At 46.1% G+C, this 119,338-nt stretch overlaps 1 protein-coding gene across 1 annotated transcript; it reads right to left on the bottom strand.

Annotated features, from left to right (window-relative positions):
- Window positions 1-4,758: 4,758 nt before the first annotated feature.
- On the bottom strand, window positions 4,759-84,840 carry gna13a (guanine nucleotide binding protein (G protein), alpha 13a). The gene is made up of 3 exons (XM_038776437.1): window positions 84,306-84,840; window positions 32,400-32,450; window positions 4,759-7,656 (listed from the first exon to the last, which is right to left on the bottom strand). The coding sequence occupies exons 1-3, from the start codon at window positions 84,825-84,827 to the stop codon at window positions 7,084-7,086; spliced, it is 1,146 nt and encodes a 381-aa protein (XP_038632365.1). The 5' UTR covers window positions 84,828-84,840; the 3' UTR covers window positions 4,759-7,083.
- Window positions 84,841-119,338: the final 34,498 nt, after the last annotated feature.

Raw genomic sequence — 119,338 nt, forward strand, 5'->3', positions numbered from 1 at the left:
AGAGTGTCATGGCACCCATGAAATAGTACCTCAGCAGAAGTCAGTACCTTCAGAAGAGAAAATCTGAAACATAGGAAATAAAATTCTACAACGAACAGAATACCACTCCATGGAATGAAACACAACAGCTGCAAACTGAACATTGCACATCGACAAGTTTCAGCAGCTTCATATGTGCAATTTATACATTATCCTGCAAATAATCATATACAAGCATACTCACATGTACTGCTGTCTTGGATTTTTCAAACACCACTTCTCGGCCAGACTTGCATCCAGAGAAACATTATGTCACATGATCGCATCCAGTTTGTTACCTCAATGTAAGGTAAACAGAATCACCCAACCCATATGACCTAATACTGCTCTCAAGGTCAAACTCTGAAATGACCTGAGCACCTCTATAAATGAAGTAAGATCCAAGATATAGCCCTTGAGAAAGTAATTATTTAAAATATAATTTTGATACAACTATATTACAGTATTCACTAGCTGTAGATTCCACAATGTTTTCATTGTTTCATTCAACAAGTTTTCACTGAAAGCAACCTGTACGGTATAAACGCAACATTTCTAAAGATGGTATTCTAAACCAATACAGAAGTCTATGAAACTTATTTCTGTAGTTACTTTATTGCAGACTGGTAGACATATGTTTGGGTATACACAACTTCCCAAACATTACTGAAACACAAATACAGGTCAATTTACTACTGCTAGCTTATTAAAATGGTAATTTGCAATATTGCCATTAATATATTGGCATTGTACCACTTAAGATAGAAAAGAATAAACAAAAAGTTCAATTTGGAATAAAGTAAAAAGAAAAAGCACTATATTATACAGCAAGCAACCGATCTGGTTGATTTAACCCAGTCCCGGTAAAGACGATAAAAGCAAAAATATCGCAGATGCTTGATACCTGAAAATAAAACAGAAAATGCTGGAAATATTCAGCAGGTCAGGCACAAGGACCAGGACTTCAATGACCTACAACTTTAACTCTGTTTCTCGCTCCACAGATGCTGGCTAACCGGAGTATTTCCAGCATTTTCTGCTTTTATTTCTGGCAAACAGAATCGGCGTTCTGAAAATAACTAATAGATCTTATGTTTAAGATTGTTGCGGTTTATACATGTATATATATATATTTTGCAAAGTACTGGTATATCAAGGTGAGAAAATTAATTTTCTAACCCATCTCTTTTAACTTCTCAAATTTGCTGGAAAAGTGCATTTCATTAATCATTACATGCAAATACAACAGGAACCTATACCAATAAGCCAAATAAGAACACTCCCAAAGAATATTTCTTTTGATTTGTATAAAATGGCAAGTCCACATGGAAGTGGCCAAATTAAATTGCCACCTGGTTGCAATCTAAATATCCCTAAAGATGGCAAACCAATGTGCTCACTTGTTGACCATCAGTACCTGAACTGTAAAAGAACAGAGGCCTTGGAACAAGAAATAGAAAAGAAATGGAGAAACAAAAAGTTTGGACAGCATCCAGCAAAGGAAATATTACTAAAACAGGAAAGAGGCAAGAAGTGGATGACAAATGAGATACTAGCAAGATAGAAATGGAATAGAAATAGGGTTAAGAAAAGAGACACACATGAATATGACAAAATTGAAAATAAAATAAAGAATACAGGTAGGCAGGCTAAAGAGAACAAGGAGATGTGTGATGAAGTATTGGAGCTGGAAAGAAATTACAAAATCGAGAGTTATGCAGAAGATGAAATCTTTGACAGGTAAAAGGGATAACAACGGATTATGGGTGTACAAGACAGATGGCAAAACATTGTAAAAAGGAATGAAGTAGCAAATAGACGGACAGAGTATATAAATGAACTGGATGATAATCCAAACAAATTACTGCGGATGCTGGAATCAGAAACAAGAACAGAAAATACTGGACAATCTCAGCAGCAGGTCTAACAGCATTTATGGCGAGAGAAGGGAACTAACGTTTAGAGTCTGGGTGAATCTTTGTCAAAGCTAGAGAGCGTTCTCTCCAGTTTTGACAAAGAGTAATCCGGACTCTAAAAATGTTAGCTCCCTTCTCTCTCTCCATAGATGCTGTCAGACCTGCTGCTGAGATTGTCCAGTATTTTGTTTTTGTTGCATGATGATTCAAGCTGAGGAAGTTCTCAAGATGGAGGCAAATGAAGGACAAAACATGATAGCAAAGGTAAAGAATGCTTTGAAATTGATGAGTACAGGAAAAGCTCCAGTCATAGAGGAATCAACAAAACATCTAAAGCCCTTGGAGAAACTAAATTAGAAGTGATAACACAAAATTTGTGATCAAATATATACCAACAGGTACATTCCAAGTGACTCAAGACATCATTATTCCTACGTTACCCAGGAAACCTAAAGCAATGGAGTGCAATTGGTTTAAACAGTAAGCTTACTGACTCATCTCATTAAGGTGATCTTCAAAATCATAATAGAAAGAATTAACATTTCAGAGACAGCGTATTGAAGATGTTTCATAGAATTTACAGTACAGAAGGCGGCCATTCGGCCCAACGAGTCGGCACCGACCCTTACAAAGAGCACCCTACTGAAGCCCACATATCTGCCCCATCCCCGTAACCCAGTAACCCCACTTAACATTTTTTTGGACACGAGGGCAATTTAGCATAGCCAATCCATCTAACCCACGCATCTTTGTACTGTGGGAGGAAACCGGAGGACACCCATGCAGACACAGGGAGAACGTGCAGACTCCGCACAGAGACCCAGCCGGGAATCGAACCTGGGACCCTGGAGCTGTGAAGCAATTGCGCTAACCACCATGCTACCCCTTGAATGAAGGGCTAAAAGGAATGTTGTAACCAGAAAGAGGCTTCTATAATACATTGTAATGAACAGTAAATGAGACATCAAAAATACTATTTTCTAACAAGTGAAACACCTTCCACCCAGTTCCACCACAACGTGGAACTGACCATCTGTTCTGCAAAGAGAGAGTGCAGGACCAACTCTAGTGACCTCATTTTTTTAAAATGGCAGACTTGTGTGAAAAATAATAGAAGATGCAAATTGCTAGGCAAGTGTCGCCTGACTTAATACTCAATTTCTGGAAACGCTACCTAAAGACCAAACAAGTTGCCAGCATCATTTAGAAATTAAACTCATTCCACCAGGTAGTTTCTCCACTTCTGTACTATGTCAGATGTCATTAGTTAGGGCACTTAAAATGTTTGCAAAGAAAATAGAGAAGGGGGATGTTTAAGTGTCATGATTCCATTCAACAAATTAAGCAACTGCTGATTGACCTCAGTGACTGCTACCACATTAGCTTCACCAGAACCACAAGCTTACAATTTATCACATCACAAATTTGGATGGGCACGCAGCCGTTTTGTCTGAAACCTGTCAACCGATTAATTAGTGTAGAGCTGGAGGAAGTCTTTTTGCACGATCATGAAAGCGTGCAAGCAGCAGTGCAATGTAATGCACTATACAATGGTACTCAAGGTAAATTTGTACACTAAACCAAAATTGATTCTGCACAGAAGGAATATCTTTCACAAATTTATTTCTGCAAGTTCACCTTCAAATGTTTTGCCTCAGGTAAAGATCAGGAGAAACTTAAAGAACATTCTTGAATACCTTGCCTTCACTGCCTCGCAAATAAATAGATGATTACACTTGTTTAATGGAGAGAGCAAAGCTTCCAACGGTCAAATTGGCAAAGATGGTTTGTTGCCGCTGGCCTTAACAATAGGTACCACCAGTGTAAAAAGTTGATTTTCTTCAGTGTTAGCAATCCTGAGTAGGGGGTCTCAATGGAAGATGCCTCAACAGAACACAGCACCCCAGCATGATGAAAGGGTAAGAAACACCATTCTAAATACAACTGGGTTGGATCCAGTTCCTTCAGTGCACAAAAGTAACCCTAGAGCAGGGGTGTAAGTGTAGATATGGCAGGGAGAGCAGGATCCAGCTCAGCTGTCATGGCTTTCTGGTGTTTACTGTTGCTTCAGATCCACATACATAAAGTGGCCACATGGGTGTAAACATCAGAGGTGCAGTGGCCCAACACAAGGCTTTAAAAGGGGAGAGAAAAAGGAATGTACATTATGTCAGAACATGCATAATATTACATTCTCCAGAAAAGCTATAGAATGCAGTATTTTAACACTCGTTCAGTTTAAGGGTTACTGTATTTGGTTAATGGCACAAATGACAACTTAAGGTAACTTAAGCATTTGGTAATTTAGTGATGTCTTAAGATCAGAGTCAGATGAGAACTTGCAGTTTCAAGTCTCTTTCCACATATTTGTAATTAGTGGAAAATTAAGGCTATTGCTTTCTTGTCAGCATAAAATTTCTGCATAGGCACAGTATATTTTGCAAGATATTGTAAAATGAGGTTTGATAATGTTACAGGTTGTGGTACAGTTATGCCAGTCTCAACAGCCTAATACTTCACAGTACATTTTATTAACTTCTATAGGCCATGCCACAACAAGGTACTTTAAAGTAGGAGGTATGGCAAAGATTTCCTCCAGGACGAGTTCTTTCCAAAACTATTTTCTTCACTGTAGACAGACACACTTACGGCATCAATGAGTATATATTGCATATTCAATTAACAAAATGTTGAATAAAATTCTGTAAAAACTGAATTCCTTCTGCCTTGATAAAGTTTTGGAAGCAGCGGCAGAGTTCAACAGACCAATAATATATTTTGCCTCCAGTTTGTGCATTAAATTTATGTTGACAGACAAGTACAATTTTTTTTTTCCACAAAAAAAGGAACCAGGGATTAATTTAGGTGTTGGTGCAGGTCATAGGAGACAACCAAAATGGCTCAACTAACTCCAAATTCCAACACAAAAGCAAAAATACCGATGTTGTAAATCCAGGCAGCAAACTGTGGAGACAGAAACAGTTTCAGGTTGCTGATCTTTCATCAGAAAGGACATCAACTTACAATGTTAGCTCCACAGATGTTGCCTGACCCAAGCATTTCCTTGAATCTCCTGTGTTAATTCCATATTCTGAACTTTCATTTCAACACAGTTCCAGCTAGTCTTAGAAATTATCTGCCAAACTGGAGGCTTAACATCACTGAACTGGATAGTAACCTTCGACTGAAACCATTGGCAGACAAAGCCTGGGTGGAATTGGCTGCAGATTGGCACTTGCCACAATGACACGGAACAAATAATATGCATGATCACGTTTGGAAAGAAATCAACATTAAACATGTCATACAAGAACATTTTAAAAATATTTGTAAATTTATAAACTATTCAAACAGAGGTCATAAAGCAACCTATTAATACACAACTGCGGCAAGCCTGTTACTCAACAACGGCAGATGGTCAAGGAAACATGTGGCACTGTAGGTACACCAGGGTTAGAATTTACTACTGTCTAACAGCCCCAACATTAATAGAGGTAAATGTTTAAATAAATGCATTACTACTAAAATAGATGACATCAGCACAACACTTGTTTTAATGAATGCTGCAGTTCAGAAACCCACCATTGTGGTGCAGGTCTGGTTCTTTGTAATTTACAATTACCATTTAAAGGTTTCACATATTAAACCCAATATACCATTCCTAATATGTAAAAAAAAGTATTAAAAAGAGAATGCTTTTGCACTTTACACTGTATGATGCTAGATTTAGTACGGCTTGTTAGTAACTACTGACCAACTGAAATGAGGTTTGCAGGTACACTAGTGAATTCTAAACCCTGAATTCAAATAGGACGTATTTAAAACAAATCACAAAAGAACTGTTAAAAAAGCAAGTATCTTATCCATGACCAGCACTGCAAAAAACATTTCGGAGTTTTTTTTAAGGCGGCAAAAGCTAATTTTCTAGATTTCATCTTTCAAAAAAGGCGATATTAGTCACTGCATTACAAATTTAGGAATCATGTCATTACTATTTAAAATAAACGATAGGGTTATTTCGGCCACAAAGTAATATCAAATGCCTCAATTTCAAGACAAAGTTTCCTGCTCCAATTTGCACTGAACGGCTCCTAGGTTCAATTATAAAATAGTCTCATTCCTCAATGTTTGTTTAATGTTGCTTTTAACACGGTGTGATCCACAAGCCTGATACACAGCTCTTAAGCACACTTTAATAAAGGCTTAGTTGAAGTTAGAAATTTTCATAAAGTGGCCAAAGAGCACAAGTCATATTTTAGTAACTTCATAGTAGCATTATATAATAAATCAGAATATTGGTTTACTATTATAGGTTAGAATCTGACAGGTGGTAGTAAGGCATGTGGTATCTACACTATTCAATCAAAAGAGTAACTTTTACATTAGGCCCCAGACACCTAAATAATTATGAAGCAATTCTGTGAAATTTTGCATATGTACAATTTTGATAAAATACTATGTAAACATTGCAAATATTTTGTTAATACTGTTATTAGTTCAGTAAAACATCCATTAGGGAGAGGTTTCACATGCTAAATCCAATATTAACAAGCCTAGCTTGTACAAATTGTGACTGCTTCACATTTCAATAGGTTACATATGTACCACTCTTTGACTACTGTACCTATCAGTAGCAAACCAAATAGCAAAATTTTAAGCATTTGAGAAGATTTTGAAAACAGTTTGAAGTAAACTTCACTTCCTTTATGGCCAAAATGTTGCTAACCTGCTTCCGTAATACTCAAACATTGTTTTGGAATAAATAATGACTTTTGTTTTAAGATAGCCCTTTTTGTTTTTTGAGGGGGTGGGGGTAGAAGAGGGAGAGAACAGATATCAACTAGACACAATCCCCACATCGAACACCGCGGTTTTGCATTATCTGGCAATTTTTCACATATCTTCATGTTCGAAGAAACACAATCGTAAACCTCGTCAGGTTATCAAAATGTACGCTCGATTAGAATATCCTCAAAACCCAACTGGGAGCAAAAGCAATTGAAAGCCAAAGTCTGGAAAATAAATTTGGCATCTTCGGTTGAACAGTTTACAGCAGTTGCCACAGGTTTTTGAAGGAACTGGAACCTTAATCACTCTGGTATAAGCTGCTGTCAGTGCCAGACATTAAAAGTAACAAAGTAACTGGACGTCACTGGAGCATCAGCTGCTTAAGGTTATCATGGAGGATAGTGTCCTTGACATCACGGAATACCAGACGAATGTTTTCGGTATTAATGGCGGTGGTGAAGTGATGGTAGAGTGGCTTGTGCTGCTGTTCTCGACGTTTGTCACGAAAGCACTGCACCAGGAACTGTTGGACATCTGAGAGCTCATGAGGGTTTCCCTCATATTGAGAGAAGTAGTCCTTGATGCTAACAGTTTTAACCTTCTCCTCTAACAAGTCCGTCTTGTTAAGGAAAAGAATTATGGAGACATTGCTAAAGACCCTGTTGTTGACTATCGTTTCGAAGATGTTTAGGGACTCACTCAGGCGATTTGTTTGCCGGTCCTCCATGAGCACTTGGTCAAATTCACTTGATGACACCAGGAACAGAATGGAAGTCACCCCATCAAAGCACTCGAACCAACGCCTTCGTTCCGACCTTTGTCCACCCACATCCACCATCTTGAAGGGCACATTTTTAATTTCAAAGTCGTATTCATGTATTCCCTTGGTGGGTCTTCGTGCTAGTAGAATATCTTGTTGTGTTGGAATATAGTCCTAAAGTAGAAAAAGAGTTGAATTAATGTTGGGTCCAGATGGTAGTTTTAAACAGAATCTAACTAATTATACAAATGCATTACGTACCTGGATATGACATAAATATAATTGCAGCTTAGTGATAAATAAAATAATCTATTTTATATCATACCATTTTTGCTGTTTATTGAACACAGACCATGAATATATCATAAAACATACTATATTCTTAGAACACTGGGATTTTTCAGGCTTCCTGCGTTGCATGAGCTTCAGTTTTTTGTTAAAAGCAGCTGCACCAGTTTTATTTTAAAGCTGGTAACAGTAGATTTGTTTATAAAAAAACCACAGGCACAGCTCGTTTGTTAGTCTGACCATGTCACCTTCTAACTGTAAATGTAATCATCACCAAACCATATACCCTCAACAAGAAATCGTATAGTAAGAGAGAGTTAATTAATACATTCCACTGCTCGAGAAGTAAACTAACAGCAGCATCACAGAATCAAAAACAATATCTGACTGCACCTACTTCAAAAGCTGTTGATGGCCATGATGATTTTTCTGGTGAGGGGATAGTACAACGGGTAAAACTTTTATTTTTATAACCATTACTTGGATATCCCATTAAAAAAGGAAAAACAAGCACAAATTCCATGGTACTTTTTGAACCTCTAATGTATTTATAACATTTCAGTGAAAACATTGGAAATGGTTAAACAAAGATAGTTCAATCCCCAATTATTTAGGAATGGCCTATGTTATAAGCAAGAAAGGATATGCTAATAAAAACTCTTCAGCAATTAAAATCAATCTTCCACATGGATTGAGCAATCTATTCACCCACCTACAAAGAGGCATCGTCAGGTGCTTTTATTCTGATGTTTCAGTTTGGAATTTGGGAGCTTTCTAGCTGTAAGCTTTTACACCATTAAGCTACCCTTCAGTTACCAACTTCACACTCAAAACCTGTTTATGGTGGGTCTCTATGTGGCTGAAATAGGCATCAGCAGGATACGCACAAGATTAGTGATATGCAAAATCATGTCAAAATGGCCAGTTAATGGGCAATATCACGTCACTGATAAATTAAAAATGTAAAAATAAAGTTACCAATTGGAAAATTGCTGAGTTGTCAGAACGCAACAATATTCTACTGGCAGACAATGCAGCAGTTTCCATGACCAAGGGTGACACGGTGGTTAGCACTGCTGCCTATGGCACTGAGGACTCGGGTTCAAATCCCGGCCCTGGGTCACTGCCCGTGTGGAGTTTGCACATTCTCCTCGTGTCTGCCCCCACAACCTAAAGATGTGCGGATTAGGTGGATTGGCCATGCTAAATTGCCCCTTAATTGGAAAAAATAATAATTGGGTACTCTAAATTTTTTTTAAACAGTTTCTATGACCTCCTAGACTATTCCAGGATCCTAATTTTAGTGCCACATTGTTTACAGTTATCTATATGGGTTGGTTTTGTAGTATCACAGTTTGATACACATCTCTAAATTGCACAGCCGAGGATTACAAACATGCTGATTGATACGGTTACTAATTTTCCATTCACTTCATCACTGATGAAAAATAGCAAAGTATCAATGTAAGCCAGGCAACTTTGCCAAAGCTAAAACACTCCACAGCTCCAAAGTGGCTAATTTTAGTTTGTGCTTCCAGTCGTACTTTTTTATATAAATTAGCCATTTTTTTCAGCCGCTGGGAGTTGACAACAACCTTCCTTAATAGTCCTTTATTTGACTTCTAGAGTTCAACAGCAATTTAGATACTATTAACAGACTTACATGAATATACTTAGGATGCCCAAAATATTTTGGTCAACTCAGTACTTCTGAAGTGTAGTCGCTATTGCAATATAGGGAAACACAACTGCCATTTTGCACACGCCGTGGTTGCACAAAAAGCAATGAGATAAAGGACGAGATACAGAGGCCGGTAGAGAGAAGCTCACTCACCACAATTCAGCTGGGATCATGGAGGTCCCGGAGCTCAACAGAAGGAAAGAGTATCCGATGGAGGATGGTAGTGACAGAGGAGGATTCTGGGAGAAGTCAGCTTGCTCACTACAAATGAGAAGGGGGTTTGGTGGATCCAGTGTCAAAGAATGGTAACGTGGCTCAAGCCAGCACAGGACTGGATACTTAACATCCTGGGTTAGGTTTTTAGTTGAAACAGGATAGGTAAAAAGGAAGGTGTGGCAGTCTTGGTCAAAGATAGTATCCTAGCCCTTGAATGAGCTGCAGTTCCTGAATTAGAATCTATATGGTGGAGATGAGAAAAAGGTAGCGGATACCTCCAAATAATGAGGAGGAGGAGGAGAAGGAAGGCAGCACGGTAGCATAGTGGTTAGCACAAATGCTTCACAGATTCAGGGTCCCAGGTTCGAAATCCGGCTTGGGTCACTGTCTGTGTGGAGTCTGCACGTTCTCCCCGTGTGTGCGTGGGTTTCCTCCGGGTGCTCCGGTTTCCTCCCACAGTCCAAAGATGTGCAGGTTAGGTGAATTGGCCAGGCTAAATTGCCCTCAGGGTCCAAATTGCCCTCAGTGTTAGGTGGGGTTACTGGGTTATGGGGATAGGGTGGAGGTATGGGCTTGGGTAGGGTGCTCATTCCAAGACCCGGTGCAGACTCAATGGGCCGAATGGCCTCCTTCTGCACTGCAAATTCTATGAAATTTGTATGCAGATTATGGATATTTGCAGGAAAAGTAGGGTCGGAATAGATGGGGATTTCAATTACCCTAAGGTAGACTAGGAGACGGGTGGAGTGTGGGGCATGGAAGGGGAGAAGTTCCTGCAGTGTGTGCAGGAGAACTTTCTGAAAATTTCCAGTCTGACTGGGGAGGAAGCTGTGCAGGTCTGGAAATCAGACAGGCCATGTGGAGAATGTTAAAGTGGGGGAGAAGTTGCAAAATAGCGATCATACTACAACACGGTTCAATATTAAGTTGGAAACGGATAAAAATCAGTTACGGACTAAGATCTCAGACTGGAAAAGGGCAAATTGTAGAGGTCTAAAAGTTGAACTGGAGCAGGTTGATTGGAAATACATTTTGGTGGATGAAAAACGGGAGACTTTCAAAGGAGAGATGAATAGGGTGCAAGCCAGGTGCATACCCATGAGAAGTATAGATGGGGTATCCAAAGCTAGAATACTCTGGATGACTAAGGTTATTGTGGAGAAAGTAAGGAAGGAAAAAAAAAAGGCATACAATACATGCTGAAATAATAATAGCAATAGAAATATAATAGCAATAGAAATCAGGAAGAGCATCTCAAATGCAGGTGACAGGCTAAGGCTGAAATAAGGAAGGCTAAGTGGAAGCACAAGGAAAAGATGACAGGCTATGCTAAAACAAATATAAAATGTTCTTGAAACATACTAATAGTAAAAGATTAGTGAATGATAGAGTGGGGCCCACAAGGTAAGCTGCTTACTGAAGCAGGGGATATGGCAGAGGTACTCAATGAGTACTTTCTTCGCTCCTTACCAACATAGAAAATGGTGACAATGGCCCAGTTGAAAACGTGAATGTCGTGCAACTGAGCAGTAGAATGATCAAGAAGTGTGAAAAGGGCTGTCAGCCCTCGGGGTAGAGAAGTCACCAGGTCCTGATGCTGACGACAGCATCCCAAAATGCTGAGATAGGCAAGGGAGCAAATTGTGGAGCTGTTGAGAGAAATGTTCAAGGCCTCCCTGAACACAGGATTAATCCCAGGGAACTGGAGCATTGCAAATGTGATGCTGTTGTTTTAGAAAGGGACTTGGATAAAGCAGGAAATTACAGACCTGTCAGTTTGACATCAATAGTGGGAAAACTGATGGAGGTCACAATACAGGATAAGCTAAATATACACTTAGCGAAAATTTGTTAATAATACAGTCAACATGGCTTTGTCAAGGCAGGTCATGTTTGACGAATTTAATAGAGTCCGTTGACGAGGTAACACGGGCAGTTGATTAGGATAGTGCTATGGATGTTGTATATCTGGACTTTCAGAAAACATTTGCCACGAGGCATGTTGGTTAGCAAATTAGAAAGGCTTGGGATTGATGAGTCCTTGGCAGTATGGATTAGAAGTTGGCTAAGAAATAGGAAACAGAGGGTAAGTATAGTGGGCATGTCTCAGACTGGACACAAGCTGAAAGTGGTGTTCCCCAGGGCTCAGTGTTGGGCCCTTGCTTTTTCTGATTTATATAAACGATTTAGAGATTGGTGTTGAGGACAAAATCTCTAAATTTGCAGATGATACTAATCTAGGGACAATGGCGAATTGTGAGGATGACAGTGAACAACTTCAGAGTGACATTGACAAGTAGGCCAAATGAGCAGACGCCTGGCAGATGGATTTCAGAAAAATATGAGGTAATGCACTTTGAAGAAACACAGTGAGACAACACAGGCTCAATGGTACAACTTTAAGAGGAACAGAGCGACCTCAGGGTTCAAGTGCATAATTCTCTGTGAAACAGTTGTGAAGATGTCTTATAGGATCCTTTGTTTTTAAATAGAGGCATCGAGTGTAAATGATGTTACACCTCTACAAATCATTGGTCAGATCACATTTGGAATATTGTGTTCACTTCAGGGAACCTTCAGGGAACGAAGGAAGAATGTTAAAGCCTAGAAAGTGTAAAGGAGCTTTACTACAATGATACCAAAAATGTGGAATTCTCGTTACAAGGAAAGAGAAATTGGGCTTGTTCTCCTTACAGCACAGAAGATTAAGAGGGTAATTAATTATGAACATAATTATGAACAATTTTGCCAGAGTAAAGAAGGATATTCTGTCTCCACTAGTTGGTAAGTCAGTGACATACATCACAATTTCAAGATGGTCAGCAAGAGAGCTAGGATTGAGACGAGGAGAAACTTCTTTACTTGAGATTTTTTTTAAATTTTGAGTACTCGATTCTTTTTTTCTCCCACTTACGGGGCAATTTAGCGTGGCCAATCCACCTACCCTGCACATCTTTGTGGGTTGTGGGGATGGGACCCACACAGACATGGGGAGAATGTGCAAACTCCACACCGACAGTGACCCGGGGCTGGGTTCGAACTTGGATCCTCGGCACCGTATGGTAGCAGTGGTAACCCACTGCGCCGTGTTGCCCTCCTATACTCAAGAGTTGTTGGGATTTAGAATGCGCTGTCTGGGAGGTGGATTCCATAGGAAGTTTCAGAAGAGAGCTGAATATATATATTATATATATATATATATATTTGAAAGTGATAGGGCAGTTTGGAGACGCAGTGGTTAGCACTACTTCCCTCACGGCACCGAGGACCGAGTTTGATCCTGGCCCCAGGTCACTGGCCATGTGGAATTTGCACATTCTCCCAGTGTCTGCATGGGTCTCACCTCCATAACCCAAAGATGTGCAGGGTAGATGGATTGGCCACGCTAAATTACCCCTTAATTGGAAAAAAAAAGAAAATGATGAATTTAGAGGGCTACGGAGATAGGGCTGCGGAATGGGATTAAGCTAGGTAGCTCTTTCAGGAGCCGGCACAGACACGATGGGCCAAATGACCTTTCTCCGTGTTGTAAAATTTTATGATCCTATAATACGTTCTTGGTAGTGTATTGGTCGAGGGATAATGGGGGCGGCACAGTAGCACAATGGTTAGCACTACTGCTTCACGGCTCCAGGGACTGGGTACGATTCCCAGAATGGGTCACTGTCTGTGAAAAGTCTGCATGTTCTCCCCATGGTTGCAAGGGTTTCCTACGGGTGCTCCAGTTCCCTCCCCACAAGTTCCGAAAGACGTGCTTGTTAGGTGAATTGAACATTCTGAAGTCTCCCCCAGTGTACCCAAACATGGTAGCATGGTGACTAGGGGATTTTCATAGTAACTTCATTGCAGTGTTAATGTCAGCCTACTTGTGACACTAATAAAATTATTATATGACTGCCAGTACACATACTTTTAAAAGATTTAAAAAAGCAACATTCAACCATCCATCTAAACCAATGCTGCTTTTACATTTATTTGTTTTTCCTCTACTTGTTCTTAGATGCAGCTGGAAGGTGCTCTTGGAAGAAGGGAAGAGGAAAAATAGATAACGTGGGAATAAAAAGAGTCATAACCTTGTAAGAAATCTTTCTGAAATGGCTCCACAAGTGCTTTCACAGAGTACAGGTAGAATATCTCAAATCCGGTTCTCTTATAACCGGAGAAGTCTGAAAACCAGACATTTTTCTAAGCTATCATGTATGAATTTTAATTCTTATTAAATGAACAAAAGAGCTTACCAGCTATTATTCAGCTAGACGCCACATTGGTGTTGTGGAATGTCGGACTCAGTTTCACATTCAGAGATCCTTGAACCCACCTGACCCGGTCTGAATCGCCCAACCCAAAAACCGGCAAGATCCAAAATACGAAACAGTCTGAGGTTTCTGGTTTTGAGACCCTGTACCTGTACATTCAAGTGAGTCACGTTTTTATATAAAGAATGTTCTAATACCGGAACACAAAGTCGAAAAGATGTTTTACCGCATGGTGCAGCAACCCAAATCCCTCTCTATTGCATGCCTGGCAGAATTTATACTCAGCATATGGCAGCAGCAATCTTTTTTTTTTTAAACTGCCTACAAGATTTCAAATAACACTACAAAACATTAATTTGGGCAGTTCAGCGCAGGAACTCAGATCTTGAATTAAGAACTCAGTCAGCCCCCAACAGTTACCAATTTAGCCAGGCTGTTAGGAAACTGCTACGAGAGAAAAAGTGCACAGAAGATTCAACTTGGGCTAGTCTGACATATCTAATGCATGTTTTAGAATAGTACTGGCGGAGGTCTGGGACCAGATTGAATCCCTATTCTCTCAGCTATGCATGTGACATGCAAGTTATTAAGTGGAAAAGGGAAGCAAACATTTTCCAAATTCTGAATCAACAGCATGCCTGGAATTAAGGGCAAACCAATCCCGCTTCAAACTCTAATCGCAATAGGGTAGCAGAGTGGTTGGCACTGCTGCCTCACAGCACCGAGGACCCAGGTTTGATCCTAGACACGGGTCACCGTCTGTGTGGAGTTGCACAATCTCCTCGTGTCTGTGTGGGTCTCACCCCCACAACCCAGATGTGCAGGGTAGGTGGAATAGCCACGCTAAATTGCTCCTTAATTGGGGAAAAAATACTTGGGAAATTGAAATTTATTTTTAAACATTTAAAACAAGCTTTGACGCCATTGCAGTTCATAAAAAAGCCTCCATCCTGCTTACTATTTATTTATACTATTAATCCTGAACTCCTGAAATTAAATTTGCAATTGAGTTTCCTTTTTTTACCACATTATCTCAACTGAGAAATGAAATTAATGATATGAAAATCGCTTATTGTCACGAGTAGGCTTCAATGAAGTTACTGTGAAAAGCCCCTAGTCGCCACATTCCGGCACCTGTCCAGGGAGGTTGGTACGGGAAGATGGGAGATCAAAGGGAAAATGCTGGAAAATCTCAGCAAGTCTGGCAACATCGGTAGGGAGAGAAAAGAGCTAACGTTTAGAGTCCGATGACTCTGTCATATTATATGATGGGTGACCAATCTGTACTTTCAGCTCTTCAGAGAGATTAAGTGCACAAACCTTCTGTGTCCCATATACAGTGTAGCTGAGTCTTTCAATAGAAATGAAGCAGTTTCTTCTGATCAACAAACATGATTTGCAAGACAAACTCATTATAATTTTTCCAGGTAGGCAAGTTTTTAAAGTTCAAAAATTTAAACCATCAAATAAAAATAGAAGCTTCTGGAAACAGTTGATCAAGCAGCATCAGTAGGGGAAGGAAGATAGTGTTACCAAGTGGCGTGGTCTTCCTTGCATTTAATGGTATTTCCTGAAATTTGCTGCTAGGATCAATGACAATAGAAAACTGTAATTGATTGAAATAGGACAGAGGTGAGACAGCTTAGTTTGTATTTTCCTCGAGACAGTTTCTGGAATAGCTGATAGAAATGTGGCCAAGAAAAATGTGCAGTTGAAATGCCTGATAGACAAAACATGATTTGTTGACCTTCACATTATTGGGTTTTTTTTGCCAATTTTCTCCATCTCTGAAAGCACCGAGTCTTGTTGGCATATGTTTACACAGTACTGAAAGTACCTTGATACCTCGAGCAATTGCCATTCATCATGCACGAAAAGAAGGGTTCAATAGAAATAAATCAGGAGCAGCAACCATGCCCAATTTTCTTCTCCCTAACCAATTGTAGCGCTCCAGCTATTCTGGTTGGGGTAAATGAATCCAGCATAAACCAAGATCAAAACCCAGTCTGTTTAGTTTAGACATCCAGCACCCTAACATGCTCAGCTAGCATGGATGATATAGAAACATAATGATTTCATATGGACTTCTAACAAATTCTTTGTGCTGCTGCATCCATACAATTTAGTTACTTTTTATTCACTTATGTTGAAGATCAGGTAGCTCGGTGCTGAGTGTTTGACTCAGGATTAAAAATTAAGTATGAATCTAATAGGGTTCATCTTTCTGATGTGGAAAAACAAGAACCGAGCATGACACTTAACAGGTTTCTTTTTAAATAGATGAGAAATGACTTCACTGGAAGTGGTCATCAAATATATAAACTTTTAACTGTGAACAAGTTAGAAATGATGAAGTATTTGTGCCAGCAATGCAATGCAGCAAAAAAATAAAAAATAAAAAAATAAAATAAATTAATGAGGTAATAATTTGCCCTGTTTGGTGTAATAAGAACATAAGAACATAAGAAATAGGAGCAGGAGTAGGCCATCTGGCCCCTCGAGCCTGCTCCGCCATTCAATTAGATCATGGCTGATCTTTTGTGGACTCAGCTCCACTTTCCGGCCCAAACACCATAACCCTTAATCCCTTTATTCTTCAAAAAACTATCTATCTTTACCTTAAAAACATGTAATGAAGGAGCCTCAACTGCTTCACTGGGCAAGGAATTCCATAGATTCACAACCCTTTGGGTGAAGAAGTTCCTCCTAAACTCAGTCCTAAATCTACTTCCCCTTATTTTGAGGCTATGCCCCCTAGTTCTGCTGTCACCCGCCAGTGGAAACAACCTGCCCGCATCTATCCTATCTATTCCCTTCATAATTTTAAATGTTTCTATAAGATCCCCCCTCATCCTTCTAAATTCCAACGAGTACAGTCCCAGTCTACTCAACCTCTCCTCATAATCCAACCCCTTCAGCTCTGGGATTAACCTAGTGAATCTCCTCTGCACACCCTCCAGTGCCAGTACGTCCTTTCTCAAGTAAGGAGACCAAAACTGAACACAATACTCCAGGTGTGGCCGCACTAACACCTTATACAATTGCAACATAACCTCCCTAGTCTTAAACTCCATCCCTCTAGCAATGAAGGACAAAATTCCATTTGCCTTCTTAATCACCTGTTGCACTTGTAAACCAACCTTCTGTGACTCATGCACTAGCACACCCAAGTCTCTCTGAACAGCGGCATGCTTTAATATTTTATCGTTTAAATAATAATCCCGTTTGCTGTTATTCCTACCAAAATGGATAACCTCACATTTGTGTAATGTAAAGTTGATGTAAAGTTTGCAACCTGGCCCCCCATGTTTAAATGTGTACCTCAGAATTTGGGCACGAGCTGGCTACTAGACTGATTCATGATGATACAGTAGTCCCCCGTTATACCGCGCTCCGCAATACCGCGGTTCGCGATATACCGCGGGGGGGTTTATGGACCCCAACTGTCAGTTGTGTCAATTTCAGCAGCCGGCTGATTATTTCAGTGAGAGCAGCTTCCCTCTCTGGATCAAAGTGAGCCGGCCGCTGAAATTGACACTGCCGGCTGCTCTCTCCCTCCAATCAGAAACATTAAAACTTAAAAGTTGGATTGGAGGGAGAGAGCAGCCGGCAGTGTCAATTTCAGCAGCCGGCTCACTTTGATCCGGAGAGGGAAGCTGCTCTCACTGAAATAATCAGCCGGCCGCTGAAATTGACACTGCCGAGGGGGGGGCGGGTGTTGGGGGGGAGAAGAGGGGGGGCGGGTGTTGGGGGGGGGGGGGGAGAAGAGGGGGGGGGGGGGTGTTGGGGGGGGGGGAAGAGGGGGGGCGGGTGTTGGGGGGGAGAAGAGGGGGGGGGCGGGTGTTGGGGGGGGGGAGAAGAGGGGGGGCGGGTGTTGGGGGGAGGGGGAGAAGAGGGGGGCGGGTGTTGGGGGGGGGAAGAGGGGGGCGGGTGTTGGGGGGGGAGAAGAGGGGGGGCGGGTGTTGGGGGGGGGGAAGAGGGGGGGGCGGGTGTTGGGGGGGGAGAAGAGGGGGGGGCGGGTTTTGGGGGGGGGGAGAGGGGGGGGGGCGGGTGTTGGGGGGGGAGGGGAGAGGGGGGGGGGCGGGTGTTGGGGGGGGAGAAGAGGGGGGGCGGGTGTTGGGGGGGCGGGTGTTGGGGGGGAGAAGAGGGGGGCGGGTGTTGGGGGGGGAGAAGAGGGGGGGGCGGGTGTTGGGGGGGAGAAGGGGGGGCGGGTGTTGGGGGGGGGAGAGGAGGGGGGCGGGTGTGGGGGAGACCCCCCTGTGGGTGTGGGGGGGAGAGGGGGGCCCTGCGGGTGTTGGGGGAGAGAGGGGGGCCCTGCGGGTGTTGGGGGAGAGAGGGGGGCCCTGCGGGTGTTGGGGGAGAGAGGGGGGCCCTGCAGGTGTTGCGGGAGAGAGGGGGGCCCTGCGGGTGTTTGGGGGGGGGGGGGGGGGGGGGGGAGAGGTGGGGGGGGGGGGGAGAGGTGGGGGGGGCGGGTGTTGGGGGGGAGCGGGTGTGGGCGGGTGTGGGGGAGACCCCCTGTGGGTGTGGGGGAGACCCCCCTGGGGGTGTGGGGGAGAGAGGGTGGACCTGCGGGTGTTGGGGGAGAGAGGGGGGCCCTGCGGGTGTTGGGGGAGAGCGGGTGTGGGCGGGTGTGGGGGAGAGAGGGTGGACCTGCGGGTGTTGGGGGAGAGAGGGGGGCCCTGCGGGTGTTGGGGGGGAGCGGGTGTGGGGGAGACCCCCCTGGGGGTGTGGGGGAGAGAGGGTGGACCTGCGGGTGTTGGGGGAGAGAGGGGGGCCCTGCGGGTGTTGGGGGAGAGAGGGGGGCCCTGCGGGTGTTGGGGGACGGGGGAGGAGAGGTGTGGGGAGGGGGCGAGCCGGAGGGTGTGGGGGGACAGGGGGCGAGCTGGACGCTGTGGGGGAGAGCAGGAGGGTGTGGGGGAGAGGGGGAGAGGGAGCGAGCCGGAAGGTGTGGGGGGAGAGGGGGCGAGCTGGACGCTGTGGGGGAGAGGAGGGTGTGGGGGGAGAGGGGGCGAGCCGGAGGGTGTGCGGGGAGAGGGGTCTAGTTGGAGGATGTGGGGGGAGAGGGGGCAAGCCGGAGGAAAAAAAAAAGAAATTGACACTGCCGGCTGCTCTCTCCCTCCAATCAGAAACATTAAAACTTAAAAGTTGGATTGGAGGGAGAGAGCAGCCGGCAGTGTCAATTTCAGCGGCCGGCTGATTTCAGTGAGAGCAGCTTCCTTCTCCGGATCAAAGTGAGCCGGCCGCTGAAATTTTAATTGGATCCACGATGGGGGTTTTAAATTTATTTAAAAATCTATGCTAGCGCTTCCCATTGTGAGTCTACGGGGGTCTGACCTCTCCCCCCGCCCCCCGTAGACTCACAATGGGAAGCGCTAGCATAGATTTTTAAATAAATTTAAAACCCCCATCATGGATATCCGCGGCTCGGATACAACGCGGGTGGCTGTCTTGGACCCCAACACCCGCGTTATAAAGGGGGACTACTGTAATGAAAAAAATCGACAATTATGGTTGCATTTGGGGTGTATAAGACAAAATCTCTTCATAAACAATGCATTTAATAATAGCAGAATAGACAAGACTTTTGTTTTCAGGATTTATTACATGCAGGGGAAAAAAAATCATGTAGTCTAGGATTACTTGACTAGTTAGAGACGGGTTAACTAACAGGAAGCACAGAGTAGGGATAATAGATCTTTTTCGAGTTGGCAAGTCATAACGAGTGGAAGGAGTAGAATGCCACGGGGTTCAGTGCTGGGACCTCAATTATTTACAATCAATATCAATGCCTTGGATGAAGGGCCTGAATGTATGGTTGCTAAATTTGCTGATGACATAAAGGTGTAAGTAGCATGGATGATATAGAAACATAATTTCATATGGACTTCTGACAAATTCTTTGTGCTGCTGCATCCATACAAGTTAGTTACTTTTACAAGATGTAAGGTTGTAGAGAACGTACGGAGTTTGCAAAAGGATATAGATAGGAGACGTGATGGGTAAAGAAATGGCAGAGGGAACGTAATGTGGGAAAATGTGAACTTGTCCAGTTAGATAGAAATAGAAAAGGAAGATGTTATTTAAATAGAGAAAGAAGGGGCTTTTCACAGTAACTTAATTGAAGCCTACTTGTGACAATAAGCGATTATTGTTATTATTATTAATTGCATAACCCTGTGGTACAAAGAGATCTGGGTGTCCCGAACATGAATCACAAAAGATTAGTATGCAGGTACAGTATAATTATAATATAATAACCTTTTATTGTCACAAGTAGGCTTACATTAACACTGCAATGAAATAAGTTACTGTGAAAAGCCCCTAGTCCCCACATTCTGGCGCCTGTTCGGCTACACATAGCTGGTATGGGAATTGAACCAGTGCTGCTGGCCTTGTTCTGCATTACAAACCAGCTGTCTAGCCCACTGAGCTAAACCAGGCAAATTAAATATTGTTGCTTGTTGCAAGGGAAATGAAATACAAAAGTAGGGCGGTTTTACTGTCACTGTACAGGGCCTTGGTGAGACCAGTTTTGGAGTAACGTGTACAGTTTTGGTCACCAAAGGATATAATTGCATTAGAAACAGTTCAGAGTTTCCGGTTGCGGCTATGACCAGCTAAGTCGCACATTTGGCAGCTCCTGCGACAAAGGTGTTTAAGGGCCAATTGGAGGGCCCCGACGGTACTGTAAAGACGAATCCCGGTGGGGGAAGGCTCCCTGAGGAGAGTGAGACCAACTTTATGGTCGGTACTCGGAGTGGGGCGACAAAAAAAGCGGCAGCAGCTCCCCGAAAAAAGCGGGGGAAGAGGACCAAAATGGCGGCCGGTGGCGCACTAGAAGATTGGAGAAAATGGGCGGAGGAGCAGCAGGCCGCTCTCCTCCGGTGTTTTACGGAGCTGAAAGTGGAACTCTTAGAGTCTATGAACGCGACGACCACAAGGCTGATGGGGGCCCAGGCGACCCAAGAGGCGTCGATAAGAGAGCTGCAGCAGGAGATGACTGCAAGGGAGGAGGAGGCCACGGTCCTCGTGGGAAAGGTGGAGGTGCACGAGGCACTCCACCTGAAATGGCAGAGCCGCTTTGAGGAGCTGGACACTCGAATGAGGCGGAAGAACTTGAGGATCCTGGGCCTAGCAGAAGGCCTGGAGGGGCCTGATCTCCCGAAATATGTAGCGGAGATGCTGAGCTCCCTGATGGGAGAGGGGGCCGGTCCATCGCCCCTGGAGCTGGAAGAAGCATATCGGGTCATGGCTAGGCGGCCTAGGGCGAACGAGCCCCCGAGGGCGGTGCTGGTGCGATTCCAGCGTTTCTGTGATCGGGAGAAAGTGCTGAGGTGGGCCAAGAGGGAGAAAAGCAGCAAATGGGAGAATTCGACGGTGCGGATATATCAGGACTGGAGTGCGGAGGTGGCAAAGCGGCGGGCCCGGTTTAACCGGACGAAGGCGGTGCTGCACGCAAAGAGGATCAAGTTCGGAATGCTGCAGCCAGCGCGCTTGTGGGTCACCTACAAGGACCAGCACCATTACTTTGAGACCCCAGAGGAGGCATGGACTTTTGTTCGGGAGGAAAAGCTGGACCTGAACTAGAACTTGGGAACGCTGGCGGTCGAGGCCGCCCGAGTACCCTTGACTGATCAAGTGGCCCATGTCTTTCTTAGGCCAGGTCGGAACTTGGTTAAAGTTGATGGATCGTTTGGTTTCTTTGAAACTTGTGTTATGGGGGGTTTCTTTGTTCCTTTTTGTGTGTCTCTTCCCGTTGCCAACTTCCCTTAATTATTGTTGTTGTAGGGGGGGCTTTTTTACTGTTTTTTGATCTGTTCTTTAAGGGTTATGGTTACTGTTCTGTTCGATGGAGGGTGATGGTTAAATACGTTATTATTGGGTAGTTATTTAGTTATGCAGGCATAGTTATGTATTTATGTATTTATTTGAGATTTGTTATTTATATTGTTATATTGTTAAGTTGGGGAGGCGGGACGGGGGGGGTGCAAGTTGGTTATGCGTGTTTTCTTTTTCTCTTTTTTCTTCCTCTCGTTTTAAGGGGGCTTTTTTATGGGCTTGGATGGGGACGGGGGTGGAATTGAAGATGGCGGGGTAGGGTGTGGCCGGGCGAAAGCGCGGGCTTTCCCCTGTTTCCCGCGCGCGGGACGGAGGAAGGGGGAGGAGAGAAGAGTGGGGTGTGGCCAGCAATGGCGGCTTTTCCCGCGCTGAAGCGGGGTCAGAGAGGGATGGCAAGGGGGGGGGGAGGCCCCTCCCCCCCCACATCGGGAGGAGTCGGAGTGTGGCAGGGGCAGCCGGGTCAGCGAAAACCAGCTGACTCTCGGGAGTACGATGGTGGATACACCGCGGCTAGGAGGGGTCCTAGCCAAGGGGGGAGGGGGGGGGGGGGGGGGGGGGGGGGGGTTAGGGGGGGATACCGGGTTGCTGCTGGAAAGGCCGAGGACGGGAAGGGAAGAACGGGAGGAGAGAGGGGGAGGGGCCATCGCCATGGGGAACGGGTCAGAAGGGGAGGGTCGACCCGGGGCGAACAGGGGACAGGACACGGCTAATAGACAGGGGAAAGGGACGGGTCGCTCCGCGACCCGGTTGATTACTTGGAACGTGAGGGGGCTGAATGGGCCGGTCAAGAGATCAAGGGTTTTTTTCACACCTAAAGGGACTGCAGGCGGATGTGGCAATGTTGCAGGAGACTCACTTGAGAGTAGTAGACCAGGTACGCCTGAGAAGGGGGTGGGTGGGACAGGTGTTCCACTCAGGCTTGGACGCAAAGAACCGGGGGGGTGGCGATTTTGGTGGGAAAGAGGGTGTCGTTCGTGGCGGCGCAGGTGGTAGCAGATAAGGAGGGTAGGTACGTGATGGTGAAGGGTAGGCTGCAGGGAGAGAATGTGGTGCTGGTGAATGTGTATGCCCCGAATTGGGATGACGCGGGTTTTATGAGGCGCCTGTTGGGCCTCATTCCGGGTCTGGAGGCAGGGGGCCTGATCATGGGGGGGGACTTCAATACAGTGCTCGACCCTGGGCTGGACAGATCGAGTTCCAGGACGAATAGGAGGCCGGCAGCGGCAGAGGTGCTAAGGGGGTTCATGGAGCAGATGGGGGGGGTAGACCCTTGGAGATTTGGCAGGCCAAGGGCGAGGGAGTATTCTTTTTTCTCCCACGTCCACAGGGTGTACTCCAGAATAGACTTTTTTGTACTGAGCAGGGGGCTGATTTCGAGAGTGCAGGACACGGAGTACTCGGCCATTGCGATTTCGGACCATGCACCACACTGGGTAGAGGTAGAACTGGGGGAAGTACGGGACCAGCGCCCGTTGTGGCGCCTGGATGTGGGGCTGCTGGCGGACGATGAGGTGTGCGGAAGGGTCCGGAAGGGCATTGAGAGATATCTGGGCACGAACGACACGGGCGAGGTGAAGGTGGGGGTAGTCTGGGAGGCCCTGAAAGCAGTGATCAGAGGAGAGCTGATCTCCATAAGGGCACACAGAGAAAGGAATGAGAGGCAGGAGAGGGAGAGACTGGTGGGGGAACTTATAGAAGTGGACAGGAGATATGCGGAGACACCAGAGGAGGGGCTGTTGAGGGAGCGGCGCAGTTTACAGGCCCAGTTTGACCTACTGACCACTAGGAAGGCGGAGACGCAATGGAGAAGGGCACAGGGCGCGGTCTATGAGTACGGGGAAAAGGCGAGCAGGATGCTAGCACACCAGCTGCGCAAGCGAGATGCAGCCAGAGAGATTGGGGGAGTGAGAGAGAAGGGAGGGAACGTAGTGCAGAAGGGGCAAGAGGTGAACGGGGTCTTCAGGGATTTCTACAGGGAATTGTACCGGTCTGAGCCGCCCAGGGGGAGGGGGGGAATGGAGAACTTCCTCGATAGATTGAGGTTCCCAAAGGTCCGGGAGGAACGGGTGGAGGGGCTGGGGGCGCCGATAGAGCTGCAGGAGCTAGTTAAAGGGATAGGCCAGATGCAGGCGGGGAAGGCGCCGGGGCCGGATGGGTTCCCGGTGGAATTTTATAAGAAGTATGTGGACTTGGTGGGTCCAGTGCTGGTGCGAGCCTTCAATGAGGCGCGAGAGGGGGGGGTTCTGCCCCCGACAATGTCACAGGCCCTGATCTCCTTGATCCTGAAGCGGGACAAAGACCCTGTACAGTGCGGGTCCTACAGGCCTATCTCCCTCTTGAATGTAGATGCCAAACTGTTGGCAAAGGTCCTGGCAACCAGAATAGAGGATTGTGTGCCAGGGGTAATCCATGAGGACCAGACGGGGTTCGTAAAGGGACGACAACTTAACACAAATGTCCGGAGACTGTTGAACGTGATTATGATGCCAGCAGTGGAGGGGGAGGCTGAGATTGTGGTAGCACTGGATGCGGAGAAGGCATTCGATAGGGTGGAGTGGGAATACCTGTGGGAGACGCTGGAACGGTTTGGGTTTGGGGAGGGATTTATCAAGTGGGTGAAGCTGCTGTATTCGGCCCCGATGGCGAGTGTGGTTACAAACGGGAGGAGGTCAGAGTATTTTGGGCTCCATCGAGGTACCAGGCAGGGATGCCCCCTATCCCCCTTACTATCTGCATTAGCGATCGAACCGTTGGCGATGGCACTGAGGGGTTCAGGGGGGTGGAGAGGACTGACAAGGGGAGGGGAGGAACATCGGGTATCACTCTATGCGGATGATTTGTTGTTATATGTGGCGGACCCGGAAGGGGGAATGCCGGAGGTAATGGAAATACTAGCGGAGTTTGGGGACTTTTCGGGATATAAATTAAATGTGGGTAAAAGTGAGGTCTTTGTGATACACCCGGGAGATCAGGGGGAGGGAATTGGGCGGCTCCCCTTTAAGAGAGCAGTAAAGAGCTTCAGGTACTTGGGGGTGCAGGTGGCAAGGAACTGGGGGACCCTCCACAAGCTGAACTTTTCAAGGCTGGTGGAGCAGATGGAGGAGGAGTTCAAGAGGTGGGACATGGTACCGCTGTCGCTAGCAGGGAGGGTGCAGTCAGTCAAAATGACGGTCCTCCCGAGGTTCTTGTTTCTGTTCCAGTGTTTGCCCATCTTTCTCCCCAGGGCCTTCTTCAAGAAGGTAACTAGCAGCATTATGGGCTATGTGTGGGCGCATGGCACCCCTAGAGTGAGAAGGATTTTCTTGGAACGGAGTAGGGACAGTGGAGGATTAGCGCTACCCAATCTTTCCGGATACTACTGGGCGGCGAACGCATCGATGGTGCGCAAGTGGGTGATGGAGGGGGAGGGGGCAGCTTGGAAACGTATGGAGAGGGCGTCCTGCGGCAATACAAGCCTGGGGGCGCTAGTAACGGCACCATGGCCGCTCCCCCCCACAAGGTATACCACGAGTCCGGTAGTGGCGGCCACCCATAAAATCTGGGGGCAGTGGAGGCGACACAGGGGGGAAGTGGGGGGTCTGATGGCGGCGCCACTGAGAGGGAACCACAGATTTGTCCCGGGGAACACTGGCGGGGGATTCCAGAGCTGGCACAGGGCGGGCATCAGGCAACTGAGGGACATGTTCATAGAGGGGAGGTTTGCGAGCCTGGGAGAGCTGGAGGAGAAATTTGAGCTCCCCCCGGGGAACACGTTTAGATACCTGCAGGTGAAGGCATTTGCCAGACGACAGGTGGAAGGATTTCCCTTGCTTCCCGATAGAGGGGTGAGTGATAGGGTGCTGTCAGGGGTCTGGGTCGGAGAAGGGAAGGTCTCGGACATCTACAAAATAATGCAGGAGGTGGAGGAGGTATCGATAGAGGAGCTGAAAGACAAGTGGGAAGCGGAGCTGGGAGAGCAGATAGAAGATGGGACATGGGCGGATGCCTTAGAGAGGGTCAATTCGTCGTCGTCGTGCGCAAGGTTGGGCCTCATCCAATTTAAGGTGCTGCACAGAGCCCATATGACGGGGACTAGGATGAGTCGGTTCTTCGGGGGTGAGGACAGGTGTGTTAGGTGTTCGGGAAGCCCTGCGAACCATGTACATATGTTCTGGATGTGCCCGGCACTGGAAGAGTTCTGGGAGGGGGTGGCGGGGACGGTATCGAGAGTGGTGGGAACCAGGGTCAAACCAGGGTGGGGGCTAGCGATTTTTGGGGTTGGGGTGGAGCCAGGAGTACAGGAGGCAGGGGAGGCCGGAATATTGGCCTTTGCGTCCTTGGTAGCTCGGAGAAGGATCTTGATTCAGTGGAGGGACACAAGGCCACCAAGTGTTAACACCTGGTTAAACGACATGGCAAGCTTCATCCAATTGGAAAGAATCAAATTCGCCCTGAGAGGGTCGGTACAGGGGTTCTTCCGGCGGTGGCAGCCCTTCCTTGACTTTCTGGATCAAAGATAGGAACTGGAGGTCGAAACAGCAGCAACCCGGGGAGAAAGGGAGGGGGGGGGGGGGGGGGGGAGGGGGGGGGGGGGGGGATAGCAACGAAGGGAGCACGTCAGCGGGGGGTCGCGGGCAATGACTGCCCGAGGCCATCGGCAGAAAGGGAAAAACGGTTTAGTTGCTAGACTGGTAGCGCGGGGGGGGGGGGCGCGGGGGAGGGCGTGGGAAGGATTTTCCAGGGGGGATTTGTTGTGTTATAATTTAAAATGTAGTAGGGGTAAATGTTTGTATCGAAAAATTTCAATAAAAATTATTTAAAAAAAAAAAAGAAACAGTTCAGAGAAGGGTCACTCAACTGATTCCTGGGATGAAGGAGTCATCTTATAAGAAACGGTTGGACAGGTCAGGCCTGTATCCATTGAAAGTTTAGACTCATTGAATATTTTTAAGGCCAAGTTAGAAAGGTTATTGATTGACACAGGAGTCACAGGATACTGGGTTAGACAGGAACGTGAAGACCACAATCAGGTCAGCCATGATCTTATCAAATGGCAGAGTAGGCTCAAGGGGTCGATTGGCACACTCCTCTTAATCTTATGTTCATATGTATGTATATGAAAATGAAAAATGAACACTGCCATATAGACTACAACACAAAGCCATTAAACTATTGCACAATAGTTTTCTATTCCATCCTGCGACCTGCCCACATCCTCCAACAAAATGTGTTGAGTAAAAGGCAGCCACCAGTTCCTGTTCACACGTTTGTCATAGCTGCTATACACCATTAACAACTGTGTGTTTAAGTACAATTATGCATACACCCAAAGGTCCATTTTAAAAAGGTAACCAATTCCAAAACAGTAACCTGATATACCCAACATTTTGCTTGGGCTTGTAAAACATAATGATCTACAGTATTAATTAATTCTATATGGCAGTGTTGATGTAAAGAACATAAGAAATATGAGCCTTAGAGACTGCTCTGTCATCAGTTTGATGCCTGATCAGCTTCTACCTCAAATTAACTTGCCTACACTACCACATATCCTTCTTCCCTTCGTACCTACGAGTCTATCAATCACGGTTATGAATATGCAGTACAAATTAACTGCGAATTCCATCGCCCTCTGGAGTAGAGAATTACAAAGATTCACCATCCTCTGAGTGAAGAAATTTGCCACCTCAGTCCTAAATGGTCAACCCCTTATCCTGCGATGTGACCCCTAGCTCGAAGCCGTCTGGCCAGGAGAAACAGCCTCTTAATAATAGACATTTTGATTTCTCACTCTGCCCAAATGATAATTTTGATAATGTAATCGGATCAAAACAAGGTCGGGCAATACGGTGGCGCCCTCATGGCGCCGAGGCCCCTGTGGCGTTTGCATATTCTCCCCATGTCTGTGTGGGTCTCACCCCCACAACCCATAAAGATGCGCAGGGTAGATGAATTGGTCATGCTAAAATGCCCCTTAATTGGAAAAAAAAATTGGATATTCTAAATTTATTGTAAACAAAAGATCAAAATGAGGTCACCCGACTGTAAAATTAATGCTTTGCTCTTTAGCACTGTACTAAAGTTCACAAATCACATCAAAAATTCAAAAAAATATGAGCGGCACGTGACACAGTGGTTAGCACTGGGACTGCGGTGCTGAGGACTCGGGTTCAAATCCCGGCCTTGGGTCACTGTCCGTGTGGAGTTTGCATATTCTCCCAGTGTCTGCGTCGGTTTCACCCGCACAACCCAAAGATATGCAGGTTAGGTGGATTGGCTACGCTAAATTGCCCCTTAATTGAAAAAAAATAATTGGGTACTCTAAATTTATTTTAAAAAAGAAACAAAAACAAAATTCAAAAAATTGCTTCTCAGCAAACTTTAAGGAAACAAAAGCTATGGCTCTGTAACCATGGCAAGTTCAGAATTCCAAAGAAAATGGATACTGGTCCAAACTATGACGGTCAGACTTCTGAAGAAACATTCAATTTTAACTTTGCAAAGAATATGCTGTCATTCAAAACTGTACCATATCTGTGTCAGTGAACGGCTCTATTTGTTTAAGCTTTTGTTTTAGAAGCAAATGCAGGACAAACGTTGCTCTGAACATGAATTCCATTCACATGCAAATACACGCAGAACTTTTAACAAGAGATTTACTGACAGCAGCTTCCTGCGGAGTATGGGCAGAGCCAACATAACACATTTTTAACTGACAGAACCGAACTTACAACCAATTAAACATTTATCTGGAGGCAGAAATTTCCGCTTTTATGAACCAATGTTCTTCGTATCTAATAAACGCACTCAATTATAGAAGCAGTGTTGGGACCATCTCACTGGAATCAAGAATCAACAGCATAAACCTTCCCTGAACAAAAGTGACAGATTTGCGTTTTTGGAATTCATCCCATGTTATATTGTGGGATAATTTCCACTTCAAGTGATTCCACATTTAAAGCGGCAACATGTGTTCTATATTTTAGTTTGCACAGAAGGGTGGTTCCAGAGAGCAAAATATAAAAACCAGGTGCAAAAGTTGGCCATACACATTTTGCTCAAGTCATGAATGTGACTTGTAGACATCTAATAATGCAAAAATTGAGTTACAGTTGCTTTATATGGCAAGTTTATGACTTCACTTTTCTAGGTGTAGACTTTCACTGATGTTGAGCAACATTTGCACAGCCAATCTGGAAAATGACACTGTGAAGCAGGAAAGAAACAAATGATCCCCGATTGCATCCACATTTCCATTTTACACATTTTTGAATTGTGATTGTACACAGAACGTGACAAAGAAATCAGGTTAATTTTTCGAATCAAGTATAACATAATTACATGCTACAATGGCATTAAGAAGTTGGTGGTGGTGGGGGGGGGGGGGGGGGGGGGGGGGAGACTCTGGGAGAAATTGGTCATAAAACAGTAACTATAAAAAAAAGCTAAAACTACATTTTTGCAACTCGCTGCCCAAGGGCTCTGACAACAATGATCATCACTTGTGCTGCAGCCTAAGTCAATGTACAGTTTAGAATCAAAATGTGCAATTTTACCAAGTTAACACTTTGAATTGCAATACTGATTTGATGCCTATTATTTCCTCTCCATGGCATTAACTTGTAACGGCAACACAAAGTTACACAAAACATAAGATTTGATTCCAAGTTGAACCAGTGCGGCAAAAACGCAACTGACTTCAGTGTTCAGCACTAGAGAAGTGATAGAAAAGTAGAAAATAAGCCAGAGCTCCTGTTTCTGATTGTAATTCTGTGACCACACTAGAGAGGGTACAGGAGAGATTTACAAAGATGCTGCCAGGAATTGAGAACTTTAGCCAGAAGGCTGGATAGGTTGGGGATTATTTTCTTTGGAATAAAGGAGGCTAAACAGAGATTTAATTGAATGTAAAGAACGATAAGGAGCCTAGACAGAATGGACAAGAAAGAACTATTTATATTTGAAGAAATGTCAATAACCAGGGGACAAATTTAAAGTAACTGGCCGAAGAATTAACAGGGAATGGAGATTTGTTTTCGACCAGAGGGTGGAGGTCTGGAATTCATTCACTGCCTGAAAAGGGTGGTCGAGGCAGAAACTCGGACCACATTTAAAACTCTTGGGATGTACACATCAAGTACTGTAGTGTACAAGATTACGGATCAAGAACTGAAAAGTGCGATTAGGCTGTATAGCTTGTTCTCAGCTGGCACAAATACAATGTGCTGACTGGCTTCCCTATGCGCATTAATTTTCTATTTCTAATTGTACCGGTGAACATTGGGCGAATACCATTCTTATCACTGCCCAGTGACCAACAACATGCATTTTTATAGAGCCTTAAACCCAAGTAAAATCCCCAATGGGCTCCACAGGTGCTTTATCACACAAATAATGAATGATCCCAAGTCACAAAAGGAGTTATTAAAGCCTCGGTCAAAAAATAGGTTTTGAGTTAACCGCAGGCAACTGTATGTGGGCAAAGAGGATGGCCATGTCCTTTCCTCCAATGCTAGATATTTACCTATGAATACATTTTGCAACAAAAAAGTAAGAAGTCTTATAACACCAGGTTAACGTCCAACAAGTTTGTTTCAAATCACTAGCTTTCGGTGCGCAGCTCCTTCCTCAGGTGAATCAAATAAAAAAAGTGGTATAAGTTTTATATTATAATTTGACTTTACTCACTACCAGCTTTAATATTGGAACCAGATATTATTTGGTTTACAACACTATAAAATTGTGCTGTCTTATCCTTGATGAGTCTTGGGACTTTCATGTGGAGGCTAGGTTGCAGAAGGGCAGAAATCTGGAATGAAGCTTTCACCCAAGGTGTTGGGAGAGGGGGTTGCACAATGATTCGCTGATGTTTTGATAACTTTTTCTACTGTTTTCCACATGTTTCCTACTCCCATTTCTGCACTGCCTTTCTTGACCATTTTGGCTGAGATTCAGCACACATTCTTTTTGTGTATTCTTTCTTTCAGTGGACTTAAGATGCCAGGCACTAAGAAACACAGTGAGGAAGTTGTCACTTGATTGGAATTGACGAAGATACTCACTGAATATTTGTGATTTAGCTGGAAGTACAAAGTCAGCTCTGATCACGCACCGTCACCCCATCTGAGATTTAGGAACTTTTAATTTATAATTCACATGGTCAGAATGTGAATGAGCAAAATTTCAATCGTAATGACATGTATTTACTCAGGCCCCTTCACGCCCAATCCTTCTCCTTAACTGGCCAGACTGTTGAGCCCTGGCAATGTGTTTTGTGAAACTTTGGTAAAATACTTCACTTACTGAAATGTAATATTTCCCTTCCTCCTCAAGAATACACCTTGAATGAATGGTATAGGGGAGTTACTTCACATCCCAGATCGTTTTTGTTTGGGAGCCCATCACAGGTAGTTTTACATCTTTTTCTATAGCTTGAAACTTTGAAATAGTTGTACTGGACAAATTAGTTTAAAATATTTATCTTAATCTGTAAGCATGAGATATTCGCAACCGTTAGTTAACACATGCAGCTTTTAAAACATCTAACGATTAATCAGAATTGTTATACTGTAATTCACAGCCACCAATGATAGTCCAAAACATTTCCCACTAACAGGAAGAGGTTTTTGGTATGATATTTTATTCTACATTTTCAAAATTTGAATCCCAAAAGATCTCAAAATGCCTTTAAGGAAATGGTTTGAAATTCAATTAAAAACTGCTATGTGCTGGCTGGGATCTCACAATAGAAATCTTTGAACTGAAAATTTGGTATCGTTGAAAATTTGTTCTATCTCTTGAAGATTAATTTTGTTTAAATAGTGAGCCCTCAGGCAACATTACTGCTAACAGATCCAAATAAACACATGAACTTCACAATATTATTCATTTAAAATATCTGATTTACCCCAAGAAATAGGCAATTTATTGTTGCCACACTGGTTGACAGCAACAATCCTGTTTCCCAATCATGTCCGCATTACAGAGATCCTACACCGATTGACCTTCACACAAAAATAATCTAAACCAAAAACAAAGAGCCCCCAAAATTATTAATTTGGAAAATTATTTCCTTATTTACCTAAAGGTTTAATTGAATTTAAAAATGCCAATCCAATTTTTCTATATTTCTATTTGCAACCATTAAGATTAAATTATTAACCCCATACTTTAAGCTTCCATTCTCTCTAATTAAATGTATAATGAGTTATTATTGCTAGTCATAGAATCATAAGAATCTTTAACGTGGAGGAGGCAGCCCTTTGGCACGTCGATCATGCACCAACCCTCTAAAAGAGCACCCTACCTAAGTCCACTGCTCTGCTCTATTGGTGTAATCCTGGACACTAAGGGACAACTTTAGCATGGCCAATCCACCTAACCTGCTCACCTTTGGACTTTGGGGGGAAACCGGAGTACCTGGAGGAAACTCAAGCAGATACAGGGAGAACATGCAAACTCCACAAAGTCACCCAAGGCTGTAATTGAACCTTGGTCCCTGTTGCTGTGAGGCTACAGTGCTAACCACTGTACCATGGTGCCACACAGTCAGAATCTTAAGAACAATGAAATGAAGGCTTTACTCAGCATGTCAAATGTACCCCAGCAAACTGAATCCGTTGGACCATGGACTCCACAATAAATGATAAGTTACTTACCGGAGCTCCTAATCTTTCCAAATTGTCCAGGAAATATTTAACAGATTCTCCCTGGAAAAAAAAAGGGAAAATGCCAATTAGTACACCATCAGATGATGTGTCTTTAAACTTGGATAGGTAAGCTATCTATACAGATAGTGCGAACTATTTTGAAACTTACTGTTCACATGTTCAGAAACATAAATACAAAACAGCTTAACAGTGTTCAAATTTTGCACCATTCTTTTGCAAATTCAATTTGAGCAATTAAAGAATGTGTACTGTTTTGCACTCTTTCTTGGAACATTTTATTACAGGCGTGTCCTAGGTGCAGCCTGCAGGCTGGATGCGGCACGCAAGGCAATATTTAGTGGTCCACCACGTCCATCGAGTGTAGGTAATGTTTCAACTTCAAAGCATCCCAGAAAGAATCTCAAAAGTGCCCAGTGCCTGCTCGCCAATCACAGGCTGATAGTTGGTCATTGGCGAGCCTATTATGAGCAATTGGAGGATGAAACCAGCCTGTGATTGGACAAGTAGAATGCCATCAGTTGTCAGAGGTCTCCTCTGCCTGACTTGAAACATTAGCCTGACTGCTAAAGGGGCAGTGGGTCAAATCGCAGGTGGTGTGTGCGTACAAGAGAGAGAGAGACAGAGAAAGGGGGCGCACCGTGCGAGAGAGAGAGAGAGAGAGAGAGAGAGAGAGAGAGAGAGAGAGAGAGAGAGAGAGAGAGAGAGAGAGAGACAGAGAGAGACAGAGAAAGGGGGCGTGCCGTGCGAGAGAGAGAGAGACAGAGCGAGAGACAGAGAAAGGGGGTGTGCCGTGCGAGAGAGAGAGAGACAGAGACAAAGGGGGCGAAAAAGAGAGCGGCCTGCACGAGAGACAAAGAGAGCGGCCTACGCAAGAGATACAGAGAGCGGCCTGCGCAAGAGATACAGAGAGCGGCCTGCGCAAGAGATACAGAGAGCGGCCTGCGCAAGAGATACAGAGAGCGGCCTGCGCAAGAGATACAGAGAGCGGCCTGCGCAAGAGATACAGAGAGCGGCCTGCGCAAGAGATACAGAGAGCGGCCTGCGCAAGAGATACAGAGAGCGGCCTGCGCAAGAGATACAGAGAGCGGCCTGCGCAAGAGATACAGAGAGCGGCCTGCGCAAGAGATACAGAGAGTGGCCTGCGCAAGAGATACAGAGAGCGGCCTGCGCAAGAGATACAGAGAGCGGCCTGCGCAAGAGACACAGAGAGCGGCCTGCGCAAGAGATACAGAGAGCGGCCTGCGCAAGAGATACAGAGAGCGGCCTGCGCAAGAGATACAGAGAGCGGCCTGCGCAAGAGATACAGAGAGCGGCCTGCGCAAGAGATACAGAGAGCGGCCTGCACAAGAGATAAAGAGAGCGGCCTGCACAAAAGATACAGAGAGCGGCCTGCACAAGAGATACAGAGAGCGGCCTGCACAAGAGATACAGAGAGCGGCCCGCACAAGAGATACAGAGAGCGGCCTGCACAAGAGATACCGAGAGCGGCCTGCACAAGAGATACAGAGAGCGGCCTGCACAAGAGATATAGAGAGCGGCCTGCACAAGAGATACAGAGAGCGGCCTGCACAAGTGATACAGAGAGCGGCCTGCACAAGTGATACAGAGAGCGGCCTGCGCAAGAGAAAGAAAGCATGTTGTATGAGAATGTGCGCTGCGCGACAGTGCACGCGAGTTAGGGGGCAGGGGCAAGAAGAGGTCATATCTGGACCTGGGAGGACAAGGTCGCCTCTAGCTTGGGGAGCTGTGTGTGGTAAGTGTATCAAGGGCACTCTCTGTATCAAGGGCAGTGCGTGACACCGAGTGAGTGTGCAGGGGCAAGTGCAAGAAATGAGTGTGGGGAGATGAGCGAGTCTGCCTTATGCCCAATCTCAGTTTTTGCACTTACTCGCACCACGTATACACACACCCGCTCCCACTCACCAACCATCTTACATCCTGTGAATTTTTATAACTTACTCTTTTTTAACTTCACAACTGATTGCTAGGACATAGCTGTACTCTTGTTCAGCAATTGTTTCTCTCCTTCAAATTCAACTTCTTTCTGAATTTCAGTTCATTGTGGTGGCAACCATTATTCTGAAGCTTGCTCGTGAGCCCCATGAGATAAAATATGCAAATCTGCCGCCCCCATGCAAAATGGTTGGGCAAGCCTGTCTTACTACAAGGTCCTATATAATTCTACGTTGATGCATCTTGCCTACACACAAATACTGTCATATTTTGAGCACACCCATTAAGAATAATTTACCCATATTAATCTTTGCAGCATACTCAAATGCTTTGCTTAAGAAATTTTATTTTAAATGATAAGAACATATGAGCAAAAGACTGAGTCAAACATTCTGAAGCAAAAAAATTACATATGCTTATATATAACAATAACGTATACTCAAAATTACACGTTCACGTGAGATGGAAAAAATATTGCAATCTTCGGGACACAATGAAAAATTGTATTCGCCATCAAAACCAATTGCCAATTGTTTTTAAGTTAGTACACTAGATACTTGCTTGGTTTAATCCCCAGTTGTGGACCTCAGTTGGGGAACGGTCAACAATTTAAAAAGTTTGAAAATCACTGTAAAAGCCTCTGGTTGACTTTCCAAATTTTACTTCAATTGCTCACTGCAAGGATTATAAAAGCTTGCACCTCGTGGAGTCCTTTCCAGACAACTTGTCTACCAAACTGAGGTTCTTTTTATTTTGATAACCATGGCTGTTAACCCAACACTACAAAACACAATTTAGCACAGGACAGTTTTGCCACCTTGATCATTAAAACTCAATTAAAAGGTTGAAGCATATGAAAAGGCACAACTGCTCCCGACTAAGGTACTAACATTTTACGTCAATGGCCTTTTTTGTCAGAATTTGATTTCCTTCTTCCGCCCACTGATGCTGTTTGACCTGTGGAGTATTTCCAGTAGTTCTCTTTTTTATTTCAATTTCCAGCACATGTAGTATTTTATGCTTCTAATACAAGTAAAATAAGACTCACTACTGGACAATTTTTGTCAGCCATTTGGAGCCACTACTACATGTTAATTTTTCAAATTTACTCCAACGGTTCAAACATACAGCGTTTGTTATAGGAAATACTGCTGAGATTGGTATTCCAAAAACTAGTTTTCAACGCAGCATTCAAAAGTTTACAACGTAACTTGCATTTTGATGTACTATATTTGTATAGGATATTAATGAAAAAATTAATACTTATAGAATAAATGTTTTTAAAAATAAATTTAGAGTACCCAATTATTTTTTCCAATTAAGGGGCAATTTAGAGTGGCCAATTCACCTAACCTGCACATCTTTTTGGGTTGTGGGGGCGAAACCCATGCAGACACGGGGAGAATGTGCAAACTCCACATGGACAGTGACCCAGGGCCGGGATTTGAACCCAGGTCCTCAGCGCCGTAGGCAGCAATGCTAACCACTGTGCTGCCCCTTATAGAATAAAGTTGGAGGTTATTGTGGATTTTGCACATAAGAATCTGTTGACAGTATACAGCGGGAAAAGAATTAATAAGAATTATGTTGCTGAACAGAGCATATATCACTCATTTCTAAACCTTATTCTGGTATATGGTACTCTAAGTCCATGTTAGAAAGGTCCAAATTAGGGCAGTTCAGAATTCCTTGTAGAAAAGAAAGTAATGTTTTAATTTGCAAAACCTATGAAATCTTTATCTATTGATACCATAGCTTGTAAACTCATCCCAAAGCCGCCAAGACTCGATCCCCACTCCAGGACATGAGCCCAAAATCTACACTGATACTGATAAACCAGTGCAATACTGAGGGAGCTCTGCAATCATAATAATTAAATTAATGGCCTGTCTACCCTGTCAGGTGGACTTAAAAGATTCAAGACACTATTTTGAAGATCAGCAGGGCACATATCCCTCAACCAATACCACCAAAACAGATTACCGGATCATTATCACACTACAGTTTTTATGACCATTGCACTTTATAAGATGGTAATGTTTTAAGCTGTCTCCTTTAATTCAAGGTAAAGAAGTTGTTTGGGCAGAGGGATGCTACCTTGGTGACACCATTCCTGGAGCAGGGTGCAATTTTGGTCTCATTATTTGCAATAGAGGGAGTTCGGCAAAGATTTATCAGACTGATTCCTGGGATGGCAGGATTGTCATATGTAGAGATATTGGGTCGTCTGGGCATCTATTCACTGAAATTTAGAAGAATGAGAGGGGATCTAATTGAAGCATATAAAGTTCTGACAGGGCTGGATGCAGGGATGTTGTTTCATCTACTTGGGGGTCTAGAATAAGGGGGGGGGGGGGGTCACAGTCTGAGGATACAAGGTAGGCCAGTGAATTGAGGAGAAACTTCTTCACAGACGGTGGTGAACCTGTGGAATTCCCTACTACCGAAGGGTGGAGGCCAAACCACTGAACAGTTAAGAGAGAAATAGATTTTTAGAATCCAGTGGTGTCAAAGGATATGAGGAGAGCAGGTACACATGATGTGGAAATAAAGGTCAGCCATGATCATGATGAATGGCGGAGCAGGCTAGAAGGGCCGAATACCCTACTTCTGCTCCTATTTTCTATGGCCTCCTATGTAGTCTGCCCAGAGACAAGTCCATGTGACCTGCTTACCACAGGGGCAGCTCAAAGCTTATTGAAAGTACGGTGCAAGTTTTAATGCCTGCACACAATGGAAGAGGCATTGGAAGAGGTTTACTGCGTACAGACCCAGAGTCTGAAGCATCAGTCAGGCAGAGAATTTAAAAAGATCCAGAGGATCTCAGCTCCATGGTGTAGGTCATTAAAGCTCATTTTAGGTGCGCGGGAAGCCCAGCAAATCATGTCCACATGTTTTGGGCATGCCCGAAGCTTAGAATGTTTTGGAAGGGTTTCGCGAAGGCAATGTCCACAGTACTCAAAACACGGGTGGTGCAGAGTCCGGAGATGGCCTCACGGTAGCATGGTGGTTAGCATCAATGCTTCACAGCTCCAGGGTCCCAGGTTCGATTCCCGGCTGGGTCACTGTCTGTGTGGAGTCTGCACGTCCTCCCCGTGTGTGCGTGGGTTTCCTCCGGGTGCTCCGGTTTCCTCCCACAGTCCAAAGATGTGCGGGTTAGGTGGATTGGCCATGCTAAATTGCCCGTAGTGTAAGGTTAATGGGGGGATTGTTGGGTTACAGGTATACGGGTTACGTGGGTTTAAGTAGGGTGATCATTGCTCGGCACAACATTGAGGGCCGAAGGGCCTGTTCTGTGCTGTGCTGTACTGTTCTATGGCGATCTTTGGAGTGTCGACAGAGCCAGGAGTTCAAGGGGCGAAAGAGGCTGACGTCTTGGCCTTTGCCTCCCTGGTAGCCCGGAGGCGGATCTTATTAATGTGGAGGGACTCGAAGCCCCCCCCCCCCCAACCCACCGAGTGTAGAGACCTGGTTAGTGACATGGCTGGGTTTCTCAGTCTCAAGAAAATAAAGTTCGCCTTAAGAGGGTCAATGGTTGGGTTCACCCGGACGTGGCAGCCGTCCGTCGACTTTCTCGGGGAAAATTAAAATGTGAGCAGAAGAGGGTCGAATTGTTGTTTTACGGTTGGGGTGTGTGAAGACTGTCATGGGGGTGGAAATGTTTATTGTACGATGTTTATGTCACTGTTATTCTTACAAAAACTTGCAAATACCCTAATAATATTTTTTTTAAATAAAAGCCCATTTTGAAGAATTGCAGGGGTACATATATGAGAGTGGTGGAGGCACACATGAAGATTCCTCCACTTGAAGGCACAATCCTTGGTGAGGGCCTACATTCGTGATGCCGAAATTCCATTGCATGGTGTGTCATTCATCCTGTCTGGTTTCGAAGATGGAAGCTGGGCGAAGCGAGTCCTGTTCCTGGTGAGAAGTAAATGGGGTGAGCTCCCGACCGAGTTCAAAAATTGGCTGTAATGCTTAGACATAGACCAGTAAAGCACAGAACAGGCCCTTCGTCCCTCGATGTTGTGCCGAGCCATGATCACCCTACTCAAACCCACGTATCCACCCTATACCCGTAACCCGTAACCCAACCCCCCCCCCCCCCCCCCCCCCCCCCCCCCTAACCTTACTTTTTAGGACACTACGGGCAATTTAGTATGGCCAATCCACCTAACCCGCACATCTTTGGACTGTGGGAGGAAACCGGAGCACCCGGAGTAACCCTGATTTAGTGTTGGCTAGTCAGATCTGATGGAACACAACATATGCTGTCTTCGAGGCCGGTGGGCAGTCTGGCCCTTTCTTGTCCCGTTTTTGATGCATATCATTAGGGGTTGGGATTGGCTGAGCCTGCCAGGTTGTTCCCCCCTGCTGGGGCCTAGGTTGTGGACCGCCTGGGTCTTGGAGAGACAGCATGGCAAATTATGGTGTCTCGTGCTTCAAACGTTTGAATCCTTGAGAGAGCCTGAAGCGTGCTTGTTGATCCTATCATTCATCTTCTTGTGCAATATGGAAGATGTCTTTATCCTGTAAATTGTCTTGCAGTTCTTCTGTAATCCTGATCATTGCTCACTGTTGATCGTGGTGTCCTTGCTTAGATCGAGGGGATTCTATGACACCGACCGGGGCATGAGAAACACATCATGATTTCTCGCATAGTTATTATCAAATCTACACCTGCTCTTGGAATCAGCACTCTACTTAAACCTACACCTCCAATCTGTCCCCATAACCCAGTAACCCCACCTAACCTTTTGGACACTAAGGGGCAATTTATCACGGCCAAAACACCTAACCTGCACATCATTGGACTGTGGGAGGAAACCCACAAAGATATGGGGAGAAAGTGCAAACTCCACAGAGTCACCAGAGACCGGAATTGAATCCAGGGCCCTGGAGCTGTGAAGCAGCAGTGCAAGGCACTGGGACCAGAAACGTATACTCAGAAACTTTGTTTAAAAGGACACTGGAATATTCAGTCTGCTGGTGCAGAAGAGATTCTGAGAAAGCCAAAAGCAGTTTGGGCATTTACACACAAGACTACATTTCTGTTCAGGGCATCACGGTGGCACAGTGGTTAGCACTGCTGCCTCACAGCACCGAGGTCCCAGGTTCGATCCCGACTCTGGGACACTGTCCGTGTGGATTTTGCACATTCTCCCCGTGTCTGCGTGGGTCTCACCCCCACAACTCAAAGATGTACAGGATAGGTGAATTGGCCGTGCTAAATTGTCCCTTAATTGGAAAAAAATAATTGGGTACTAAATTTATTTTAAAAGAGACTACAATTCTGCTCAAGTATGGTATTGTGTACAAATGAGACATGAGGTTTTTGGTTTTGCTGAAGAGTTTAATGGAGGATATATTTTCTGTATTTTAGTGTATTTGTTAGCTAAGCAGTTTTTCAATGTGATTTTAGTTACAGTAAAAGTTTAAAAATGTGAAATCTTGGCGTGCAACCTTTGTGTCCATCACACGGAAATTTATATCTCTTTTCTAAAGTTGTCACTAAGGTGATTGTAACACTGCACAAATTGATTGCCCTTTTTGTGGTGGTTTTAAAATAAAGTCCGCAGGCCTCAGAGGTTCAAACAAAGAGCTTTATAAGAAAATGGTAACACTAAAGGCTATGTTACACTGTCCGTTTGCTGGCACAAACAGCTGATTATGTCGTCTGATTGGTCTCATAAAATGCCCGTTCTACTGCAAGGCGGCTAGTGAGGAAACACTAGAAGTACCATGAATAAACAACACTTTCCTCCAATATGCCAACAGCAATGACACTCCAAAACACATCAGTGGCTGTGAGCATTTTAGGATGGCCTAACATTTTGAAAAGAACTATATAATTGCAAGGTCTGTCTTAAAGGATGAATTGCAACAATTTCCTTGCTTTTAAGCTGAAAGTTTCCAGCATTACTGCTGAGCAGTAGAAATAATAAGGCTATATTCATTAGATAAATGAGTATAAAACTGACCAATTCAGTCCAACAAGTGTTGGCCATGAAAACTTCTGAATCAACTTCCCTCTGTACTTCAATACATTTAATCTTCCTTTTAAAACAGCTGCTTTTAAATGTCAAACCTCATTCAAAAATTACTATTTGAATATTCCTGCTTTGCATTGGTGAATGGTACTGCACACTGTCCAGCCCACAATAGCAGGCTTCACAATGCAATCATTCTGCTTTTAGGCCTTCATCAAAATCTGAGCACACTGAAATTAGTTGAATCTTTTATTCAGAAGTGTCATCCTTGTTCTACATTGTTCTGTCTAGAGCTCAAAACTGGTTCATTGAAGATGCAGCACACAAGATTTAGTCACAACCATTATATTTTTGTTTTGACAAAGAATCATCCAGACTCAAAATGTTAGCTCCCTTTTCTCTCCACAGATGCTGTCAGACCTGCTGAGATTGTCCAGTATTTTAATTTTTTGTTGCATTATATTTTTGGCCTAATGCAAAGTTTATCGGAACACAATCAGAATTACTTTTGATTTGACTTCTGGTGGCGGCCATGGTGTGAGTAGTCGCACACAGTACAGCTCCTGCTCAAAGGCATAGGAAAGAGCTATTTCTACCCAATATTGGGTGTAATTTCGACGAAAGGGTGTCGTTGAAGGTCTGAGGAGCAATTTCCCCTGGGAGTGGTATGTCCACTGGTTACCAAACCCGACAGAAGACAGAGAAGACCTGGCCAAAGAGTTGGAGGAAACCTGCGGCGCAGTAGCAGGTGGAAGATGGCGGAGAGGGAAGGGCTGGTGCAAGGTGGAAAGCCCCAGATGGAGCAGTTGATGGCTTTTGTTAAGGAGGAGCTCCGCCAGCGGAGGAAGGAGATGCAGAGGAACGCTCAAAGGCCATCGAAGGAGCTGTGGCACCCGAAGAGCTCGATGGAGCGGGTGGAGAAGTGCGCAGATCCGAGAAATTGAAGGAGTGACCACAGCGATCGAGTGGTGGCACTGGAGGCGGAGCTCTTAAGAGACCGTTGCAAAACGTTGAGGAGCAGTAGGACACCTGGAGAAGGCAGAGCCTGCAAATCGTGGGCCTGCCTGAAGGAGTGGAAGGTGCGAGGGCCACGAGGTAGGTAATGAAGATGCTGGCAGGTATGGTGGCAGAGAGGGTGCTAAATAAGGCCCTGAAGTGGACAGAGCGCACAGGTCTCCGGGGCAGAAACCAAGAGCTGGGGAGCCACCGAGGGTGGTGATCGGAGTTTATGGAGAAAGAGATTATGCGTAGGGCCAGGGAGAAACGTACTTGCGAATGGGAGTGGAACACGGTCCAAATATATCAGGCATTGGAGCGGAGTTGGTGAAACGGCGGGCAAGGTTCAACAAGGCCACGGTGGTGCTGTACTGGCGGCTGATCAGGTTTGGGGTGGTCTACCCAACGAAGTCGGCGGGCGGGGGGGGGGGATAACTGGGTGCTGGCTTTTTGTAATGGAAACGGTTGAAGTGTAGGTAGGGATAGCGGGGGGGGGGGGGGGGGGGTGGTTAGGGTTCCTTTTGTGAGTTTGTTGTTTACTGTTGGGTTGGTATGGGGTGGTAGAGGTGAAACATTTTGGATGTTTCCACATCCCCTCTTGTTTTATGGGGCTGTTTGTGTTCACTGTTTGCTCTCGTGGGAGGTGACTTGTAGTTCAGGATGAGTCTTTGTTTGGAGGAGGGTAAGCTCATCGGGGAGCCTTCCTCCCCAAGTGGAGGAGTGGGGGGTTGGGAGGTCATTGGGAGTAGCCTTTGGGCAGGGGCTGCCACGCAAGCAAGCAATGCTGGTTCACACAAGTGAGGTGGGGAGAAGGCCGAGGTGGGGAGAAGGCCGAGGCGGGGGGGGGATTAATTTGTCGGGTGGAGAAGGGGGGCACCTGGGATGGGCTAGATACAGGGTGGAATTAACAGAGCTGGAGTTAAGTAAGTTGGGGGGGGGGGGGGGGGGGGGGGGGTGATGGATGGTAGAGGGAGGGGAATGAAGGCATAAGCCTCTGGTAAGGTTGGTGACGTGGAATGTCCTTGGACTTAATAGACCGGTTAAAAGATCACGGGTGTTTGCGCTCTTCAGGAGCTCGAGAGCAGAGGTGGCCTTTTTGCACAAGACACACCTCCGCGTAAAGGACCAGGTTAGGTTAAGGAAAGAGTGGGTCGGGCAGGTTTTCCACTCGGGATTCGATTTGACATTGAGGGGAGTGGCAATTTTAATGAGCAAGAAAATGGGATTTGTGAGTGCGAAGGAAGTGAGGGATCTGGATGGGAGATATACGTGTTTATGAATGGGGTATTGGAAGGGACGCCGGCAGTGCTGGTAAACGTGTATGCACCAAATTGGGATGATGTGGGTTTTATGAAGGGGGTGCTGGCAGTAATCCGGACTTGGCCACGCACCAGTTGATTATGGGAGGAGAATTTAACTGTGTCTTAGAGCCGAAGATAGATAGGTCAAGCCCCATGGCAAGGAAGCTGGGTGGGTTTCTGGAAAGGATGGATCCGGTGGATCCGTGGTGCTTTAAGAACCCGGGGGTGGGGAGTATTCCTTTTTTCACACTTTTATAAAGGTGACATGGTGCGGGGGGGATTATGTTGTTTAATGCTCGCGCGGATAGGGAAAGTATGGGGACAAGGCGAGTCGCATGCAAGCACACCAGATGCGAAGGCAGGTCGCGTCCAGGGAGATATTGAGTATACAGACTGGGGTTTTGTCGGAGCCGGGGAAGATAAATGAGGCTGTTGGGGAATATTATCAGGGAATGTGCACGGCGGACCCAGGGGACATAGTACATTTTTTGGATGAGCTAGAGTTTCCCCAGTTGGAGCAAGTAAAGATGCAGGTGCTGGAGGAGCCCCAGGACTGAGGGAGGTGCTGGATAGTATCAGGGGTATGAAGTCTGGGAAGGCTCCAGAGCTGGATGGATATCTGGCGGAATTTTATGAGGAGTTCGCGACGGGCCTGGCGCCACATCTTTTGGGGGCGTTTAATGAGGCATTAGAGAAGGGAGAGCTGCCGGAGACGAAGACGCAGGCAGTGATTACGTTAATCCTGAAAAAGGAGAAGGATCCAGTGGAATGTGGGTCGTAAAAGCCCATATCACTGTTGAATACTGATGTCAAAGTATTGGTTAAGTTGTTGGCGGGAAGCATGGAAGATTGTGTCCGGGGGGGGTTTGTGAAATGCAGGCAACTCTCAAGCAATATAAGAAGGTTGTTGAATGTAGTCATGAATCCTTCTGGAGCTGGATGCGGAGAAGGCATTCCATCAGGTGGAGTAGCGGTAGTTGTTTGAGGTTCCGGGAAGATTTGGGTTTGGCCCGAGGTTGGTGGCATGGGTGCGCTTGCTAAACGTGGCACCAAGGGAGAGCGAGCGAACAAATGAAATGAGCTCACGGAGCTTTGAACACAGGGGAAAATGCAGGGGTACCCACTGTTGCTGTTTGCGCTGGCCATAGAGCTTTAGGCAATGGCTCTTCGGGGTCGGCAGAGTGGCAGGGTATGATGAGTGGACAAAGGGAGCATCGGGTGTCACTGTATGCCGATGACCTATTGCTGTATGTTTTGGACTCACTGGGGAGTATGTGAAGTATCAGAGGCCTAATGGGGAGATTTGGGGAGTTCTTGGGCTATAAGTTGAATGAAGGGAAAAGTGAAATGTTCCCAGTGAAGGAGTTGGGAAGGCGAGTAAATTAGGGGAGGTGCCTTTTAAGGTGGCTAGGGATAGGTTCAGGTATTTGGGGATTCAGGTAGCGAGGGAATAGATGATGCTCCACAAGTGGAATTTAACGAAGCTGGCGGAGGAGACCTGGGGGCATCTTAGGAGGTGGGATATGTTCCAACTGACTTTGGCGGGGAGAGTCCAAGTGGTAAAAATGAATATTCTGCTAAGGTTTCCGTTTAGTTTTCAGACACTCATAATCTTTATACCAAAGGCCTTTTTCGGAAGTCGGACACGATTATTTCAGACTTTGTATGGGCGGAGAAGGTGCCACGGGTCAGGAGGACTCTGCTACAGAGGCAGTGGCATTGCCAAACCTGCTTCATTATTATTGAGCAGCGAATGTGGAAAAGGTGCGGCGATGGTGGGGAGGAGAGGGGATCGAATGGCTCAGGATGGAAGAGGAAAAAGGACGGCAGTTTTGCCAATGGTGCTAAAGAGGTATTCAGGGAGGCCAGTGGTGCAGTCCACGGTTAAGTTTTGGAACCAGTTGAGGAGGTATTTTAGGATGATGGGGATGTTGTTTAACACCGTTGTGTGAGTATCATGGGTGTGAGTTGGGGGGGGAGATGGATAGAGTGTATAGGAGGTAGAGGAAAATGGGGCTGGTCATGGTCAGGGACTGTGTGGAGGAAGGATTTGCCATTCTGGAGGAGCTCAGGGAAAGGGTTGAGCTCCCGAGATGGAGTGAGTTCAGGTACCTGCAAGTAACGGACCTTGTGTGAAAGGTCTGGAATGAGTTCCCTAGGTTGCCGAGATAGACCCTGCTGGAGCGACTGTTGCTTCCTGATGTAGAAGGAGAGGGCAGAATTGGAGAAATATATAGGTGGCTGGGAGGGCAAGGTGGTGAGCGGGAGGTGAAGATCAAGGAAAAATTGGAAGGGGAGTTGGGAGGGCGATCAATTGGAGAGTAACCACCCAATGGTGGTTAGGTGTCGTTCCATCAAAAAACAATTTCTTGTGGAAGCCGACAAAGATGTTGCTGAGCACGGGTCAAGAGGGGATCCCACGGCATTACGGACATTATTGCTGTCATTAAAACTGAACCCAACTGTACGAGTCGCCAAGTTCATAAGTTCAATTAATGTAGATTCAGACAACAGCAGTGCACCCAGATCACCATGTTATAGTGACGCAGTGTAAATGTCTATGTTGACACGGTGGTGTCGTGGTTAGCACTGCTGGCTCACAGCGCCAAGGACCCAGGTTTGATTCGGACCTTGGGTGATTTGTGGAGTTTGCACATTCTCCCAGTGTCTCCGGTTTCTTCCCACAGTCCAAAGATGTGCCGGTTAGGTGGATTGACCATACTAAATTGTCCCTTAGTATTCAACGGTAAGGTGGGTTATGGGGATAGGGCGGGAGTGTGGTTCTGGGTAGGGTGCTCTTTTGGAAGGTGCAGACTCAATGGGCTGAACAGTCTCCTTCTGCACTGCAGGAATTCTATGATTCCTTGAGAAGTACATTGGTGAACATGCTAGCAACGTCAAGTTTGTGTAGGGGGTTGGGATTGAAGGCACTAACGACAGCGCCGCTCCTGACAGCCCCGGGGAGATACTCAGGGAGTCCGGTAGTAATAGCTTTGTTGAGAATTTGGAGGCAGTTTCGACAGCACTTCGGGTTGAGGCAGGGTCAATGTAAATGCCGATTCGGGGGAACCATAGATTTGAGCCAGGGAAGTGGGATGGAAATTTTCGGACATGGGGGGGAGAAAAGAATTAGAACACTAAAAGATTTATTTCTTGGGGGTCGTTTTGCAGGATTGAAGGAGCTGGGAGCGAAATATGGGCTGGAGTAGGGTAAAATATTTAGATACTTTCAGGTTCGAGACTTTGCCAGAAAGGAGATACAGAGCTTCCCAGTAGAGCCGGCTTCCACATTGCTGGACGACGTACTGACGAGAGGGGGACTGGAGAAGGAGGTAGTATCAGCGGTTTACGGGGTTATTTTGGAGGAGGAGAAGGCGCCACTAGAAGGGGAGAAGGCGCCACCAGAAGGGATCACAGCAAAGTGGGAGGAAGAGTTGGGAGAGGGTATGGAGGAGGGGTTCTGGTGTGAGGTGCTCCAGAGGGTGAATGCCTCCACCTCGTGTGCAAGGTTGGGGCTAATACAGCTGAAGGTGGTGTATAGAGCTCACCTTACAAGGGCGAGGATGAGCCAGCTCTTTGAGGGGGTAGAAGGTGTGAGAATATTGCGGGGGAGGCCCCGCAAACCACGTTCATATGTTTTGGTCCTGTCCAAAGCAGGATTACTGGAAGGAGGCGTTTAGGGTAATCTCTAAAGTGGTGCACGTGAAACTGGACTCGGGCCCTCGGGAGGCCATATTTGAGTTGTCGGACCAGCCAGGGTTGGAAACGGGCAGATGTCGTAGCCTTCGCCTCTTTGATCACCCGAAGGTGGATGCTGTTAGGTGGAGATCAACCTCTCCACCCTGTGCCCTGGCGTAGTGGCGGGGTCTGCTGGATTTTTTAACGCTTGAAAAGGACAAATTTGAACTGAGGGGAAGGATAAGAACTAGGAGCAGGAGTAGGCCACTTGGCCCACGAGCCTGCTCCGTCATTCAATGAGATCATGGCTGATCTTTTTTGGACTCAGCTCCACATTCCAGCCCAAAAACAAACACCCTTGGATGGAGGGGTTCTACAATTCATGGGCATTATTCGTTGTGCACTTTTGAGAATTGGATGACATCGAACATTAGGGGGGCTGGAGGCCGGAAGGTTGGGGGGAGGGGGACTGTATGTGTTAAAGGTTACTATGGGTGATTCCCGATTCCTTTTTGTCATTTGTTTATGTTAACATGCAGGCCAATGTCTGGGGTTTGGTGGGAGGATGGGAGCGTTGTTATTGATATGGGGATTGACATTACGTTCGGTACTGATTATTGTTGGGCGTAAATTTGGGAGAAAATGTCAAAAAGGAGAATTGTTTTTTTTTATTTTTAAATGCTAGCAATGTCAAATTAACACATGGGCATTGCTATCAATATACAATTTCTGTACAGTTTTTGCAAAGAAGGAATCCATCACTGTGTATTTGGGAAAACTTGCACAAAATTGTTTGTAGCAACCCACCCAACCATTTAGCCAATTCATGTTGTGCAGAACCAGTCATCAATAAAATAGGAAGTAACGTAAAAACATCACTTGTGTGCATCTTGAGCAGCCTACACATACACAAATGATAACATTTGCTAAACAATCCTGATTGACAAACTTAATACAACTGCATGAAAATACAGATTATAGATGCTAACCTCTGATGGGATTGGAATACAATTCTGCTCAAGTAATATCAGTTTCCTTGCAATAAACTAATCACCATTATCCAGCTGGAAGGTTAAGTGCAAGCATCCAATGTGCATCATTACAAATAAATGAGCTCCACCCATCACTTACAGGAAATGATCGGATCGCTATCAGGAAATTAAGAACTAAGCAATTATCAACAGAAATCTGTAATTTCAGTATACTATTGAGAATCTGAGGCAATCTTTCCTCTAAAGCACGCATACAAATTTTGCAAAATGTTAGTTCTTCTCAAATTTGAAGTATTTGTAAATTCATAGATGTTTGTCAGGCACATTAACCAACTACCTTATACATCCATTTGCCTGGAATACTCAATTGAAAAATTTCCTGTAGTAAAACATCATAGATTTAAATGGGAGCCACAATGCATACCAAATTAACCTTTAAATGGTTATATTCACATTTGGATTTCTTTTGCCTTCATGTTTACTGAAGTGTACAAAAGAAGTTACAGTACATACTCGTCTTAAAGTCAGGACCACCAACACGCAATGGTTGATCCCAACAAATGACACACCACAAAAATATAATTTATCCAAAAAGGTAGTCATAATTGATTGCAAATAAAGTTGTTTAAATGTTTTATTTGGTTCAACATGCCGACCTAGCACATCATGGTTGTTTAATTGTCCATTTTTTATACACTTATATAATTGCCCATAGCAAGTTACCCTTATGGATAAATGAACTCTTGATGCAAGTGCATCTAAGTTTAAAGAAAAATAAGATCAATGGATTCAAATTCTTTATCCCAATCTACTAATTCCTTGATTCGTAAAATGCAAAATTTGGAAGCTGTAGTTGGTGGTTTATTCTGAAGATTGTCATGTTCACGATGATCACTATGCTCTGATGATTATAAATGACATCTATGTAACTCACTTGACTATGTACAGATAAAAGGCTGTACTTGTGCTTATATTTTTTTATAAAGAAATTTTTTTGCAGTATTCTATCGATTCTTTGTAGCAACTCAGATCATTTTTCACACTGCTTGCATTCTTACTTGGCCTGTTCTGATTGAATTTTGTGGGGCTTTTGATTTAGACAGCTGTGTACTATATTAATAGATAAATCCTGAACTACAGCTCCAGGATCTGTCAATGTCAGCAAACTTGAGCTGCAAGTCAACTAATGAGAATTCCAATTCAAACTTCACACTGAGAACCAAGGTACTATGATACATCACTAAATAATGAAACACTTGGGCAGCCTTGCATCTCAAGTATTTTGTTGATACAGTATTAAGTTCAGTATATACTTCAAGGAAAATGCCACTTCCTTTTACAAAACTAGTTGGGCAAGAATTTAGATAAAATCATTTTGACATTTCAAATAACAGCGCCACAGTTCTTTTTTAAAGCAGCCAGACTAAAAGCGGAGAAACTATTACCAGGTAGAAAACACAGAACAACTGGAGAGGTCTGGTGCAGCTATTTCAATGACTTTGCCCCATTAAAGATGAGGCAGTATTATCAGTGGACTAGTAATCCAGAGACCCAGGGTAATGCTCTGGGTTCAAATCCCACCATGGTAGATGGAATTCATGAAAAATCTGGATACGATGACCATAATTGATTGTCTTTAAACCCCATCTGGTTCACTAATATCCTTTAAGGAGGGAAATCTGCGATCCTCACCTGTCTGGTCTACATGTGACTCTTAAACAGCCAATCAGTTTATCAAACGCTCTACAGCACGGTCAGTGTACATACACCACTGGGATCTCAATGGTTCAAGAAGGCAGTTCATCAGCACCTTCTCAAGAGAAATTAGGGATGGGGCAATAAATGGTGGCCCAGTCAGCAATGCCCACATGCCATAAAAGAACAAAAAGCACCATTAAAGGCCCAGTTTTCAAATGGAATAAGAACAGATTTACATTTCTAAAGCAGCACAGAAGATTCCTCAAAGATGTACAATGAATGGATGGCACAGTGACACAGTGGTTAGCACTGCAACCTCACAGCGCCAAGGACCCGGGTTCAATTCTGGCTTTGGGTGACTGTGTGGAGTTTGCATTTTCTCCCCGTGTCTATGTGGGTTTCCTCTGATCACTTTGGTTTCCTCCCACAGCCCAGAGATGTGCAGGTTAGGTGGATTGGCCATGCTAAATTGCCCCTTAGTGTCCAAGTTGCGCAGGCTAGATGGGATTATGGGGATGGGACAGGGAAGTGGGCCTATGTATGGTGCTCTTTCGGAGGATCGAATGGCTTCCTTCTGCGCTGTAGGAATTCTATGGTTTTAATCACTTGGAAATCTTATGCAGGCACCAATTATTTTGCAGAACAAATTCCTCAAACTGCAATTAGTTAGTTGCCCTACAAATATATATTCACCGTTAATTTATTTTACAACAGACTCACGTGACAAAAAATTGTGATGTGCGAAATAAAATAGGCCATGCTAATGCTACAGCTCAAAAATTGGCAGGTCAAACCTCCAAATCCGGTTCTGGTGTTATACTTGAAAATATACAGTACTGTATTTAAAATGCTGACTACACAAGTCTCATTGTACCCTAACAGAAGTTTCTTTTAAAAGCAACTAAATTTGCGACCATTTGAGACATACACAGAAATGTAGTTCTTCTGCAATGTTAAAAGCAGCTTTCAGTTACACATGTTTCAATCAACTTCAATTCCCTTTCGACAAAAAATTTAAGTAACATTTACAATAGCATACCATTGTAGAAATTGGAGAACCTGCAAGATAACTATATAAACTTTAATGTTGAAAATAATTTATCTACCTAATCGCAGTGGCCTTTGATAGACTTTAATAGCTAGAATCATAATAGCAGCCTGGAATGGACTAGCTCCAAAGTCTAATAAAGTAATTTCCACAAAAAAAAAAGGTGTTCAATGTTCCTCTACTCTTTTATCCTTAACGACCTAAATAAAAATGGAAGCAGGGACACGGGAATCCTACCTACCAATTATTTGGTTCCTACTCACATTAGCTACAAAACAAAATAAATATTTTCCAGCTGTGGTTTATCAATGTACCAAAGTCCAGTCATGTGAAAAACAAAGGACAGAAAGGATCAATTCTGTAGAATCCAAAGCCCCCACAAATGTTGCCCATTTTAAGTACAAGACAAGAGAAAGGCAAAGTTACCAGAGAATGCAATGCAATACCAATACTGTATCAAAACAGCTGGAAACACCAAACTTATGCTTTGCCCTATATTTGTACACATGTAAACAAACATTGGAAAGTACTTTTTACATTAATGTAGTAGAATAACACGAGCAATAATTTTGGTTATATTTTTTAAAAGTCTGCCTAAAATAGATCAATGTTTTATATTTCAGCAGTGACTCAGCATTTAGGAAAGACTTAAAAATAAAGAATGAAATCACCTGATGAGCATTTTGATACATTATTAGTTTGAAACATGTATTCAGCTTAACAATTTGTGCCACGGAATAAGTAAATTAGCCTACTATTGTCTTCTTTCCAATAACATTTATTATAATATCAGAACCATGTTAATGAAATTATATACTGAATACCAGAGGCAGCAAAATACAGAATGCAACATGCATTGTAATGTACTTTATTTATTTAGAATACATTCACAATAGAAGTTTGTTTTCACTAAAATGTTGTTCGGAGCAAAGAAAATAGCTTTAAAAGTCTCTCTTCAGGTTCGGCCCCAAATCTGGATTCAGATTGCAGTTAAGAAGGAAGAGAGACTGCTTTGCTCAGGTATTTCATTTAGTGTATCACTAAATGTATTTTTATTGAAACCATTGAGGACTTCTGTAGTTTAATTGGTACAGAATTAAACTGTGTAAAATTTGTCTATTTTGTTCTTAATTTTCAGTGCTTTTGTGAAACACGAAAAAGATACCACACTCAATGCTTGTATTTCCACTGAAGTCCAATAACGATCAAATCTTTTGATAGCTCCATCATCAGATCTTTAACTGTCAACATTCTTGCCCTCATTATTGCCCCAAATCTCCTCCTTGCTAAAATTGACAAGAATCGGTTGCTCTACAGCACTAGAAATTATTTCCTGGGGGCTCCCAGTCGCACACAAGGTGCTCCCGCCAGTGACCTGTTTCTTTTTAATCCTATTTGCCCTGTATTTGGAGGATTTTTGTGGTCACACTTGGCATGCTGAACTGTGTAAGGAATTACAGGCGGAATTATGTCGAAAATTTCATTAAAGAAGCCTGCTGGAAAGAAGTCTCAGGCCAATAGTCCGGTGAAGGATTCGGAGGAGGGAAAATGGCGGGCGCGGCCTCACCCATCAGGGCTGACACGCTGATTGTGATGGCGGCGTAGAAGTTTGAGATACAAATGGACAAGCAGTTGGGTCGGCAAGGCAAGGAGCTGAGGGAGTCCTTCAAAGCTACCATTAAGGAAGCATTGGGTCCGATCAAAAAACAGTTGGAGAAGATGTTGAAAGCAGTGAAGGAGCAAGGCGAAATGCTGAAGGGCATGGAGGAGGCCTTGTCGCAGCATGAAGGGCGGCTTGCCTCTTTGAAAGCAGAGGTACTGCTTTGGAAAAGAAGAACAAGAGCATAAGAGGAACACCTAGAAAATAAGTTGAGACAACAGAACTTCAGGATAGTGGGATTGCTGGAGGAAGTCAAAGGTTCGAGGCTAACAAAGTACTTTTCAGAGATGTTCTCCAGGTTGGTGGTGGTGTGGTTGGGGGGGGGGGGGGGGGGGGGGGGGGGAGAGAAGAGAGAGAAAGAGAGAGAGAGAGAGAGAGAGGAGAGAGAGAGAGAGAGAGAGAGCGAGAGCGAGAGCGAGAGCGAGAGCGAGAGATAGTCCACTTCCACAGTTTTCAGAGGAAAGGGCAGGTCCCAGAGTGGGCCAAGATTAGCACTGTTGCTTCACAGCCCCAGGTTCGATTCCAGGCTTGGGTCACTGTCTGTGCGGAATCTGCACGTTCTCCCTGTGTCTGCGTGGGATTCCTCCGGGTGCTCCGGTTTCCTCCCACAAGTACGGAAAGACGTACTGTTAGGTCATTTGGACATTCTGAATTCTCCCTCCGTGTACCCGAACAGGCGCCGAAATGTGGCAACTCGGGGCTTTTTACAGTAACTTCATTTAGCGTTGGAGGCACGGTGCAGCACACAGGATATAAGATGGATATGGTGTACTTAATGGATGTGGGTTTTGTGGGTGGGCTTCAAGAGCCATAGGTGAATAGGAACGGGAATGGGATGGTTTCCATTCTATGAGAGGAGTTGAAGGTGGTGATTAGAGGGGAGATTATATCGCATAAGGCACACATGGACAGGGAAGAGCGACTGAGCCGTCAAAGGAAGAGTTGAAGTTTCACCGAGGTGGTGGAGGAAATGCGGGAAGAGCTGGAGTCGCCATTGGGTATAGAGGAAGTCCGAACAGCGATAGGACAACTATTTTCCGGTCATGGGATGTGGGTGTCGCTGGCTGAGCCAGCATTTATTGCCAATCCCTGAGGGCACTTATGAGTCAACCAGATTGCTGTGGGTCTGGAGTCACATATATGCCAGACCAGATAAGGATGGCAGATTTCCTTCCCTAAAGGACATTAATGAACCTGATGGGTTTTTACGACAATCAACAATGGTTTCATGGTCATCATTAGACTTTCAATTTCAGATTTCTATTGAATTCAAATTCTACCAGCTGCCCTGGCGGATTGGAACCCAAATCCCCAGAGCATTACCCTGGGTCTCTGAATTACTAGTCCAGTGACGATATCACTACGTTACTGCCTTCCCTGCAAACAGGGAAGGCACCGGGGCCTGATGGGTTCCCAGTAGAATTTTACAAGAAGATTGCAGACCAGCTGGTTCCGTTACTAAAGGTGATGTTTAATGATTCTTTGTCCCAAGGTTCTCTTCCTGTCGCGCTTGGTCAGACATCATCTCCTTTATACAAGGATCCTGCAGAATATGGATCATGCAGCCCTATTTCACTGCTTAACATAGATGCTAAGCTGTTGCAACGGTCCTGGCCTTTGAGATTGGAGCCTTATTTCCCGAAGGCAATTGGGGAGGACCAGACGGGATTCATAACGGTCCGAAGACTGCTGTCCAACATGCAGCAACTGCTGAATGTGTTTCTTACCCCAGCCGCCGGGCCGGAAATAACTGTCCCATTGTATGCAGAAAAGGCGTTTGATAGAGTGGAGAGGAGATACCTTTATACAGTTTTGGAGATGTTTCGATTGAGTCCTGGGTTTGTGTAGTGGGTGCCCCTGCTGTACAAGGCTCCTTTGGCTAGCATGCATACAAATACGATGAATTTGTTTTTTTTCCCAGTTACACAGAGGAACGAGGCTGGAGTGTCCTATGTCTCCCATACTGTTCGCATTAGCGATCGAGCGATTGTCCAGGGGACCTCAGACAAGTGGGGAGGGATAGTTAGGGGTGGAGTGGAACATAGGGTGTCCCTGTATGCAGATGGTCTTTTGTTATACGTGAAAGACTCGGTGCCACTGGTGGTTTTGGGGGAGGGGGGGGGGGGGGGGGGGGGGGGCACAACTTCCTTTTCGCTTGACCAGGTCCGGCTTCCGGTGTCTGGGGTTCCAGGTGGCTCGACTGGACCAGACTGCAGCCTAGTGAAATCTACAAAGGTAGGATAACCTTCCCTTGTCTCTGGCGGGTACAGTTCAGTCGATTAAGATGAACGTTTTGCCAAGATTTCTGTTTCTATTTCAGTGTTTTCCAGTCTTTCATCCCAAACCATTCTTTGGAGGGGGTGGAACGGTTAATTTCGGCCTTCATATGGGTGGACAAATCTCCGAGGATTCAAAGGGTTGTTCTACAGAGGGACACAGTCAGGAGGTTGTGCGTTGCCGAACTTGATAATTGATTATTGGGCTGTTAATGGTGGTGTTGGGATGATGTGGGGACCTGGGGTCTACCTGGGTACAAATGGAGCCTGTGTCATGCAGCTGGCCCAGTTTGGGTGCCCTGGCGACGGCTTCTCTTCCGTTCGCATCGGCAAAGTATTTGTTGAACCCAGTGATGGTCTCCACTTTAAAAAATATGGAGGTAACTCTGACCACATTTTAAACTGGGGTGAGTATCGAGGCTGACCCCCATCTTTTTGAGCTGGCGAGGTTGGATGCCACATTGGAGTGCTGTGACCTATTCCTGGAGGGATGATTTGCCAGCCTGGAAGAATTGAAAGAGATAGAACATAGAACATAGAACAGTACAGCACAGAACAGGCCCTTCAGCCCTCGATGTTGTGCCGAACAATGATCACCCTACTTAAACCCACATAACCCGTATACCCTTAACCCATTAACCTTACACTACGGGCAATTTAGCATGGCCAATCCACCTAACCCGCACATCTTTGGACTGTGGGAGGAAACCGGAGCACCCGGAGGAAACCCACGCACACACGGGGAGGACGTGCAGACTCCACACAGACAGTGACCCAGCCGGGACTCGAACCTGGGACCCTGGAGCTGTGAAGCATTGATGCTAACCACCATGCTACCGTGATGTATGGGCTCGCGAGCCCGGATTAGTTTAGGTACCTTGAGGCACAAATTTTTGTTAGACAAACATTCCTGACATTCCCAGAGGCGCCACCATCCTCCTTGATAGAGAGGATGCTTTCGTGCGCGGGGTCGGAGGAGAGTAGTATGTCCAGTATATATGGGCAGATTTTGGTCGAGGACTCCGTTTTGGTAGAGGGGGTGAGGGCCAACTGAGATGAGGAGCTGGGGCACGTATTGGATGATGAGGTGTGGAGTAGGGCCCTTTGTGGGGTGAACGCCACATCCTCGTATGCACTCCATCATACTTATATGTGTTTGGATATATACTTGAAGTGTTGCAACCTACAACACTCCAATCCACAAGCTGGAATGCTCTTTTTCATCCTCAATGGACATGACATAATAGGCTCAAATATGCCAACGGTTTCTCCAATTTGACAACTCGCTTCTTACCAACGCCCAAGTCTGCCTAAAACTTGAATACTGTTCCTGACACCAAAAAGGTTTGGCTTAAACTTTCCTGCCTTTAGAAGGATACAAGAAAAAAAGCTGGTTATTTTTGAGGCTACCTTTCACTTACCCGCTGCCACTTCTGTTCATTTCAACATCAGTCATGGATACGTAGGTTCCCTCTCTTGCCCCTCCAAAGCTAGAAACATATTCACGTGGCCATTTCCCCCTCACCAAATTCAAAAGATTTGTTGCAGTCTAACTTATTCTTCCCACACCTCAAAAATTGTGGAACCTTTATGTCTCTCACATAATCAATAAGCATACGGGTCTGATGATACTTAATCACCACTTTCTGATTGGACATGCACAGAATAAACATCATACTATGTCCAAAAGTGTTTTGCAATTAGAAAATTGATCCTGAAACTTAACCAAACCAGCAGATAATATTTTGTTTGTAAAACAGCAAAATACCAAAGACACAAACTGATAAATGAACACTTCATACGGCCGAGGGGAATGTTGGTCAAGACATTAAAGATATGTCCTTCTCTTCAAGTAAAGACAAGGAGTCTCAATTTAAAAATGCAATTCTGATTCCTCATTTACAAAATTTACCAAATGTCACCTGTATGTGGTTTGGATATTTCAAGTTAATGAGTGATCTAAAGTAATTCAAAATTATTGATCTTCAGAATGCAACATACCAATTATTCACTGTAAAGTCATTTTTACATCCTTGATGAAACTATCAGAGATGAATAAACTTGATAGAAAAATAAAGGCTGCCACAAGACTTCATAGAATGACACTGGCAAGCAAAGCCGGATCCACAAGATTTTACTTCATTTACAAACATTTTCAGATGAGCATCATCAAAAATCAGAATGTGGCATCATCAACCATCTGCAGTACGATAAAACAAGATAAACTTGACTCGACTAGAACATAGAACATAGAACATAGAACATAGAATGATACAGCGCAGTACAGGCCCTTCGGCCCTCGATGTTGCACCGACATGGAAAAAAAAACTAAAGGCCATCTAACCTACACTATGCCCTTATCATCCATATGCTTATCCAATAAATTTTTAAATGCCCTCAATGTTGGCGAGTTCACTACTGTTGCAGGTAGGGCATTCCACGGCCTCACCACTCTTTGCGTAAAAAACCCACCTCTGACCTCTGTCCTATATCTATTACCCCTCAATTTAAGGCTATGTCCCCTCGTGCTAGCCACCTCCATCCGCGGGAGAAGGCTCTCGCTGTCCACCCTATCTAACCCTCTGATCATTTTGTATGCCTCTATTAAGTCACCTCTTAACCTTCTTCTCTCTAACGAAAACAACCTCAAGTCCATCAGCCTTTCCTCATAAGATTTTCCCTCCATACCAGGCAACATCCTGGTAAATCTCCTCTGCACCCGTTCCAAAGCTTCCACGTCCTTCCTATAATGAGGCGACCAGAACTGTACGCAATACTCCAAATGCGGCCGTACCAGAGTTTGGTACAGCTGCATCATGACCTCATGGCTCCGGAACTCAATCCCTCTACCAATAAAGGCCAACACACCATAGGCCTTCTTCACAACCCTATCAACCTGGGTGGCAACTTTCAGGGATCTATGTACATGGACACCGAGATCCCTCTGCTCATCCACACTACCAAGAATTTTACCATTAGCCAAATATTCCGCATTCCTGTTATTCTTTCCAAAGTGAATCACCTCACACTTCTCCACATTAAACTCCATTTGCCACCTCTCAGCCCAGCTCTGCAGCTTATCTATGTCCCTCTGTAACCTGCAACATCCTTCCGCACTGTCTACAACTCCACCGACTTTAGTGTCGTCTGCAAATTTACTCACCCATCCTTCTGCGCCCTCCTCTAGGTCATTTATAAAAATGACAAACAGCAACGGCCCCAGAACAGATCCTTGTGGTACGCCACTCGTAACTGAACTCCATTCTGAACATTTCCCATCAACTACCACTCTCTGTCTTCTTTCAACTAGCCAATTTCTGATCCACATCTCTAAATCACCCTCAATCCCCAGCCTCCGTATTTTATGCAATAGCCGACCGTGGGGAACCTTATCAAACGCTTTACTGAAATCCATATACACCACATCAACTGCTCTACCCTCGTCTACCTGTTCAGTCACCTTCTCAAAGAACTCGATAAGGTTTGTGAGGCATGACCTACCCTTCACAAAACCATGCTGACTATCCCTAATCATATTATTCCTATCTAGATGATTATAAATCGTATCTTTTATAATCCTCTCCAAGACTTTACCCACCACAGACGTTAGGCTCACCGGCCTATAGTTACCGGGGTTATCTCTACTCCCCTTCTTGAACAAAGGGACCACATTTGCTATCCTCCAGTCCTCTGGCACTATTCCTGTAGCCAATGATGACCTAAAAATCAAAGCCAAAGGCTCAGCAATCTCTTCCCTGGCTTCCCAGAGAATCCTAGGATAAATCCCATCCGGCCCCGGGGACTTATCTATTTTCACCTTGTCCAGAATTGCCAACACTTCTTCCCTACACACCTCAATGCCATCTATTCTAATAGCCTGGGTCTCAGCATTCTCCTCCTCAAAATTATCTTTTTCTTGAGTGAATACTGACGAAAAGTATTCATTTAGTATCTCGCTTATCTCCTCAGCCTCCACACACAACTTCCCACCACTGTCCTTGACTGGCCCTACTCTTACCCTAGTCATTCTTTTATTCCTGACATACCTATAGAAAGCTTTTGGGTTTTCCTTGATCCTACCTGCCAAAGACTTCTCATGTCCCCTCCTTGCTCGTCTCAGCTCTCTCTTTAGATCCTTCCTCGCTTCCTTGTAACTATCAAGCGCCCCAACTGAAACTTCACGCCTCATCTTCACATAGGCCTCCTTCTTCCTCTTAACAAGAGATTCCACTTCTTTGGTAAACCACGGTTCCCTCGCTCGACCCCTTCCTCCCTGCCTGACTGGTACGTACTTATCAAGAACATGCAATAGCTGTTCCTTGAACAAGCTCCACATATCCAGTGTGCCCAACCCTTGCAGCCTACTTCTCCAACCAACACATCCTAAGTCATGTCTAATGGCATCATAATTGCCCTTCCCCCAGCTATAACTCTTGCTCTGCGGGGTATACTTATCCCTTTCCATCACTAACGTAAAGGTCACCGAATTGTGGTCACTGTCTCCAAAGTGTTCACCTACCTCCAGATCTAACACCTGGCCTGGTTCATTACCCAAAACCAAATCCAAAGTGGCCTCACCTCTTGTTGGCCTGTCAACATATTGTGTCAGAAAACCCTCCTGCACACATTGTACAAAGAACGACCCATCCAATGTACTCGAACTATATCTTTTCCAGTCAATATTAGGAAAGTTAAAGTCTCCCATAACAACTACCCTGTTACTTTCGCTCTTTTCCAGAATCATCTTCGCCATCCTTTCCTCTACATCTCTAGAACTATTAGGTGGCCTATAGAAAACTCCCAACAGGGTGACCTCTCCTTTCCTGTTTCTAACCTCAGCCCATACTACCTCGGAAGAAGAGTCCCCATCTTGCATCCTTTCTACCACCGTAATACTGTCCTTGACTAGCAGCGCCACACCTCCCCCTCTTTTGCCCCCTTCTCTGACCTTACTAAAGCACCTAAACCCCGGAACCTGCAACAACCATTCCTGTCCCTGCTCTATCCATGTCTCTGAAATGGCCACAACATCGAAGTCCCAGGTACCAACCCATGCTGCCAGTTCCCCTACCTTATTTCGTATACTCCTGGCATTGAAATAGACACACTTCAAACCACAGACCTGAACACTGCCGCCCTCCTGCGAAGTCAAAACTGTGCTCCTGACCTCTCTACTCTCAATCTCTCGCACCCCAAAACTACAATCCAGGTTCCCATGCCCCTGCTGAATTAGTTTAAACCCCCCCAAAGAGTACTAACAAATCTCCCCCCCAGGATATTGGTGCCCCTCAGGTTCAGATGTAGACCATCCTGTCTATAGAGGTCCCACCTTCCCCAGAAAGAGCCCCAGTTATCCAGAAATCTGAATCCCTCCCGCCTGCACCATCCCTGTAGCCACGTGTTTAATTGCTCTCTCTCCCTATTCCTCATCTCACTATCACGTGGCACGGGCAACAACCCAGAGATAACAACTCTGTTTGTTCTCGCTCTGAGCTTCCATCCTAGCTCCCTAAAGGCCTGCCTGACATCCTTGTCCCCTTTCCTACCTATGTCGTTAGTGCCAATGTGGACTACGACTTGGGGCTGCTCCCCCTCCCCCTTAAGGACCCGGAAAACACGATCCGAGACATCACTTACCCTTGCACCTGGGAGGCAACCCAGGTGCAAGACTACATGAAGTTTTTAAAATCTCATTGATGGCAAAAACATCAATTCTGCTAATTACTGGGCAGCAAGGTGTTGCAGTGGTTAGCACTGCTGCCTCACAGCACCAAGGTCCCAGGTCCAATCCCAGCTCTGAGTCACCGTCCATGTGGAGTTTGCACATTCTCCCAGTGTTTGCATGGGTTTCGCCCCCACAACCCAAAGATGTGCAGGGTAGGTTAATTTGCCACGCTAAATTGTCCCTTAATTAGAAAAAATTAATTGGGTACTCTAAACTTAAAAACAAAATGCTGCTAATTACTGACAAGTTAGCACTTTTGGTAGTCTGCCAAGACCATAATTTTTAATATGGAATGCTCAAGTGTGCCTATTTGGACATTTCACAAGCATTTACAGGGCAGCAAGCATAACTGGCTCATTTTCATATTCCATTAGGTGATCTCCAGGGTAACTGGACCATTAATAGGAAAGTTTTTCTGGCACACTCTGGATGGCAAGAATATTATCAATATTTACCTTTAAGATGTTTCTTTTTTAAATTAAATTTAGAGGACCCAATTTTTTTTTTCCAATTAAGGGGCAATTTAGCGTGGACAATTCACCTTTTTAAAAAAAAATGTAGAGAACCCAATTTTCTTTTTCCAATTAAGGGGCAATTTCGCGTGGCCAATCCACCCAACCTGCACATCTTTGGGTTGTGGGAGTGAAACCCAAGGACACGGGGAGAATTCCAAAATGAGTGCAAATTCCAAACGGACAGCGACCTGGGGCCAGGATCGAACCTGGGTCCTCGGAGCCGTGAGACAGCAGTACTACCCACTGTGCCACTGTGCTGCCCTTAAGATGTTTCAAATAAAATATACAGCTCCTTTAAAAAGGGACATTTGCCTTATCCAAAAAAAACACAAAACTGAACAGCTTGTCACAAAATATACATTTGCACTAGTTTGCTTGCAGCAACATTTGAAGAATCCAGTCATTGTTTTAGCTCTCCAGGGGCCAAACTATTTATACCAAACCCATATATGGCCTCCACTCCATCTGCACTAAGAATTTTATATATTCAGGTGTTACTGGACTACTCAAATTTAAATTTGTAAATTACAACTTATTTATTTCCTTAGCCATCCCTGGCCAACGATGGGGGCTGGGGGAAGAGACAACAGTTCTACAGCTGACAGCAGACCTTCTACCAAATCACATACAGGGGAAAGTAGTACGAGGATTTATGTTCTAAATAATTATTTCCTGGTTGCAAAAATAAAACTTTCAAAATTAATTATGTAAAAATAGCACAATGGTGCATATTTATATTGCACTTGAACTGATCCACAAATTTATCCTTTAAAAGTGAAGGCTGTGGACATCACTCTGCATTTTCATCTATTTGACATATAGGACAGAGATCCACTTATGTACTTAATTACATACATACAGTACTCATTCCCACTGAACAGTCAAGACGATTTGAATTCTACATCTCATGAGAAAAAAAGAGAAAAATTAATCATTTTGGACAAATTGAGAGTTTCAATTCTATAAATTGCAAACACTAAGAAACTTAAAATTTTCAATAATAATTCCCTGAAATCTTGATAGTGGCAAAATGCTGAACGAAAACTTTAATCCAAGCCAATAACTTTTTAAATGTTTAAAAATAAAATCTTCAAGATATTATTCACCAAAAGATTTTTATTTGACAGCTGTTTTCAAATCCTAACGTGGGCTTATACCTATTTCTTCTTGACACAGTGGCAATACAAGACTTCTACCATTTGAGCCGAAACAAGACAGGATGGCCGGTGGGGGGACAGGAAAGAATGTGTAATAAAAAACAAGATACGACGTATGCTACGTGTCTGCGTGGGTTTCCTCCGGGTGGTCCGGTTTCCTCCCGCAGTCCAAAGATGCGCAGGTTAGGTGGATTGGCCATGATAAATTGCCCTTAGTGTCCAAAAAGGTTAGGTGGGGTTACTGGATATGGGGATAGGGTGGAAGTGCGGACTTAAGTGGGGTGCTCTTCCAAGGGCCGGTGCAAACTCGATGGGCCAAATGGCCTCCTTCTGCACTGTAAATTCTATGATCTCAAAATATTAGTTATAATGTTTTAGATTTCCCAGCCTTATGTTCTGATGAAAAGTCTAAATTTAATAATATAAAATGAAGACAAAATGCTGGAAATACTCAGCAGCTCAGGCAGCAACTGTAGAGAGTGTTATCTTATCAGGTCGATGACCTTTCAAGATTTCTTTCCATAGAATCTGCCTGACCGGAGTATTTCCAGCATTTTATATGCTTTGATTTCAGATTTTACAGCATCCACAATATTTTTCTTTTGCATTAGCCTAAATTTAATACTCTTGCCTTCTCCCCTTACAGATGCTGACTATGATGTGCAGATGCCAGCGTTGGACTGGGGTGAGCACAGTAAGAATTCTTAAAACACCAGGTTAAAGTCCAACAGGTTTGTTTCAAACACGAGCTTTCGGAGCACTGCTCCTTCCTCAGGTGAATGGAGAGGATTCTCTTAACAGAAATCCAAAACGTAGCAAGCGAACATCAGGACCTGAACAGATGGAACTTCAACAGTTTAAAGTTGGGGTGCATTTCCACATTCTGGTAAATTGCAGAGATTATACTTGCGCTCCATTTCATTGTTAACCCACCTCTAGTCTGTAGTGCACAATGTGTGTTAGTGGTTGAACACATTACTTGCCTCTCTTTCTACAGTCCAGTTAAATTTCAGACAAATGGGAATAAATTTCCAAATGTTGAAATACAAAGCACTCAGAAAAGTTTTACGCCCAGTATTGATAAATTCTGCCTTTTAAATGACGTTGACACAACTCACTGAGGTAGTAGAGACGAGAAACAAATCAAAGGAAAAAGAGAAGTGCTATAAAAGAATCTAAGACCTTTTTACAAACAGTTGCATTTAGGATTAAGGAAATACCCAGGTATGAATACACCCAATTTAATTTCCGCCACTCCCCAAGCTTACACAACTTTTTTTTCTTTAAAAAAAATAAATTTAGGGTACCCAATTATTGTTTTCCAACTAAGGGGCAATTTAGCATGCCCAATCCACCCACCCTGCACGTCTTTGGTCGTGGAGGTGAGACCAATGCAGACGCATGGAGAATGTGCAAACTCCACACAGACAGTGACCCGGGGCCAGGATCGGACCTGGATCCTTGGCGCCATGAGGCAACCACTGCGCCGCCCCGCCAAGCTTACACAATTGATAGCTTTAGTAACTTTCCCAATTTCCTGCAAGGGCTGTACATAAAGCAATTTCATCCAGTCTGACCAATGACGATTTCAATCGCAACAAATACTACCCAAGTAAGGGAGTGAGATGTTACCTATTTATGAAGGGAAAATCATGCTTGACAAATCTGTTTGAATTCTTTGAAGAGGTAGCCAGTACAATCGACAAGGGGCAGCCAGTTGATGTGGTATATTTGGACTTTCAGAAGGCGTTTGACAAAGTCCCGTATAAGAGATTATTGTGCAAAATTAAAGCGCATGGGATTGGGAGAAGTGTATTGAGGTGGATAGAAAACTGGTTGGCAGAGAGGAAACAAAGAGTAGGGATTAATGGGTCCTTTTCAAATTGGCATGCAGTTACCAGTGGGATACCACTGGGATCAGTGCTGGGACCCCAGCTATTCACAATATATATTAATGATTTGGATGAGGGAACAAACTGTAACATCTCAAAGTTTGCAGATGATACTAAATTAGATAGGAGGGTGAATTGTGACGAGGATGCAGGGATCCTACAGCAAGATCTGGGCAGGTTGGGCAGGCCAATGGCAGATGCAGTATAATTCGGATAAGTGTGAGGTTATTTATTTTGGAAGCAAAAACAGAAAGGCTGATTACTACCTGACTAGTTGTAAATTGGGAGAGGGGAGTGTGCAGCGGGACCTGGGTGTCCTTGTGCACCATTCGCTGAAGGTAAGCATGCAGGTGCACCAGGCGGTAAAGAAGGCTAATGGTATGTTGGCCTTCATTGCAAGAGGTTTTGAATATAGAAGCAGGGATGTGATGCTGCAATTGTACAGGAGGCCACACTTGGAGTATTGTGTGCAGTTCTGGTCTACTTCTCTGAGGAAGAATGTTCTTGCTCTCGAGCTGGTGCAGCGAAGTTTTACCATGCAGATTCCAGGATGGCAGGATTGTCATTTGAGGAGAGATTGACGAGGTTGGGAATCTTCTCACTGGAGTACAGAAGAATGAGGGGGGATCTCATAGAGACTGATAAAATTCTAACAGGACTAGACAGGGAAGATGTTACCAATGATGGGTGTGTCCAGAATCAGGGGTCACAGCCTGAGGATTCAGGGTAAACCATTTCAGACAGAGATAAGGAGACATTTCTTCACACAAAGAGTGGCGAGCCTGTGGAATTCATTACCACAGGAAGTAGTTGATGCTAAAACTTTGAATATATTCAAGAGGCGGCTGGATACAGCACCTGGGGAGAATGGGATCAAAGGCTATTTGGAGAAAGCAGGATTAGGCTATTGAGCTATGATCAAGATGAATGGCGGAGCAGGCCCGAAGGACCAAAAGGCCTCCTCCTATCTTCTATGTATCTATTTGGCAGATTGGATGGCGCTTGGGTATCAAGGCCCAAGAAAGCAAGTAAACTTTGTACAATTCAATTTACTTAAACAAACTGCACATAATGGGCAGCTACACTCTCCATTCTTTTCTGAATTCTTAGTAGACACCCTCCAGTTAAAACCTTAAAGGCAACTTTCTAAAATTACTTGTAATATTTGAGTTAACCACTCTGGAAGGTTGCCAAAAGGATGCTTCCATGACGAAGCAAAATACCTGCTGCCCTCAATAGTCCAAATATTGAAGTATATAAAGTTAAGTTAGAAAACTAGCGGCATGACCTGTTTAGGAACATAAGACATAGAATTTACAGTGTAGAAGGAGGCCATTCAGCCTATCGAGTCTGCACCGGCCCTTGAAAAGAGCACCCCACACCTCCACCCCATACCCGTAGCCCAGCAACCCCTTTGGACACTGAGGGCAATTTAGCATGGCCAATCAACCTAACCTGCACCTGCAAACTCCTCACAGACAGTGACCTAAGCTGGGAATCAAATCTGGGACCCTGGAGCTGTGAAGCGACAGTGCTAACCACTGTGCTACCGTGCTGCCCATAGGAACAGGATTAAGCTGTTCAACCCCTCAAACCTGTTCAACCAATCACTGCATTCAGGTTTATCACAAGGCTTTTAAAGTATAGAATATTGAAGGTGTATGATACTTTAGAAAATGCATAGCAGTACAATTCTAGAATGGTCTTTAAAGTTGCTGGTCATGTCTGGAGATAGTTGCTCACCATTCATACGAGAGCGAAGCACTCTCATGGTAGTGGAAGAAATGGTGGTTAATAAATAGTATATTGATGAATTAAAAGCAACACATCAGTTGTCATCAATCCCTCAAAATGAGATGACATCTGCCAGATACAACACATTAGTAGCATACTGGCATGTGTGTTGACTTACTGATAAAGTGAACATCCTCCAAAACTATGGTGTTACAATTACATTAAGTAAATAAGAAAAATAAATATACTCCATTTTCCATGCAAGAATAATATTCCAATGGCTTAATTCTATTTGTACCAGTTTTCATTCAGAATAGTTGTGTTTACATCAATACTCAGGACTTTTGTAGAGATGCACTCTAGTAAAACTTTGTGCATGTAAGTAATTCAACCGCCACATAACATGAGAAATACTTCCCGCAAGCTAATTTTGAAACTGTGATTCTCATCAAGTTTCAATAAGGATAAAGCTTGGATGCTACTGTCATCTAACATTTCTTCTGTTTAGGATATCTGCTTTTGATTTGACGTTGCAATATAAATACACTCATGCTCTTTTTTCCCTCACCATGTCAAAATCAAAAGATTTGTTGCAGCCGAACTTATTTTTTCCACACCTCACAAATTGTGTAACTCCTTATTTATGGCAAGACTTTACTACTGTGAGAAAATTCTTGAATTACCCAGTGTTACAATTATTAAATTGACAGGAGTGCTCTTCAATTTCAAATCAAATGAGTTTTATGTAGTATTACAGGTAAAGACTGACAATCAGAGAATCATACAGCACAGAAAGACAGCATTCAGTTGATCACACGTATGCTGGCTCCCCTTTGCTATCAAAACACTTGATTTGGAAAATCTTTTAAATTTCCTCTAGACCTTCTCTGCTCTACGGTAACAACCTTGGCTTCTCCAGACTCTCCATGTAACTTGAAGTCTCTTGAGCCCAGATTATCGGTGAGATAAATTATATATTATTGTAATCTACAGCATACACGTACATAAAGATTGAACATAGAAAACATTATACAAAAGGGGGCTCTTAAGGCAGCACGGTGGCGCAGTAGTTAGCACTGCTGCCTCATGGCACCACGGTCCCAGGTTCGATCCCAGCTCTGGGTCACTGTCCATGTGGAGGTTGCACGTTCTCTCCGTGTTTGCGTGGGTTTCACCCCCACAAGCCAAAGATGTGCAGAGTAGGTGGATTGGCCATGCTAAAATTGCCCCTTAATTGGAAAAAATGAATTTGGCACTCTAAATTTATATTAAAAAAAACAAAATATAAAAGGGGGCTCCAAGACTTCATTGTTATTGAGGTCTGTTCACAACACTGCTAATTGTGACTGTTTCTAGGCCCTCTAATACCAATTTTGATTAATCCCTCAGTTGGTTCATAAGAGCGCTGTGCTGCTTTGCCTATTTTTCTTTCTTTTATGGGGAAGCCCTGGCTTATACCTGGTGATTCCACTAATAATGTGTCAAATCAAAACTCACCATATGGGAAATAAATGTTTTGCAGTATACTATATTAACTGATATCCAACATTTCAGTTGTAGTGAAACGAATACTTGTCTTATCAATTCCTTATTTGAATACAGAATTAATAAACAGGCAATGTAGCTGGAACAAGTTTAAAACTTCAAGTATGGGAAAAGGTACAACAGTGCCCAGAAATCCACAGCAACATCAACTTCTCATTTGGAAATAACGACAGATAATAAATATAATCCACAGTTTAAAATCAACTCTTAAAAACCAGTTTAACACGAAATGCTTGCTCAAAGAATATGTTCCAACACAGCACATTCATGTAATTTGGCTTTGATGCCAACAATTTTGCCAGGAATTTTATCAAACAGGAAGCTGGCTTAATACAACCCTTTAATCTGCCCAGTTTACCACAGTAGCTTCCATTTTTTTAAAAAAAGTTTTGTGTTGAGAGTTCAAGAAATATACATATGCACAAGCACTCCAGAACCACAACACACACTGGGTATAAAAACAGAAAATGGTGTAAATAATCAGCAGGTCTGGTGGCATCTGTGAAGAGAGAAACAGAGTTAACATTTAAGGCCTATTACCTTTTATCAGAACTCCTGAAATGAAAAGGCACAGACCAGAAGCCCAAACTTGTTTCTCTCTTCACAGACGCCACCACACATGCTTAGTATTTCCAACACTTTGTCTTCATTTCAGCTTGCCAGAACTTACAGTATTAAGTTATGGGCTACTGCAGGCCAGAGAATAAAATATTTTGGAGCAAGAGCATTACTACTGCTGATTACACCCCCACTGAATCAAAAGGTTCCTATTTATGTGTAAAAGGTACATAAAAAAGCAAGGGCACCCACAATCTTTTCATCAGTTTCAAGGCTCCAACTCACTTTGAGAATGTTTCCACAGATAGCAGCACCCCTTTAATACAACTATTCTGCTCTTACAGAAGTGGCAGGTTATTGAACCAAAGGAGTGTTCACAGCCAAGTTTGATACTGCCCTGCCCGACATCCTCAAACAATCTTTGCATAATTCACAAGAAAGCAATCAGCAACGGGGATCTGTGTAAATGTATTTAATTCCTTCTCTTCCCCCATCCCATTCCGAATTGAAAAGGGACTATGAAGTTAACTGTAGATACCTTGTTGTTCCACCCGAGATCCACACTCACCACAACAAATGGTCAAACCTGGTACATCAAGTTATAAGGTTACAGGAATATTAAAAAGCAATTGAGGTAAGTGCTATACATGGTTGAGTACATGAGCTACAGCCCCCCACCACTTGCAATTTCTCCACTTCGCCTGGACAGCTGGCGATAGCGCGCACACCACTAACAATTTGCCATTAATATAGGTGCCAATTACACAGGAATTTGCTTATACACGTGACTATTTTGGGCAGTTCAAGCAGCTGCTCGTACCTCATTGAAATACGATTACTGAACTTGTCACTGTCCTTTCAGAAAGCACTATTGCCTTCAGCCACATTAGCGGCATCAAGAGTTTCTACAATTAAATGTCAAGATAAAGGGGACCACAGTATAATTTAGCCATGATTCAGCTCTCCATAGCCGAGTGCAGTTTCTTCTGCACTTGCCATTCAATCCCAAACCAAAGGTGAAACTAACCAGGCCACTGTGTACTTCAACCCAGCTCAGCTCCCCAGGATAACTAGCCCACCATCTCTCCTTCTCCTATCATTACCACAGTGCAAAGAACAATACTGGGGCACCTAGAGTGGTAAATAGAACGACAAAGGGCTGGAATTCCTCCACTGTTTTCAAACGTTTCTTGGCACACCAGTCACCATGTCTAGCAAACAAATTGCATAGATACAAATGTGACTACTGTAAGCTGTGGGAAATATAATGCATTTATCCACTCAACTAGTCAGGCTGTTGTTTTCACCTCACCTGAAATACAATTCCTGTAGGTTAACCAAGTGTACCATTGTCTCCATGCAAATAAATATTTGCAAGCATGTAATATCACCATTCTTCCTTAGGAAATACCATGCCTTTACAATAATTGCTTGTGACATCCCAAATATATTTAAATGTATTCATAGTCAGAAAGGTTATTCAATAAAACTTGCTTACACAAAACCTCTTTACAATCACTTTGCATAAAATTCTAAATATAACTATCCACAGATTTGACTTCCTGAGTAACTTTAAAATGTAATAATTTTTGGTGCAGCTGCATAAACTGGTGTATGACATGTCAGCAACAGCAGAAATCACATGACTACTGGAAACTTAGCCGTGGCGTCTCCTTGCTGTGTGATGCAATGCAAAGTTGCAGTGCAGTGGCTACTATCAATATTTCTTTCTCCCACTTGCAGCTGTATGCCATTAGGTATCTGATAAACAAGTTGGAAATACTGAAACAGAATGCAATTGAGAAATTCAAATCTGCAAGTACAACCAAGATTTCCAGTCATATTCCTGCCACTTCATTTTTGATAATTCTGCAACTCTCAGATTGTTAACAAGCAGTTTTTAAAAACCATTATGTAAATATATCCTAAGAGTTTACTAGCTTATCTACAAAAAAATATTAGTTTCATGGTCAGAAAAGAATTAGAACTGAATTCTCTGTTACTCAGTTTGCTTTTCTGATCATGCACCCAAGACAAAAATCACAATATTAATGGCGTTACTTATCATAATGAGTTACTCCTAATTTGGAAGTAAATCTTTTACGTTAGGATTATGTTGGAATCTTAAGTGCAAGAATTCAGCTTTTAAAACCAATGTACTTTAATAATTTTGTAATATCTTAACTTTTCTGGCAATTACACCACATCCCTCTTCTTTACTTATAACAGGCCAAAATCGTGCAATTATTTTGACCCTTCCTCCCAACTTCTGCATTGATAATTAATCATAGTGTACAGCTACAAATTGACACGGACTTGCACCAATACTGCCCTGTAGATAGTTACTTTTAGGAGCTGTCCAAGTGTCCAACTACATAAAGCAGGATTTGTCAAAATGCGGGTCATCACCCGTGGGTGGGTCGCGGGCGGGTGTCAGAAGGGTCACAGAGCAATGGTTTTCATATTGTACAGCAATATCAGAACATCAATAAAACTAACTGACCGGAATGGCAGCACGGTGGCGCAGTGGGTTAGCACTGGAGCCTCACGGCACTGAGGTCCCAGGTTCAATCCTGGCTCTGGGTCATTGTCTCTGTGGAGTTTTCACATTCTCCCTGTATTTGCGTGGTTTCACCCCCACAACCCAAAAATGCGCAAGCTAGGTGGATTGGCCAGGCTAAATTTCCCCTTAATTGGAAAAAATGAATTGGGTACTCTAAATTTTTAAAAAATAACTGACAGGTAAGCGAGCAAAAATGGAAGGCTACCAATAGAACAGGTAGATATGACCTGCAGGCCGCCTGGTAACTTCTTGTAGGTCATATGATGCACTGGGTTCAATTTTTTTGACGGCAGACGGCCTGAAGTGCGCTTGTGCCATGGTCGACCCCGCAGTGAGGGAGGGGGTAGCAGAGGGCAAAAAGCAGGGCCTTGCCCAGTGTTTGATCACTGGTTGCCACAGAAAGTGATGTGACGATGGCGGACATTTCACCAGAGAGATTTGGCTAAACCTCTGTTAAAAAAATGTACAATGTCAATTGTAAGGTGAACAAATTAATCCATCTCCCAATCAATAAGACACTTGCTCTCTTTCAAGAATCAGGTGGTATGCTTTGGGGGAAGAAGTGGGCAATTCAGAAAATCTCCAGGAGGACTGTATCGTAAGTATTATCAATGTGCCGGTGGCGGCGATGATCGAGTGAGCCGCACATTCGGCGGGCTCTCACTCTGGCGGGGCTTTAGGGGCTGCTCTCCGCGATAGCGGGACAGCGGAGCGGCGAAAAGGCGGCTGCGGAAGCGCGGGGGAGCAGGCAGCAGTGCATGGAACCGCGGGAGTCCAGGAAGCAGAGGAAGAGAGAGAGAGAAAGGGACGGAGGCAAGGAGCCGGGGAAGCTGACCTGAAACCTAAGATGGCGGACACACGGACCTCGGACTCAGCAATCCAGCAGGCGCTGGAAAACATGCGACAGGTGATGAAAAGCAGTTTTGAGTCACTGAAGCGGGACAACCTGGACCCACTTCAGAAGGCAGTGGATCAGCTGAATCAGAGGCTGGATGCTCAAGATGTAAAAGTTAAGGAGCTGGGAGAGGCGGTGGAGGAGCAGGCGGATGCGCAGACGATTGAAGCGTTAGAGGTCGACGGGCTGAAGGAGTGGCAAAGACGACTGCTGGACAGAGTGGAGGAGTTGGAGAATAGAGCCCACAGGAATAATCTGAGGATCATCGGCCTCCCGGAGGGGGCTGAGGGAGCTGGTGCCGCAGTGTTTGTGGCAAACCTGTTGATGCAGCTGATGGGGGCTGAAGCCTTTCCGCGACCGGCGGAGCTGGAGGGGGCATACAGAGTGCAGGCGAGGCAGGGCCGGCTGGGGGACCCCCCCCCCCCCCCCCCCCCCGGTCCGATGGTGATCAGGTTCCACAGGTTTGTGGACAAGGAGCGGGTGCTGCGGTGGGTGAAGAGCACCAGGAGCAGCATGTGGAACAACAGTGTTCTCCGTATATACCAGGACCTACGCCAGGAGATGGCTCGGCGGCGAGCAGCCTTTAAACAAGTCAAGGAGGTGCTGTTCAAGAAGCACGTGAAGTTTGGTCTGCTGTTCCCGGCTCGTCTTTGGGTCACGCATCAGGGTCAACATCACTACTTCTCCGAGCCCAAAGAAGTGGTGGACTTCGCGAGGGATATGGGGCTGGTCCCGAAAAGAGGTCCCATGGACGCGAATTAGGACCTGAGAACTATCGTATGAAGGATGCCGAATGTGCCTCGACCGCTGTTCAACGGTTTGCTGTGTTAAAGGTGCCATGCGGGACATTTAGGACTCTTCCCTTTGTTTTTGGCTGCTGGTTTTTTTCTCTCCTCTTTTTTGTTTTTTCCTTTTCGTGTGGATTTTTACTTTTTGTGGGGCTCGCTGAGTGCACTGGAGCCAGTATTGTAACTAAGGGTGGCTGGTCAGCGAGGGGGGTTAATGACGTAGGTTGGGGTTTTTTGTTTTATTGATGTTCATGCCTTCCTGTGCCAGTGAGTTTGCTCCAGCCGGTTGGAGAGGGGGATGGGGTGCCGGGGAGTGGGGATGAGGATGGGGAACAATGGGAATGAGACAGGGGGGCGTCGGAGTGATGAGTCACCGCGCTAGCAGATTGGCTAGTCAAGGGAGTCAGTTGGATGGGGGGGGGGGAGAGAGAAGAGAAATACAGCCAATGGGTGGCAGGGGTGGGGTTACCTGGGGATGTTGATGGGGGGGGGGGGGGGTTGTTGTTGTTCTGCTGACATGGGAGGGATCTGAAGTAGGCAGTGGGAAGGAGGTCGAGGGTGGAGGCAGCCAAGAATGGCACGACGCACGGGCCGGCCCGAGAAAGGCTATGGCTGACCGACGTGGTGATCATCTGGAATGTTAGGGGACTGAATGGGCCGCTTAAGAGGGCACAGGTGTTCGCGCACTTGCGGTCTCTAAAGGCAGACGTAATTATGTTGCAGGAGACACATCTGAAAGTGTCTGACCAGACTAGGCTAAGGAAGGGCTGGATTAGCCAGGTCTTCCACTCGGACTTGGACTCGAAGTCCAGTGGGGTGGCAATCATGATCAATAAGCGGGTGCAATTTGAGGCGGAGGGCATAGCTGCAGACAGGGAGGGAAGATACCTGATGGGAAGAGGCAGACTGGAGGGGAGAAGAGTGGTGATGGTGAATATATATGCCCCGAACTGGGACGATGTGGACTTTATTAAAAGAGTGCTGGGGAAGATCCCAGACCTGGACTCTCTTAGGCTAATAATGGGGGGGGGGGACTTTAACATGGTTCTTGACCCAGGGCTGGATCGGTCGTGTCCCAGAACGGTAGACTCCCAGCAATGGCAAGGGAGCTGAAAGGGTTTATGGAGCAAATGGGGGCAGTGGACCTCTGGAGAGCCAGACAGCCGACAGGAAGGGGCTACTCGTTTTACTCACACATCCATAAAGTATATTCTAGGATAGACTTCTTTGTCCTAAGCAGGGACTGTATAGAGGAGGTAAAGAACACGGAATATTCGGCAATCACTATCTTGGACCATGCCCCGCACTGGGTAGACCTGCAGGTCGGATAGGCGAATCACCAACGCCAACAATGGGGGCTAGACGTGGGACTGTTGTCGGAGATGGGGATCTGTGAGGGGCTTCAGAGGTGTATGCAAAACTACTTGCAGGTGAACGATACGGGGGAGGTCTCAGCGGCGACCCTGTGGGAGGTGCTGAAGGCAGTAGTGCGGGGAGAGTTGATCTCAATTGGGGCCCGCAGGGCCAAGGCGGACAGGGCAGAGATGGACAGATTGGTTAGGGAAATGTGTCGGATAGACTAGGAACACGGGGAGTCCCCCGGGGAGGATCTACTCAGGGAAAGGCAGAGACTACAGGCGGAACTGGGGGCGCTATCCACGAGTAGGGCCGTGGAACAGCTTAGGAAGGCGAGGGGTGTGGTGTACGAGCATGGAGAAAAGGCCAGCAGATTGTTAGCGCAGCAACTCAGGAAGAGGGAGGCGGCCAGGGAGATAAGTAGAGTGATGGATGGGGAGGGGTGCAGAGTGGAGGACCCGGCAGGATTGAATAAGGTATTCCGGGACTTCTATAGCAAGCTGTACACTTCGGAGCCCCCGGAAGAGCCGGAGGAGATGAAAAGGTTTCTGGACAGGTTAACATTCCCAACAGTAGGTTTGGGAGGGAGCGAGTGGATGGGCTGGGGGCCCCGATTAGAGTGGAGGAGGTATTGGGGGGCCTAAAGGCCATGCAGTCGGGCAAAGCCCCGGGGCCGGATGGATACCCAGTAGAGTTTTACAAGAAGTTCTCCGAGTTAGTGGGTCCGGTCTTGGCGAGGGTTTTTAATGAGGCAAGGGACAGAGGGACCCTTCCGCCGACGATGTCGCAAGCCACCATATCACTGATATTGAAGCGGGGTAAGGACCCGGAAGCGTGCGGGTCATTCAGGCCAATCTCCCTGATCAATATAGATGCCAAGCTCCTGGCAATTAGAATTGAGGACTGCGTACCGGAGGTGATTGGGGATGACCAAACTGGGTTCGTGAAAGGCGGGCAGCTGTCGGCTGAGAAGATTACTCAATGTGATAATGATGCCCCCGACGGGCAAGGAGGTGGAGGTAGTGGTGGCGATGGATGCTGAGAAGGCCTTCGACCGGGTGGAGTGGGGCTATCTATGGGAGGTGCTCGGACGGTTTGGGTTCGGGGAGGGACTGGTGAATTGGATCAGGCTATTGTATCAGGCCCCAAAGGCCAGCGTCAGGACAAACAGAGAAGTGTCAGAGTATTTTAGACTATACCGCGGGACCAGACAAGGCTGTCCACTCGCCCCGCTGCTGTTTGCGCTGGCCATAGAGCCGCTGGCGATTGCGCTGAGAGCCGCAAAGGGATGGAAGGGGATGGTTAGGGGCGGGGCGGAACATAGGGTCTCTCTCTATGTGGACGACCTGCTCCTGTACGTGTCGGTCCCATTGGCCGGGATGGAAGGTATACTGGAAACATTGAGGAAGTTCGGCCAGTTCTCAGGGTACAAATTAAATATGGCCAAGAGTGAAATGTTTGTGGTGCAGGCAAGGGGCCAGGAGAACAGATTGAGAGGGCTACCATTTAGGCTGGTTGAGGAAAATTTCCGGTACTTGGTGATCCAGGTGGCGTGAGACTGGGGCAGGCTGCAGAAGTTAAATTTGGCCAGGGTGGTCGAACAAATGAAGGGAGAGTTTCGGAGACGGGATGCACTCCCGCTGTCGCTGGCAGGGAGGGTGAAGACTGTAAAGATGACAATCCTCCCTAGATTCCTGTTCATTTTTCAGTGCCTCCCGATCTTTATCCCAAGTCCTTCTTCAAAAGGGTTAACAAGATGATTATGAGCTTTGTCTGAGCGGGAAAATCCCCGTGGGTGAAGAAGGTGATGCTCGAGAAGAGCCGCAGCGAGGGAGGGCTGGCATTGCCGAGTCTGATTAACTATTACTGGGCAGCTAACATCGCCATGATAAGAAAGTGGATGGTGGGTACGGGGTCTATCTGGGAGCGGATGGAGGTACTCCACCAGTCCGGTAGTGGCGGCGACACTGCGGATATGGGGGCCAGTGGAGGAGGCATGTTGGGGAGGTGGGGGCGTCTGTCTGGGCGCCAATCTGCGACAACCATCGGTTTGCCCCCGGGAGTATGGATAGGGGGTTTCGAGCATGGCAGCGAGCGGGGGTGGGTGATATGTTCCTGGAGGGGAGCTTTGCGAGTCTGAGGAGCTTGAAGGAGAAATTTGGTCTGGTAAGGGGAAATGATTTCAGGTACCTGCAGTTGTGGGACTTTGTCCGTAGACAGGTCGCATCCTTCCCACGCCTCCCACCAATGGGGATCCAAGACAGAATAGTCTCTAGAGGGGAAGGTAGAGTCTCTGATATTTATACGGTGCTCATGAAGGGGGAAGGGTCCCCGACAGAGGAACTGAAACTCAAATGGGAGGAGGAGCTAGGCGGGGAACTGGAGGACGGGCTGTGGGCAGAAGCCCCGAATAGGGTAAATTCGACCGCAACATGTGCCAGACTCGGCCTGATTCAGTTTAAGCTCGTTCACCGGGCCCACATGACAGTTGCTCAGATTAGCAAATTCTTTGGGGTACAGGACAAATGCGCTAGGTGCGCAGGAGGACCAGCGAACCACGTACACATGTTTTGGGCATGTCCGATGCTTAGGGGGTACTGGGAGGGATTTGCAGGGATCATGTCCCGGGTGCTAAAAACAAGGGTGGCAATGGGTCCAGGGGTGGCAGTTTTTGGGGTTTCAGAGGACCCGGGAGTCCAGGGTGAGAAAGAGGCCGATGTTTTGGCCTTTGCTTCCCTGATAGCCCGGCGACAAATATTATTGGCATGGAGGGACTCAAAGCCCCCGAAGACTGAGTTGTGGCTTTCGGACATGTCGAGTTTTCTGGGTATGGAAAAAATTAAGTTCGCCTTGATGGGATCTGTACAGGAGTTCACCCGAAGGTGGCAACCATTCATTGACTTCTTTGCTGGAGAGTGAGCGTCAGCAAGGGGGGGGGGGATTTAAAGAGTTGAGTAGGAGGGATAAATTGGCGGGTAGTGCCGATGGGAGAGGAGCAGGCTTGTGCAGTATGGTATGATTGAAGCATTGATTGTACGTGGATGTTTGCACATTTTTGCCTTTTTCGCTTTCTTTTTGTTGATGTCTGTAACTGTTTACAATGCCGAAAAACTACCTCAATAAAACTGTTTGTTTAAAAAAAAAAGTATTATCAATGTCACAAAATAGTAAGATGTTGATGAAATAATTAATATACGAGAAGACTTTGTTCAATGTCCATTCTGTCTGATTGATGACAACCAGTACAGTTAGTTTGTCAGTTGTCTGTGGAGCAGTTTTAGTGTTGTCCGCATTCATGAATATTGATAAACTTGTTTCTAACAGTGTACTTTAAGTTGAATAAACCTGCATCAAGTAAGTGAATTGCATTTAAGTCCATTATAAATCAAGATTTTAATATCATTATCTTCAGATTTATGGCTGTCTTATTTATAAGAACCACATATGCTTCTCTCCCAATTATATCTGCTTTGTTCTCCTCGTCTCAGTCTTCTTCCTTTACTTTTTTTAAACTTGAGCCAGTGACCCCGCTGAATGCAGGTTCACAATTGTTGGCAGCCCTCTAGTATCGCTCATGCCTAACTATTGTTCATGAGTGAGCCTGGACAGTGAACCTTTATAGATAGGAGGGCATCACAGGCATGTCTTATCCTGTCCTCGTTCAATGCATCAAGGGGCTAACTGGATAGTGATGAAGAACAGGAAAACAAGTTGATTTTCTTTCCCTCCGTTTTTTTCCCCCTTCATTTTTCCAATTAAGGGGCACGTTAGCGTGCACATCTTTGGGTTGTGGGGGTGAAACCCACGCAGACCCAGGGAGAATGTGCAAACTCCATAAGACAGTGACCCAGGGCCAGGATCGATCCTGGGTCCTCTCCACCGCGAGGCAGCAGTGCTAACCACTGCACCACCGTGCTGCCCTTTCTTTCCCTCCCTTGTCTGGGGCAAGAAAACTTTAGTGTCCCAAACACTGCCTGGAGTTAGGATAAACTGGGTAATTGAACATGGCGTGAGTCCCAAAGGACAGCTGCCGTGGGTCCCAAAGTTCAGGTTCAGCCAGTTGGCAAACGTGGGTCCCAAGGAAAAAAGTTTTGAAAAAGGTTTTTGAAAATCAATGGCATAAAGAATGCCTTGACCGCTATTCCTTTAGGGAACGGCAGCTGTAATCTGAAATTGACTGTATGGGGAAGTGAAAATTTATAATCTACCATTCTTTGGCAGCTCATCTGGGTCTTCCCATCCAAAACCCAAATCATTAATCTTTTATAGTCCTTTCAATATAGTCTGTTGATTTACAATAAAATGCATTTATCCCGAAATGTATGTAAGCATCCAGCTTTAGGTCACAGGCCAACTACCAGGGACATGATACTTGCAATCTCAGTGGAAGCACTATTTAGAATTGATGCTTTAAAAAAGATGTTATTATTTCAAATAACATTTGAATTAATTTACTATTCTTGATACAGAAACTGAAATTCAAATATTCTGGCTTTCAACTACAGGCAGAAAGAATACAGATGATACCATTATGGTAGAGTTTTGAGTTATCTTACACCATTTTCATGAAGTGCCTCAGAGTTTCCCACGTCAAACTGGTCAAACAAAAGAATGTCAAAACAACTCAAATTCATTCCATTGGTCTAAATATTAGTTTATTTCACTGCAACTGCTAACAGTTTTTACATGCTGCAGGTAATTAAAACCAAGTATGAAAATAACTTTTGTTCTTCAAGGTCAACAGAGCCCATTGTTTTTTAATTTCAATTGCAAGTGGCCTGAACTATTTTATGTAGTCTGTTTTCCAGGTTTATACAGCACGGTAATTTGCACAAACTCCATTAAGCAGTGCAAACAATGTAAATTGGTGATGTTAAAATCAAATATATTCTATTCGGAAAAAAAAAACAAACGTCACCATTTGTAGCTAAATTTTGAAGCAGGGCACCAGAACCATCAGATTAAAAGGATTATGTATGAGTGACAAGATATCAAATGCATATCTGTAGATTACCTCTTCTTTGTTCATCCTGCCCCATGACCAGCTCAACTAATTAGAACCAAGAGACCGATTGAGGTAGAAATTATTAAACACCCAGTGCCAATATTAAACAGTAAGCAATGCAAAGTAAAACTCCCACTATTCAGTGCCAACAATGCATCTTAAAGTTAGCCTCAAATATCACTGATATTTTTCAGTTCCCCATCTCAACCGTCTCCAAGTGTATTTTTTTTCTTGTTAACAATAAGCACCCTTATGCTAAAAAAAAATGCACTGGAGACTTCCTGAATTTATGTCACAGTGAACCCCTGCAGACATTAACGGCTTAAGACTTTGTTTCCATTGGTCAATGCTGTATTTAACCCAGTTCACAGATCTAACTAAACCAAATCACACTCCCAGGTTCTCGCATCCAATGAAACTACATATTTTCAAGCATCTGTCCCTGCAAATCAACACTTTGAGTTTTGTAAATTCTAGTGTACACTGCTGAATTCCAAAAAAGCCCAAAGATCACAAGTCAGCTGATTTAAACTCATGTCTGTACTCAATTTTTTGCCAAATCAAGAATCCGGTTTCTTTCAAAAGACCAGGGGAGTAATAAAAGTGCATAACTTGCACAGTCTGAAACATGGGAACACCATTATGCTTCAGAATTTCCAAGTCAAACCATGGTTTTGATATAAATTTACCATTGTAGAATATATTGCCAGAAATGGTGACAATTCAACTGCAATTTCCAAAAGGGAATTGAAATACTTGAAGAAAAATTTGTAGGACTATCGGGAAAAGTGTGATTAATTGGATTGCTCTTTCAAACAGCTGACACATGGAATTTACAGCGCACAAGACCATTCGACCCATCGAATCTGCACTGGCTCTTGGAAAGAGCTCCCTACATTTTTTTTTTTTAAATTTAGATTACCCAATTATTTTTTCCAATTAAGGGGCAATTTAGCGTGGCCAATCCACCTACTCTGCACATTTTTGGGTTGTGGGGGCGAAACCCACGCAGACACGGGGAGAATGTGCAAACTCCACACGGACAGTGACCCAGAGCCGGGATCGAACCTGGGACCTCAGCGCCGTGAGACGGTTGTGCTAACCACTAGGCCACCGTGCTGCCCTAAGAGCTCCCTACATAAGCCCACACCTCCACCCTATCCCCGTAACCACACCTGACCTTTTTTGGACACGAAGGACAATTTGGCATGGCCAATCCACCTAACCTGCACATCTTTAGTGTGTGGGAGGAAACCCATGCAGACACGGGGAGAACATGCAGATTCTGCACAGACAGTGAGGAATCGAACCTGGGACCCTGGAGCTGTGACGCAACAATGCTAACCACTGTGCTACCGTGCCTACATGCCGGAGTTAAATTGCCTCCTTTTGTGCTGTATGATTCAATGATTCTAAAACAAAATCATCCAGTCACTTCTGTTTAAGATATCAAATAATAAATCAGGGTTCAGTATCAAATTGCAAGTCGAAAAACAGGGAAAGAGTTAATCGAGGAAATATTAAACTGATAAACAGAGCTAATGAAAATACAAGTACAGCACTGCACTCAAAGAATTAAAGCAAAGGAAATGAAGAAACAAGTGAAAGTCAGATACAAAAAGTAAAAGTGTCACTTTGAAGGAGATTTTTATTTCAAGGAACACACTTTTAAGGAGAATAATTTTACCCCAGAGCATCAATAAAAAAAATCCAACGTGGGCTTCAGAAATCAAAAGGAACTAGTTTCTTGATAGGGGTTTCTAATTATCCTATAAAATGGGGTGTCCACAAACTTAAATCTTAGCCTGACTTGCCCTTTTTATAGAAACAGAAAATGTTTATTTGTTAAGTGTAACCTGCTACAATTTCTTGAAGTCCAAACTTATTGAAATTGAAGAACACTTTAAAGTAAAATTATTACATTTTGTTTTATTGACTTAGCAGGAGGCAGGAAATCAGTTAACAACATTGTGTTCTGAACGTAGAACACTCCTCCATTATTACTCATGTCAGGAACATTGCCAGTCAAAGAGGGAAGTGATGAAACTGGTGGCAGCAGTGACTAATTTTTCAACTGCTGCATCTCATTCTTCCAAATGTTACGATCCCAGTTGATGTTATAACTGGACGGGAAGATCCCAGATTGGAACGCTGACTCAAAAGAACATAACTTTTATGTTTTTCTAATAAAACATGGAGGAACAGTCACAGGACTGCTAATTAGTTTTAACAAGAAAAAAATGGGATTATAACACAATATAAAGCCAACAAAGATGGGCGACTGATCCATGGGTCGAGGTGTCGACAGTGGATTTACTTTTTTTATTGTCACAAGTAGGCTTACACTAACACTGCAATTGGAACATAGAACATACAGTGCAGAAGGAGGTCATTGGGGAGATCGAGCCTGCACCGACCCACTTAAGCCCTCACTTCCTCCCTGTCCCCGTAACCCAATAACCCCATCTAACCTTTTTGGACACTGGGAAATTTAGCATGCCAATCCACCTAACCTGTACATCTTTGAATTGTGGGAGGAAACCGAAGCACCCGGAAGAAACCTACGCAGACACGGGGAGAACGTGCAAACTCCGCACAGTGTCCCAGCAGGGTGAAGTTACTGTGAAAATCCCATAGTCGTCACATTCCGGCGCCTGTTGAGGTATACAGAGGGAGAATTCAGAATGTCCAATTCACCCAAAAGCACATCTTTCGGGACTTGTGGGAGGAAACCGGAGCACCCGGAGGAAACCCCGCAGAACGTGCAGATTCCGCACAGACAGTGACCCAAGCAGCATTTGAACCTTGGACCCTGGCGCTGTGAAGCAACAGTGCTAGCCACGGTGCTGGAGTGGACTTGGCAGGCTGGAATGGAAGGTGTTTGAAAGAACCTAGAGGCAAGAAAAGCATAGCCACCATTTCAGTGCCCATGGAGTTGAAGATCAGGGTTCAAGTACAGATAGGTTGACATTTTCTTCCTGTAAAGTTCTGGCTCTGCCAGTCACTGAAAGCAAGCATGCAGGAGCAGCAAGCTGTTAGGAAGACAAATGGTATGTTGGCCTTTGTTGCAAGAAGACAAGCACAGGAGCAAGGATGTTGGCGAGACCCCATCTGGAGTATTGTGTGCAGTTTTGGTTTCATTAGGAATAAAGAATATACCTGCCACAGAGAGGGTGCAGCAAAGGTTCACCAGACTGATTTTTCGGATGGCAGGATTGTCATATGACGAGAGTGGGTCGAATGGGCTGGTATTCAATGGAACTTAGATGAATTAGAGGCGATCTCACTGAAAGGTACAAAAATTCTGACAAAATTGAACAGACTGGATGCAGGGATGATGTTTCCCCTGGCTGGGGTCTAGAACAAGAGACAAGGATCTCAGGATACAGGGTGGGCCATTTAGGACTGAAATGGGGAAATGTTTCTTCACTCAGAGTGCGGTGGAACATGTAGAATTCTCTACTACAGAAGTATGTGCCAGCCAAGTCACTGAATATATTTAAGAAGGAAATAAATAGATTTCTAAACACTAAAGGCGCCAAGAGTGTGGTGAGAGTGCAGGAGTGTATTGTGTCAGAGGATCAGCCATGACTGAACTGCATGGTGGAGCAGCCTCGAAGGGCTGAATCCTATTTTCTATGTTTCCTTGATCAAAAGGGATAAAGCAGCGATAATTGAAATAAAACCACAACTACAAAGATTCAAAAAGTCTAACAATTGGCGTACATCCAATTAAAACTGAATTTGCATGTATTATGGAAACAGAAGCTGCGACAATTAAAAGTTTCCATTGCAAATCGATCAAATGCTCAAAAATCTTTAACCCTGAGGGAACTGGGCAGTCACCTGGCGAGTTCCAAGGGCCAAACCTGGCGGGCCATGGGGAGCTGGTGGGGCCTGCGCTGGGACCGGCGGGTGCGCAAGGCCAGAGCTCGGGTGGGCGCACGAGGCCAGAACTGCGCGGGCAGGCGGGGGCCAGCCAGAGTGTGAGCAGACATGTGGGGGGCAAGGGCCTGTTGTGCAGGAGGCAGCATGGGGCTGGAGGTTGGGGTGAGCCTACGGGCCGGAGGCCAGCACAGGTTGTTGAGACAAATTGGGGGAGAACAAGAGTGACCAAGATCTTTGTTGATCTTGTTCAACGTAGATATTAAGTACAGGTACTATGAAGTTTTCATCTGTGCCCAAAGTTTTAATTGTGAAAAAGGATTTTAATTTACTGCCACATATTACTGAACCTTAAACAAGATTTGAGAAGTCCCACAAATTTTGAATTTTCTGAAACCTAGTTCAAATGTAGAATCTATCCCTTTTTATCCAACTGTGCATTTGAGCAGTAAAATGATCTGTTTATCACGTGCATTAAGACTCTTGGTTTGTTTTTAGTGCTAATGTTTACATGGAGTACTTCTCCTGAATAATATAGCCAATAATTACAAAGCATTCAAAAAGGCTTGTGTTCACCTTTCCAGAATTCTTCTTGCTTCATGCCATGCTTCCTCCTTCACCCAGAATGGAGAAATTCAGAGTCCTGCATTTCTCCACAACCAATGGCTCTTCAGCATACTCGATAATGCAACAGAAAATAAACATCTCCCCCATATTGCCCTCAAAATAGTCAAATACAGACAAATCACCCAAATATAATGATTCAATACATGAATGGTTAACCTAACATTTTCAATTTGTGCTTCATATTTTCTTTCAAATCGTAACAGATTTAATTGTGTCAACTTAAATATTTACTTTATTGCAAGATTATTCAAGAACGATGAACTTTATAACTGATAAATATAAATATAAGGACTAGACGATATCACGAATTACCTGACCAATAGGATCATAATAAAGAGCTGAATCCATTTACAATTTTAAAATTTTCCAAATCAGTCTAAATAGTTTCACTTGAAGAAGAATGAGTTTTGTTAAAATCAAAGTCTCTTTGGTTTGAGTTGAAAGAACTGGTTTTACCCAAGTTCCAAATCAGGCAGCCTGTAAACGTCAACAAAAGTATTCCAAAACTATCTCCAGATCACACTGTGGATGCAATTGGCTCACCACCAGAAGGGGGAAATTCATATTCCGCATGGCCCGAGACTCCAACTCTTTGTTGAATTCCATCAGCTTTTGACCACATGCAAATTCAGACTAGGAAAAAAAGACACATGCTGTGTCGTCTCATTGAATTGCACCCATCAACTAATCATGAAGCGACAGTTTTGTCAGTGGTTATAGAAGTATGTTTCACCAAGTCCATCTACACTCCCATCTGATGAGATTTGTGATTATAAAAATGCCTACCTGGGTACAAAATGTAAGAAAATTGCAGTTTACAGTGCGAATATAGGAAAGTCACGTTTAGCAAATTCTAATGTCCCATTTTTGTAGCAGGATTGTAGGGGGGGAAAAAATTGTAATTTAAGTCAGGTAATTCACAGTAAAGTTACAGTCCTAAATGATTCAACTAATTTTTGATTTCACTTCCTCTCTCGCCACATTTGCTAATTATATCTACCTACACAAAAGAAACCCTTTGAAGTCATCACACTCACCCAAACTACGTCATGCGAAAGTGCGCAAAGTATTGATTTCTCATAATTTCATAACATGTCGCTTGTCAGTTTGCTTACGGATTGGAAAAATGTGCACTGTACATTTGTCTGACAGAAGGGCATGATGTGCTGTAGCACTTCAAAATTACACAAAATCTTCCAAAATTAACAGACCAACCAACTCAGAAGATATTTTTTTAATTATTGAAAAAAATCTAATTGCCAAATTGATTTAAAATAGATAGCTCGAAGTCCTAGCTAGTAATATGCTGGTTACAAACTGATTTTAAAGACAAAAATTCAGCTTTATTTTAAACAGTTTTACTACCATTTTAAAAACTTGCCCTCCAATGCAATTTGCAAGTGGACAGATATGGCAAATTTGACAGTCAGGTTTCCTCAATGGAAGGGTACACCTCTACAAATCCCTGATTTTAGTCAAAATAGCACCTAAAAGCTGGATTATATAGTTCAACAGAATGTTAGTCACAAAATTTGAAGAGTCATTTCTGAAAGTCTGACGACTTTCCGGATTATTTCTAAGTGTTTAAATCTGTCATGAGCCTTCTCCCCGGCAGAATTTACACAAAAATCCTGTGGTGCCCCGAAAGATTTGATGTCGTTGGAAGATTGCAAGATCATTTCGATCTTCAACCATCGTATATTTATATGTTGTGTACCAATAAACACGCGTGTGCAGTTTTTGGTCAGGCCTGCGTCCCCAGAAGACCGAACAAAATAATTTTGAATTTCAAAGAAAAAAATTGGCGACAATGGAGAGTGGACGAGCCGGTTCCTAAATGGATGAACCAGCGACGGGGGTGGGGACCCTAAGTGAAGAACGCGATGGTTTCCAGAAGTTGATGTGAGAGTGGAGAATTAACCAGAGAGGTCCTCCACCCGCCCAAAGTTGCGACTCGGAACACACCCTCCAGGAAGCCGCTGGCTTCTCCTTCCCTTCCCCACAGCCCGGGGGCTTTTTCGGCCCCTTCGCACCCCCGGCTCCGAGTTACTCACCAGCTGGAACTCCCTGCGCCGGTCGTAAGCGTTCTGGATGCCGCTGTCCGCCCACAGCGATCGGATGGCGGGCAGGTACTGGAGGAAAACCCGCGTCTCCATGAGGCCTACGGCCGCCCCGGTCAACGCCCTGGTGTCGAAACTCATCAGGACCTCGCCGTTCTGCTGGTTGCCGGGGTCCCCCCAGGGGATGCGGAGCTTTTCCCTGGCGTCCACCAGCACTCGGATGCCCTTCAGGATGTTACTGTAGATGGTGCCCCTGAACTCCTCCTTGGCCTTCTGGTCGAAGTCCTGGCCGTGGATGATTCGCATCTGCTTGAGGAAAGTGCTCTTGCCGCTCTCGCCGGCCCCCAGCAGCAGGATTTTCACCAGCCGCCGCACGTAGGTCTTGTCCCGGGAGATGATCTCGTCGATCTGCTTGCTCTTGCGGAGCTGATCGGCCTCTCGCTGGGTGAGGACGCAGCTCGGAAAACAAGCGGCCAGGAGGGAGCGGGACGGCAGGAAATCCGCCATCTTTAGCATTCGATAACATAGTGAGGGGGGGGGAAGGGAGGGAGGGCGCGGGGGTGCGCGCGCCGCCGCCGCCGCCGCCGCGCGGGGGGGGCGCTGACGTAGCGTGCGCACGCGCGTGCGTATGGCCGGCCTCGGTGGCAGCGCCTCCCGCTGGCTGGAGGATCGGCGAACGGGTCCCGGCGCCCTGGACGTGTCCTTGCGGGCGGGCGACGGCAGGGGAGCCGTTGGTCAAGGCGGCAGCACTCAAACCACGGGCCTGGCGGGATTCTTCCTTCATCCTAGCACACTCGACGGTTTCTGACCTCTTCGAGGTGCCCCCTCCCCTCCCCTCCCCTCCCCCCCCGCCCCCGCTGGGGGTTTGATTCCTGGGTTACAGGTGTTATCGACTGCAGTAGTGGCTAATGACGCCTATATCCGGAGGCCACAGACCAACACGAATTTCCTGCCGTCCAGCTCCCTCCTGGCTGCTTGTTTTCCAAGTTGCTACAACGACGCCCATATGGGTGCCTGCGCCGCTCTGGAGGGGCCCTCCAGAATGGTGCTGGGAGGGTCGGCAGCGTCGTGGTGGACTGCTGTGTCCTCAACATTGCGCAGCGTAGGAGCGAAGGAGGAGGATGGGCCTCATTCAACCGGGAGGATCTGGGGGAGCGCAAGGATGGGCAGGACATGTGGCACGGGAGGCTACACTACGTGTGAGCCAGGGCCAACGCACATGTGATGCTTTGATCATCTCCAGGGGCATGGACACTGCATCCCATGTCCACACCCTTCCCCACCGGCCATACCCTGCCTGCAACCCCCTCCGTGATAAATATAGCCCGGAGCAGCCCACCACTTCTGACAGAGCACTGAAGCAGGTTGTAACATTGTGCACAGGTGTTTAATGTGAAAGCATGTATACAGATTTGTGCCTCGGCCTGTGTGTGCCCTTCACAATTGCCAACTTAACTGGTGTCTACTTTTCTGGCCTTATGGCCCTAATGCTACGCCTAGGTGAATTCCCAGACATCGGGAGTGGAGGCGGCCTGCTGTGATTCCCACATTTCAACCTGGGTCCCAATTGGTAGGCGTCTTCTGGGGCGAGCGGGTCTGGATGGGCCCGGCTGCTGCTCAGGTTCCCAGGTGCTGCCCCGTTGTGCCTGCTGCCTACCATATGTGCCAGGGACAGGAGGGGAAGAAGTCCCATGTGCTGCGGTGTTCCGGCACCTCCCCTGCGAGAGTCACCGGCAAGGGCCCCATTACCTCCTCCTCCCTTGGGATGCCCACTGACCTCCAGGCTACTCCGGGACAGGGGGTGTGAGCAGAGCTAACCCCTGAAGCTCCCCCGCCACCAGGCACTGCCAGTCCTGGAGTCTCTCTGTCATCTCAACCAGGGTCTGCAAGCTCATGGCCATGGCGCACAGGGAGCGAACCACCTCTGTCTGGGATGTGCCACCACCTTCTGGATCTGTGCCACATCAGCCAATGACTGCACCATCTCCCTCTGGGATTGGGCCACCTCTTTTCCTGTGCCACACAGCCAGTGCCTGGGCAATACCGCCAATGCTCTCAGCCATGGTCCGCTGTAACTGGGTCACGCTCAAGAGCACTGCTGCAATGTCCAGGTGGCTCTGGCAAATGGGTGCCTGTGAGAGGACAGCACTGTCCTGGGCCTTGGCCACTGCCTGCACAGAGTGCCCTAGGCCTTGCACATGCTGATGCATAGCCGAATCCCTCAACCCCAAGGCCTCCACCGCGGACACCATCCATGCAGTGTTGGCCTGGGTGGGACACATAACGGCACTGCCTCCTGCTCCTGCAAGCAGTTGAACTCCACCTGTGCCTGCAGTTACTGGATGCTCGCCAACAACCCCTCATGCTGTCCCTGGCTTTGCGACAGCATCTCCACAATTGATGGGATTGTCCAATCCAGAAAACCGTCGAGACGGCATCTAGTCCCTGGCGTTGGCTGGCTCTCCGACCATCCACCCCCTCGGGAGTTCCTACCTTCACCTGCTGTATCAGAGCATGTGTTTGGTGCGCACCAGATAGTGTGCCAGGAGCCTCTTCACTAAAGTGCCCAACTGAGGTGAGTGTCTCTGGGATGGTGGAGTGTGTTGGAGACAGATATGATGGGAAATCCTTGTCATCCTCGGACTGGAGCCCCGTGGTGCCCTGGGTCTCGGGTCTATGGTTTGTGTCAGTGTCATCGTTGCTGGTCGGCACCTGGGGTTCTGGCTGTGGCTGGGTGTGGGGGCGGGAGACACCAGAAGAGTCGGCGCCATCACCAGCAGCTCCTACAAGACAAGACTCATGATTCGATTGGGGGGGGGGGGGTAGGGGTTGTGGGGGTGAGGGTGGTCTTGGGGAGAGGGGTGCCATACATGTCATGGGGAACCGCAACTCAGGGTGGTCTTACTTCCTCGTCCAACGCCGACCTCCACCCCGGCAACTGCCCTTTCCTCGAGCTTGCACCACATTCAGGGCCGCTGCTCTGCCCCGGTGAGGGGCCACACATCTGGTGGCCCCCCCCCCTAGTCTTCTCCCCCTCCCGACGGTTAAGGACGGCCGTCTCCTAGGCAAGGGAAGGAAACAGAAAATGCATAGTATTAGACCAGGGGTGGGCAAACTACGGCCCGCGGGCCGCATGCGGCCCGCCAAAGGTATTTCTGCGGCCCACCAAGTCATTAAAAAAAAAAAAAAAAATTTTTTTAAGGTTAATGGGGGGGGGGGGGCTGTTGGGTTACTTATTGGTATAGGGTGGATACGTTGACTTGAGTAGGGTGATCATTGCTCGGCACAACGTCGAGGGCCGAAGGGCCTGTTCTGTGCTGTACTGTTCTATGTTCTATATGAGGCGCCCAGAATCATAACCGGGTGAAGTAATTATTTTACTTATGCGGCCCATTGTGAATTTCTGAATGTGGCCCTTGCACGGAAAAGTTTGCCCACCCCTGTATTAGACAGTCTGATGCAAACAGCCCAAGGGGTGGGTAGCTGGTGGCTTCGGAAGCCAGGGCACCCGACCATGGTGGCCTGTATGGATGCCGGCATGTGGTGCAGGGTGGGAATTTGGCCGCACTCTTGGTGGGGGTGGGGAGAGAGGGGGAGGGGAGTTACGGGTGTATGGGGCAGGGTTTGGTGCCAGGGGTACTCGTCTTGACAAGGTTGTACAGTTTCTTACAGAACTGCGAGCTGGTCAGGCTGGTGTTGCTGACAGCTTCTGCCACCTGCACCCAGGAATGGCGATGGCTGGCAGCCTCCTTCCCAGCCCAGGGTATGCGGTTGCCCACCTCTCCTCCACGGCGTCTAGGAGGGTCTTGAGCTCGGTGTCCATGAACCGACGTGCCGCTCTCCTCGCTGCCATCTTGTTTGCTGGGATGGTGCATGTGGAGAGTAAAATGTGCATATACGGCGGCAGCTTGCCGACATCCTGAGTGTTAATCGTAAATCCAGCACCTTTCCCCATTGGAATCAATTGTGTTCCACGTGGCGCCGGTGCTAGCCCCTTAACGGTCATTGAATCGCTCAAGGTGCAGCTGTCTTAGAAGTCCACAAATCCTGCCCCGGCGTCTACACTTAGTCTCAGAAATGGAGAATTCCGCCGTTTCATACCTGTCATTTTGCTCCAAACTGCAGATCTCGGGGGTAACAGTCACTCAACACAACCAAATTTGATCTTTGTCACCGTTGAAAAGATATACAGCTCTAATTAAAATAGGCTTGTAATGTAGGCTTGTTGATCATAACTGTAAATTGTAACTGTTTCCAACATTTTCAAAGCTCGGAATTAGGCTGATGAAACTTTCCATGGCCCTTGTAATATTCATGAATGGTCATTAATTTTTCTTAGTAGGTCAGAAGATACAATGTTTTCTGTTACTACACAAAGATCAACCTTCCATCCAATTGCCCTTCCAGTAGAACAAGTGATGCACCCAACAAAGTGGGTTCTTTCCACCACTTGCCTTCCCTTCAATTGGATTGACCTTATTTGCATGTTATCTCCAATCATGTCTATCTCATTCATTCTGTGGACGACAACTTAGTATGTTAGTACAATTAAATCAATTCAGCGATTCATCCCTCCTCCTCTGGAGACAGACCTTTGCACTGATTTTTATCGTTTTCCTCACCCTCACCTTCATTTCTCTTTCATCGCGCCTGTTGTTTCACTTCTTATCTAACATTTCCCGTTTCTTTTCTTTTTACTTTCCTGTTTTTTCCTCATAGATCTCATAGAACATACAGTGCAGAAGGAGGCCATTCAGCTCATCAGGTCTGCACCGACCCACTTAAGCCCTCACTTCCACCCTATCCCCACAACCCAATAACCCCATCTAACCTTTTTTGGACACTAAGGGTAATTTATCAAGGCCAATCCACCTAACCTGCACATCTTTGGACTGTGGGAGGAAACCGGAGCACCTGTAGGAAACCCACACAGACACGGGGAGAACGTGCAGACTCCGCACAGACAGCGACCCAGTGGGGAATCGAACCTGGGACCCTGGCGCTGTGAAGCCACAGTGCTATCCACTTGTGCTACCGTGCTGCCCCATGTGTTGCTGTAACACTGTCCCACAGGAAGACTGAGTGGGGAACAGAGTGTTGAAAGGTTTGTGAGATGAGAGAAGAGCTGAGAAATAGGGAGGAAGTGGGTGCTACTGTTTCAAGAAAAAATGTCCTTGGAAATTGCAGTGCTGGACATTGGGGTCAGAAACACAAACAAGTATACTGCAGTTTTGGGGATTTGAACTAGAAATTTATTTGCCAAAGAAAGTTACGGCCCTGGCAATTATAATCCTAAGAATGCAGTTGGACAAATGCTATGAGCGGGATTCTCCGTCCTGCCAGCCCTGTTTTCCCGCGCGGCGCGCCCCCGCCGAAAGCGGGATTCTCCGTTCCTGCAGCCGGACAATGGTTTTTCCCATTGTGGGCCATTCCCCACCGTCAGGAAACGTGGTGGTGTGGGTGCATTGCCGACGGGGCAAAGGATCCCGCTGATGGAGAATCCCTCAGTATACCTATTGTCCAGGATACACTGAGGCTTAGTAGAATGTTTCGCGATGCTTATGGAAGAGGGGAAAATAAAATGCTGGAGCCAAGTTTATGGGTGAACTTTTAAAAATGTGATATGTCTTATTTTCTGAGCTTCACGGTGGAGGGGATAGGGACTGGAAAACTATAATGCAGTACTTTTTTTCTTATAATGTGATTGGACAGAAAATTTGGCAGAGGAGAAACGGTTCTATGCAATATTATTGGTTATTTCCACTGGGAAAGTGAAACACCTCGAAGCTTAATAAACAAGCGAGAAGAAAATTGACAGACGTTTGCAAAATATAACATTCAGGATGTTCACTACGGACAGAGAACTACCATCATTGGACTAAAGGATGTGCTGTGATGTTGCTGTCAGAAAGAAAACAAGAAAGAGGTTTTCTACCACCTAGCAGAATAAGGTCAGCAGATGCATGGAAACAATATGACCTGTAAGTTCCCCTCCAAGTCACACACCATCCTGACTTGGAACTATATCACTGTTTCTTTACTTTTTCTGGGTATAAATCCTGAAATTCCTTCTCTAATACCACATTGGTGTCTACACCACATGGGCTCAAGAAGACAGTTCACTACTGCCTCTTCGAGGCCAAGAAGCAGTCCATATGCAGAAGCAGCAAGAACTGGACAATATCCAGGCTTGAGCTGACAAGTGGCAAGTAATATTCATGCCATACAAGTACTGGGCAATAACCATCTCCAACAAGAGAAAATCTAACTATCGCCCCTTCACATTCAATGGCTTTCCCATCACTGAATCTCCCACTATCAACATCCTGTGGGTTACCATTGACCAGAAACTAAACTGAACAAGTATTGTGGCTACCAGAACAGATCAAAGGCTAGGAATCTTGCAGTGGATAACTCACCTACTGATTCCCCAGAGCCTGTCCACCATCTACAAAGCACAATGGCACAGTTCTAAGTACTGCTGCCTCATGGCGCCAGAGACCCGGGTTCGATTCCAACTTTGGGTGACTATGTGGTGTTTGCACATTCTCCCTGTGTCTGCGTGGGTTTCCTCCGGGTGCTCCAGTTTCCTCCCACAGTCCAAAGATGTGCAGCTTAGGTGGGTTGGCCATGTTAAATTTCCCCTTATTGTCCAAAGATGAGAAGGTTAGGTGGGTTTATGGGGATAAGGCAGGGGAGTAGGCCTGGCTGCTCTTTCAGAAGGTCGGTGCAGACTCGATGGGCCAAATTACCTCCTTCTGCACTGTGGGAATTCTAAGGTTCTAAGGCAGCGGTATAATGGAATACTCTCCACTTGCCTGAATAAGTGCAGCTCCAGCAACGCTCAAGACACTTGACACCATCCAGGACAAAGCAGCCCACTTAATTGTTACCCCTTCCACAAACATAAACTCACTGCCCATGAACCGTGGTAACCATGTGTACCATCTACAAGATGCACTGCAGGAACTCACCAAGGTTTCTTCGACAGAACTTTCCGAACCCATGACCGCTACCATCTAGAAGGACCAGAACAGCAGATATCTGGGAACACTACCGTCTGGATGCTCCCCTTCAAGTCACTTACTCTTTCTTTCACTTTTGGTGGGTCAAAGTCCTGGAATTTGCTCCCTAACAACACAGGTGTATGGACACAACAGGGACTGCGGCGGTTCAAAAAGGCAGCTCAGCAACTCCTGCTCAAGGGCAACAGGGATGGTTAGTAAATGGTAGCCTAGCCAGCGAGGCCCATAATCCTGTAAATGAATAAAAATCAACAATGAGCGATGGGCAATAAATGGTGACCTCGTCAGCGATGCCCTCATTCCATGAAATAAAACACTCCAGAGCCGCTCTAATGCTGTCGAGCCCCGGAACTTGGTCGACTCAACCATGCTCCCAAATGTTTGAGTACCTACTTTACATAAGGTATCATTTGTTGGGTAACCCAGGCTTTAAAAATGCAAGATAACAATTGACTGCATAGTAAATTCATGGTTCACAGAGAAAAATGGGTGGGGTCGCATATTCCAAAAAACACTGTTAAAAATGCAGCATACCATGCAATAAAATTGACTTGGTTACTTTAAATCAATGGCCTTGGCAATGCATTGTATGTTACATGGCAAGATCCTTTTATCATTATGAAACGACATATTGCTCATCATGAGTAATGCCACAGGAGATCTACCAGCAATGATGAATTTAAAAATCAAACATCAGCACCAACCTCATACCCATATGAGCATACAGACGTGTGGAAAGAATTTACAGGAATAAACTAGCTGTTCTATCAAGTGTGTTCCAAACCAAAATACCATAGTGCAAATCCACCCCTGCCACTCAACCACCCGATGCACCCACACAGTCTTCTGAGAGAGGGAAAAACAATTAAGTCAATTTCGAAGAAACTGGGAAATTCTTCTCTAACCATGAAGGCAATTAAGCCTTCTCCAAGAGACCGTGGTCTGCATCAGTGATTGCCGGATCCCATCAGCGCCTTTTCCATTTGGAGGGTTGAGGCATTATATAATTAAGATGTTTCAATTGGAAAAAATGATTCTAGAACGTAGGCATAGAGAAGCTATTTCTGTTGGGAGAAACCCAGGAAAACAGGAAACAAAAGTTAGGGATAGGCATGAAATCAGGAAGCAACTGGCAGCCAATAGGTAATCTTATTGAAATAAGAATCTCAGGTGTGAAATGTCAGTGGGGTTCGTTTTGTGGGTTTTGGTTGAAACAAATGTGGGGGGGGTGCATTTTGTCAATTTATGACATGGTTATACAAATAACACAGAGGAAATCGTCCCCATCTGTAAACCACAGCAAAAGGTGCTTTACATTTAGCAGTGTTGAGGGGTGCTCAGTCCATAAAGTAGCAAAGTATCTCATTCTGACAAAACCTTTACCTTCATATGAACAATATAAATAAAGGGAACCACAAATTGAGGTGCAAAATATTATCATCCATATATATGCATCGTCTACCATAAACCATACTGACTGCAAAAGGTGTACAAAAAGATGTACAAACCTCGATTTCTAAACCAGCTAGAATTGGCAACTTGATTTCTTTTTAACTCTTCGTTTTTTATTTACACTCATGGTTCCTCCAACATCAACCAAGTTCACTGGGCAGAAGATCATTCATTCTAATGAACCTCTGGTTTGGTATGAAATGAAATGAAAATCTCTTATTGTCACGAGTAGGCTTCAATGAAGTTACTGTGAAAAGCCCCTAGTTGCCACATTCTGGCGCCTGTCTGGGGAGGCTGCTACGGGAATTGAACCGTGTTTCTGGCCTGCTCGGTCTGCTTTAAAAGCCAGCAATTTAGCTGAATGAGCTAAACCAGTCCCTGAGGCGATTCAAGTTCACAAACTTCAAAAAGAACATCACTATGGACCATAACCATTCCACAAGAGATTTGAAATAGGTACATATAATAAGTAGATCAAAGTCACAAAAAATTACATATATTGTTAAGCTGGCCAGGTACAGAAGTTTAAAAAATAACCAAGTATGTTAACAAGGCTTCTTGCTTTATTTCCCTTTAAAGGCCTCTTGCTTCCACTTGTCTTTCTTTAAATGAAGGGGAAGCTTCACTGAGTTCTGAATGTTTCCATAATTTTGCTAATGACCTCCTGTGTCTGCTAAACTAAAATACTTGTAAGTATTTGAGCTGGACAATAACAGATGTTAGAATACCGGATCAAACCCCAATTGTCTTCAGAAACCGGATGAAACTCCAACAATTTTTCAATTTGTAAAACTGAGAGGAAAGGATACTTCACCCCCAGGAGTGATTACACTGACGTAGAGGAATCTTTTACACTAAAACAAGCTTTATTATTAATGCAGTATTAACTATATTAACATCAAAGAAAACAGCTTGACAATTAGTTAAACAATTCTTAAAATAAAAGGAAACAGGGCAGCACGGTGGCGCAATGGTTCCCGTACCAGCCTCCCCGAACAGGCGCCGGAATGTGGCGACTAGGGGCTTTTCACAGTAACTTCATTTGAAGCCTACTTGTGACAATAAGCGATTTTCTTTTTTTCAATGGTTAATAATAATAATCTTTTGTAGTGTCACAAGTAGACTTACATTAACACTGCAATGAAGTTACTGTGAAAATCCCCTAGCCGCCACGCTCAGACACCTGTTTGGGAACATTGAGGGAGAATTCAGAATGTCCAATTCACCTAACAAGCACGTCTTTCAGGACTTGTGGGAGGAAACCGGAGCACCCGGAGGAAACCCACGCAGACAAGGGGCGAACGTCCAGACTCCACACAGACAGTGACCCAAGCCGGGAATCGAACCCGGGTCCCTGGCACTGTGAACGACAAGTGATAACCATTGTGCTACCATGCTGCCCTTGGCACTGCTGCCTCACAATGCCGAGGACCCAGGTTTGATCCTGGCCCTGTGGTCACTGACCATGTGGAATTTGCACATTCTCCCCGTGTCTGCGTGGGTCTCATCCCCACAACCCAGAAAGATATGCAGGGTAGTTGAATTGGCCACGCTAAATTACCCCTTAATTTGGAAAAATAATAGGGTACTCTAAGTTTATATAAAAAAAGGAAACACTTTAACTACTAACTTATACCTTCTCTAAATCCAACTAAGCAAAGCCCAGTACAGGTTAAAAGCCTGTTGTAAATAAAACTAGAAGGGCGACACGGTGGTGAAGTGGTTAGCACTGCTGCCTCACTGCGCGAGGACCAGGGTTTAATCCCGGCCTCAGGCCACTGTACGTGTGGGGTTTGCACATTCTCCTTGTGTGCGTAGATCTCACTCCCACAAGCCAAAGACGTGCTGAGTAGGTGGATTGGCCACAATAATTAAAAATAAATTTTAAAGTAAATAAAATTAGCAAACACAGGGATACTTGCTGTACTATTGTGTAGAGATTTCCTTTCAGTAGCATAGAGAGACTCTTTCAGGCTCAACCTGGAGATCCCGCCATCCTTTTCAGACTAAAAAATCCTACAGCCAAAACTGCTTGCTAAAGACCTGGCTCCTCCCATTAATTACATCATCTCTATCCCACTAACTGCCTCAAGACCATCTTAACCAATGGTAAACACAATCCCTTTAAATATCTATGCTCCATGGAACCTTCTTTCTATAAACAACATTCCATTAACATAAACAAATACATGGTCAGAATGAATCTCACTTTTCCGATGTTTACAAGTCTTAATTCAACAAACTTGCAAATCATAGTGCTATTTCTGTAAAAACTGTGGACATGAAATTGGCATCTGTTTTGAGCTCTGTGTTTGTCCTTATACCTCCAAGATGGCATCTGCACATGCACTTTTGAGGCAAGTTATGTTGGATGCCATATTGGTGAGGGAGTTAGTCAGCACAGTGAACAATCACCAGAATGTTCAGAGCATTCAGCTGATTTGATGTTAGTGGTGCCATTTTGAAATTCAACACTCCAGCAAATGCAGTTTCTTAACTTAGCACAATTGAATATACATTCATCAGCAAAAGGCCCCCATCATTGCTATTTAAATGAATTATCAACTACTTACAGGTGAGTTAATTTCTTCTGGCAGTTGTTTTGGCTTTCCAAGTCTTTGGCACTTTGTATAGTTGCTTAAAGTTGCAAATGTATATAGGGAATAGTGTTACAGATGGTAAAGTGATTTTTTTTTTTATAAATGTTTTAATTGGGTTTTTGAACAAGGTATAATTACCGTTATGTACACAGAATAAGAAACATATATATATATACACATATTTAGAAGAGAAGGGCATACATTCTCCCCGTGTCTGCGTGGGTTTCGCCCCCACAGCCCAAAAATGTGTGGAGTAGGTGGATTGGCCATGCTAAATTGCCCCTTAATTGGAAAAAATAATTGGGTAATCTAAATTTATTTTTAAAAAAAGAAGAGAAGGGCACACCCCAACATAAAATACAATAAAATATGAAATAGAATAACTGGTGGGGTATTGTGCACCAGCTCGACAGCGGCAGCTCTGTACATCTGGCAAAATTATTTACACAACGTAAGTAGGCAACTGTTTGCGGGGGTGGCGGGGATTGGGGAGGCAAATATACATTTGGGTGCCGGGGAGATAATTACAGTGTGCGATACTTGGCTGTGTTGTGTGCTGTTGTTGCCTGCTTCTCCCGGACGGGTCTCGCTGCCGTCCCACGCTCGCCTCCGCTTCTGCTGCTCCTCCCGTCCTGCATCTTTATTTTCCTCATTCCCCGCTCCTGGAGATGTCATGCACGTTTTGGCATCCCGTGCCTTCCTTCCGGCTCCCGTTTCCCTGCCCCCGCCCCACCCCGCTGGTTCTCCTCACTTGTCCCCCACCCCCCTCTCCATGGTTCACCTTTCTTTCCTCAGGTTTAGCTCTCTTCCCCCCTCTCCCCCCCCCCCCTCCCCCCACCCCAGTGGTTCGCCTTTCTTGCAAAGTGATTTTTGATGATTCCATGACTTCCATACAAACCAGTTGCTCCCAGACATGGGTACACTAGTCAGCATTCATTCTCCTTTGAATACAGCATGACTTGATGAATGAAGAGGGGCCACATGGAAAAGGATAAACTGCTGTAAGAGGGAGAAGGAGGGATAAGGACTCTCAACAGGCGACCATATCCATCAATAGGCTGTTCAGAGAGTCACTCTCCTACCTGATCTATAATGAGGAACAATGTGCTCAATGCCTTCAATTCAGTAAAAATGTCCTCACTGAAATCTGCCACTTTCTGCAGCCACACCTGCAATCTCAGAGCAGAGCAAAGATCGCACTGCCATTTTGTAAATATGAAGTACGCATTCAAATGTGATACCATGAACTACAATACCAATTTCCCAATCACCAACAGTCCCACACCATCATCAAAACGGTTAATGGAACATAACCATTATATTTATTGAGCTAGAATACATGGAAGTAGAGGTTATGCCACATATCTACAAAGCCTTGGTTCATAGTCCACATTTAGAGTACTGTGAGCAGGTCTGGGTAGACCTTAGGAAGGATACATTGGCCCTAGACAGAGTAAAAGATAGATTTATTAAAATGATGCCTGGTATTCAAGGGTTAAATTACAAGAAGTTACCCAAACTAATGTTGAATTTTGAAGGTGTTTTGATTGAAGTTTTCACTAGGCCAATAAGAAGACAGGCGAGACACAGACCAAGTCAGTAGCAAATTAGGCTCACATGCAAATTTGGTCCATCGGAATTTTAAGTCAGGAACAGGAGCTGCTGAGCAGAAACAAATGTGGGTGCAAACTTGGAGCTGAATTTGAAGAATAAAATCGAACTGTGACATCACAGGAAAACAGTAAATTCATTGGTTGGTAAGAAACTGATGTTAGGCAAGTGTCATTAAATAGCTGTAAATTAGAAAAGTGTACTTTTTTAAAGAAGTAGCGATTTAGATTTGAGTGAGAAACACTAGGAATAATGGGAAGTTAGAACCAGTAACGCAAAGTAATATAAGTACCCAAAGTAAAATAAAGTTAATATAAGAGAAGTAAAGTTAAGACATGGCAGGGCAGCTCAGTTATGTGGAATGTATATCCTGTAATATGTGGGAAGTGTTGCACTTTTGCACAAGTAGTGTGAACATGACCATATTTGCACAAAGTGCAGCCAGCTTCAGAAACCTGAGCTCTGGGTTTTGGGGCTTGAGTGGTGACTGGTGTCACTGTGGCACAACCGTGAAGCTGAGAGCTCAAGTGGAAAGTACATTCAGAGAGGTAGTCACACCACAGGTTAGGGTCATGGAGGCAGAAAGGGAATGTCCCCTTTCTGGCATCAAGGTCAAAGATGTCACAGCACGGCTGCTGCACATTCTGAAGGGGGGTTGCATAATCAGAAGGCTGGATGTTAAATATTGCTGGGTACAAGGTGTTCAGGGGAGATAGGGTAAGAAGAAAAGGAGGAAGGATAGCTGTATTCATCAATGAGAGTGTTGCACTGCTGGAGAAAGAGAATGCCTCAAAGGGCTCAAGTACAAAATCAATTTAGCTATAACTAAGGAATTAAAAACAGTGCAATTGCATTGCTTGGTGTATTCTATAGGCCACCAACAAGTGGGAAGGATGTAGAAAAACACATCTGGAGGGAAATAATAGCGAGGTGCAAACATTATGGAGTAGGACTTCCGGTTGCGGTGATGCGGAGCTAAGCCGCACGTTTGGCAGCTCCCACTATCAAAGGACTTTCGGGCCTATTTTAGGGCCCCAAACGGCGTTGTTTCGACGATTCCCAGTGGGGGAAGGTGCTTGGAGGAACATTCCCCGGAATTTATGGTGCGCACCCAGAGTGGGGCAAAGAAAAAGGCTGCAGCAGCTCCCCAGAAAAAGCGGGGGAAGGAGGACAAAATGGCGGCCGGCGGAGCACCCGAGGATTGGTGGCAGTGGGCGCAGGAGCAGCAAGCTGCTCTTCTGCGCTGTGTTGCGGAGCTGAAAGCTGAGTTGCTGGACTCCCTGAAGGCGACTACCAGTAAGCTGCTGGAGACCCAGACAGCCCAGGGGGCAGCCATTCAGGAGTTGCAGCAGCAGGCCGCTGATCGGGAGGAGGAGGCCGTGGTCCTCACGGGGAAGGTGGAGATGCACGAGGCACTTCACAAAAAGTGGCAAGACCGCTTGGAGGAGCTGGACTTTCGCACGAGGCGGAAGAATTTGAGGATCCTGGGCCTTGCGGAGGGGCTGGAGGGGTCGGATCTACCATCCTATGTGGCCACGATGCTGAATTCGTTGGTGGGGCGGGGTCCTTCCATCTGCCCCTGGAGCTTGAGGGAGCCCACAGAGTGCTGGCCAGGAGGCCCAAGGCGAGGAACCCCTGCGGGCGGTGCTGGTGCGGTTACATCGATTCAGTGACCGGGAGTGTGTGCTGCGCTGGGCCAAGAAGGAGAGGAGCAGCAAGTGGGAGAACTCAGTAGTGCGAATCTACCAGGACTGGAGTGCGGAGGTGGCTAAGCGGCGGGCCGGGTTTAACCGGACGAAGGCGGTGCTGCATAACAAGCAGGTTAAATCTGGAATGCTGCAGCCTGCGCGTCTGTGGGTAACATATAAGGACCGGCATTACTACTTCGAGTCCCTGGAGGAGGCGTGGGCCTTTGTGCAGGCGGAGAAGCTGGACTCGAACTAGGGTTTGGGGGCTGCTGGGTCTTGTGTACTACGGTCTTTGCTGTTTTTGCTGTTGCTGTTTCTGTAATTTTGATATCTTTTTTCTATGCTGGTTCTTGCTCTGTTTCCGGGTGGTTCTGTTGGGTATGGTTTTGTGTTATGTGGGGGATGTTGGGGGTTTGTTTTTTTTTCTGTACGGGGCTGGGGGATGGGGTGGAGCTGGAATTTGGGAGCTGCGTCAGAAGGGTGGGGTGGGGCAGTGTGAAAGCGCGGGCTTTCCTCTGGTTTCCCGCGCTGTGGGGCAGAAGGGGTGGAGCTGGCGGTGGGGGCGTGGCCTCTACTGTTTTTTTCCCACGCTGAAGAGATGCCAAGGAGGAGTGGCAGGAGGGGGGATGACCCCATGTCGGGAGGGGTCGGGTCTTGGCGGGAGTTGCCGGGGTCAGCAGAAGTCAGCTGGCTCATGGAAGTACCATGGAGGGTGCGTCGCGGCTAGGACGGGTCCTAGCCTGGGGTGGGGGTGGGGGGGGGATACCGCGGTGGTTGCTGCTGGAATGGCCAGGAAGGAGCTGGTGTGGGGTGGGGGGTAGAGGAGAGGCGCTATCGTCATGGGGAACGGGTCGGGCGGGGTGTGCTGGCCTGGGGCGAGCAGTCGATGAGCTATGGCTAGTCGGCAGGGGAGTGGGGCGGGGTGCCCTCTGATCCGGCTGATCACCTGGAACGTGAGGGGGCTGAATGGGTCGGTTAAGCGGGCTAGGGTATTTTCTCATTTGAAGGGGCTGAAGGCGGACGTGGCTATGCTCCAGGAGACCCACCTGAAGGTGGCGGACCAGGTTCGTCTGAGGAAGTGGTGGGTGGGGCAGGTTTTCCATTCAGGATTAGATGCAAAGAACCGGGGGGTGGCGATTCTGGTGGGGAAGAGGGTGGCGTTCGAGGTGTCTGAGGTGGTGGCGGACAAGCAGGGCAGGTTTGTTATGGTGACGGGTAGGCTGCAGGGAGAGAAGGTGGTGCTGGTAAACGTGTATGCCCCGAATTGGGATGACGCTGGCTTTATGAGGCGTATGTTGGGTCGCATTCCGGACCTGGAAGCGGGGGGCCTGATCATGGGGGGAGACTTTAACACAGTGCTGGATCCCCCACTAGACCGGTCCAGTTCAAGGACGGGTAGGAGGCCGGCGGCGGCCAAGGTGCTGAGGGGGTTTATGGACCAGATGGGAGGGGTGGATCCCTGGAGGTTTGGGAGGCCGAGGGCACGGGAGTATTCCTTTTTCTCCCATGTGCATTGGGTTTACTCCCGAATAGAGTTTTCCATTCTGAGCAGGGGATTGATCCTGAGGGTGGAGGATGCCGAGTATTCGGCCATAGCAATTTTAGACCATGCTCCGCACTGGGTCGATCTGGAGATGGGGGAGGTGCGGGACCAGCGCCCGCTGTGGCGTCTGGACGTGGGGTTGCTGGCTGATGAGGAGGTGTGTAGGAGGGTCCGGGGAAGTATTGAGGGGTACCTTGAGGCCAACGGTACGGGGGAGGTCCGGGTGGGGATGGTCTGGGAGGCTCTGAAGGCAGTGATCTGGGGGGAGCTGATTTCCACCCGGGCCCATAGTGAAAGGAGGGAGAGGAGAGGGAGAGACTGGTGGGGGAGCTCCTAGATGTGGATAGGAGGTATGCGGAGCCTCTGGAGGAGGGATTGTTGGGGGAACGGCATAGCTTGCAGGCCAAGTTAGACTTGTTGACCACCAGAAAGGCGGAGACACAGTGGAGGAGGGCGCAGGGCGCGGTATATGAGTATGGGGAGAAGGCGAGCAGGATGCTGGCGCGTCAGCTCCGCAGGCGGGATGCGGCTAGGGAAATTGGTGGAGTGATGGATAAGGGTGGGAATGTGGTGCGGAAGGGGGCAGAGGTGAACGGGGTCTTTAGGGACTTTTACGAGGAACTGTACCGGTCAGAGCCACCGGTGGGGTGGGTGGGGGGGGGGGGGGGGGGGGGGATGGAGAGCTTTATGAACAGGCTATGTTTCCCAAAGGTGCAGGAGGAGCTGGTGGAGGGGCTGGGGGCACCGATTGAGTTGGAGGAGCTAGTCAGGGGGATTGGTCAAATGCAGTAAGGGAAGGCGCCGGGACCGGATGGGTTCCCGGTGGAATTTTATAAAAAGTATGCGGACCTGGTGGGCCCCCTGTTGGTGCGAGCCTTCAATGAGGCATGGGAGGGGGGGGCTTCGCCCCCGACGATGGCACGGGCGCTGATTTCTTTGATCCTGAAGCGGGATAAGGACCCCCTGCAGTGTGGATCATACAGGCCAATCTCGCTCCTCAATGTGGACGCTAAGTTGCTGCCGAAGATCCTGGCCACCAGGATAGAGGACTGTGTGCCAGGGGTGATACATGAGGATCAGACAGGATTTTTCAAGGGAAGACAGCTTAACATGAATGTGCGGAGGTTGTTAAATGTTATTATGATGCCGGCGGTTGAAGGGGAGGCGGAGATAGTGGTGGCGCTAGATGCAGAGAAGGCCTTTGATAGAGTTGAGTGGGGGTATCTGTGGGAGGTGCTGGAGAGGTTTGGATTTGGGGAGGGGTTCATCAAATGGGTGAGGTTGCTTTATGAGGCCCTGATGGCGAGTGTAGCTACTAATGGAAGGAGGTCAGAGTACTTCAGGCTCTACCGTGGGACCAGGCAGGGGTGCCCCCTGTCCTCCTTGCTTTTTGCACTGGCAATTGAACCTCTGGCTATGGCGTTGAGGGAGTCGGGGAGGTGGAGGGGTCTGGTACGGGGTGGGGAGGAACATCGGGTATCGCTGTATGCGGACGACCTGCTGCTGTATGTGGCGGACCCAGTGGGGGGAATTCCGGGGGTGATGGAGCTGTCGGCTGAGTTTGGGGGCTTGTCGGGCTATAAGATGAATCTGGGTAAGAGCGAGGTGTTTGTAGTGCACCCGGGTGATCAGGAGGAGGGAATTGGTAGGCTCCCGTTTAAGAGGGCAGTGAAGAGTTTTAGGTACCTGGGGGTGCAGGTAGCCAGGAGTTGGGGGACTCTCCACAAGCTTAATTTTACCAGGCTTGTGGAGCAGGTGGAGGAGGAATTTAAAAGGTGGGACATGGTGCCGCTATCGCTGGCGGGTAGAGTGCAGTCCGTCAAAATGACGGTGCTCCATAGGTTCTTGTTCCTTTTTCAGTGTTTGCCCATTTTATCCCTAGGGCCTTTTTTAGGAGGGTGACTAGCAGCATCATGAGCTTTGTTTGGGCGCATGGGACCCCGAAGGTGAAGAGGGTCTTCTTGGAGCGGGGCAGAGATGGTGGGGGGCTGGCGTTACCCAACCTCTCGGGGTATTATTGGGCGGCCAATGTGTCGATGGTGCGCAAGTGGGTGATGGAGGGGGAGTGGGCAGCATGGAAAAGGTTGGAGATGGCGTCCTGTGGAGGCACAAGCCTGGGGGCCCTGGTAACGGCGCCATTGCCGCTCCCTCCTACGAGGTATACCACGAGTCCGGTGGTGGCGGCTACCCTCAAGATTTGGGGGCAGTGGAGGCGACATAGGGGGGAAGTGGGGAGCTCCATGGAGGCTCCGCTAAGGGGGAACCATCGGTTTGTCCCGGGGAACATTGATGGGGGGTTCCTGGGGTGGCACAGAGCGGGCATCAGAAAGCTGAGGGACCTGTTTATTGACGGGACGTTTGCGAGCGTGGGGGAGTTGGAGGAGAAATTTGAGCTCCCCTCGGGGAACATGTTCAGGTACCTGCAGGTAAAGGCGTTTGCTAGGCAGCAGGTGGAGGGATTCCCTTTGCTGCCCGCAAGGGGGGTGAGGGACAAGGTGCTTTCGGGGGTCTGGGCCGGGGATGGGAAGGTATCTGATATCTACAAGGTAATGCAGGAGGTGGAGGAGGCATCAGTAGAGGAGCTAAAGGCTAAGTGGGAGGGGGAGCTGGGGGAGCAGATCGAGGATGGGACATGGGCAGATGCCCTGGAGAGGGTTAACTCTTCCTCCTCATGTGCGCGGCTTAGCCTCATCCAATTCAAGGTGCTGCACCGGGCCCATATGTCCGGGACTAGGATGAGTAGGTTCTTTGGGGGCGAAGACAGGTGTGTCAGGTGTTCGGGGAGTCCAGCGAATCATGCCCATATGTTTTGGGCATGCCCGGCACTGGAGGAGTTATGGAAGGGGGTGGCGAGGACTGTGTCGAGGGTGGTAAGATCCAGGGTCAAGCCAGGCTGGGCACTCGCGATATTTGGGGTTGCGGTGGAGCCGGGAGTACAGGAGGCGAGAGAGGCCGGTGTATTGGCCTTTGCGTCCCTAGTAGCCCGGCGGAGGATCTTGCTACAGTGGAAGGATGCGAGACCCCCAAGCGTGGAGACCTGGATCAATGACATGGCGGGTTTTATTAAGCTGGAGAAGGTCAACTTTGCCCTGAGAGGATCGGTACAAGGGTTCTTTAGGCGGTGGCAGCCTTTCCTTGACTTTCTGGCTCAACGATACGGAACTCGGTCAGCAGCAGCAGCAACCCGGGGGAGAGGGGGGGAAGGGGGGGGGGGGTGTTGACTATGTTTATTTAATTTAATTTATTTTCCAGTTCTCTTGTTGTTTACCGGGTTTGGGGGGGGGCTCGATATATGCGTTGTTACGGTCATGGGGGTGTTATGCTTATTATGTTGTTTTATTGTTGTTTGTTACTGTTTGTTGTTATATATTTTGTGAAAAATTTTCAATAAAAATTATGTTTAAAAAACATTATGGAGTAGTTATAATAAGGAACTTTAATTACTTGAATATGGGCCAGGATAGTTGCCGTGTTCCCAGATGACCATAGGCTGTTTTCCCCTTTGAGGGCAAGAGCTTACTGGTGGTTATTTAACCTGAAGGTCACCACACTTTAGGCAAGGGGCAAAGTTGAGAAGGAAGGGCCTTAATTAATAACCTCAGCCAGAACGGAAATTGAACGTGCGCTGTTGGCCTCACACTGTATCACAAACCAGCTGTCCAGCCAACTGAGCTAAATCAGACCCCAAGACTGGGGCATGAGTTCCTAGAGTGTGTTCAAAAGAATTTTCTACAGAAGTAAGCGTCCAGCCCAAAAAGATAGGATGCATTGCTGGAGGTGGTTCTTGGAAATGAGGTCGGCCAAGGTGATCAACTGGCAATGGTGGAATATTTAGGAGGCAGTGATCATTGTATCGTAAGATTTAGGATGATGATATAAAAGGACAATGGGCAATCGAACGAAAGAATAATTAATTGGAGGAGAGCCAATATCATTGGGTGAAGAATGGAGCTGTGTTGAATAGACTGTAACGAAAGGTTGGCAGGGAAAGCTGTAGCTTAACAATGGACTACCTTCAAAGAAAAAATGGTTCAGTCATAGTCAAGGTATATTCCCTCAAAAGGGTAAGATAGAGCAAACAAATCCAGTGCTCCCTGGCTGAAAAAATAGATCGAAGCTAAGATAAAGAAAAAATTTGCATGCAACAGGGGTAGGGTAGAAAATACAATTGAGAACCAAACTGAATACAGAGGTTCAGAGGAGAGGTGAAGAAGCAAATACGGCAGCAAAGACTGACAGCCAATTGAAGGACAGGATGGTTGAAATTGTAGGGGTGCTGGCCATAATCTTACAGTCTTCCCGAGACTCATGGAAGGTGCCAAAGGACTGGAGAATTGCAAACATTACACCCTTGTTCAAAAAGATTGTAAGGATAAGCCAATAAAGTACAGACCAGTCTGTTTAGATTTGGTGTCCCTAATTGGCCCAAAATAATTATTTGGGATAGAATTAATAATCACGTGGAAAAAGGGCAGCACGGTGGCGCAGTGATTTGCACTGCTGCCTCACGACGCTGAGGTCCCAGGTTCGATCTCCACCCTGAATCACTGTCTGTGTGGAGTTTGCACATTCTCGTGTCTGCATGGGTCTCACCCCCACAACCCAAAAGATGTGCAGGGTAGGTGCATTGGCCATGCTAACTTGTCCCTTAATTGAAAAAAAAAATTGGATATTCTGAATTTATTTTAAACAATAGTCAAATGGAAAATGAGCCAGCATGGATTTCATAAAGAAAAATTGTATTTAACTAACTTTTTAAGATGTAACCAAGAGGGTTGAGGAGGGTAATGCTGTTGATGTGGGCCAAATTCTCCGGCCATTCGCTGATGGCGGGATTCTCTGGTCCTGCCGGCAGTGCAACCCCGCCCACTGGTTTCCCGGTGGTGTGGGGTGGTTTCAATGGGAAATCCCATTGACAAGCGGCAGGCGTAGAGAATCCTTCCCCCAAGGAACAGCATGGACAAATTGTCCATCCTCACAAGTGGGACAGACTCACAATGGAGAATCCCGCCCCTGGCGTACAAGAGCTTCCAAATGGAATTCAATAAAGTGCCACACAACAGGCTTGTGAGAACTATCATAGCTCATGGAATAAAAGGGACAGTAATGCTTCACAGCTCCAGGGTCCCAGGTTCGATTCCCGGCTGGGTCACTGTCTGTGTGGATTCTGCACGTCCTCCCCGTGTGTGCGTGGGTTTCCTCCGGGTGCTCCGGTTTCCTCCCACAGTCCAAAGATGTGCGGGTTAGGTGGATTGGCCATGCTAAATTGCCCGTAGTGTAAGGTTAATGGGGGGATTGTTGGGTTACGGGTATACGGGTTACGTGGGTTAAGTGGGGTGAGCATTGCTCGGCACAACATCGAGGGCCGAAGGGCCTGTTCTGTGCTGTACTGTTCTATGTTCTATGTTCTATGTTTTAATGACATGGATACAAAATTGGCAGAGTACTTGGTAACAGTGAGTAATGGTCAATGGATATTTTTCAGGCTGGAAGAAGGTTTGTAGTGGAGATCCCCAGGGATCGGTATTGTGATCTTTGCTTTTCTTTATATGGAATCATAGAATGATAGAATCCCTACAATGCAAAAGGAGGCCATTCGGCCATTGTGTCTGCACTGACTCTCTGAAAGAGCACTCTGTCATGATATGCACTCATGCACATAATGAGATACAGACAGGCATTGACAGACACCCAGTACAGCCAATCAACACACAGGACAAACACAACCAATCACCAGGCAGAACACTAGAAGGTGGTCTCGCACTATAAAACACACGAGGCATCAACGCTCTGCCTCTTTCCACTGGTGACAACTGTAGTGACAGTCAGGGCGTATATATCAGTTAGCACCTTCTACATGTGGCTCAGAGCTAGTCTGGTCTAGTTCGTCATAGTAAGCACGCTTAGATTAGTAGAGTGTCAAACCCACAGCAAACTGTGTGCACTGCTTAACAAGTTCAATAAAGCGTATTGAACTAACATCACAGTTTGGAGTCTACTTTCAAGTACAACTGCATCCAGTTGCAGTCAGTGTTACCCCAGGGTGATTAACATGACACTCTCCAAACCCACTCCCCCACCCCATCCCAATAACCCCCTAACCTAACTTACACTAAGGGACAATTTATCATGGCCAATTCCTCTAACCTGCACATCTTTGGAATGTGGGAAGAAACCGGAGCACCCAGAAGAAACCCACGCAGACGTGGGGAGAAAGTGCTAATTCCACACAGTCACCCAAAGCCGGAATTGAACCCGGTCCCTGGCGCTGTGAGGTGGCAGTGCTTACCACTGTGGTATATTAATGATCTAGATCTTGGTGTGCAGGGAACAATTTCAAAGTTTGCGAATGATAAAAAAACTTGAAAGGACCGTAAACTGTGAGAAGGACAGTGTAGAACTTCAAGCAGGCATAGACAAGTGATGGAATAGCAGATAGATGGCAGATGAAGTTCAATGTAGAAAAGTGTGCGATGATTAATTTTGGTATGAAGAACATTGATTGATTTTGAGTTGACTTATTGCCACATGTACTGAGGTACAGTGAAAAGTATTGTTTTGCATACAGTCCAGAAAGGATCATTCCATACATGAAAAGACACAGGACCTACAATAAATGCACAATGCAAATACATAGACACAGACATTGAATGAAGCATATGGAGTATGGTACTACTCAGTAGAGATGTATGGAGAGGTCAGTTCAGTCCATAAGAGGGTCATTCAGGAGACTGGTAACAGCGGGGAAGAAGCTGTTTTTGAACCTGTTAGTGCGTGTTCTCAGACCTTTGTAACTCCTGCCCAATGGAAGAGGTAGAAAGAGAGAATAACCTGGGTGAGAGGGATCTTTGATTATGCTTCCTGCTTTGCCAAGGCAACGGGAGGTGTGGACAGAGTCAATCGATGGTAGGCGGTTTTGCGTGATGGACTGGGCTGTGTTCAGGACTCTGTGGTTTCTTACGGACTTGGGCCAAGCGGTTGCCATACCAGGCTGTGATGCAGCCAGATAGATGCTTTCCATGGTGCATCTGTAAAAATTGGTAAGAGTCAATGTGAACATGCTGGATTTCCTTAGTTTCCTGAGGAAGTATAAGCGCTGTTGTGCTTTCTTGGTCATAGTATTGATGTGGGTTATCAGGACAGATTGTTGGTGATATGCATACCTTAGGAATTTGAAGCTGTCAACAATCTCCAGCTCGGCACCATTGATGAGGACAGGGGTGTATACGATACTTCGCTTCCTGAAGTCAAAGACCAGCTCTTTAGTTTTGCTGATGTTGAGGGAGAGACTGTTGTCACTACACCATACCACTAGGTTCTTTATCTCCCTCCTGTACTCTGACTCATCATTGTTCGAGATCCAATGCACTACGGTCGTGCCATCAGCAAACTTGTAGATGGAGTTGGAGCCAAACTTTGCCACACAGTCATGTGTGTATAGGAAGTATAGTAGAGAGCTAAGTATGCAGCCTTGCGGGGCCCTGGTATTGAGGACTATTGTGGAGGAGGTGTTGTTGTTTATCCTTACTGATTGTGGTCTATGGGTCAGGAAGTCGAGGATCCAGTTGCAGAGAGCGGAGCCAAGTCCTAGGTTTTGGAGTTTGGTTATGAGCTTGGCTGGGATTATGGTGTTGAAGGCGTGATGTACCATCAATTGGACTCGAGTCGTGAAGAAGTTCCAAATATCAGGCTTTAATGAACTAGTTGTGTGCCCGGCAGTCGACTTACAGAGAAAGGCCGACTGCCGGCTGCTACGGGTTCTTATACCTCGTCTCGTAGGAGGGTCTACCGGCTTCTCGGCCAATCGTGAGCCGTCACATGACTAGCCTCAGCCAATTGGCAGAGAGACACATGACCTGCCTGAGCCAATGGGCAGCGAGTCCTCTGCACCAATGGTAGCACTACTCTGAGGTACCGTAAACCTCCTAGTCATACCACCACAAGGCGGAGCTGTAGTCAATAATTAGGAGTCTGATGTAGGAGTCCTTGTTGTCGAGATGCTCCAGGGATGAGTGTAGGGCCAGGGAGATGGTGTCTGCTGTGGACCAGTTGTGGTGGTGTGCGAATTGCAGTGGATCAATGCATTTTGGGTGTATGGAGTTGATGTGTCTCATGACTAACCTCTCGAAGCGCTTCATAATGGTAGATGTCAAGGCCACCAGACAGTAGTCTTTGAGGCACGTTGCCTAGTTCTTCTTTGGCACCAGTATGATGGTTGTCTTCTTGAAGCAAGTGGGAAACTTGGAACAGGGTAGGGAGAGGTTGAAGATGTTTGCAAACACACCCGCCAGTTGGTCTGCGCAGGATCTGAGTGCATGACTAGGGACTCCGTCAGGACCCATTGCTTTCCAAGGGTTCACTTTCAAGAAGACCGATCTGACTTTGGAAGCTATGATGGATGTGTACGAAAGACATGGAGAGACAATGTAAAATGAAGGGTACAACTCTAAAGAGTGAAGCAGATAGAAATGGCCATATTAATACTGTGGCTTCCAGAGCAGGTCAAAGGCTAGGAATCCTACGGCGAGTAACTCACCTCCTGACTCCACAAAGCCTGTCCACCATCTACAAGGCACAAGTCAGGAGTCTGATGGGATCCCCCATACTTGCCTGGGTGAGTGCAGTTCCAACAAAACTCAAGAAGCTCAACACTATCCAGGACAAAGCAACTCACTTCGAACCTGGGACCTCGGCGCCGTGAGGCAGCAGTGCTAACCACTGCACCACCGTGCTGTCCTGCTGCTGCTGATCTTCATCTGGAAGGCTAATCTCCAACTTCCCCCATCAATCTCCAAGTTTCTACCATTCTCTTCCACATTCACTGCCTCTAGATTCTCCTTCCTCCAATCACAATCCAGCCTCCCCCGTTACCGTTGAACCCATCATTGGCCATGTGGACATTCCTGTTCTCTCCTGAACCCTTTAAGGTTAACATCCCCATGCCCTTTATCAACATGCCCTATTCCAGGCCACATGCACCCTGACTTTCTAGGATGAGCCCCTCATGTACCATGCTCTGCACTTGCTTTACAGCTACTGACTTACAGAATGCAGATGCCTCCTCGAACCGTGACTGCGACTCTGCCTCACAGTACCATGACTCCAAGCCGCAGGACCAAATTCCTTGGGTGACTGAGCATGGCCTGCACATAATACAGTGCATAACCTTCACTGCCCAGAGATGCCATTCCCCCACCCAAGACCAAGACGAAGACATGTATGCCATGCAGAGTCCTCTAACATGGCCATACAGCCGAGGACAGTCTCTTCAATGTTCCCCGGTCAGCGTGGCTTCAGCCCCAGGGCCGTCTCTTCAATATGCTTGATAATGTGGCTACAGCTCCAGGTCTGCCTTGGACTCTTCCTTTGATAGTCTTATAACTCTTGACCCAGGACTTTCACGACTCCACTCTGTTTCTTGACCATCCCCTAGTGCTGCCCTCTCGGTGTCACCATCCCCTCCTGTGCTCAATTCAACCGCAAAGTCCTGCCTCTGTCTCCCTCCTCCCTGCCCCCATCCTGTGTTTCCCATGCCCCTAGTCCTGCTTAGGTCTTCCCCCTCCCCTTTCGTGTTCCCCCCTCCAGTCCTATCACGTTAATTTCCCTGTCCTTCCGCGTTTAAACCCCTCCCCTCCTATGCTCCCCCTTTTCCAGTCCTATTGATGTTGCATCCTGTGCCCAGCAATGTCACAGCCACAATCTCGCAGCAGCAGTCGTAACGATATGCAAAAGCAACGTCTACTGATCTTGAAGTCGTTGATGAAGTGAATCTCATCAAGTGTGTGCCACTTTTATATGGTCGGGAAAGTGACCATTCTAATTATTCACTGGTGGGACACTTAATTTGGAGGGGAACGTAATTCCGACGAGTTGGCCTTTTAATGAGCATTCATGAGATGCAAATTAATGCAAATACAGTTCTCGACATAGATCATTGGGAAACTTGACTCACCTTTAACCTACCATCAAAGTAGTAGAACAAAATTCCAAACTAATTTCTTGCCAGCAGGAAACTGATTCTTTCAAACAGGGCAGGTTTTGTGCCCCTGCCTGCCCCCATTCCTGCCACTTGTGGAAGTGGAAAATTCCTCCCATTGGGTGGAATTTTCTGGCCGTTCATGCTGGGGGGGATCTTACGATCCCGCCAACAGGGTACCCAACCCGCGGCAGTGAGGGCTGCGTCCAACACAAAACCCCATTGACAATGGCAGGGCCAGATGATCCCACCATCAGCCATTGTCAAACCGTCCTCCGCCGCTGCAGAACACGCCGCAGAGGGGGAGGAAAATCCCACCCGTTATCTCTGCCCTAATTTTGTTTTTTGGTGGTTGATTATTCTGCTGTCGTTCATTTGCACCTCCTCCAGATAAATATTTTTATATTTCTCACTATTTATTTCCAGTTTTGATGAAGGGTCATTGACATGCAATATGGTGGAAGAAGGGGGAATTTCCACCTCCCCTTTTGATGGAAAGCCAATGGAGGCAGAGAATCCCCAAACAGTTTTTACGGCGGCGGGATTTCCTGTTGCCATTATCCTCACCGGAATGGAGCTCGCGCCATGAAACGTCAGGAATGGCATTACCAAACACTTACATATTGCGCTGGATTCTCCGGACCCGAGCCATGTGTTATCCGGCGGCACGCCATCACTGGCGGCGAAATCCTCTCTTCCTGCCAATTGCCAGGTTTTACAATAGGTCTGGACAAACTGGGAGCTAAACAGCAGTCCCCGTCAGTGGCACCCAGGTAAGTACAGCCTCCGGGGGGAGAGGGAGAGCTCATGCCCAAGCAGTAGCCTGGCAATGCCTCCTAGGGTACTGCCAGGAGGGTTTCCGTTGTGGAGGATTGGGGTGGTGGTGTTCCCAGGGGGCTTCTTTGGGGGAGGGGTGGTCCCTCAGGTTTCCATCGGGGGTTCCCTAGTCCGTGAAGACGGTTCCAGATTCCTGTGGGAGTGTGTGGGGGGGGGGGGGGGGGGGTGATTCCGTGGGATATTCGTGTTATTTAAATTGTTTTCAGATCGGGGCGCCCTTTTCTGTCAGGGGCTGAGGTTGTTTGTATTCAGAGCCCAGCATGATATCATTGATCCCACCCCTTCCAATTTTTAAAATGTTCATCAAAATTTAGCGGGAAAAGCCGTCAAGGCTTCTAGTTAGTGGGCTGCCCTCTGCTTTACCCGCTCGAGACATCAGTTTGAAAAAAACTCATAATATTCCGTTTCTCTCTCCATAGATGCTGCCATACCTGCTGAGTATTTCCAACACTTTCTGTTTTTATTTCAAAAGCAATTAATTGGCTAGGATTGCAAAAAAGAAAATGCTAAATGGATGAAAATTGCTTTTTTTTCAAATTCCGAAATCATCATTAAAGCCAATAAATGTGCAATAAATATCCATCATTTACTCGAGTTGCCATATAGGCATGAAACAATGGTATACATTTTAAATTGGGTCATAACCACATTTGCTCACCACCCACCTGCAGAGCGAAACCAAAGGAAGTTTACCTATTCACGCTAACCAATGCAATCCATAACAAGTTGAATGCTTAACGTAAAGAATCACGAGTGCCTAAATAGTCCAATTAATAATAGAATTTCTCTGCAGAACACTAGAAATTTGTTAAGGTTGTAAGCTGAATGTACCTTTACCAGGTATATTTCCTTGTGAAATTCTTGGAACAAATACAAACTTATAGAACCATAGAATTTTACAGCTCAGAAGGAAGCCATTCGGCCCAGCGTGCCTGCACCGGTTCCTGAAAGTGCTACCTCAATACAGTAGTCCCTTTTCCCACCCCTATCTTCATAGCCCTTTAACTTCATCGCTTTCAAATATATATCCAGCTCTCTTTTGATACCTCCACCACTCTCCCAGGCAGCGCAATCCAAATCCCAACAATTCTCTGAGTAAAGACGTTTCTCCTCATCTCACTCATGGCTCTCTTGCTGACCATCTTGAATTGTGACCCGCCTAGTCACTAACTTACCAACTGGTGGAAACAGAATATTTTTCTGTACCCTGTCAAAATTGTTCATTATTTTCAACACCTCAATAAGATCACCTCTTAATCTTCCCTGCTCTAATTTCTATGATTTTTGCTTTTGTTACTTTAATGCTCTTGGTTAAAATGAAAATCAAAATTCATAGGTATATCTATTAAATAGGCGGGGACCTCCGGTGGCGTAATGTAGCAGGAAAATGTGTACGAGATGGCTCCTGCTAGATTACTGCACTTTTTGCCCCTTTTTCTCAGTGTTAGGGGGTATTTTCGTCTGAAAATCCACATAATTAATACCATTAGGATCATGTATGATTGAAATGCTGAGAAACATCAGGGGAAAGAAGTTGGACAGCAGACATTCATCGACCCACTCGGAGACCTCTCAGAGGTCGGAGACAGATAAAATGGTGGAGGCAGCCTCTGTGGCTCTGGCCACTTCACTAACGGCTGAGGTGCTCTCTGGCACCTTGACAAAGGAATTTAATAAACACTGGCTGATTGTGTCAGACTACCTCCGGAAATCAATGGAAGAGACCTTGGTTCCCATCCGAGCAGCTCTGGAGAAGACCAATGAAACTGTGAAAGGCAATGGAGCCATGATAAAAGATCTGAAAGGGGCTCTTTCAAGTCATAGTGATCGGATTGCCTCACTGAATGCGGAGGTGTCTTTGGTGGCCCAAGCGAACAAGCCGTTGAAGGCCAAGGTGAATTGTCTAGAGAATTGGTCCAGGAGGCAAAACGTTTGAATTGTTGGACTACCAGAGGGGATGGAAGGCTCAACGCCCACAGAGTACTTCGCAGAGATGTTTGGTCAGATGGTGGTGGGGGGGAGGGGGGGGGGGGGAGGGGGGGGGAATTAATGTCCCCTCCTGAGTTGCAGAAGAGGTGGATACCTTTGTTGAGAAATATGGGTTGAGTGCAGTGTGATTGAGTGTTTGGGTGTTGTGGGCATGTTGAGTTGTTGCAGTGTTGGGGTTCCATGTTTTTTCTTAATTTTCTTGTTCTTCTTGGAGTTGAATCTTTGCAGTTTGGGTTCAGATTTGGGGTTTAGTTGTATGTGGGGTGCTGTTTGGTTTGTTATGATAATATATAACCCCCTTTTCAGAGTGCAATGGTGAATGTTTTAGTATATTGTTATTTGTAACCATTTTTATTAAATCTAGTTGGACGCCTCCCTGCTAACCTAAGAGTTTGCTAATGGTAGTGGTTTTGAAGGGTCAGCTGCAGCTCATTATAGTAGTTTTTAAATAATGAGCTTCGAGTTCTTGTTTTGTTTACATTTGTTAGAAGTAGATTTTAGTTGTTTGTGGTTGCCTTGCCTTCATTTGTTTTTGGGTGTGGTAGTATTCAAGGGCGATGGCATTGGGGGGGAGGGGTGGGGTAGTTTGCTGAAGGGTACCTGCAAATTTTTCTTTGTTCAGTCTTTTGATTTGGTTTGGTGGCCATCTTGGGTGGGCCTGTTTGCTATACCTTTTGAATATCTTTGGGGTAATCTCTCCTGGTGGAAATGATTGACTCCGGATTGAGGGGGGGGGGGGGGGGGAGTTGGGTGGGAGACCCTCAATTCGTTTGGGTCACCTGAAACGTTAGGAGGTTGAATGGGCCAGTGAAAAGTCAAGAGTATTTGCTCACCTTAAGAGTTTGAACTCTGATGTGGTGTTTTTGCAAGACACTCACTTGTGAGCCAGAGAACAGACAAGGCTGCGGAAGGGGTGGGTAAGACAAGTCTTTTATTTGAGTTTTGATGGTAGGGCCAGCTGTGCGGTAATGTTAATGAATAAAAGGGTTTTCTTTTCTGCCTCTAAGATCTTGGCTGATCCCAACAGCAGCCATGTTATTGTCTGTGGTTCGCTGGTGGGCACCCCAGTGGTTATGTTTAATATCTACACCCCGAATTGGGACAATACAAATTTTATTAATAATCTGCCGACCTCCCTCCCCGATTTAGATTTGAATCAACTTATTTTGGGCAGGGGCAAAACGGTGGCGCAGTGGGTTAGCCCTGCTGCCTCGTGGTGCTGAGGTCCCAGGTTCGATTCCGGCTCTGGGTCACTGTCCGTAAGGAGTTTGCACATTCTCCCGTGTTTGTGTGGGTTTCGCCCCCACGACCCAAAGATGTGCAGGATAGGTGGATTGGCCACGCTAAATTGCCCCTTAATTGGAAAAATGAATTGGGTATTCTAAATTTAAAAAAAAACTTATTTTGTGTGCAGACCTAAAGTGTGTTAGGACTCTAGTCTGGTTTGGTCGAAGCTTAAATATCTTACTCCATCAGGGATGGCCAGTGTTTTGTTGTCTTTCATGGAGTAGGTGCGGAGTTGGGGGGCACAGAGATTGGACCACAACATTACTAGCGGATAAGAAATTTTGCGAACGCATGTCCCATTGGGGACTATGTGAAATTTAAGAAAACTGAGTCAATCTCGCCTTCCACGCAATGGAAAGCCCTTAAGGTGGTCCTCAAGAGGGAAATTATCTCCTATAAAGCCCACTTGGTGGATTCAGTGAGGGAGGAGCGGCAGAGGCTGGTGGACTTAATTCTTGAGCTGATCCACCTCAAATTCCAATTGCCTGGAAGCAGTCTCAGGTACTTTAAAATTAGCAATTTTTTACTCAAGGCTTTCCCCTCCTTTCCCTTGATGTTGGTGAGAAGTTATGTCTGGTGGCCGGGTTTGAACATGGATATAGAAGCAGAGGCTCAACAGTGCTCCATCTGTCAAGAGTAACAGAAGCTCCCCACGGCGGCACCCCTGCACCCTTCGGAGTGGCCGGGCTGTCCTTGGGATTGCATACATGCCGATTTTGCCACTTCATTCCTGGGTTTGATGTTTTTCATCCTGGTGGATGCCCACTCCAAGTGCCTGAAGATCCACAAGATGGTGATGATTACCTCCCGGGTGATCATTGAGAGATTGCGCATTTCTTTATTGACCATGGAATCCTGGAGGTGCTCGTAACAGATAAAGGGGCCTCTTTCACGTGTGCAGAATTTGTCACTTTCATGAAGGGCAACTGGACTCGGCATGTCCCCATTGCCCCATACCATCTGGCATCGAAAGGCTTGGCAGAGAATGCTGTGCAGATGGTGAAGCGGGGCTAAAGAAACAGACTTTTGGGCTCTATGGACACCTGGCTGGCACATTATTTTTCTTATACAGAACCACTCCGCATGCAGTAACTGGAGTGGCTCCAGCTGAGATGCTCATGGATCGCAGGCTTCGTACCCGACTTAGTTTGCTTCTGCCAGACATTGGCGCGAAGGTGCGCCGTAACCAAGAACAACTTTGCAAGGGCGTTTCCCGGTTCAACATCGACCTCTCCGACACTTTGCACCTGTCGGCGCAATGTTCACTCGTAACTTCACTGATGGTGCTCGCTGGCGCCATGGGATTGTCGTCCATCAAATAGGACCAGCCTCTTACCAAGTTTGGGTCCGGCGCAACTGATGCAACGGCCTTTGGATCACATTTGCTCGCGACGGTTGATCCTTAGTAAGGTTCATCGGCGGAATCCTGTCCTGGATCCTCCAACTCCATTGCTGAACCAGCCTGCTGTGATTCCTCCAGTCCATGTTGATGCCGACATGTCCAATGTTGTAAATTCAGATTCGGAATTGGACACGCAGACGTCTGAGGTCTCAGATGCAGATTCATGGGTTAAGCTGCCTCCTGCTGATCGTCCGCTTTAATATCCCTGCACAGATGACGTTCCCCTTCGAGGTATACGCTGCCTGATCAGGCACTTCAGGGACTCGACATTTCACAGGAACCAAAGAGGGTCTGACATCCATCTGCTCCTCCTTCTCCTCCCTGTCAGCCGTCGAGGGTGTCTTGGACTTTGGGGGGAGGGTTGGGGGGGAAGGAATGTCATATCCCGCACAGGAGGGTATGATTGTATGTCCCTGTGGTTGTTGCGGAGTACAAGCTCTCCCGCTGAGGGGCGGGGGCACTCCATTCAGCTATGTATAAAAAGTCGGACAGTAAGGCTCGGACCGAGAAGAGGCCCTGTAGGGATCGACAGGGAGTTGTATCGAATGTAACTGTAAATAAACCAAAATTCTTTATTCTTACTCGGTGTGGATGCTTCATGTCCTTATTAAACAAGTCTGCAGCAGGGGTCTCAAGATTGCAAACAGGGGTAGCAACAGTGTCCGATTGTTCCCCTCCTCTAACCCAGAGGAATGGAGGCCATCCGCATACACCTACCACTGTTATGCTTGGATTCAGCTCACTTAGCACTGACTGAGGATCTAAGGTTTCTTGGTCTGTAAACTCACTAAGCCATCAGGCCAGTCCCACCTGAAACATGTTGGTGTTAAATACTCAGTAACTTCTGTGTAAAACTGTTCTGAAACTCATTTTGTGCAAAGTGTTAAAAACTGAACTGGGAAGCAAAAGGAAAGGCACTAAAATTTGAAGTTTAGAAGGTGTGTGCCCATTATTAATCCATGTCATAACTAGGAGCCTCAACCTAAAGATTAGCGCAGGCCTCTCAGACATGTAATTGAGCTGTGCTGTTAATATTAAACCTAAGATTTTTTAAATTCAAGGCCTTAAAGGACATGGGAGTGGGGGGAGCTGAGGCGAGGGTAGTGTACTGCTAATGTCACTGGATTAGTAATCCAGAAGGCCCAGGCTAACGCCCTGGAGACATAGGTTCAAATCTCAGCACAGCAGCTGGAAATGAAATGAAATTAAAAAGGGATTTAAATTTAAATTCAATTAATAAATCTGGACTATATAGTCTCAGTAATAACAACTATCAAGATTGTTGGAAAAAACCTGGTTCACTTCAGAGAAGGAAATCTGCCATCCTTCCGTGGTCTGCTCATAGAGTTTTACAGCACAGAAAGAGGCCATTCGGCCCATCGTGTCTGTGCCGGCCATCAAGCATCTATGATAGATTATTGATTTATTGGTTCATTGATTTATTCATGGTTTTAGGTGCTAATTGAATGCAGAGCTAAAGAGTAAAATTATTTAAAATGCCTTGACTGTGAAAATACAGTAATTGTTTTAGATAATGAATCACCTGTTGAACTCTTGTCTGTCTGTGGAAACTTATGATGTGGAGATGCCGGCGTTGGACTGGGGTGAGCACAGTAAGAAGTCTTACAACACCAGGTTAAAGTCCAACAGGTTTGTTTCAAACACGAGCTTTCGGAGCACGGCTCCTTCTTCAGGTGAATGGAAAGGCTTGTTCCAGAAATGTTTATATAGACACAGTCAGAGATGCCCCGGAATGCGAGCACCTGCAGGCAATCAAATCATCAAAGATGCAGAGAGAGAGGTAACTCCAGGTTAAAGAGGTGTGAATTGTCCCAAGCCAGTTCAGTCGGTAGGCCTCTGCAAGTCCAGGCTTGTTGGTGGGGGCCGAATGTAATGCGACATGAATCCCAGATCCCGGTTGAGTCCGCATTCATGCGTGCGGAACTTAGCTATAAGTTTTTGCTCAGCAATTTTGCGTTGTCGCGTCTCCTGAAGGCCTCCTTGTAGAATGCTGACCCGGAGATCAGAGGCTGAATGTCCTTGACTGCTGAAGTGTTCCCCAACTGGAAGGGAACAGTCCTGCCTGTTGATAGTCGCACGATGCCCGTTTATTCGTTGTCGCAGTGTCTGCATGGTCTCGCCAATGTACCACGCTTCGGGACATCCTTTCCTGCAGCGTATGAGGTAGACTACATTGGTCGAGTCGCACGAGTATGCGCCGCGTACCTGGTGGGTGGTGTTTCCACGTGTAATGGTGGTGTCCATGTCGATGATCTGGCATGTCTTGCAGAGATTACCCTGGCAGGGTTTTGTGGTGTTGTGGTTGCTGTTCTGAAGGCTGGGTAATTTGCTGCAAACAATGGTTTGTTTGAGGTTGCGCGGTTGTTTGAAGGCCAGTAGTGGGGGTGTGGGGATGACCTTGGCAAGATGTCCATCCTCGCTGATGATGTGTTGGAGGCTGCGAAGAAGATGTCGTAGTTTCTCTGCCCCAGGAAAGTACTGGACGACGAAGGGTACTCTGTCAGTGGTGTCCCGTGTTTGTCTTCTGAGGAGGTCGGTGCGGTTTTTTGCTGTGGCGCGGTGGAACTGTCGATCAATGAGTCGAGCGCCATATCCCGTTCGTACGAGGGCATCTTTCAGCATCTGTAGGTGTCTGTTGCGCTCCTCCTTGTCTGAGCAGATCCTGTGTATACGGAGGGCTTGTCCATAGGGGATGGCTTCTTTAATGTGTTTCGGGTGAAAGCTGGAGAAGTGGAGCATCGTGAGATTATCTGTGGGCTTGCGGTAAAGCGAGGTGCTGAGGTGACCGTCCTTGATGGAGACGAGTGTGTCCAAGAATGGAACTGAATTTGGAGAATAGTCCATGGTGAGTTTGATGGTGGGATGGAACTTATTGATGTCATCGTGTAGTCGTTTCAGTGATGTCTCGCCGTGGGTCCAAAGGAAAAAAATGTCATCGATGTATCTGGTGTATAGCATCGGTTGAAAGTCCTGTGTGGTGAGGAAGTCCTGTTCAAACTTGTGCATGAAGATGTTGGCATATTGAGGTGCAAATTTGGTCCCCATGGCTGTTCCGTGCGTCTGGATGAAGAATTTGTTGTCGAAGGTGAAGACGTTGTGGTCTAGAATGAAACGGATGAGTTGCAGAATTGCGTCTGGAGATTGGCAGTTGTCGGTGTTGAGGACTGAGGCTGTTGCAGCAATGCCGTCGTCATGGGGGATGCTGGTGTAGAGTGCCGAGACATCCATTGTGACGAGGAATGTTCCTGGTTCAACTGGTCCATGGGTGCTGAGTTTCTGTAGGAAGTCCGTCGTGTCGCGACAGAAGCTGGGTGTACCTTGTACGATGGGTTTCAAGATGCCCTCGATGTGGCCAGAGAGGTTCTCACACAGGGTCCCATTGCCTGAAACGATAGGACGGCCTGGTGTGTTGGCCTTGTGTATTTTCGGGAGGCAGTAGAGATCTCCAATGCGGGGATTACGTGGGATGAGAGCACGTAGGGTGTTCTGAAGGTCTGGATCTAAGGTCTTGATCAGTCTGCTGAGTTGGCGGATGTGTTCCTTGGTTGGATCTGCGGGTAACTGCCTGTAGTGTTCCTGGTTGCCGAGTTGTCGGT

The sequence above is a fragment of the Scyliorhinus canicula genome, chromosome 18, assembly GCF_902713615.1.
Source record: "Scyliorhinus canicula chromosome 18, sScyCan1.1, whole genome shotgun sequence".
Lineage (NCBI taxonomy): Eukaryota > Metazoa > Chordata > Chondrichthyes > Carcharhiniformes > Scyliorhinidae > Scyliorhinus > Scyliorhinus canicula.

Bases quoted from the DNA above. Each gene is read 5' to 3' on its own strand.
- gna13a (XM_038776437.1), bottom strand. From the start codon at position 84,827: ATGCTAAAGATGGCGGATTTCCTGCCGTCCCGCTCCCTCCTGGCCGCT. The intron at 32,451-84,305 runs GTGAGTAACTCG...TTTTTTTTCCAG, and splicing joins GGCGCAGGGAGTTCCAGCTG to GGAGAATCTGTTAAATATTT. The intron at 7,657-32,399 runs GTAAGTAACTTA...TTTCTACTTTAG, and splicing joins TGGAAAGATTAGGAGCTCCG to GACTATATTCCAACACAACA.